The sequence below is a fragment of the Leptidea sinapis genome, chromosome 22 (assembly GCF_905404315.1).
Source record: "Leptidea sinapis chromosome 22, ilLepSina1.1, whole genome shotgun sequence".
NCBI lineage: Eukaryota > Metazoa > Arthropoda > Insecta > Lepidoptera > Pieridae > Leptidea > Leptidea sinapis.
The window spans coordinates 5,505,092-5,649,270 of NC_066286.1; the positions used below are offsets into that span (position 1 = coordinate 5,505,092).

Sequence of the window (144,179 nt, forward strand, 5' to 3'; positions counted from 1 at the left end):
ACATATTGAGAAAAAGATAAATAAAATAAAATAACAAGCTGGTCCGGGTGGACCTCTCGATGATGACGGTAAATTACTATACGATTGCGTGCAGCCGTAGCCAGCATTGGGGAGTCCCACAGGTCCGAAGGCGTGCGCAGTATGCCGTTGGGATTCTCGCGCATGCGCCGCATGGTAGAAGCGTACCTCTTGCGCATGATGGCAGCAAAGGCAGCAGCAATCTGTGTGAGCTGCCGCGAAGATAGCGGAGGCGCTGAAGTGGCGCGGCAGTCCCAGCAGCACCCGGAACGCGTTATTGTATTGAATCGCTGTATGTCCGCAGTGTGTAGTTAACCCACAGGCTGCAGGTGTAAAAACTACTAACTGTAAGGTGTACTAACCGTTAACGTTGCCTTAGGTGGCGCATAGCAACAAGCGTGTCGCTGGGCTCATCCAGTGCGCTGCAGGGGGCGGGACAGCTGCGTGACAAACGCCGCGTTCTGATGATGCTGCTCGACATGCTGCGGGAACATGGCTACTACGGGCGCCTCGGTGCCGTCTCTAGAGGTACTTTATTATGGGAGAACGCTGGTCTGGTCTGAGTAGTAACGAAGACCTGATCGAATTGCCGGGGATCCAGTGTTCGGTGAAGGGCTAGTCTACTTGGCGTTGCGTAGAGGCATCACTTCATTTGTGTGTCTCCTACCTCATTTAGCACGGGGAGTGTTTCGAAGAGCTGTTGGACCTGATTCCTACCGCCGAATTCCAACTTTGCACGACACGAAGAGAATTTTTACAAGTGGACTACCAGCAAATAAGTTGTGCTCGACGAATATTGTTCGAACCTGAAGCCCGTGAATGCTGGAATTCGCCAAGGCTATGTGCTATCCCTACGCTTCCTCTGCATATAAATGATATGTTACACGTCCAACATGTATTGTAATGCAGATGAGAGTAATAAAGACGCCCCGTATACTCGGGTCATGCTCTATATCTTTCGCGAAATTACCGACCAGTGCCGAAAGAAACTCGTGTCTTCTATCACAAGTCCCCTCTTGAGAAGGTCACAGAATGTAGGAAATTGAAGCTTGCTTAATTGAACTCCCAGAAAACTCATCTTTGCATGTTAAAACAAAAAACTCTATTTTTCGGATCACCGCCCTTTATAAATGGAAACATTGCAGCTCTTGCGTAATATTTCACACCGGTTTTTTGTGCGAGTCCTCCATCCTAAGATTGCTCTCCCACATCAAAGAACCATAAGTCATCTCATGCGACACCCATGTCAGGACCTTCCCTATTCTTCTTATGCCCCGAGAAAGCATAGACTGAAAATGGTTTTGTTGTTTGCTGTCGTTTGTTCTTCGCGAAAAGCACTACTCGCTTCTCCCCAGAGTTCGACGCGCATCTAGAGCGGGAATGCTAGGGGAAGGGTTTTTCCACTCTTCCGTTCCTTTCCGTTCCGTTCCTTTTGAGTCGATTTGACCCGGTTCATGACCTTATTGTGGTAGAGATGATACTTTTATAGCAGTACTAAATATTGTGTTCGCCTCTGCTTCACAACGGACAGCGGTAGTAACGTGTCGTGTGACGTCACAGAGGACGGGCCCGGCTACGTGCGCACGACGGAGCGTCTGCGCGCGCTAGCGGAGCGGCTGGCGGCTGCCATCGCCTTACAGCGACTGCACCAGGCCGGTGACCGCCTCGTGGACGCGGCCATGCAACAGGTACCCGCCCCGCTATATAGCTCATGATGTCCAAGGCATTGATTTTTTATTTATCATTCCAATGTTATCCCTCACTTCTTATCTTTATTTATAGGTACTAGTTTGGCCATAAATATTGTTATAATCGATTGACAAGACGAACAGGACGTTCAGCTGAGGTAATTGATATGCCCTGCCCATTACCATGCAGTGACGCTCACGAGTCTTTGAAAACCCAAAAATTCTGTGGGGCACTAAAATTGCGTTCGTCAGCTTGAGACTTAAGATGTTAAGCATTATTTCTCATAATATCAATGGCTGCGGCGCCCTTCACACTGAAACACAATAATGCTTATACATTACCGCTTCACGGCAGACAAAGGCGCCATTGTGGTACCTTTAATCTAGCCGGCATCCTGTGCCAAACAGCCCAATGGTGGAATGATTGATAAACTCAAATCACTAAAAAAGAAACGTCTTTGCACTGTCAAAAAAATTAATAATGAAGTAAGTAATGTATTTTAAGCATCGTAATATTATATAATCTCGGTTGAAATTGCAATTGTAATTCAAATATGTAACATTAAAAAATGTTCGTTGAAGCAAGCTCCTCCCCATTATCTTAAGGTCGCTGGCATGTAGTGTCACTCTATGTCGATGGACTACATAACGTATGCGAAAACTGGTCAATCTCAAGCTACTATAATCGAGAATTTTTCATTTTTAAATTTTAATAAACATGCTCTCTGTATTAATTTTTTTCTGTGTGAAAAGAAATATAGGAACAGGAAAAGGTTTTATTCGTTTGAAAATGTTACTGTCACTTTAAAAAGTGTTATTGGTGCAAAATAAGTCCTTCCTTGTGCAAAAAATACAGTCCCTCGGAATATTTTCATTGCGTTATGCTGTAATCGACTCACTAAGAAACCAATTTTTGTGGATATTGAGGTATGACCGCGCCTTAATTGACAGGTGTGCGGGCTCGCGGCGCTTGAGAGCGCGGGCGAGGAGCGCGAGGTGATCGAGGGCGTGGCCAGCGGCGAGTTGGGTGCGCCCGACGTGTGCGTGCGCCGCGTGACGGCCGTGCTGCGAGTGGTGCGGGCGCTGGCCGGCCTGCCGCCGCCCGCCGCGCCCGCGCTGGCCGCAGACCACGAGCGGCGCGCGCTCGACGTGTGCACGGTGAGCGCGTGCAACGCAGAGCAGAATTGTCGGGGACCCAGTGCTCTGTGAACGGCTAGATCACTTGGCGTTGCGTAGAGACGTCGCTTCATTGTGTGTCTTCTACCGCATTTATCACGGGGAGTGTTCCGAAAAGCTGTTCAACCTGATTCCTACCGCCTAATTCCACCTTCGCACGACACGCCACAAGTTAGAATATCATCCCCACCATCCCACCCGGATGTGTGGCGAGCTTTCTTCCACGTACTACAAACCTGTGGAATGAGCTTCCTTGTGCGGTGTTTCCGGGACGATACGACATGGGTACCTTCAAAAAAAGCGCGTACACCTTCCTTAAAGGCCGGCAACGCTCTTGTGATTCCTCTGGTGTTGCAAGAGAATGTGGGCGGCGGTGATCACTTAACACCAGGTGACCCGTACGCTCGATTGTCCTCCTATTCTATAAAAAAAAGCGTCCCTACGCATACTTCGTACCCCAACCCACTTACTTAGAAACCCTACCCGATTAAAGAAAAGAGCTCAAAAAAAGAATGCTGGGAGAGTTTCTTGCGCCGCTTCTTCTCTTTAGCAAGTAGAAGCTAAGTTCAAATTATCATCTTTAAAAATGATATTATGGAACCTTTAAAAATGTTAAATTTATTTTATAACATTAATAGTTACTCAATGGATCACCTGGGGGCTGCTGAAAATCAGCGCTGTGTTGGTATTATTCCAATGCAGCATGACGCTGAATCAGTTCCTTTTGATAACAATAACTGCTACACAGTACTTTTAAATTAAGATAATCACTATAATATTATACATACATTTGTTTCATTTTTTTTATCATTTGTATATTTTTATGCTAAGTATAAGTTTATAATTATTATTTTTTTTACCTCTAAGTCTTTCTTAGTTGTATTATTCTGTGTGGTTTGTGTTTGTTATTAATAAAATTTTCATTCATTCTTTCAGAGCGCCATTTGTTTCCGAAACGGTAGTAGTATCTAGTATATTAAAAATGACATCAAATAGAATTCTAAAGGAATCAATTTTGAGAAAACAAATGCCTTTTAATGTCAGTTAAAATTTATAATAAGTTACCAGAACACTCAAAACGACGAAACACAAAAAATTCATAAGCTCTATGAAAAAGTTACTTTTGGAAAAAAGATACTATTCTGTTAATGAATACTTAGAGGAAAAATTTGAAAATCTGCCCCTCTATTGTTCACTGCTAAAGTACTACAATTTTGTTTAATAGTTAGTTACTAAACAAAAGTTGCATGTAACGCAATTTAAATAAATAAATCAAAACATAGTAGCGTTTCTATACACTATACCTGGCATCGCGATAATGCATGACCAAATTTCAATCAATGTGAGTGTTGTCAACTAGTGGTTTAATATTTATAATACTATAGTAATACCAACAAGACGAAATAAATAATGTAAGTAAAGTTTCAGGGGTTCAAAACATTTTCATTGATATCTTTGAATATTGAAAACAATGACATTTTTTCAAAGGTCGTCTAGTGGCAGCTGTAGACAACCTTGACTGTGATTCCATAGTTAAAATCAACAAGTACTCACTCATAAGGGTAAAAATCAACAAAAAACAATAAACTGATCGTTTTATACGGTCGATGTTCATCACCAGTCGCATGCAGCCGGTCGCCGCGCGGCCAAAATCGATTGCTACCCAACTAAGCCCTAAGCTAGCGTCTTTAGCCACTTGCGACCTAGTCGAATTGCCATTTAAACTGTCGATTTACGCCGCGCGGCTAAAATCGCTCGGGTTTAGTCACCCGTTTTAACTCCACTTAACAGATTAATAATTCGATCAGAAAACTAAGTAAATACGGAAAGGAAAACATTCGTATCACTTCGAACACAATCCAAACAGGAATGAACTGGTTCACAAATGGCGGCCCAAATATCTACAACTGATTTCTGTACCATGAAACACGCAGCGACAGCTTTCCTCGACCAACTGACGTTATTACTGCGGGAGGGAGATCAGGGAGAGAGATAATAATCGCTCGCTATCGCAATGTAACTCAGTAAACGGCCGGTTGGAATGGTATGGTATAATCGGGCTAATTTCTGCAACTCGACGTCTATTTTGCGTGCATGGGATATATATTTGGTATTCCTACCACCCCAATTCCTCCAGAAACTTTAGCAACCTCCTCTCCTTTCTAAAGACTTATGGGAGTGTGTTTGGGGTACCAAGATGTTGAGCCCGGTAACCTTGCTACACCTAGACAATGCAGAAGTACATGTGCAGCAGTTCCCTCTGCCACCATGTAGGCTGGCATCAATGTTGGGGAGTGTTTCCCGTGTTTATCTGCAGTCCTCAAATGTTAACCATAGATTTTTGTGTCGATTTCTTGTGCGTTTCTGAATTTGTCTTTTGAGCCAGCCAGATGGTAGAGGTATGATGGGTTCTGGCCCTATGGCAGTAATATTTGGGCCTCTTCTAGCTAATTCATCTGCCATATCATTTCCGCACTTTAATCCATCGTATAGTAACTTCGGTATGGTTACACAAGTGATTTAAGGTACAAAAAGGGTTGTTAGTTTTCATTCTTTATCTTGTCTCGCTGGCCGTAGTATAGGAGCTAACGAAAAGTATACTACTGTGCTTAATACGTAATCCATCGTCGCAGGAGGTGCTCGATGAGATGCAGAAGGTGCGTGTACAATGGGAGGCGGGCAGCGAGCCGGCTGCGCCGCTCGATGTGTCGTGTCTCGCCGAGCTCACGCCCTGGAACGTGCTCGCGGCGCTAGCGGACCTCCACATGCACGCGCTCACGTGAGTACCATGAACCAGCTCCGCCGCGCCGTTCAAATGGAATGTCTTTATTCATTTAGGTAGTTTAGATTATGTTTGTTTTATAGCGATAGAAAGGACTGTACAATATTGTATATTTTTATTGAAAACAGCGCAAAAAAAGAATGGTGAGAGAGTTTCTTGCGCCGCTTCTTCTCTCTCAGAGCGCCATTTGTTTTCATATTAGAAATGACATCAAAAAGAATTCTAAAGGAATTAATTTTGAGAAAATAAATGCCTTTTATGCCTTTTTACAATTTGTATGCTTTATGAAAGTCAAGTTTGATGCCTTCGGTTCGAGAGACTACCAGGAGGCCTTGTCTGAGAAGAACCAGCAAGAAACTGTTCATATTATCCATAAATATTTATCATCTAAATATACCTGAACTATATAATAAGCTTTCTTCATTAAAATTTCCTTATATATATATATGAAGCTTAAATTTATATAATGGAAATTCAGTAACATAATGTGAGAGTTGATGATGTCTGCAAAATATTTTATCATACCTCCTGAGCTGCTCACAACATAACAAGTAACATGGTGAAAGCGGCCTTCTCATGTTTCCTGTTTGTTTTGTGGAAACCACAGCAGTTTCTTTCCTGTTCTAATGCGTGGAATATAAATTTGCCTTTTTTGCAGTTGATTAACCAGAAAAACACATTGTCTCGTCTAAGTGCACTCCTTCCGAGAATACTCGTATGTTTTTCTGTTTTAATGCGAAATTTTGGGATGTGCAGACAATACGCGCCAAAGTGTCAGGACGCGGCGACACGCGCGCAGCTGTGGGAGAGCGCGACGCGGCTGGCCGAACGACTGGTGGCCGAGGGAGAGGCGGTCACCGAGCAGAGAGAACACCCGCACTACCGGTCACACACGGACCTGCGCCGCCAGCTGATACAGCCCTACGGTAGGCGTGATAAACTTGATTAAAATAATAAATAGTAGCTGGAACACGTCCAATGCTGGACACAGGCCTCGCCCAAAAATCAGTTCTAAATCATGAATATCGGTCCTGCGTTGCCCTCAACCGACCTATGGGGGCCTACCAAAACACTACGCCTTCCGATACGTGGTCGCTATTCGAGGAATTTACTGCATCAATGGCCATCTGTCCGTCGTGCCCACTGCCACTTCATTTTCGCAATCAACTTGCTATGTCGGACACATTGGTTCTCCTACGGATCTCCTCATTTCTGATTCGATCTCGCAGAGAAACTCCGAGCATAGCTCTCAAGTTCAAGTTTTTATTCGTAAATACTATTACAAACTTAACATAACATAACAATTATCTCTCCATTGCTCAAAAGGCCTGTAGTTAGCGACCACGTCGCCGTTCCGTATGTTATTACTGGCAACACACACTAGTTAATAACCTTAGTCTTCAGACACGGTGTTATTTGGGACGATAACATTTTACGGAGCTTCCCGAATGCCTAAACATAAATATTAACCTATTTAAAAGCATAGGATAATATTTTATTAGTTTTAGTTTTGCCTTATATACTATACTATATTTAATATTGTTGTTGTAATTATGGATTTTCCAACCACTATGGAGTGAGATAATATAGAAGTTGTACGTGTGAACGACTCCTGAAAATCCCTTGGACGGCTTTCCGAACCATTAATTCCATTTTGAAAGAACTGAAGATAAAAGAAAGACTATTGTCGACTTGCACAGTTGCATTATGAATTCTGAAGTTCTTTGGCTACATCTCCAAAAATGAGCGACTGAGGCATTCTTTTCGGAATGGGTGGTAATTTTTGACTTTCAATCAGTGATGTCACATCCTATTTTGAATAAAAATATTTGAATTTGAATTGAAAAGACTTGAGAACTGCGTTCGAGAAGCACTTGACCTGACACACTGGCGTGTGCTTATAGCCGTGTGAGTGCGTTAACGAGCACGTTAATATTGTGTGTAGTGGCGGCGGGTGAGTTGGAGCGTGCGGCCACCCTAGCAGAGCGTGCGCGGGAGCTGGAGCTGTTGGTGGACATGTTCGTACGAGCGGGGGACGTGCGTCGGCTGCTCGAGTACATCGACAAGTACCTCGATCAGGTGTGTGACGTAACTGCTGAGCGGCAGTGGACGAGTCGCATTCAATATTTTTTCTACGATTAAGTAATTTTTAATAAAACAAAAATTAATCAAAAAAAATATCACAAGTTTTCGTGTTGCCTCTTAAATGGGTGGAAAAACAAAAGTACAAAATATACCTAGCAGCTTCTTCGCTAATTATATAAGCAAGTTTTTTCTTAAGTTGACATTAAAATGTTTAGTGTAATGACTTAAACATAAACATATTATGTATGTAATATAGTATGTACTGCGTATTACCTAATATTTATATATATAATATATCTATCATAACTTCCCTCGATTTAGTTTTCTGTGGCACTAAAACAAGTGATTTTTGGCGACATTACAGTATGGCAAAAAATGCTTTTTAGGCCATAGAGTATAGACTTTTTCAAAGACTCAATAAAGTGTGTTATATTACTGATCGTGGCTGGAGAAATGGCAGATAAAAGTATAGGAGTAGCAAAATATATAAATATTCGTGTTAATCCTAGGTCGCTGGTTCACATCCGGCTCGAAGGACCACGATGTACCGTGTTATGGTTGCCGGACAGATTAATTTATGTTTGGTTTATAAATTAAATGAGACCTAAGTACAATTGGTTTATTGAACTAAGTCTAAATGGTTAAAATGGTAAATGGTTATGATCACACGCGAACCGATTGTTGCTCGAACGTGAACTGGGGGAAAATGTGGAAACACGGCACACGCCAGCGCAACCGCTGACAGGGCGCAACGTGATGTGAGATGCAACGCGATGTTCCACTCGTAAATGCGGCCGTACGCTAATGGTGCGGTTGGGTGTGGGCGCAGGGCATGGCCGAGGTGGCGTTTGGATATCTGGCGTCGGGCACGGGCAGGATGGGCGCACTCCTGGTGCGAGAGGTGGGCGCACGACACGGCGCCAGGCTGCGGCGCTGGCTGCGAGCGGCGCCTGATCCTGCGCGCAGCCGCCTGCTGGCGCTGCACCTGCTGCAGGCTGGTCGGCCGCGGGCCGCCGCCGGAGCGTTGCTGGACCTGGCCGAGCAGGAGGCCACCTCCGTGCGCAGGATGCAGGTAGCAGACAAAGTCCACACTCACAAATAACACTTGATACAATTTTTTTCAGATCGTTTCATCAAGGTTAGTACTTACTCAGGAATTTGAATGCACCCAGATATTAAAGTGCGTTGATATCAATACCTCAGTTCCAAAGACGACCCATATAGGCGAACAGTATATAATATGGATGTTTGTTTCCGAGTTATGGATGTTTATATCTATTTATGTATGTTTTTGTAAGTATATTGTATTAAAGAAATCTTTGTCTTATACCCATCGTACAGGCCATGCCTTGTTTGAGGCAAGATAATTTGTGTAAAAACTGTGTCAATATAAAAAAAGAGTAATTCAGAGAAGGGTTCCTAAAGAAAACAAATCCAGTTTGTTACTGTATGAAACGAAAATATTCTTGACTTATGAAGGAATATGGGAAATAACAATTAAACTGCATTCAATTATCGACTTGTTTCTCTTTGGTAATGGTGGGTTATCGTTTATGGAACAATTTCTCATACTAATCTCAAACTTACTGAATATTAAATATCAAAAACCTTGTTTATACTTTGGAACTCAGCTATCGATATAAAACGTTTCACATCTGTTTCGATTTAACATTACATGAAAACTTCTACTTTATGCTGTAATAATAGTGAGTTTGGTTTTCTTAATCACTGTTGCTTTACTTATTGACGTTGAATAAGGCAGGGGGCGTCTTCTCTTTATGCCTATAAAACGTGACCATACCACTAGAGGACATACTTCCTCTGCTCGAAGGAAACACCAAACCCCGAGGTATAAAGTAGTCCTAACAACACACTTAGATTACTACTTAGTAATTATATTACGGCGGTTCTGCCAATACCAATTTAATCGTGCATGTTCGTGTCGGCAGGAGTTTCAATCGAAAACTGACGGTTTTGTTTTATAATACAGCTAACGCTAAGTGGTTCCCATCCTTCACCCCAGGTGGAGCGCAGTCACGCTTAAGATTAGGTATTTTATGTAAATGGCGCGAACAGAAGTTTTATTTTGATTGGCATTTTGATGTCCGCGGATACTCTTACAAACTTCTCGATACTTTGTCAATATTAAGAATATTGTTTGTGTTATATATCGTCATACATAATAAATGGAGAGTCGTTTTTTTCCTTCGGTGATACACGACTGAACCAATCGGAATAAAAATAACGCATGAGTAAGTTCATCAATGTATTCTTCATTTCGAAGCCGAACTGAGCGATTCGGTGTCATCATTGACGTACAATAAACAATTAGGCTACCAATCGCCTATAAAAATGACGTCAAAAAATGTAAGAGCGGTGTTGTAGCTATACATTAACTTATTACTTATATAACAGTAAACCATTCATTCAAATTAACATCTGATTTCCTGGCAGTAATATTCAAAATCTGTTTATTGTTATGGTCATTAGATGTAGTAACACTATATCACTCACGCGAACACGAGACAACATTTTGTTTTAACAATTAAAATGTAATTACTTAGTAAAATGATTAAAAACGTCCTTTTGTTTGGATATATTGCTATTCGGACAGTTTTTTACTGAACACTTCATTGCGTGGCGTTGTATTCAAAGAGCGGTCGAAACACATTCGAACGAAATTCTGCTTTATAGACGCGTAGGCAGAGTTTTTCAGACAATTTTTGAGCGTGATTGTGGGTCTAGTTGTTAATTATACGTCAATGGGTGCAATATAACAAGTGAGTTTTTTATAACGATGACGATATTCTTACCCTATTGTTAGGCTTTATTAGAAATAAATTAACGAATGCGAAAACCTAACATTTTCTATTATATTCAATGAAACCGTCTCATATTTTAACTTCAAAAATATTATCATCACCTTCTCTCTAGACAATGGCTTCTCTCGCGAAACTTGGCCTGTTGGCTGATGATGACGAAGAGGAAGAGAGGAATGCGGAGGCGTGGGCACAGACCGAGAGGTTGCTCAGCCTTACCGCGCAGCACCGTGCGTTGCCCGCTGAGCTGCGCTTGCACTTCGGTCTGGACGAAGACTGTGCGCCGCTACCGCCGGAACGTCTCGTGCAGGTAAAATAAATAAAATAAAACACAAAGTAGTAGGACACAAGATGGATCGATGATTTTATCAATATCGCCGGAATACGTTGGATGATGGCAGTTCAGCACCGATACTCATGACGATCTTTGGGGAAGGCCTTTGTCCACCAGTGGACGTCTTCCGGCTGAAATGATGAAAACCAAAAGGGCTTTTTTAATCCTATTCACATAAACTAGTATTTTTTTTAATCTAAGTTATTTAAAAAATGAGTATAAAATAAAGTTAGGCGTGAAAGCCTCCTCCAAGTTTCTCCACTGGTGTGTGTCCCTGGCTTCTCTCTAGCAATGTCTCCCTGCAAAGTTTACCATGTCGTCTTCCCATCTTTTAAATGGCCGCTCCCTTACTTCTTGTTGTATCTCGAGTAACCCAATTTGTGACTGCTTGAGAACGGCGGATTGTTTTAAATCTCTGTAGGTGGCCAGCCCATATCCACTTCAGTCTCACTGTCCACTGTATCACATCTTTAGCTTTTGTTTTGTTACGAATATAAATGTTCTTCACTATTTTTATTATCACTTCACATTATTTAAAATTTTAAAAAGGAGGAGGTTCTGATTTCGACTGTATTTATTTTTATGTTTGTTACCTCAGAACTTTCGACTGCGTACACCGATTTTGATGTTTTTTTTGTTTAATTAAGATTAATTAATTAGATTGTATAAAAAATACTCTTATTTTTATACTATTATGTGCAGAACAGTTTTTTTTAAAGTCGTTTGTTTTTTGTTAATTTTTTTTTATATATCTTAGCTTTAAGTCAATATAGCTTCTCTCCATGGCATTCTGACAGCTTTTAAGTCTTTCCTTTGTAAGCGACCAGGTTTGACAGGGGTGGGCAGGGTGTGAGGCATGGCCTTTGTTTTCCGTGTGACTGGTAGAGTGGTAGAGTACCCTTTAAATGCAGTGCCCCTGCAGTACCCAGCAGGTACCCGGTGCAAAACCCTGGTCTGCCCCCTGGCTGCGGCTGTCGTAACACTACTAACCCAGCCTACTCTTCCACAGATGTACGCTGAGTGTGAGAGCCGCTCGCTGTCGGAGTTCGACTACAAAAAGGCGCTTGACCTGCTGGAGCTGGTGGCGGATGATCAGCTACGAGAGTCACTCCGGCTGCAGGTGTGTCCTTCTTTCGTATAAAATTGTCTATTTTATTTATAAACTAGCTGCCCGGACATACTTCGTTGTGTCAAAAGTTAAAAGTAAAATATAACGTAGGTATTCCCGAGTGATCCCGTTATTTATGTCTCAACATGCATTTTAAATCTGATTTATCTTCGAGAATGTATGTAGACCTTTTAAAGATGTACGATATTGTAGTATATACATTATTTAGATTTATCTCGTAAGGTTCAGCAAGCATTTGCAATGTAAGCGAAAAAAATGTGTTCATTTACGACACATTAAAATCCTCTGAAGTTATCAGTGTTTATCTTACTATATTATGCATGTATTATATATATGTAAACCTTCCTCTTGAATTACTCTATCTATTAAAAAAAAACCGCATCAAAATCCGTTGCGTAGTTTTAAATATCTAAGCATACATAGGGATAGACACCGGGAAGCGACTTTGTTTTATTCTATGTAGTGATAGTGACACTATTGTAATGTTTTGGCATTGTTACTTAGATCGGAATGCTGTTCTCGCTTCGTAATTAGTAAACACATGCACGTTAATTAATTAATTATTAAATATTCGGACGTTTATCAATCCACCTTCCAAGTGTGTACTATCGTTCGACATACATAACTTATTTATTGCTCGCTCTCTGCTAACAGTTTTGTAGAATGTCATACTTATTACGCTTGAAGGCTAGCACATAATAAAAGTCAAATAAAATACGTGGGTAAATAGTACACTGGTTGGTTTTGGCTAGAAAACGCTATGCGCAAGTTTAAATAGAATGGATTTAAAATCAATTTAGTTTTGATAAAGTATAAAATAAGTAAAAAAGTATTAGAAGGCAAGTACATTTACTTGTTTTATGATACATACGAATCACACACCGCGTTTCGAATGTATTATTAGAAAAAAATACACTACCTTTTCTGTTTATTTTGACTTCGAGAAACTACGATTTACAAATTGATGTGGAATAATATATATAATAATATAATAATAATAAAATAAGTAAAAAAGTATTAGAAGGCAAGTACATTTACTTGTTTTATGATACATACGAATCACACACCGCGTTTCGAATGTATTATTAGAAAAAAATACACTACCTTTTCTGTTTATTTTGACTTCGAGAAACTACGATTTACAAATTGATGTGGAATAATATATATAATAATATAATAATAATAAAATAAGTAAAAAAGTATTAGAAGGCAAGTACATTTACTTGTTTTATGATACATACGAATCACACACCGCGTTTCGAATGTATTATTAGAAAAAAATACACTACCTTTTCTGTTTATTTTGACTTCGAGAAACTACGATTTACAAATTGATGTGGAATAATATATATAATAATATAATAATAATAAAATAAGTAAAAAAGTATTAGAAGGCAAGTACATTTACTTGTTTTATGATACATACGAATCACACACCGCGTTTCGAATGTATTATTAGAAAAAAATACACTACCTTTTCTGTTTATTTTGACTTCGAGAAACTACGATTTACAAATTGATGTGGAATACTAGAACCCGCACTTACGTTCATTTGAGAATGGTATTTTGCGCCGTTGAGACCGAATTGTAAGGAGTTGAGTGGTTAGGGTTAATAGTGACTGCGGAGTGAAACTGTGACGGATACTTTCGCAGGTCTGGACAGCTTGCATCCTGCGGGACGAGTGGGCGAGTGCGCGGGACGAGAGCAGTGACGAGCTGCTGGCGAGGGACCCGCAGCTTGACGTGCAGGACAAGATGTTCTACAAGCTGCTGGAGCTGCTGAATGTGATGGGTAACTATGACTGAACTTATTCTCAGTCAATACGCTCTTTACAGAGCGGTTGTGATTGTCAACTGAGCTAGAGGTCCCGGGTTCGAATCCCGGTACGTGCAAACATTTATGTGGTGAATATGAATGTTTATTTCCGAACTAAAATATATCGTTGTCTTGTGCCCATACTACAAGGCTATGCCTAGTTTGGGGCAAGATAATTTGTATAAAGTGTGTCAATATTACTAGGATGCCGCAGTTGCTCGTCGTACCGCTTCGCTGCTGCGTATATTTGAGCGAAGCGAGGTTAACTAAGTATATGTAGAAAGACAAAACATAATTAATTAAACAAGATTTGATCAATCTGCTGAATTTTTAAATAAATATAAGCAGCGCGTGCTAATTTGGAATAATTTGTAAATCATGTTTGTTTTTAATTAAAATAATTGAATGAAGTCGAAAATCAAAATTATCGAAATTTTTAAAATTGGTTCAGAAATGGCCGAGAAACAATTTAGCACAGAAATCAATTAGAGTCACCCGGTGGGACCTCCGCTTAGATGAAACAGAGTAGATAAAACTTATTTAAAACATAAATAAAATTAGGTATTGTAAAATAATTCCTAAATACAGCTCAATAGATGTTTTAGTGAATTTATATAACTTCAAATGATTTATACAATAGTTTGTTCATTTAATTTGAACAAACATTACGAAGTAAGAAAATTGCGCTGCAAGCAAGTTTCGAAATAGAATTAATTAAATTAGTTAGACCTTAATAAATAAAAGTTTTATGTTTACAAATATCTATTTGTATTTAAATCTTATATATTTCAGATATATCTATAATAATATATTCATTTTAACGATAAACTAAAACATAAATATCAATAGTTACAAACAATTGACGGTAGGTGGCGATTTGCGCCCATATATACGTACGGCTTTCTGTGCAAAGGAGCCTCCCACTGGTCCACTTATATTACAACAGTCCCCGTGTGTGTGCAGGCAGCCCGCTCCCGCGCTACGTGCCGCCGCTGTCGTCGTTGGAGCTCGAGCCCGCACTCGCTCGGCCGCTGGCCACGCCCCGCGCCCGCTACCTGCTGCGGCTGGCGTACGACACGCTGCTGGCTGCCTGTTGACTGCCGCCTGCTAACTGAAAACAACCCACACGCGTCGATACTAATCGTAGTATGAACTGAATCAGTAGGCAATTTGTTATAAGGGATATCCCTCACTTCTGGGCAGGGACGTGCATATCATATAGGCAATTAGGCAGTGCCTACCCCGTTATGAACCTAAATAAATATAGTGTTAATGTTAATTTAGTTTAATTTGGTTCTCTTATTTTATAACCAAACTTCTATTGAACCCTACTCATAAGTTTTCCTAAATACCTACGGTAAGCAATCTCCAGGCTCAACTGGGACTAGTTAGATCTACAGTGCCTAATGCACGCCCCTGCTTCTGGGATAAATTAAATTAAATTTGTAACCAAAATTTATGAACTATGCGGGCATAGATAATAGAGATATAACTATATACTAGAGGTAGATGACCACCGATGTTTTTACACGCTTTATATTAGCTTCACTTGTATGTTTATATATTTGTATGTTTGTAACCGACTTCTTTGGGCGCGATTCTGACCCACTTTAAACGGCTAGATTTCGTTCAAACTTTGTAGATTTATCGAGGACCGATGACATTACACTTATTTGATAAAATTATTAAATTTTTCAATTGCAAAACATGATTTTTGTTAATTTATATAATTATTAGATAAATAAATCACTAATAAGCGCCATCTAGTAATTTATTGTAAACTACAAAGGAAACGCGCGACATTGAATTTATATTTCCATTATAAATTATTAATGCGTGATTTAACTGAGCTAATTATTATAAGAGCTAGTTCGGGGATCTCGGGAAAGCTGAATTAAGTGATCATTCAATGTAACTAAAATATTTTTATTCGCAAATATTAAAATCCCTTCATTCAATCTAAAAAAATTAACTAAAAAATAAAAAATAAATAATAATTTAAAAAAAAACTAAAGAACACGCTTTATATAAAATTCAACTAAAAATAGAAAATAAATTTAAATTGAAAATAGTGTAAAAAAATATGAAGTATATATTTCATTATAAAAAAAGCGTGGGGTGCTGCTCTTTAAGATATTATTAAAATAATAACAATTCTTCATCCCATGCTTTTTTTATAATGAAATATATAATAGTTTTTTACTCTATTTTCAATTTAAATTTATTTTCTTTTTTTTAGTTGAATTTTATATAAAGCGTGTTCTTTAGTTTTTTTTTAACTATTATTTTATTTTATAAAATCAGTGTACCCAGGCTAAGAGATGGCGCCACGTTATTTTTACGCTCGTGGCGTACCATCGCTAAATGGCGGTCATTATGTTTTTAGTTTTTACTGTTGTTGTAGACCGTATTGATTACATACTGATGTTAAGTTGTTGTTGTTTGTTAAGTTCAGGGGTTACCTATAAATAAGTAGAGGCATTCTATGATTACAACACGATAGTCAAGTGTTGCTTTAATAAGTAAGTTAAGTAAGTTTTGACTATCACTAGCTCTATCTATCCATGTAAAATGATGACCATCGTGATGAAGTTGCAGCGTACCTAATAGAATAGATGGCAGCACTTTCAATGCAATTTTTTTCATGTGCCAATGTAGGGAAGTTGCACCGCCCTGGATGCGAGACTCGAACCCACAATCGAACCACAACCTGAGAGTTGAACAAGATATACCGAGATTTACGAACCATACGTCACTCTAATGGTCGACTCATTTGGATAAGCGCTCGGATGGAACCCGAGAAGTCGCGGTTTTGAGTCCCGCATCGTTCTTAAATTTTGGTTACAAATTTAATTGAATCAGTAGATATAGGTAATAATTTACAATGGCGTCGCTTATTTGGTTTTCACATAAACACCCTTTCAAGACCTGGAAACCTAAAAAATGGAGTTGTTATCGTTTTACTACATAGTGCGAATCTTATTCTTGTTTGCGTCTTACCTTTAACAATATTTGTAAGGTTTTCTTTTATGTTTTCTACCTACCCTCATCGCCGAGTCACCTGACAGACTAAAGTCAACGTTTTAGTAGTATTTAAATACCTTATTTGTTATGAATTAGCAATGGAGAGTTGCCATACTTGCGCACCTCGACAGAACGAGTACTAAGATTTAATAAGGGTTATGAAACGGCCCGTTAAGGTATTTACGCTCCGACGGAAGTTATATATATAAATTGATTTTAACCATAAATAAGCGTTAAATTTGAAACCGCTTCAAAGTGTTGCACCCTGTGTTCATGATTTAAGTATTAATTCACTCTCAACATTAGATATTGCGTTTAAAAAACGACACAAAATCATTATCAAACGGAATCTCAGGCGCTAGCTAGAATATCATATTTTGCTAACTGTACATAAATTATTAATAAAGCTTTCATTCATTTATTCATAGATATTGTTTTCTCTATTGATTAGTGTTGTACTGACTCCTAATTGTGTGGCGTAATGACTTTTGAAAAGCCTTCTACACATACTAAGAACTTCGAAAAGAACGTCACATTAAAGTCTTCCATCTCTTTCATTCGGGTTCGCTATATATGCTCGTTCTCTTTTGTTCCATACCTTTAATTGCCATCGCTCGTTACATGTTTGTCTCGGTCTAAAATACAGTCTAGACCATAGACCATATAGGCGATTTGACAGCCCGATCATGCGTGACAGATTTTGATTTGTCAGTGTGTGCACTAGCGGGTAGTTTAATATTCAAAGTATTAAGGAGCGAATGCCTGAAACGTGAAACGTGTCTGACTTTTATTAAACGACTGACGATTAAAGTAGAGGACTTGTAAGCTCTACAAAAAAAAAATATGTTCAGAAGACAATTTGTTATTTTTAAAGTGACATCCCTCACTTCTGGGAGTAATTATACCAACTACCACTTTAAAACACGGACGAGTAGAAAAATTAGGACTCCTTGTCACCTTACATAACAGTGAGGCACCAAAACAAGCCGGTTAACGTGTAAATACATAGACCCACGCATATACTTACACCAATACAAGCCGGTCGGCCGCCATTATGAGATTTGCCATCGTCTGTGACAGATCAGTTTGCGTCGCAATAAAATATCTTAAAAATGCCGCCGTGCGTTGTGGAAAGTGTATAAACAATAATATAAAAGTATTTGTGGATATATGGTTATTTAAGGGAGAAAAAATTGTGTATATGGTATACCCCGTAACCGCAAACACACTAGCATAAAGTTCGTAGGCATAAAGCTGGGAGTTCTTCTTTTTTTACTATTCCGTGCTTTAAAATGACAAATTGTATAGATTCCAAAGAGCGACAACTCAAGCCAATTTCCTATTATTAGGGTTGAACAGGTTATCGACTGTTAAGTAGATCATGTAGATGGATCCACAACCCGAGAGTTAAATAAGACATACCAAAATTAACGATCCATGCGTCATTCGAACGGTTTGCCCAGTTGGTAAGAGCGTTCGGACGGCACCCGAAAGGTCGCGGGCTCGAGTCCTGCATCGTTCATGAATTTTTATTACAAATTTAATTTGTATGTAATGTTCAGAAGTTCTAGTATATTGGAAGTCTAGAGTATAGACAGATGTAGGCTTAAGTTAGGCATAGGCTGTAAGTTAGTGAAGTACCATCGGCCGAAACCAAGTTAGTGGCCTGTATCGACACTTTACGATTTATTTGCTCAATGACGTTCTATACATAATATAGACAAAACATGTCGTATAAAAAGAAAGCCGAAATATGGAACATGCCAAAAATTACACCATAGTAAGCTTCGACTGCTGTATCTATACATTGCCGCATTTACTCCAGTTGCTTAAAATATTCGTGGTCAATAAGCAGCAATGTAAAATATTTATTAGTTCGGATTTGATTCAGACAGTGACAGTTGACACACGACTAAGAAGAATAGTGTGCTTACTTACTTACGTATTTACTGCACGATATAATTCTTTTGATTTTAAATGCAAATCAATCTGCAGCCTTGCCAGTATAACGTAATTGGACCTGTGTTCATGCCAGCTTCAAATTAACCCCAATCCGTCGCCACACTTGAATTCTATCCATAATTAATTAAAAGTGATCACCCGTTCAGTTTAAGTTGCTAATGATGCATTGTAAATATGTTGCTGTGAGATAGAAAATAATGTTTTAAAATAAAATTTTGTATTGATAAATAGTTGTTTTAATAATCTCTCGCAAAATGATTTATATTATCTTCAAAAATTGGAAAGTCAGTATGATGGGTTCTTTAAAAATTGTGTATTGGTGTTATCTCTGGTCTGGTAAATCCCAGTATCAGCACGAACCTTTTGACCACAGGCAATGCAGATCTGCTGCGATTGTCGGGGATCCAGTTCTAACGGCTAGATGACTTGACGTTGCGTAGAGACGTCGGTTCATTGTGTGTCTTCTACCGCATTTATCAAGGGGAGTATTTCGAAGAGCTGTTGGACCTGATTCCTGCCGCTGAATTCCACCTTCACACGACGCGGCGTTACTGTACAATGAGGTTTTCAAGGAACGTTCTTCTACGTTTTTTTTTATGAAAGTAAGGGACGAGACGAGCAGAATGTTCAGTAATTGATACGCCCTACCCATTATAATGCAGTGCCGCTCAGGATTCTTGAAAAACCCCAAAAATTCTGAGCGGCACTACAACTGCGCTCGTCACCTTGAAACATAAGATGTTAAGTCTCAATTGTCCAGTAATTAGTGAAATTACTGGGCAAATGAGCTACGGCGCCCTTCAGACCGAAACACAGTAATGCTTACACATTACTGCTTCACGGCAGAAATAGGCGCCGTTGTGGTAGCCATAATAGCCGGCATCCTGTGCAAAGGAGCCTCCCACTGGAGGAGACTACGGAGTGAAACTTTTTTCAAATGACAGCTAGAAAATTCGTAATTTAAAAATATTGAATTATTTGATTATCAAATGTCACTGACTTAAATCACTCAAAGTCAAATAAACTTATTTCAGTTAGGCCGAAACTCACTACAAATATTTCTTTTATTTTACTGAATTTACCATATTATGTTCGTAAAAAGTTGAGCTCGTGAGAAGATCACTTAAGAAACTAAACGGCCACTCTTTTCAATCAAATAGAGTATTTAACAATGGCTGTAATATACATAACAAATTAGTTTGTAACGTGCTGCATCCAATATATGAGTCGTATTAAAAAGTAATAAATATTATGTTGTATAAATATAAATTATCGTGTGTTGGATGCAATGCATCAACCTTCAGAGCTTGAATTCATTGTTTGTGTAAGGATGCTTCGTGAACATGATAGTCGTGATTACTGTCACATATAGCATCCAACAAATACAATGATTAATTAACTATAACCGGTCGACCTGGTAGCACAAGCAGTACCCGTTCACGAGTTGATGCGTGGACCAGCCATCATTCCCTTCGCACATATTTGAGGGAAGGAGACGATCCGGTAGGTACACGACGCCGCGGCATACAATGTCATTCAGTGAGCATGACGAACCATGTAAAACTCGGCTTAAATCTAAATTTATAAATTAGTAAGATTTACTAATATTGTAAATGTAAGTTTGTTTGTTACGTTTTCAGGCCTAAACCAGTAAACCGATTTTGATGAAATAGACTAGAGCTTGGAAAAGGACATAGCCTACTTTTTATTGCGAATAATAAATGGAGGGGTTGAGATAGGGGATGGAAGTTTGTATGAAAGTTCGTCATTATAGAAAATGACACCATAAACGTATTTAGGCACTTGAGGACAAGGAGAAATTTATAAGTATTTGTTCGAGCATTTTTGAAACTTTGACCTACATGGGAATGAAAAAGGAGATTAAAGTTCGCAGGGAAATACTATTAAAGAGACTGTCAATGTGTGACAAGTATCGTATCGTATATCGTACAAGATCGCCGCGAGCAGCGGAAGAGCAGTTTGTATGTGTATCTATTGTTTGCAAAGTATCCTAAAGTATAAAAAAATCTGCTCAAAGTAACTATTCCATGGACAAAGTCGCGGGTAAAAGCTACTTTTAACATCAAAAAGAGTAATTTCTGAACACGAATTCCAGCATGGAAGTAACGCATTAGAAACCAGTCGCAATGTCGATGCTCTGTCAGGATAGGAAACGCCCGTTCTTCTCAGGTCTGAGACATAAATTTTTGAATGGCTGGTAGGTGGTTTTGTCGTTCAATAAGTGATTTCATATTCTACTTTGGTTAAAAATATTTTTGGAATTTGAAACGGCTTATAAATGCACTGTCCGTTTTCAGTATAGTTAGCATACGCAAAATAATGACCCATTAGTAGTTTTTTTTAATCAAAATATTTGAACTTGACAACCTGTGGGTAAATAATGGTTTTCGAGAATATTCGACCTAAATCATCGCTGGTTTTTTTTCATGTCTCAATTAATACTTTAGTGTACCTGAATAGTCTGAATATTAAAACATAAGTACCAAAATTATTTTTATTATTTAATTAGTTATATTTAATTAACTTTTTTAAGCAGTCACATTTTCAGCGGGACAGTCTCCCTTGAAAGCGTTTTACTTTTACCCTAAAATCTAATTGAAAAATGTTACTTACAACTGCTACATAATTTGTTTCAATCCTTCAAATCCACAATGAGCGCAAAAAAATTATTCTGGGAGAGTTTCTTGCGCCGCTTCTTCTCTCTCAGAGCGCCATTTATTTCTAAGCGATAGTAGTATCTAGTATATTGGAGATGACATCAAAAAAAAAATTCTAAAGGAATCAAGTCAAATAAATGCCTTTTATGCCTCTAAAAAGTACCTAATTTATTTAAATAAATAAGTAACACTCGCGTTAATCAAAGAAAATACAATATGTGGGAACAGCATAGTTCAACAAGCCTAAAGGATGGTTATGACTTTGGAATAATTCTCATAATGTTACCACCAAGCCGCGGGTGTCGCTAACTTTAAGCTCTGTTCAAACTGAGGCTACTATCGCGGGGGACGGAAGTCGCTCCCGCCGATTGTGTCAGCTAACTTAGGTATATGGACGTGTTCAAATTGACGCGAGTAGTCGCTCAAGTTGAAACGAATCAAGAGCGGGACGCCCGGCAGGATTGTTTAATCTCACAATGCACGATGTTTCTCCACTGAAGATACAAAAATGACACGCGGGAAGTCACGTCAGTTTGAGAGGCTAAGCGAGCGAGCGAATTGCTCTAAAACGTCTCGCGCGTTATTCGCCTCAGTTTGAACAGAGCTTAAGGCGCGGTCATACCTCAATATTCACAAAAATTGGATTCTTAGAGAGTCGATTACAACATAACGCAATGAAAATATTGCGACGCAAAAAATACTTTACAAAATGAATGACTTAAAGAAAAATTTGAACTGAATAGAATATTTATATATAATTTGAAATGTCCAATAAAAAATTTGGAAGTTGCTTCCCAAAAATAAACTTTGGAGTTTAAAATCTCTGAATATTCAGCGATAACAACATTCTTTTTTTTAGAGAATTTAATAGAATTAGTATTTATCTAAAACTTAAACCGAACAATTATTCAATGTAATATGTATATTTTGAATAAACAAAAGAAAACCAGTAAAATAAATGCCCATTTGCAGCTTAGCCACATGATCAACTCAAATATTTTACTAGTGGTTGTAGCGTTTACAATCCAAGTCAGTCCGCGCCTTAAGCTTTAGTCACCACCACCGGCCACTGTTCAGTGCGTGGTTACTTGTACTTATTATAATATACTAGTAATTGCCCGTTGCATTCGCAACTCTCAATACTGCCTGTCAGCCATTAACGGCCGTTTTTAATAACCTGTCTATCCTTAGTTTATCTTACTAGAGGTAGACAAATCTATCCTTTTACGCTTACTTTCAATAACAATAGCATTGGGCTATAACTAATAACAAACTATATTGGACATAACTATGGATAGATAAGTCTTGTCATTAAACGATGATAACAATCTATCCGTAACATAACTAGAGATACGTTATTGAAAACGGCCGTAAGTTGGCATAACGATTAACGCCAAGAAAGGGAAGATATTAGTAGAATTCTTTGGCGTGGTGTGTTGTGGTAAGGTTGCAAGTCGCAGCGAATGTTCCGCACTCGGCAGTCGGTACTCGTCACTCGGCAGTGTGATTGCAGTTTTCACGCGCGGCGCACGTATCGTAGTGTAGTACAGTTTGCCGACGTTCGTGTAACTTCGTGTAATTCACCGCTGTCACTCGCGCCCCACCTGTGCCCGACTCTATTCTCCGGCTTCTTCAGTGAAGCCACCGCTCCTGTGTGCTTTGTCTGTAAGTGCTACTCTATATATTACTATGCATATAGCGTGGCGCTAAAATGGCATTATTAAATAAACACACGGAGCTACTTAACCAAAAAAAAAATTAAGTAAATCATTGAAATTTCCAAACAAGCAAATTATGTACGCACAAGGAGGCTCGTAGTTTGTGTCAGAGCTTACGCCAGCGCGCGGCTTCTATTTTATACAAGTCGTTCCGAAATGTATGTATTTTTATATCCCTTGTGTTTATTTACTGTCGCCATTTTAGCGCCGCTCTTTATTAACTAATTAATTCCGACACCGACATGTTGCAAACCGTCCAACTAATATAACGGGTAACAAAGTCACCCTACTTGATGTGAAGTGATAAGTGTACATAACTATTACATATAATAATGAAACATTATAACTATGAGTATAACTAAATGTTATTAATATTGTTGGTAGGCAACGCATGACAACAGGCCAGGTTTATTTCTTTAGTATGAATAACAAGCTACTCTCAAGTCTTACACTCGCGATACGTACCTTTTGTTTTAGTGTGAAAATAGAGGTTAGCAGTTCGTTGCTATTTTCAACGTGTTAACAACTGTCACACTCTATCATTACTGAACTAACCTACGCTTGGCTTCGCTGTAAAAGCCCTTAGGACTATCAGCACAGACGAGGTTTTTAGTCGGTAGGGTGTGTTTACACCCAAGACCGACATATCGGCCCCATTTCGGGATCTTCAATGCGTAAATGTATTTTCCTCCTCTCCAAAAAAACACTATCTAGACGTATATCTAAGTAAATAGATATAAAGGCAGGGCTGGTAAGTACATAGTTCGCCAATCGCTCGAAAAAATTGCAGACGTCTCCGTTTGCGATTTTCCGAGGGTGATATTGAGGGTCTCAATACATCAGATGAGAGAGATTGAAACTACTCCCGAATGGTTTTAGAGCTTTATAATAGTAAAAATGCGTTTTTTTTACAAAAATGCTAACCTTATTATAAAAAAAATTTAGACAGGTATCTGTATTCCTTTTTTTTAGTTTATCATTATAAACGATAATACAAGTTATCAAAATCATTTAAATTTACCGATGATTAAAAAATATGTCTTTACCAGTGGGCTCCTTTGCACAGGAAGCCGGCTAGATTATGGGTACCACAACGGCGCCTATTTCTGCCGTGAAGCAGTAATGTATAAACATTACTGTGTTTCGGTCTGAAGGACGCCGTAGCTAGTGAAATTACTAGGCAAATGAGACTTAACACCTTATGTCTCAAGGTGACGAGCGCAATTGTAGTGCCGATCAGAATTTTTGGGTTTTTCAAGAATCCTGAGTGTATCAATTACCATCAGCTGAACGTCCTACTCGTCTCGTCCCTTATTTTCATTAAGAAAACTGAAATTGTAATGCTATGTTAGTTAAAAAAGAATCAATTTAAAGTAAAATTAAGAAGATTGCTTGCAGATAAGACATTCTATAGCCTTGATGAATATTTTAAATATAACTAAGTTAATTGTTACGATAAGGTAATTGCTTTATAATATGCAAGGTTTTTAATATTTCAAATATACATAAGAGATTTCCATCTATATTTTGACCCATCATGATATCTCTGGAACCATAAGGCGTAGAGACTTGAAATTTAGTAGGAATATTCCTTTCGCTGCTGAGATGGTTTGGACATGGTCGAGAAAATGAATGAAGAACGATTGACGAAGAAAGTGTATAAGGCCAGTGTGAATGAAAGTGGTGGAAGGGGTAGACCTACGTGGACGTTACGAGATCAAATCAGGGACGTCTTGAAAAAAGGCCAGGTCAAGAGTACCTTAAACCGAAGAGCATGTATGAAAGGAGTAATGAAAGTGGACGAAGCGAAACAAGTATGTAAGGATCGTAGCAAGTGGAAAGAAGTGGTCTCTGCCTACCCCTACGGGAAAGAGGCTTGATTATATGTATGTATGTATATATGTATATTCCTTTCGTCGAGTAGAGCTCGGCTAAGAACGAATCTGACAAAAATACCGCCCGCAAGCATTTTTTTTATTATTAACAGAACAACGTCTGTCGGGGCAGCTAGTAATATATATAAATTAAAATTATTTGTTAAACGATGACGTTGTAAATTTTGATTTAAGAGTGGTAGATAATAAGTTTCTTGCCACTTATTCTGTTTAGAGCTCAACCTTTCCCGAAGTGGTGATTAAAGTAAAAAGAAAAGAAAACTTTTGACATTCGTAAGTGTCAGTTCCTTGACTTACATGAATAAAGTGGTTTGGATTTGAAATGAAGGAGACAGACACATGCATTTTACAAATAAAACAATTTATGCATACTGTAGGTACTAATGTAAAAGTTTTTTACTGTTTGTTTGTGCACACTAATCCCAGAAGCGGCTTAACCGTTTTTATGATACATAATCATGCGAAATCTACGCGGCGCGGGTTTACTTATATATATAACTAGCTGACCGGCAAAACGTTGTTTTGCCATATAAATTGTATTCATATTTTCCTTGCTAGCTGATAAGAGATGGCGCTAGTTGTATTCATTAGTAACAATCACACTTCTTTTATATTTTGTATACTTCACACTATAGTTTTATAAATTATAGCCTATTTGTTATTCTGGTGTGTAAGCTATATTATTGTAAAGTTTCATCAAAATCTATTCAGTAGATTTTGCGTTAATGAAGTTCAAACATACATCCAGACATACAAACTTTCACATTTATAATATTAGTAGGATTAATGACACAGTCTTGGTCTCGGACTAAGCCACCTGTAGGTAATATCCAATTATTTGAACTCCGACATACTATACTATGTTTACTGTAATATGTTTTGAGATCCAAAAGGAGCATTTTCGCGTTATTTATATTATTTATTCTATTTCATAATCTTTGGAAACATACAGCTAGCAACTTAAGATCTTATGGTACTGAAGGCCATTTATAAGTTATCGCTTTTATACGATTGAATAAGATATTTCATTTGCTAGTTTATATACATAAATATGCAAATATATATACAAAACTTAACACCTAAACGGACGTACATATATTCAATATACACTCACGATTATTGCATTATAATACTTAAAAATAAATACATTATATAAATTCTAATTTAACATAATGTTCATTTTACAATCGTTTATTGAGATATAAATATTCAAATAAACAATAAGGAAATCTTCTCATTAAACTTTTATAACTATTTACAAACTTATAATAATAATCTATTATTATATTAATTGTAAGCGTTATTTCAACTTTAAATTTAACTTCCTAGAAAATATTTAAGAGAACTTATCATATTGACTGTGGGTAGCTTTTCAAAATATTATTGGTAATATAATTTGTGTACATGTTTAAGCAACGTATCTAGAATCTGATAATTATAATAAAACACTTTACCTTAAAAAATATTAACTTGATATGCCTACTAATCGGCTAAGTCGGGAATTTCGTTTGTATGTTATATGTATAGAAGCGGTGAGAGCACTGAGCCCTGTGGAACCCCAGCCGTGAGAAGGCGTGGAGGGGACAGGAAACCTTCGTGTCTGAAACGAAAAGTTCGGTCATAAAGATATGAAGCCACTATGCGTACTAATCGAACCGGGAGGCCTAGAGCGTATAGTTTTTCTATAACTCCTTCATGCCAGACTTTGTCAAAAGCCTTGGCAACATCAAAGAAGACAACGACTGTCTTCTTATGTTTCGGATAAAAACCGCTACAGATGTACTCTACAAGCTGTCTAACAGAGATACAACAAAATGGAAAAGGAAAGCGAATCTATTACTACTGTAACCCTTTTTGACTGACAAGTCGTTAACAGACAGTTTTGCATTACCTCCCTAGTATTTTGAATACTAGGGAGATTATGCACATATTGACAAATCATAATTGTTCACATGTGATCCGGTTGTCAGGTCATCTAGTATATTCCGTCTCACATTAATATATTGACACATGAGTAAACCTATACATATAAATAAAATTGGGGTGTCTGTTTGTAATATTGAAATAACCGTTTTTTTCTACATGTGTATGAATATATATAGGTAGATACACCAAAATAACATTTTTTTAAAAAATTATCTGACTGTCAGTCTTTCTGTTTGTTCCGGCTAATCTCTGATATATATCGATCCGCTGGACCGATTTTGACGGGACTTTTATTGGCAGGTAGCTAATATTATAAGGAGTACGTTTATATTAGAACAATTATTTTATTTTAGAAAAATAAGGTAATGTTGCAATGTCCAAGAAACGGTTTAACTCTAAAAATAATTTATATGGCATACCAACGTTTGCCGGGTCAGCTAGTAGGTAATTTTACCCTAACAGAGAAGGTCAAAACTTAAAAAGCTTCATCGGTAATACGTGGCTAAAGTGGCTAGCGAGTTTATAACATGCGATAAGACAAACAGCTCATGATAAGAGGCAAGCGGCATTCGAGGAGACTGCTGAGAGAAGCTTGAAAGGAAGAGCGGCTTTATGGATGTGCCAAATGAGTGCTGGTGGCTTTCTTTGTGACCGTCAAGAGAGCACTCCATATATACTCCATAAATACTCGTGGCTGTCTCTGACGACATCAGGAATCCAGTGTTTAAGCGCTGGATCTCTGTTCACATGGACAAGAACAAAAAATGACTGCACAAATTTGTACAAAATTTATATAGTTTTAGTTAGTCTAATTTTACTTTTAACTTGGCACCCCTTTACAGTGTCCAAAATTTTTTGTAACTATGGGTTTTATTATGCCTGAAATAAATACCTTTTATTTATTTATTTACATAAGAGTATTGCTGATAATAGAGTCTGACTTATGATTAGATAGGCTAGATTGTGGATACTACAACAGCGCCTTTTTCTGCTGTGACGCAGTAATGTGTAAACATTATTGTGTTTCGGTCTGAAGGTCTAATGTAACTTAACATCTTATGTTTCAAGGTGACGAGTGCAATTGTAGTGCCGCTCAGAATTTTTCGGTTTTTCAATAATCCTGAGCGGCACTGCATTATAATGGGCAGGGCGTATCAATTGCGTATCAATCAGCTGAACGTCCTCGTCTCGTTCCTTATCGTCAGAAAAAAATATATTTCGGACTATAGTTATTCAAACAAATTGGTTTAGTTTATGCAAAAATTGTATTTTTTATAGAATATCTTAATATAAATCCAGTGTCCTGATGTTTGTTGCCAGTGAAATCCTAAACTAATGAACGGATTCTAATGGGGTTCACTTCATGGAGTGCAGTTTCGTCCAACTTGAGAAATCGGATTATTTTTGTTTCGTTTGGACATACTTTCTATAAGAGAATTTATTGACGCACCGTTTGACAGTTCTGCTGTGAAGCAATTTCATTATAACAACAGGGAACACATTCTACGAAATAATAAAAGTAGTTTATTTATCATATGCTAGCTGACCCGACAGACGTTGCTCTGTATATAATAAATAAAATAATGTTATTTTTATAAATTTGTCAATAATATATTATAACATCAAGAATTGCTACCTAAAAATGCACCCTGCTGTTGTATTGAAATTGTTTCACAGCATAACTGTCAAACCGTTGCGTCAATAAATTCGACGGGGGACACATCAAAGGAAAAACAAATTTGTTGTTTTTATTTATTTCCGGGCATTTTCATATTTATTCACCTTTTAAACCTTCCCTGTACTTCTAAAATGATGAACTACAAATGATTCTAGACCAAAATTAGCCAAATCGGTCCAGCCGTTCTCGAGTTTTAGCGAGACTAACGAACAGCAATTCATTTTTATGTATATATATAGATGTATGTCGTGTCAGCTAGTACAATAATAGTATAATTGAATAGAATAAATCTATTGATAAGAAACCACCACCACACAAATTCAAATTCAAAATCACTTTATTACATAACAAAACAAAATGGATAATAAAGTCTATAGATAGGATAAATGTGTTAAATTTTCATTTTTGTTCAAAGTAATATTGGTATCACCATTTGACGACCTGTATAGCCGAGTGGTTAGCGATCCTACCTACTAAGCTAGAGGTCCCGGGTTCGAATCCCGGTAGGTGCAAGCATTTATATGATGAATATGGATGTTTGTTTCCGAGTCATGGATGTTTAAATGTATTTATGTATGTTTATATGAATTTATGTATGTTTAAGTAAGTATATTGTATTAAATATATCATTGTCTTGTAACCCATTACACAGGCTATATATGCTTAACTCGGGGCAAGATAATTTGTGTAAAAAGTGTGTCAATATTATTATTATTATTATCACAGATCAGAAAAAACTAGTTTGGATATTAAAGTCATCTCTCTGCCTGGTAGAGAACAATTTATCGATTTGGTTATAACTTATACTGTTAATAACTTAGTCTGTACACTGTACTCGATAACAAAAAGTGGCCATGCTTTATAATACTTGAGACACGCTCCAATACTCACTGAGGACACTTGACGGTCTGCATCATGAACTTAACAAAAACCTTTTTTGACTAACTTAGCTTTTCCTTATTTGTGTAAAACTTGACACATTATTAATAATATTGTGGTTAGGAAGGTTGTTAATGGCAAAGTGCCGATACCTCACTAACCTCGTGTCATAGGTATAAGTATGTTGAAGGTTAATTAAAATTAGGTCCTTTTTTATGAAAAGAAGGGACGAGAGGAGCAGGACGTTCAGCTGATGGTAATTGATACACCCTACCCATTTTAATGCATTGCCGCTCAGGATTCTTGAAAAAGCCAAAAATTCTGAGCGGAACTACAATTGCGCTCGTCACCTTGAGACATAAGATGTTAAATCTCATTTGCCCAGTAATTTCACTAGCTACGGCGCCCTTCAGACCGAAACACAGTTACACATTATTGCTTCACGGCAGAAATAGGTGCCGTTATGGTACCCATAATAATTTTCAGTAATTATTATTTTTTTATATGAAAGGACAAACGGGGAAGAGTGGGGGGAGTGTTGAGGCAACCTCCTAGCCTTGCCGGCCTTTAAATGTGCTCTAACCTAGAATGTTTTTAAGTCCCATCGGATCGGGAAAAATCAGCAGCTATTTGATTCCACGAAGGGGCTGTGAGAGGCAAGAAATTTTGTTGTAAAACGCGCTGTTGTTAAATGATGCTGTTACATTATCTCTATAATAAAAAAAAAACTATGTTTGCATTAATTTAATATAATGGTTTATACACGCAGCCTACCATATTTAAATTTCATAGTAACGCATCGTAACGTCAAACGTGTGAGGTGCGTGAGTACTAACTTCTTCCCGGACGTTGCCGTTGTAAGGCAGCAAAAAGCGGCCAAGTGCACTTGCACTCGGAGCGGACTTGCCCATGAAGGGTTCCACAGCAGCAAGTCACATAATATAAAAGTAATATAGAAAGGAAAATTATATTCAATTATTTAAACGGAAAAGACAAAAAATCTTTGCTCAAAATCATACAGTGCAAATGAGCTCTCATCATTTATACGTATTAAAAAAGACTACTTACTACATCTCGTTCAAACCAATTTTCGGTGGAAGTTTGCATGGTAATGAAGTTACAGGGGGGCACATTTTACCACTTTGTTACTTTGTTAGTTAGTTTAGAAAAAAAATTATATCAGAAACCTCAATATCATTTTTGAAGACTATCCATATATACCCCACACGTATGGGTTTGATGATAAAAACTTTTTGAGTTTCAGTTCTAAGTATACTTGAACCCCCAAAAATTATGGTTTTTTTTCTACTTTTGTGTGAAAATGTTAATGTGGTTCACAGAATACATCTACTTATCAAGTTTCAACAGTCTAGTTCTTACCTATAGTTTTGGAGAAAAGTGGCTGTGCTTCTCACGCATACTAAACTAATATTCCTGGCCTGTTTTTATCGGTTGTCTAACAACAAGAGACTCTATCTCTACGTATAAATCATCTAAGAATGTTGCATTCTATTGGGAAAAGTATTTTCAAAATCGGTTCAGTAAGTACAGAGATTACCCCCTACAGCTTCACAAACACGCAAACTTTAACCCTTTTTAATATTAGTATAGATAGGGTACATTATGCGACGGAAAATGCCACACCAAAACTTCACAATAATAATTATAATATTGATACACTATTACACAAATTATCTTGCCCCAAATTAGGCATAGCCTGTACTATCTATGGGTACAAGACAACGATATATTTAATACGAAATACTTACTTAAAAATACATATAAACATGCATGAAACAAACATCTATATTCACCATATAAACCGTTTAATAAGTTTGAACCTACCGGGATTTCAACCCGGGACCTCTAGCTTAGTAGGTAGGGTCGCTAACCACTCGGCTATATAGGTCGTCTATGAGAGATTACTTCAAACAGCAAAACCAAGCAATTGCGGTAAACGCTATCGTCAGGCGCTGCTTAATGTAGGATTAACACTATTAAAGAGGATATCCTCCTCAGCGCTCATATGTCACAAGTTAGTACCATTTGTTCCTTTACAAATCTCATTAAAATGCTAAGCCCCCGATTTCACCAATGACACTTTAAACTGAGTTTAATAAAACTCAGGTTTACGTAAAGGAGTTCAAATGCCAATCTTGATCTCGACTAAATACAAAGCGATTTCTTTTTAGCTTGTTTTAAACTGAGTTTACATGTCCTAAACAATAGAATGTTTCAAATGTAGAGTAAAGTACAGTAGTAAATGTACCAGTGGGAGGCTCCCTTGCACAGGATACCAGCTAGATTATGGGTACCACAACAGCACCTATTTCTGCCGTAAAGCAGTAAAAATTACTGTGTTTCGATCTGAAGGGCACCGTAGCTAGTGAATTTACTGGGCAAATGAGACTTAACATCTTATGTCTCATGGTGGCGAGCGCTACTGTAGTGTCTGTCAGAAGTTGGGGTTTTTCAAGAATCCTGAGCGGACTGCATTGATGGGCAGGGCGTTTCAATTACCATCAGCTGAACGTCCTGCTCATCTCATCTCTAATTTTTCATAAAAAAATTGTTAAATTTCAATATTTCTATTACAATAACGACAGTGACAGCTATTGAACGCGATCAAATAAGTTGAACGTCCAAAATTCGGCGGTCAGCATTTAAACGCGTTAAGGCTATAACTACGTTTAGCTTGCGTTGGTGAAATTAGAATTGAATCTGTGAACTCGTTTGCAGGCGTAAGCTTAGTTCAAAGTGTTCTAATCACGTACTATTTCAATGGTGAAATCGAGGCTAAGACTGGGCTGTTGTATAGAAATCAGAGGACATAATAAAATCTAGCCCAATAGAGACAGTTGATCTTTGCAATGTTTCTTTCAATACAGTTGTTAAACATGGCGTGCTTTCAGAGGCTATATTTGTGTATCGAACGTTAAAAATCCTCGCCTTCGGCTCGGGGATGTTAATAACGGCTCGTTTGCATTAAACTATTTTCCAGCCTTGTATCACAATACTATTGTATACTCATCAACCATCATAATATATAGCACTCAAATAAATACAAATAGTTTATTTTGCCTCAAAAACTTAGTACCAAACCAACCAAACGGACTAAACCATGTACCAAGGTTTCACCAGTGGCCGGCTCCTTCGCACCGGATGCCGGCTAGATTATGGGTACCACAACGGCGCCTATTTCTGCCGTAAGAAGTTATGTGTAAACATTACTGTGTTTCGGTCTGAAGGGCACCGTAGCTAGTGAAATTACTGGGCAAATGAGACTTAACGTCTTATGTCTCAAGGTGGCGAGCGTAGTTGTAGTGCCGCTGAGAATTTTTAGGTTTTTCAATAATCTTGAGCAGCACTGCATTGTACAGGGCGTAATAATAACTATCAGCCGAACGTCCTGCTCGTCTCGTCCCTTATTTTCATAAAAAAATGTTACTACGCCCTTAAAATACCTACTACACAAGATCTTATTTCACAACCACTTGGTACAAATATTCAAAAGAAGTTTTACAATAAAATTATTATAGAGATAAACCGCTTTATTTAATTTTCAACAATAGGTATTTAATTAAACTTTGCTTTGCATATGTTTGATTCTTTTAAATGCAACGTGCTTATAAATTTGTTTGGGCACTGTTTGGATTTACTGAATGCTAGCGGATGCATTGCATTGTTAGGTTAGCGAAGCGGGTGTGGCTGTGCTTTTTATATTATCCCAGGCTTTGTTAGTTCTTGTGACGCATCATCACTCACTACAGTTTTCATCTCCAGCAACACTGTTTCCCGAAATGTCTCCGCGATCGTATATATCTAACGTGAGGCAACGCTCTTGTGATTCCTTTTGGGTTGCAACAACTCCAACTTACATACATTTTTAACTTCCCGCTAAGAAAATTGAAAAATTTCAAAAATTAGGAAGTTATTGGTTTTACGCCGATTTCCAAAATCGATCTCGACGTTTTAAGGTCCAAGGAAGGTTCGCTGATTCCCGCGATGGTGTCCGTAACTCTGTATGTATGTATGTTTGTTTGTGTGTGTGTGTTTTTTTTTTAATTAATTTATTGCAGTAGCCTTTACAGTGTGTGTGTTTGTGTGTGGATTAATGTAAACCTCTTATAACTTTGAACGGCTCGACCGATTGTATCGTTGTTCACGCCATTCGAAAGGTTGACCAAACTTAGATTTTGAATACAATTCGGACCGATTCGGATCGGTACATTTTAAGAAATCTCAAAAAAAAATTTTTTTAGAGAGCCTCCTCACAACTCAAGCACATCTCACCTATAACTAATAATAAATATAGTTACAAACCTATCTTGGATGACACCGACTCCAAAAATTACTAGTTACGATAACTAGAATTAGATTAATTAATCATTGTTTTGATATAGTGTTTTTGAAGTCGGTTGTTTTTTTTTGTTCAAATTTTTTTATTTTATGATTTTTGTGAATTTGAAGTACACTGGACAAATTACAAATAATGTAAGTCGTTAAGAAGTCCCATTGATCATCATATTCGACTACGACAATTACTTGGCCATATCTATGTAATGGTAGATGACTTAAATATCCGGATACCATAAAAAAGATTCGGCCGAGTATCGTTAATTTGCTCCTTAGAATTAAAGAGTTCCGTTACTTTGTCATGGATTCCGTAATCAGAACCCAACCAAACTCTCACCAAACTATCTTTAAAGTATATCCTTCCAATAAAAAAAGAATCATCGAAATCGGTTGGCGCGATATTGAGTTACTCGTAATTTAACATCCACTTTGCTATACGTATGTATAGCAAATTTAAGACTTTTATGGTTTTCTCATGGATGCCATTATCAGATTGGGACCAAATACAATGGGATCATACGGGAAGCACCAGCGTTCAAATAAAAAAAGAATTATCAAATTCGGTTTCACCCAGTCGAAAGTATTGAGGTAACAAACATAAAAAAACATACCGATGAATTGAGAACCTCCTCTTTTTTTGAAGTCGGTTAAAAAATAGGATCAATTTCGTATATGACTCGACATGTTTAAAGTCTTTTCAAACAAATAATCTTTTACAAAAATTCTATTACAACGTAAAAGATTATGAAAATTATATGTGTGGCAATGAGCTACGATAATGGCTTTGAGCTTTCAACTACTTGTATGAAAATATGGCTCTTATTGTTCAAGTAGACGTTTTTAGAGTGGCAATAAATTTTTTGCCACTTGAATTCAAAGCTCAGCTTTGTAAAGTAGTGAAATTTCTCAAAGTTAAACATTCATAAGTGTTATTTTGAACCCTAATTGAATAAATATTTTTTGGAATACAGCTGTTATAGTTATTTATGCAACTGTTGTGCAACAAGGGGTATTAAAACACGAATGTGGATTTATCTCACGAGGCGAAGCCGAGTGTGATAATAGTTTCACATGAGTGTTTTAATACCTAATTATCAACAGTTGCATACAAGACTTTATTTACACCCAGAATATGAATATTCTAAAAGATTCTGAAACAGTTAGCTTACTGTTAACACTAAAACACCAGTCCTAGTAGTAACCTAATATCATTCATTACTGATTATATACATATAAACTAAGTATTGAAACAATTATTTATTTTAGTAGTAATTTACATTTTGTATAGTGCAATAATTAAAATTCACTCGAATATAATGTCCTTTTGCAGCGTTTAATATGAATCGCTCATTTTTTGTAAACAAAACGATAAAAATATCGGAGCAAAATGGCGGGGATTCGAATAACCTACTTTTTTTACGACGCTGTGGAACGCGCGTAAACGAAAATGTTTTTTTTTTTAAATTCATACAGATACCACGCATCGAGCAATAAGAATGTGGCTGTCTGTTGAAACTCTTTGCGCATGAAGGGATTGAAAAAAAACATAGGAATGTTGTTATGAAATTCAGTACAACATTACAACACTCGTTTGGATGATGAGGGTGTTTTAATGTTGGCAATAAGCAAACTCTTTCAGAATCTTTAATAGAAGATTTAAAGCATGGGTGTAGATAAATCAATTTACACGATTAAAACTGTGTGAAATAAAATTCAATAGTTATATAATTTTAACAGTAATATATATCACTACTTCGTGATGCACAATTAATATTTCCAACTTAGAGTAAAGAATATAGAATAGTACAGGTACAGGTACAGATACGATACGATTTAGATCGCATAGCCCTAATACGTAGGTCACACTAAAAGTTTTGCGTAATTTAAAAAAATAACATGTTATAACCAAAATGTTATGTTTATTGTTTTTCAAAATACTCTCCTTCACATTTTAAACATTTTTTCATGCGATCGAACCATTTTTTAAAACAGGAGGACCACAGTTCTGTAGGCATGTTTTCTACGTGCTGATTGAACGCTATCAATGCCTCTTCGGAATTGGTAAAAGTGAAACTTCTCATCAAATCTTTGATTTTGGGGAAAATACAGAAATCACAGGGTGCTAGGTCGGGGCTATGTGCAGGATGGGTGACAAGTTGTACTTTTTCGGAAGCTAAAAATGGCTTAGTTTTGTTGGCCGTGTGTGAAGAAGAGTTGTCATGATGAAGGAGAACGCGGCTTTTCGCGCGGTAAACAAATGGTAGAATACCACTCGGCATTAACACTCTTTTGATCTTCAAGTGGAATTGTGCAGATGGGACCCGTAGCTGAGAAAAATAATGCGATTATTTTTTTACCAACGTTTCTCGCCTGCCTCACTTTTGTTGGCCTGTTCACATTTTCAAACACCCATTCACAAGATTGCTGATTTTTTCGGGTTCAAAACAATAAATCCACGTTTCGTCTCCTGTGACAATGTCATAAATAGCATGTCGGTGGTCGTACTTCATTAGCATCTGTGAGCACCATTCCACAAGAGCCTGCGTCTGCTGCGCTGTCAGTTTCCGAACTTTCAATTATTCATCGTGTAAAATTTTCTGAATTTGGCTCATACCAATCCCCAATAGTCCTCGAATTGTCTCACAGGTAATCAGCGGGCGTAAAAATTTTCTTCATTTAGCCGCTTAACTGTAGCCACATTATTATCGTTGACGGCAGTTGAAGACCGCCCTTCACGAAATTCGTCATGTAAAGAAACCCGACCTCTCTCTAATTCGGCAAACCATCGCCTCACGGTGTTCAAGCAAGGTGCTTCTCTCCCAAAAGCATTTTGAGGATGAGCGGCACAGTCTTGCGGAGATAGAGAACTTTTAAAATCATAAAAATCATCGCTCTAAAATCTTTTCGACTTAATTCCATTTCCATTGCGTACGTAGAACTTTGTTGTGTGATAAAAAACAAATGACAAATGATTTCCCGCCAGTTGCTTCTTTATATTACTTAGAAGGTTGCAACTTTTCAAAAAATATAACATTCGAAATTCAAATAGTTCCGACTAGCTAGAAGTGCAAAACTTTTAGTGTGCCCCATGTAACCTAAGTTGCCTCTCTTGCCTCTTTTGAAGACGTTAAGGTTGTTTTCTTTAAAAAATAATGTTATCTGGATATTTATTTATTTACACAAATAAAATTTGAAAACAAAATTTTACGAACGATGCAGACTCGAACCCACGACCTCTCGCGACCGTGGGAGTGCTCTTCCAACTGCGCTAACCGTTCGAGTGACGTATCCTCATAAAATCCTGTATGCATTGTTCAACTCTCAGGATGTGGCTTCGTATACAGGATCTACTTTACAGTTGATAACCTGCTCAACCCCAATATTTGCATATTAGGAAATTGACTTGAGATGTCGCTCTTGTAAATCTAAACAATTTGTTATGTTTTTAAAGTGATAATTCTCACTTCTGGGATTAATACACAGGTCCAAATAAAATATTGTTTTCAAATTTTACTTGTGTATTAATCCCAGAAGTGAGGGTTATCACTTTAAAAACATAACAAATTGTTCAGATTCATTTATTTATTCAATACTTACGTGCAGCAAACGGTTATATAAATCGGTAATTTATGATACACAATTAATATTTCCAACTTAGAGTAAAATACATGACTTAGTTGACAGTTTGACCTCGATTTGCAACAACCGGGGTACCCCCCGCTCCCCGCACCCAGCACCTGCTGGGTTGGACTGGGGTTGGGGTGCCCGAACTCCGGGGTCGTTGACTCTTGAAAGTTAGAATTAATGGTCATTGAAGAATCTATACACTAAGTTTGAGATTTATATAGCTTACTTATACTTTGCTCAGACTTTACTTACGTAAAACATACCTACTCTTTGTATTTTTTATGGAAAAAGGAGGACAAACGAGCGTACGGGTCACCTGGTGTTAAGTGATCACCGCCGCCCACATTCTCTTGCAACACGTGAGGAATTACAGGAGCGTTGCCGGCTTTTAAGGAAGGTATACGCGCTTCTTTTGAAGGTACCCATGTCGTATCCTCCCGGAAACACCGCACAATGAAGCTCATTCCACAGCTTTGTAGTATGAGGAAAAAAGCTCCTTGAAAAGCGCACAGTGGAGGACCGCCACACAATCAGATGGTGGGGACGATATACTGTTTATATCGATTTCGTTTTTATAGTCATTTGACAGCTGAAATTATGCTAAGCTTTAGCTAAGACAGTCGAAAACAAAAGTCAAGTTCGCATTTTATTACACTTCGCTAAGTTTTACTTAAGTAACATCTGAGCTAAGTCTAAGTACTAAGATCTAAGTCTATAGATCTCAGCCTTAATCGTATAGGTCCTCTATTATTAAGAATCGACAAGGTGTGTTATCAATATTTTTATGAAAATAGGGATGAACACGTTGTTCAGCTGATGGTAATTAATACGCCCTGCCCATTACAATGCAGTGCCGCTCAGGATTCTTGAATAACCTCAAAAATTCTGAGCGGCACAATTGCGCTTGTCACTTTGAGACATAAGGTGTTAAGTCTTACTTGCCCAATAATTTCACTAGCTACGGCGCGCTGGAGACCGACACAAAAATGTTTACACGTTGTTTTTACCACGCGTAGTATCCATAATCTAGCTGGCATCAGGTGAAACACACACAATGAAGCGACGTCTCTATGCAACACCAGGTGATCGAGCCGTTCACAGAGCACTGGTGGGCTTTACAGGACGGCCTCTGCGTAGCGGCCGCGTTGAGGCCGTTGGAACTGACAGCTGTCAGCGGATAACACATGACATGCATAGTGCAGGGTCACTTGAGACTGTCGTTCCTTGAGCTACAAACAGACATAATGTCAGTTCAACCTATGTGGTAAACACTAACAATTGAACGGCGTTTCCTACGTTTCTTTCACACTTACCACAGCAGCCGGATCTTATTCATTTTATTATTTAGTCTTTTGTGCAGTGTGTATTCAGAATAGGACAGAAATATATTTAATTACCTTATGGAGTGAAAATAACATGACACTTGGTAAACATCATGAAGCAACACATCAGTTCGTAAACGGGCACAACATGGGGTGAAGAATTGATAAAAAAGAAGAATTGAAACTCCCAGCCCATCTTTACAAAATTGCTAAGCCTACTACTATAGGTGGCTAAAATTATTGGTGGCTATAATTCTAGGTGGCCTTTGCAGTAACAGACAAGAACTATTTATAATTATCTCCTATTTAATCGGCTATACTATTTGACGACCTGTATAGCCGAGTGTTTAGCGATCCTACCTACAAAGCTAGAGGTCCCGGGTTCGAATCCCGGTAGGTGAAAGCATTTATATGATGAATATGGATGTTTGTTTCCCGGTCATGGATGTTTAAATGTATTTATGTATGTTTATATGAATTTATGTACGTTTAAGTAAGTATATTGTATTAAATATATTATTGTCTTGTAACCCATAACACAGGCTATATATGCTTAACTTGGGGCAAGATAATTTGTGTGAAAAGTGTGTCAATATTACTATAGAAAGTAAATGTCAAATAAAGCTTTTATGTATTTTTTTCTTTTTTTTTTGTATTTCAAATGAGCGTACGGGTCACCTGGTGTTAAGTGATCACCGCCGCCCACATCCTCTAGCAATACCAGAGGAATCAAAGGAGGGTTGCCGGCCTTTAAGGTACCCATGTCGTATCGCATCGTGTTTCTTAAAGTTGTGCTCAATTAGTCCTAGTTTATTGTCTAGTAATTTCTATATGAGCTCTCAGCAAATTATTTAACACAGCTGCGCAACACTATTCTCAATATAAACTTGCGTTAAGGTAAACACATTATCTCGTGTCAAGCTAGCTAAGTTAAACACACGCGGCCTCGCTTATCTCCAACTTGGCGTGATATAAAACGGTTCTCTGTTAACTTGTTACGAACGGAGGTAACGAACACGATGTTATTGTATACACGGTGATACATAATAATATAGCATTATATTATATTAGAGCCGGTGAGAATAAGGGCAAGAGAACACGAACTTATACGGGGCACTCAGGAATTCAAATTCAAATATTTTTATTCAAAATAGGAATATCGCTTATTTAAAGTCAAAAACTTCCATCCAACAGAAGAACGGACACAAGAAACTCAGCGGGCGTCTTTTTTTTTCATAAAAATATGGTTATAATATAATATCGTACAATAAACAGTTAAGTATAATTAAATCACCTGGATGTGTTCGCTCTATAATAATACCACTATTAAGAAACGCCATTTATAGTCGATCAAATGACTCGTCTGGTTAAAGGCCATATTTGAAAACATAAAAAATCATTATACGAAAATGTTCCCGACGCAGATCCATTTTTCAATGAGACACGATAATTAAATTTAGCTATGAAAAATATAAGAGAAATGTATTTGAATTTAAAATGATGAATATTTTTAAATAATCACTATAAGCCAGGGCTAAAAACTCGCACATAAAAACTATTTTTCGTAAAACCTTTCTGAGTGGCTTAGTAATTTAATTTTATATTTTATTCAAGCAAATTTTGTAAATTAAGCTGAATTATTTTTGAATTTAAAACCTCTTTTGGTGCGTCGAGCACTTTATTTATTGGGTACTGAATGTGACTGAACTTTAACGATCGGTTTGTTACATCATCATCAACCGGAAGACGTCCACTGCTGGGCAAAGGCCTCACCCAAAAATTTCCTCGACGATCGGTCCTGCGCTGCCCTCATCCAACGTATTCCAGCGATCTTGACACTATCGTCGGTCCGGTGGGGGGCCTAACAACACTGGGTATACCGGTACGTGGTCGCCATTCGAGGACTTTCCTGCCCTAACGGTCATATGTCCGTCCAACTACGTGCCCTGCCCACTGCTACTTCAGTTTCACAATCATTTGGGCTATGTTGGTGACTTTGGTTCTCCTAAGGATCTCCTCATTTCTGATTCGATCTCGCAGGGAAACTCCGAGCATAGCCCTCTCCATTGCCCTCTAAGCGACCATGAGCTTTCTCATAAGATGAAAAAAGATAAAGATGTACTCACTTTCCGTGAACACAGTTCTATACCTATTGGGTCTAATTAAACTTACTTTGATGAAATTTGCATTACAGTCGGCTGCCTGACATTATGTTATTTAGCTGACTTTTTTGGATCACTTAGTGTAGTAACATGATGTAGAATTTTTAGTTCAAGACATGGTCAAAGTAGTAAAAGCTTTCATATTGTCCTTACAACACTCAATAACTCATGAGGAAAACATTAGACAGTTAATGTTTAGTTGGTTTTCGCAAAAGTACTACTGTGAAATGTTATTAGGTACCTATAAGTCCATTAAAATTTTTTACTAAATACAATGATATATTAAAATTATATAACACAACTATAAAGAATCTTCAATTCACTAAATATACCTACTAAAATAATATTCTGTCATTTGTATTACTTCCATGCAAATCAAATTATGCATTCGATTATTGAGGAAGAAATGAATGACTAGACTCAACTAATAATAAAAAAAAGACGTGTGGCACTCAGGGACTGCCGCGGTAAAGCTATTGCATAGCATTTTTTATCAAATTATGCAATAATAATTATTTATTTATTTTATTTATCAGTAAAATTTAACTTGCAAGATTTGATTACAAACAGACAACGGGACAGGCGAAACTAAATAAAAATGCTTGGCATAAAAATTAAAAAAACGTGATAAAAAAAATCAAGATGTACCCCAGGCTCGAACCTGGGATCTTCGAAAATTTATTGAATAAGGCGTTACTTTGCGGAAATCCATAATTATACAAATTATTTAAGTTTTCTTTAGTGTTAATTCCGCCAATATTTGTCTTTAAAACAATTCGACACGTGTTTCGCCTCTACACGAGGCATCCTCAGGACGTGTTGTCTCGCCAAAATCTGGCACGAGACTGAATCTTCTGCACAAAAAACATACGTGATAACCGCTGTTCCACTGCAACTGTAATGACCGTGCCGAAATATCTATATACATCTAGTAAGTAAGTGTTAGGTTATTTTCGTTACGGAATTTCTGGATTCGGTCTCCACGCTCAAGGCCCGCGATAGATGCTATGCAATAGCTTAAAAACAAATCATGATGAACAACTCACGTAAAAGCATTATTACTTAGCAAAACTGCAAAGTATGGTAAGCTATACCTTTTGCGAATGCATTTGTAATTCCATATGTGCAGCGCTGTCTGTTTGTGTGAACCCTCCCCCACCCGCCTGCGGTCGCCTCTCCTCGTAATTCCATTTCAATTGAACTTCTCACGATTGAAAATTCATTTGAAAGCTGACCTACTTAAAGCGCTTTGAGATATCTGATATAAATTGGAAATCTATTGCGATGCTATTTTCTTTTCTGAAATATAACTTTATTCCTTACAAATTAGTTTTACATATACAGGGTAACGTATCCGATATGTGCAACAGTTACGGTGTAGGTACATAGCTTTGCCAAAACATTATTAAAAAATACTAATACTAAATTACTTTAAATTTTACATTAACTAATAACAATAATATAAACTAAATCCTTACTGCCTTAGCTACCAAATCTTTACCTTAAAACTATATAAAGAGTTATATAGAAAATTTTAGGTAACTCAGCTCTCGGATACTTGTAGGGGACCTTTTATGCAATGCGACTGAGCAGGTAGGTACTCACAATTTACATTACGATTAATTGTGCTATGGAGAAAACATAGGTCATCATAACTTTATGTACCCAACAAACCACCGGTACAATGCCGGTAACTTGTAACAACTAAATCACAACTAAAGGTCGGAGAAAGGATTTAGGCTAGAGCTGAGTCAAAGAATTTTTGCAACAAGCAAGCATTTTTACAAGGATGATAAATAAAAATTTTTTGATAGTTAGGGTAAAAGTTTCTTCGCATTTTATATGAAAACTTAAGACGTTTTTACAAAGTCTCATTTATTCAATATCTACCCAAAACTAGTAGTTTTAGTAGGTAAGTTAAAATTATAATTGCTTTGTTTTACTAAGATTAGTTGCTTATGCTTCTATTTCCTTGAGTTGTGGATCTCGTTCAAGTAAAGGCCTCTTCCAGTTTTATCCTTAATATTCTATTTTTGCTCTTATGCATCCAGTCTTTTCCTGCAATCTCTGTCATATCATCAGTCCACCGTCTGGCTGGTCTGCCGACTCTTCGTTTGCCTAATGTTGGTTCATCTTCTGGTTAGGATTGTTCATTGATTATCAGTATATCGTTAATACCATGCCTGCCCATTGCCACTTAAGCTTCAGGGCTTGTGCTAGTGCAATGTTTATCAACATCTAATTACAGTAATGTGTCATTTTGTTCGATAACTTTCTGCCACCTTTGGGTAGGTATATCATCCCGTAGCTGTAGAAATTTTGAGACTTTTGATCAAAAAACGCGACATGTAGTTTTAGCAGACAACTCCCAATGTTAACCTAAATAATTCTGAAGAGACTGAAACAGGTAGCAATCTGAAGGTGAGGGGGATGAGTGCGGATACATTAACAATTGCCAGCCAAACTCTTGAAGATGCGAATCGATGGTTCGATCCCACGATCCCAACTATTACGAGTCTGTGAACCCTGACCGATCATTGCCCACTGTCTTTTTTGGAAGTTCATGTCGAACGTGGTCCAGTATCACCAGTTGATAATATGGTATAAAATATGGTTCAGTTTCGTTACGTCTCAATAAAGAATCACAATTCAGTACATGGTTCTGTTTTGTGTATGTACTTTTTCTCAAATATGTGTTCAATTTCCAGTCCTTCAGCTATGTCGTTGTTGCTGATATTTAAATTTTGCTCCACTGTTACAAAAGTGGCGTCAATATACTCTAGTGCACAATACAAGTAATAGAAATAATAGAATTCTATTAATGTATTGTGTCTGTTAAATGCGACGACCAATAAAGTAAGCGATATTACTTATCTGCCATCTAACATGGAAGGAACTTTTATAAATTTCTTAATTTTGATTTGTTTAATATCGGAATTTGTTAAGCTCCGAAAAAAAACAAATAATATTTTGAATCTTCTATTTTTTAAATATGAAGTTTTTATGAATAGTTTTCATTTCGAGGTGAAATTGCTTTAAAAGAAAAAGGGAACCGTTATATAAACACTGTATTGTTTGTCTGCCTGTGAGCACCTGTTAGGAGCTTTGGTTATTGAAAATAAACGTTTAGACTACTTCCCACTGATCCGGAATCATGGAATTTTTCGAGTAGTTCTCACAGTGTCTTAGATGATCTGACAGGTAATCTCAGCACAGTGCAAGTAAAAAATCATTATTTGTTTAAAAGGTACGAGGCGAGCAGGACGTTGAGCTGATGGTTATTGATACGCCTTGTACATTATATTTCTATTTGCATAAGGCCCACCAAATACAGAGAACACAAAATACATCAATGACCAGTAGTGGAGTACGTACATACCTACCGAGATTCTACGTTGTACCTTCCGTCTAATTACTACTTATAAATGAGATATATCTTAATTAAAATGAAAAATGATTAAGTTATATATACTTCACTGTAAATAATTTATTTTTCTTAAAATGTTTCGGGAGAATATTATCATTGTTCTTTGTAAAGAAACAACAAAAAATGTAACTTATTATAATATAAATTTAAGAAAATATATTATTAAGTTCCCTCACATTTATTCGTTTATTATACCTACATTGTGCGGTATATTATGTTGTTTGATGATCATTAATCATTATAATTTAATTGGAATATTAAGATATCAAATACAGTCATATGCTTGGTGACAGAATTTTAATAACTTAATTAAATAGAATGTTATTAGTCAGGGATAGAAGATAAACAAGGCTACATTATGCTGTGATATGTACCTAGATGAGTAATCATTTCAACCGGAAGACGTCCACTGCTGGACAAAGGCCATGATCGGTCCTACGCTGCCCTCATTCAACCTACTCCGAAAATCTTAACCAGATCATTGATCCATCTTGTGGATGAACATCCTACCAACACTAGAACTTCCGGTACGTGGTCGCTATTCAAGGACTTTACAATGGCCATCTGTGCACCGAGCTATTCCTCTGCCCACTACCACTTCACTTTCGCAATCATTTGGGCTATGTCAGTGACTTTGGTTCTCTTACAGATCTCCTCATTTCTGATTCGATCTCGCAGGGAAACTCCGAGCATAGCCCTCTCCATTGCCCTCTGAGCGAGAACGAGCTTTCTCATAAGGCCCATACTTAGCGATTAATAAGATTAGTGTCAGAATTACAGTAGGTACGTATAATTTTGCAAAGCTCTGTACTTTTATAGACCACGATAATTTTGTTGTGAGTGGATTTGATGAGAGATGTCCCGCGGACGTCATCAATCAAACCACAGAACAGTTTATCTTTTACCCAATGACGTTCTATGTATTGAACGTCATTGCGTTCTCTACACATTTACCTGTTCTGTGGATCAAACCATATTTTATATAAGAATTCCCTGCAAGACAACTGTCGACTACACAAACATTACATTGCTGCGTACGCTTGGAACTCTCCCGATATTGAGGAACTTGTGCAGCGATGGCATGCAACGACGGCAATAGTGTGTCGTATTTTTATTAGAAATTCAAACTCAAGTATCAGTCATTCGAAAATGTATAGCTCAGACACAGTACACACAAATGGACAAATGGCCCAACTGAAGACCAGCACTTTTTTCAATCCTTACTGAGTTGGGACCATAGCTAACGTATGGTATAAAAGTTCAAGTTCTTTTTGTTAATTGTTTCTCTCTTTCATAAATATTTTAAGTCTTTGTATTTACGTATAAGTTTCAAATAAACTTTTACTCTTTCATTCTTTCTTTCTTATATTATATGCTATAGTTCGTAATAATTACCTTTGCCTAAGGTATTCTTGAAGATTGTGATCTTATTTAAATTCTATGGCTTAGATAATTTATACGACGCGCCACGAAAGTATCTACAATATTAAAATAGCCAATATTATTATGGGCACCTTGAGATGAATGTTTCTGGTAAGTGGAACATATAATACGGACTCGTAAATCGCTCAGCTATAGCCGACGCCTCGTAAATCTCTCTATTCATACAATAATATTGTTGATATCATAACAAGACGAGAATCTATCCATAATAAAATCATTTTGGGCCCACGATTGACCTCGATAGGGTGCCAATAGCCATGAATATTTAATAAGCTGCTTTTATGTAAATTAATATTGTGTGTTTTAGTACCGAATAGTAAATTAGTCTATATCTAATATATAAAATTCACATGTCGGGGTGTTTGTAGTCAAACTCCTTCGAAACGGCTTGAGCGATTCTCATGAATTTTTGAGTGCATATTGGGTAGGTCTGAGAATCGGACAACATCTATTTTTCATCCCCCTAAATGTTAAGGGTGGTCCACGCCAAATTTTTTTTTAATTTTTTTTACACTTCTTTTAAAATTTTGATTATGAGTCAGCATTAAAAAATACATTCAACTTTAAATTTTCACCCATCTACGATCAACAGTTACTTTTGTATCGCGATTTCAATATCGGCAATACAACGTTTGCTGAGTCAGCTAGTAACATTATAATAAATACAAGTGCTGACTCCACAAAGTTGTTTTGCCATATAGCCAATTACCAATATATGGCGGCCATATAGTCCAGAAGTCAGTGGCCCTGCCTACTTGGCTAGAGGTCTCAGGTTCGAAAACCGGTAGGTGCCAAACATTTATATGATGAATATAGATGTTTGTTTCCGAGTCATGGATATTTGATATGTATTTATGGATGTTTAAGTAAGTATATTGTATTAAATATATCGTTGTCTTTTACCCATAGTACATACAGGCTATTCCGTAGTATGGGACAAGATTATTTGTATAAAAGTGTGTCAATATTATATAATATCCTATAAATTAACGGCCGTTCCCAATATTCAGTCTATCTCTTACTTGAGATAAAGATCGTAACTATTGTTGACCTTTCTGTCCCAATAAACTTATCGACCGTAACTCACCTTATCCGTACACGTTGTCTGTCAATGGGACAGCTTACCAGCGATAGAAGTTTATATGGAAATTGCAATTCACGCGTCCCAATATAAGGTGATAAGAATGGCTTGTCGGGTATATTGGGACAGCTTCAGTTACTTGACAGCTAATTACTGACAGTAGAAGCTAGTAATTTATCTCTCTCTGTAGATAGTGTATTGGGAACGGCTGTAAGTACCTACCTCGCGCCCGCTCATTATATAAATTTACATATTTAATTAAATGTCACTGACTGAATTATTTGTATTGCAAGTTTATTGGTATTTCTAAGTCAAAAAAGTATAAGTTCCGGATAAGTAGCCACCAACCTTCATCTTATAGTATAAGTATTAATCCGATCGGTTCAGTAGAGGACAAACGAGCGTACTCGTCACTTGGTGTTAAGTGATCACCGCCGCCCTCATTCTCTTGCAACACCAGAGGAATCACAGGAGCGTTGATCTTTAAGGAAGGTGTAAGCGCTTATTTTGAAGGTACCCATTTCGTATCGTCCCGGAAACACCGCACAAGTAAGTTCATTCCACAGCTTTGTAGTACGTGGAAGAAAGCTCCTTGAAAACCGCACTGTAGAGGAGTCTTAGTATAAGCGAAGGAAAAAAACCGGCTTCCCATATAGGTGAGATATGCTTGAGTTGTGAGAAGATGAGAGCGAGTGGCTGCGGATGGACACCGATTCCAAAAATGACAATAATCGTAACTAGAATTAGATTAATTATTTAGATCGTATAAAAATACGCAATTATTTTTATACTTTTTAGTGCATATTATATCTATTGTTTTGAAATAGTGTTTATCAAGTCGATTGTTTTTTTGTTAAAAATTTTATTGAACAATTCTTTTAAATTTCGTAACATATTATAGTACATTTTCTGGGATTATGTTGTAAAAGCTTATACATCGCCCAATAAAGACTTATTCATTCGACTTAACCGAGTAGGCATAACAAGTTTATGTTTGTTCCTCGTATTAACATTATGATTCTTGCAGTTTCTAGCAAATTCGTCACTAACTAAACAATTTTTTTTATATAAACTTACAAACAATATTCATGAAACCACTTCAACATTTGTTGAATGTCCACTGTGACCATGAACTAAAGCAATTTTTATATGTATTTTTTTTAACAGGAAAAATAGAAACTGTACCTTATTTAATTTTTCTGTTTCTTAATCAAATTACAGTTACTAAATAAAATTATCTTATTACATGTTAAAAACGTATACTTATGTATAGGCACTATTTACCTTAAAAATTGAAACACAAGCGATTAAATTAATTTCATAATACCTTCCTACCTAAATAACATTTATAGTTGTTACTTTACCAGTGGGAGGCTCCTTTGCACAGGATGCCGGCTAGATTATGGGTACCACAACGGCGCCTATTTCTGCCGTGAAGCAGTAATGTGTAAGCACTGTTGTGTTTCGGCCTGGAGGGCGCCGTAGCTAGTGAAATTACTGGGCAAATGAGAACCAACATCTTATGTCTCTTAGTTTTTGTGTTTTTCAAGAATCCTGAGCGGCACTGCATTGGGCAGGGCGTATTAATTACTATCGGCTGAACGTCCTGCTCACCTCGTCCCTTATTTTCATTAAAAAAAAAACTTCGTATTCTTGTATCGCAGTTTGTCCAATCGCATACAATAATTATTATTAACGTCACAGTTATATTAATTATTATAGTAATTATTATTAACGTTACATAACGGCACTGTTTTCTTACAAATTAATTATTGTTTCAATTATATTAATTGAGATGTCGTTTTCGACTATTTCAGTAGTTATTAGAAAACAATATGTTATTGTAGTATCATTACATAGATCTTTCATATTCTTTATTGCAGAACAAACATTGGATTAACGCCCCCATCGTCACAGTTTGTTAATTTTTTTTTATTTCATGAAAAGGAGGACAAACGAGCGTACGGGTCACCTGGTGTTAAGTGAAATTATACAAAGATATATTCATAATTTTCAGAAATCGATATTTTTAATGATAATTAAAAAAAATTTAAAACTTCTCGCACATCAAGCATAAAGTCTGACGTTCATTTTTCAAGTAGTATGTACATATATCCTCTTCATTATAAAACCATATAAATTATATCGTTACTTAGACATTTTTGACTGTATAAATCTCACTCTTTTAGTGTTGAATGATATGTTCATCTTTAATTATTACGTATACAGAATTGTGCCTTACATAAGTTTATATAAATTTGTAATATACGTAATATTGATGATCCAAATAGAGTCCAAGATTATCCAGGATAGGTCATTGACTTACAATATACTAGCGTGACATTCATAATGTTAACACGAGGAACAAACATAAACTTGTTATGCCTACTACTCGGTTGGGTCGAGTTAGTAAGTCTTTTGTTGGGCGATGTATATGCTTCTACAATATGATCCCAGAAAATGTACAAAACAAATGTGTTACGAAATTTAAAAGAATTATTAAAAAACGTTTGTGTGGGAAAGTTTATTATAGCATAAACGATTTTCTTAATAACACCACGGACTGGGAAGAAAGCGAACACCCTCCTTCTCTTTAATTATAATTGTTTATTGTACGATATCACATTGTACTCCATATTTTATATTTAAAAAAAAGCCCGCTAAATTTCTAGCGCCCATTCTTCTCAGGTCTGAGGCAGTCTCTTTTGAATGGGTGGCAGTTTTTGACGTTCAATAAGTAATTTTAAATCCTATTTTGAATACAAATATTTTAATTTGAATTTGAATATAGACAAACAAAGCGTGCAAGAGAGAAGAATATATCTAACGGAGATACAAAAAGATAGAAAGGGAAAGCGAATCAATTATTATTGTAACGAATTTTGATTGACAAGAGTTAGTTCCTTAGTATATCTTATAACTTTAAACGAGCAATTCTTGTATACAGGGTGGTTTTTTGAGATGGGCGGTGGCCAAGTCGGTCGAAGACTTAGAGGAAAGTCGTGAAAGGAGTCATGCCTTCGATTTTTAATAAACCAATAACTGCATATTAAGTTTTCGAGAAATCGACCAGAATGGTAAAAAAAAATATAGCATTGAATTAATGGACTCTGTTGCTGATAAGGATAAATGTTTGCAAATAAATGTCTTACTAAAAATGAAACAAAATAAAAAAAAATATGCGTTATTATTGATCGTTATCAGCAATAGAGTCCATGGGTTCAATAATACAGGCTGTAATTTTTTTGAAAAATCATTCGGGTCGATTTCCGTCAAAAGTGCAAGAAATTAAAAAAAAAGTATAAATGCAGTTATTGGTGTCTTATAAATCGAGGGCGTGACTCCTTTCACGACTAACGACTCGAATTTTTGCTCGGATATTTGAATATTTAACTAGATAACCACTACCTAACGCACACACTGACAATTCCAAATTGGCTACGTATATCGGGCTATCATTTCGTTTATGCGCTAGTGCCTAGTATATTCTATGTTTCAGTTACACAATGAAAGTTTGAGGTATCGATAGCGCAATAGTTAAAAAAACCTTCGACTCTCACGCCCCCTGGTTTTATCCTCGCCAATGTATTTATTTTCAATTTTTCGAGTTCATCACTACATCTTATTAAACAAAGTCCTCCACCGCGTCTGTCTGTCTGTCTGTTCGCGATAAACACTAAAACTCCTGCACCGATTTTCTGATAGCACCAATAGATAGCGTGGTTCTTGAGGAAGGTTTAAGTATTTAATTTGTTAAGTTTTTGTATATATTTTTAAATTAATGAATGGTTCTTGTTGGAGGTGTCGGAAAAAAATAAGCCGTCTGGGAGCATTCAACGAAAACGATGTCTAAACCCTTTGAGCTATAACAAAATAATGTATTGTGGAATTGTGTATCTTATTTAGATCTCCAGAAAAGTCTGCGATGGCATATGTCTATCTATTAAGGATAAAATAATATATCCATTTTAATATTTTTTTCTACTGACAGAACAGACATTGTTCAGCTGTTGGATCAGCTAGAATAATATTAATTGTAAGTTTATTAGATGCTGTCTCAGGTCGACAATGCTCTTATGATTTCTCTGGTAATGCAGAAGACTATGACAGTAACGGCCGTGGTGATCACTCCAGATAAGCGGTGTTATGTATAAGGCACCTGGACTAGATGGTAATAAAGTAAGTGAACTTAAACTAGCAAACCAATATCTGGCCTTACCAATTGCAAATTTAATAAACTGTAGCGTCGAAACAGGCGATTTTCCTAATGACCTCAAAATAGGTTGTGTAAGACCAATGTACAAAAAGGGTCATCACGAAAATTATACGAACTACAGGCCAATTACTTTACTTTCTGCAATTGACAAAATCATAGAAAGAATCGTGTGTGATCAGGTTCATCAATTCTATCAAAAGAAAGAGGTAATTAGTAGCAATCAATTTGGGTTTCAAGCGGGTAAAAGTGCAAGAGACCTCCTATGTTCTTTCACTGACGAGGTAAATGCTCACTTAAACAACAAAAAAATTGCACTGGCCCTATTTATTGACTTTTCGCGGGCATTGACCATTCTATTCTTCTTGACAAATTACTACAAATAGGGATTCGAGACAACTTATATCGATGGTTTTCAGCTTATATCGCCAATAGATGTCAAGTCGTTGTTCTAAATGATTTGAAATCTGCTACTATGTGTATTCCTTCAGGAGTCCCACAAGGATCCATTCTGGGCACCCTCTTATTTAATATTTTCGTAAATGACATATCCTCTAATTTTAATCATTCCAAAATAATACTATACGCCGACGATATGAAAATACTTTGCCCGGTTAATTGTGTTAGAGACGCTGAACCTTACAAACTGATCTAGATAAATTTGTTAGATATTCTGCAGAACACAAATTAGATCTCAATATTTCAAAATGCTTTATTTGCACATATACTAGAAAACAGAATGTCATACATGAAAATTACTCAATATCTGGAACATCAATAACAAGAGTATCATCCATTAAAGATCTCGGAGTCATCTTTGATTCAAAGCTTCTATTTGATCTACACATAAACAATATAATCATTAAGGCTAATAAAACATTAGGGTTTATCATAAGGATGTGTTCTGAACTAACATCAATTAAACTGATGAAAATATTATACTGTGCTTACGTTCGTAGCCATCTAGAATACGCATCTCAAGTATGGAATCCAGTTTATAATGTGTACATTAACCGCATTGAATCAATACAGAAAAGATTCATACATTACTTACAATTCCGTACAAAAAACTATTACCATAATTACATGTCACGCTGTAAAAAAATTTCATTTTTTGCCTCTCCAAGAAAGGCGACGTGTTGCAGACATTACTTATATACTAAATATAGCAAACGGTAGAGTTAACTGTGCAGAACTGCTAGAGCAGATTGGCTTACGAACCACTGTCAGCTCCCAAAGGCGGGGCAATCTACTTGAAATACAATCAGCAAAATGTAATTATAGACAGAACAGTTTTCTTATAAGAGCATGCAAAGTTTATAATGAAGTTAATAGTGAATACGATCTTGACTTATTCAAGACACCATTTCAATTTAGAGGTCAAGTAAATAAAAACTTTTTTTTTATATAAAGCAAGGTAGGTTATAATTAAAATAAGTTAAAATGTTATTATTTGTGAAAACTTGTAAATAGCTATCTGCTGTATAATAGATTAATTTTTAATATGTATTTAGCTGTAAGTTTTCTAAAGTTGTAAATTAAAAAATAAAATAAATTCCATAAATAAAAACAGATTTGTCATTCCAAGCTCCACACGATGTATTGGTATATCAGATCGGTATAATATTGTTACAAAGGAGACATTTTCTGGACTTTTCTAGAACTTCGAGCGTTAGAAACATGATTTAGCTTGTAATTATGTCTAATACAGCATCAAATCTATACTTCGGTTATTAAAGAGTAACAATTCAGAAAAGGATTCCAGAAGAAAACAACTAAAATTATTACTGTATGAAACGAAAATATTCCTAGAAATATGAAGAAATATTTGAAGTAACTTAACTGCATTCACTTATCGACTTGTTTATCTATGGTAATGGTGGTTTATCGTTTATGGAACAATTTCTCATACTTAATCTCAAATTTACTAAATTTCATACTTGTTACACTTTAGAACTGAGGTATCGAAACTATTTTATACGAAGCGGCGTCATATAATCGTATTTTCAGTCATTACATGATATTGCCATTGCCAGCTTGTGGGTAACCTCATAGTTATTTGATCAGCATCCATTCCCTCTTGAATGATCTATATTTTTTTATGGAAAAGGAGGACAAACGAGCGTACGGGTCATCTGGTGATAAGTGATCACCGCCGCCCACATTCTCTTGCAAAACCATAGGAATCAGAGGAGTATTGCCGGCCTTTAGGGAAGGTGTACGCGCTTTTTTTAAGGTACCCATGTCGTATCGTCCCGGAAACACCGCACAAGGAAGGTCATTCCACAGCTTTGTAGTACGTGGAAGAAAGCTCCTTGAGAACCGCCACACATCCAGATGGTGGGTTGGTGGTTGGTTATTATCTTTAATTGCTCATATCGTGTAATTCCTGGACACAGTGTTGATTCACATTGGTTCCTTGGTAAGTAGATACAAACTCCCATCTAGGTAGAATCAAAGTTCCTTCAGACATGACTGTCGCGGTTGACTCGAGTAGATGATGATAATCACCCATCTATTGCATGTCGCATTACAGCCGGTCGCACCATACCTAATCTTTGGTATCATCAAGAAAGTCATTTATATTATAGTAAGATACCTTTACGTTTCTCATAATGGAGATACATTCCAACTCCAGTGGGCTTACATAACGATTTATTTCATTCTTTTTAATAATTCTTTCATAACTATCGAGACTAAGTACAGGGTGCGGCAGAAAAAACTCCCCTATTTTAGAAGGCAATAAAAACAAAACCTTATTAGATACAAAAAAATACATTTTATTAAAATAAAGTGTACAAAATGCCATTTACATTTCTATATTTACATTAAATTAAAGCCGTCGGGTACGGGTTTTAAACAATACATTGCCAACATTCGTTGTTGATGCATTCATTAAGTCTCTCTCGGAATGTGTCCATTACTCGGCGAGTCATTTCGGGCGGAATGGCAGCAACCTCGTTTGTTATTGCTTCCTTTAGAGCATCTATGGTTCTGGGGCGATTCTGAAACACTTTGGATTTGAGATATCCCCATAGGAAGAAATCGCAAGGTGTCAAATCTGGTGAGCGTGGAGGCCACCCGATATCACCTCGTAGCGATAAAATGTGTCCAGGAAACATGTCTCTGAGGGTGTCAAGAGATCGGCGAGATGTGTGCGAAGTTGGGCCATTTTGCTGAAACCAAACATTGCCAGCTCCATGTTCATTAAAAATATCGTCCAACTTTGGCCGAAGAAAGTTTTCCATCATTGCACAATAACGATCACTGTTAACCGTAACTGTTACACCGTCTTCTTCAAAAAAATATGGACCCAGCACACCACCCTGATGAACCGCACACCAAACAGTTACTTTTGGGCTATGAAGCGGACGTTGATGAAGTTCTTGGGGGTTATGATCAGACCAATATCTAAAATTTTGTTTATTTACTGCACCTGACAGATGAAAATTGGCTTCGTCCGAAAAAAGGATGACATTTGTGCGAGGACGGCCAGGAGATTTTCTTTTTAACGCAGAACTTGTTTCTCTAAAATTCTGAGTCCATGTGTAAATCGTTTTTTTATCAGGAACAGGGTCATGCCGACCAAGCGCAAAGTGAACGCGAAACGATCGCTGCGTAGCTATCGGCGAACCGCGATTTTTAATGAACTATTCAACTACGAATGCACGATGCGCACCCGACCAAGCCATGGCTAGCACTGACAATGGCACGTACACAGCAGTCGAATAATACTACCCCCACCACTCTGCACCATTCCCACTCGTAGCAGCGCAGCTTTAAAATCGGGGAGTTCTTTCTGCCGCACCCTGTACAAACTTTACCCCGATTTTGTTTATTGACTTTTCTGGATTGCCTCCACTATTGAAGCTAATATAAAGACATAATTCACGCCTATAAAGGTAGATAAAACAGATAACAACAAGTACATTTGTTTTTATCGAGGAATAAATACAAAAATCACCAACAATTACTTTCCCATCTGTCTGATTTCAGTTCCTTATGGGTATGTTCATTGAGTTCCATACCTCAATGACTGTGTGTTCTATATAGTAACAGGTACCTGGTACACGTATGTCACGACGACCGTTTGAACTGATTTGCATTCAATACAATAACGTGATTGAAGTATCCATTACAGTGACGGGCTTGAGTCGCGAGCGGACCGCGTTATGCAAGAAGGTTATATCTTTATACTATATATATATATATTTCTTGTCTGCGTGTGTATGTCACTGAACTCCTCCTAGACGGCTGGACCAAATTTGATGATATTTTTGTGTGCTCCACCAGTGAATTTGAGATTAGTGTGTGTCTTCAGATGAATTCGAGAATGGTTTACATTCACAATTAGGAGATTAAGAGATTGGTTTAGATTCTCAATTCTGACCATATTATATAATTCTCCTGCTCATGTGTATGTTAGTGAACTCCTCCTAACGGCTGGACTTTTCAAATTTAAGACGTGTGTACAGGACAACGTCTGTCAGGTCCGCTAGTATTATATAAATCCAATGTCCAGTGTCAAATCCAGATGTTTGTTTCCAGTGAACTCCTAAACTAATGAACGGATTTTTTATGGGTATTAATTCATGGGGTGCAGTTGAGTCCAACTTGAGAAACCGGAAAATTTTATTTCGATTTGGGACCCAAAAATATGTTTATTTCCAATATTTGTTTTGTATGGACACTTTTTTCTATGAGAGTATTTATTGACGCACAGTTTGACAGTTCTGCTGTGAAACAATTTCATTATAACAACAGGGAGCATATTTTATGAAATAATTCTTGATGTTATGAAATATTATTGACAAATTCATAAAAACAGTATTTAATTTATTATGTACAGAACAACGTCTGTCGGGTCAGCTAGTACACATAATTATGTAATAATATAAGGACATATCTTTCGCAGTTTGATAACAGACCTGCGAAAGTGTGCTTAAAGACAATGTGAGCACACTTTTCTCCTTAGTCATGTGTCAACTGTCACTGTCCGAATCGGATTTTAAATCATTACTATTAATTACTATACGTAACTTAAACTGAATCAATGTTTTACATTGCTCCTTATTCACCAAGAATATTTTAAACAACTGGAGTAAATGCGGCAATGTATATGCATAGCAGTCGAAGCTTATTGTAGTGTAATTTGTGGCATGTGCCATATTTAGATAGAAAGAAAGAAAAACATTTATTTCACAAAAAACTCACAGTATACACTTAATATAAAAAGATAAAAGTACAAAACAAACTTAAAAAGAACGTATTTAAATAGTAATTGATTTAATATTGGAGAGTTCCTGTGCAGTGCAGGAAATGGGTCACCGACTCAAGATGTTCTGTGACACGGCCGTGGCTATGAAACAGCACTGATTTTCAGCGGTGCCCGTTTAAATTTGGAGATTAATATATTATATAACTATTTCGGCTTTGATTTTATACGACGTGATTTGTCTATATGTAAAGAACGTTATTGGCGTTATGTGTGGGCTGTAGGCTGCGCATACCTGACCTGACAATGTTAGAAGTCAATATAGAAGTAATTAATAATAATTTAAAGTGAAAGCGTGTAATAAAATCTGGAAAAATGGCTTAATAGTTAAGCTTTACGAAGTGCCAGAACTTGCCGATCATTTGAGATTATCTTATGGACATTGCATTAACGTGTTAAGGCCACGCTCTCTATAGCATTTTCCATGCGGGTAACAGTCCCTCAGGGCTCATTCATCTCCCCGACCGTCTTCTTACCCAGGCCTGAGAAGCTTCAGCTCGCCTAGTTTCAATCTTCATTACCGCTTTACGAATCCCAGTATCCTACTAATGTTATAAAGGCGAAAGTTATTTTTCAATTTTTTTTTCTTTATTGATTAAGGTGCTTTTATACGTATGTACATGTCAGCCCCATTATAATCTAAGTACATTAAAAAGACAAAAGAAAAACAAAATTCTTAACTTAACAAACTAAAAAAAAATGGTTATAAAAGGAAAAGCTAGTTATATCTATAGTGTTCAACAAATAAGACTTATGGATTCAAACAGACTTATGGCATCCTTAGATGTAGGGCGGGCAAGTATATTTACAAACATGCCCGTATCAAATCTGTTCAAACCCATAAGTCCTACAATTTTGTCTCTACTAGATTGAAATCAGACACATTGGTTTAACAAGTGCTCAACATCCTCAAAGGCGAAAGTTTGTGAGTGTGTGTGTATGTTTTTATACTCTTTCACGCAAAAACCACGAAATGGATTTTACAATAATATAGCTCACACAGCAGTATAATACATAGGCTAATATATAAAGATAAAGTGTCAATTCTTCAAAATGTAACGATATGTATTAAGTAAGTGGGAAAAAAATTCCTGCCGCCGACATTCTTTTGCAACACCAGAGGATTCACGGGAGCGTTACCGGCCTTTAAGGCTGCTATCCCAAGAAAAATTAAGTAAGAAAGTATTACATTTCATGACGGTTTATATAAAGCTTATATTTTTACAAAAAATAATTATATATCTACAGACTATGAGAAGAAAATTCATTTTTTCTTTACATTTCTTTATTTATAGCAGTGCGAAAAATAATCTCCAACAAACCACTAACATTAACAATTGGAGCCGTGTTAAATCTAGATATGTATGAAAATTTATTAGTAATTGCACATCAATACTATTTAACATGACATATTTTGTTAGTTTTGTAAAGAAAATTGTATTATGTTTATAATAAATTAAAAATGCTTCCAATTCTGAATAAAAACTATGGCGACCTTGTGCGAGAGAGGTAACCTAGCTCCGCTCAATTCCTCAAGGCCGTTGGCTCGGCCCCCAGCCTTAAGGAAGATCTTTTATGTAAATATCGTCGAGACTCACTGTGGTCTATAACCTCCATCTCTATTAATTGTAGTCTTGTTGGCCCTTCATGCTTCATGAACAGCACCTATCTACGTCAGTATTCAGTGCGGTAGACCGCACTATAATGCCAACTATATGCCAATAATGCCATTCAGTAGACTGATTGGCATTATTGGCATTAAAATCGGAGCTCGCGTCTCGTGTTGACTGATGCTTATAGTGAGTTGCGACATTACAATATGATACATAAGGTTACGAGATATTTAATATCGCATGACGATTGATTTGAATGTATTCACTATGTACTCACTGAGCTACCTACCTAAAGTCTCTTTTTAGCCCTGTGCTTCACTGGGGCATAAACAGATTTACCAGTGGGAGGTTCCTTTGCACAGGATGCCGGCTAGATAATGGGCACCACAACTGCCCCTATTTGTGCCGTGAAGCAGTAATGTGTAAGCATTACTGTGTTTCGTTCTGAAGGCCGCCGTAGCTAGTGAAATTACTGGGCAAAAGAGACTTAACATCTTATGTCTCAAGGTGACGAGTGCAGTTGTAGTGCCACTAAGAATTTTTGGGGTTTTTCAAGAATCCTGAGTCACACTGCATTGTAATGGGCAGGGCGTATCAATTACCGTCCTGCTCGTTGCGTCCCTTATTTCGATAAAAAAAAGAATAGGGAAGTTCAGGCCCAAGGGTGTTGCTCTTCCAATGGGTGTTGTCCAAATGGTTAGGCGACTAAGGTGATTTGCCAGTGGGAGACTCCTATGCACAGGATGCCAGCTAGATTGTGGGTACCACAACGGCAAAAATGATCTCTTGCAATACTAGAGGAAAAACAGATTCGGTTTTTAACATGTGGGTGGATAGTGTCTCGTAAAGTTTAGTGCAGTGATCATATTTAGTCCTATAGTCGATGCCATATATGAGGATAATGGACGAGACGAGCACGACGTTCAGCTGATTGTAAATGATACACCCTCAGATCCCGCTCAGGATGCTTGAAATATTTAAAAATTCTGTCACCTTGGAGAGATAATATGTTAAGTCTCATTTGCTCAGTAATTTCACTAGCTATGGCACCCTTCAGACCGAAACTCAGTAATGCTTATACATTACTGCTTCTCGGCAGAAATAGGTGCCGTTGGTACCCACAATCTAGCCGACATCCTGTGCAAAGGTGCCTCCCACTGGTAAAATAGATACGCCCTGCAAATTACAAGGTATTGCCGCTCAGGATTCTTGAAATATTGAAAAAATTTGTTAAGTCTCATTGGCCCAGTAAATTCACCAGCTACGGCGCCCTTCAGACTGAAACAGAATAAAGCTGGCACATTGCTGATGACGGCAGAAGAGGGAATTATCGGATAAAATAGATTGTGACGTTATATGTTTTAATTGACACAGAGCAATTAGTTGTAATTGTGGCAAAGATGTAGGGCAGGCACTGAGAGCGTCGTAAGTCGTAAACATGTACCTACCGCGTATTGGTGTCCTCATGTGAACATTCTAGATGCTTTTATTGAAGTAGGAAATCCATAATTTGTCGAATGTTTTGAGTTTTCTTTAGTGTTAAGGTTTGCAAGTCTCGTGCCAGAGTTTGGCGAATCAACATCTCCCGAGGATGCCTCGTGTGGAGGTGAAACACGTGTCGAATTGTTTGAAGACAAGTATGGGCAGAATTAACAGTAAAGAAAAAATATTTGGATGATTCTAGATGCTCATATAGTGCACAATAGTAGAAAGAGACACGTAGCCTCAATTATTGATTAAATGAACGCCAAAAGGAGGTTAGGATTTTATGGATTTTTATTCGTTACCTTAGACCTAAGGCTGGAGAGGCTTATGTCTCAAGGTGACGAGCGCCATAGTAGTGCCGCTCAGAATTCCTGAAAAACCCAAAAATTCTACATTGTAATGGGCAGGGCGCAAGAATTACCATCAACTGAACGTCCTGCTCGTCTTGTCCCTTATTTCCATAATAAAAATCTTAAGAAAGTGAATCTATTGTGTTACTGTAACCGATTTTGATTGTCTTTAGCTACGCACGCCATTAACTTCTCAGTATTTTGAATATTAAACGTAAAATTGGACACGCTGGGGCTGTCAGGTCCTCTTTACGCTAGTATTTTGTAAGTCTATGGTTCAAATAATTTTAACAAAAATCACTGACCGCTACCATTTACCACTGGACTAGGTCAAAGTGCTTTTGTGCCTGTTTGATATTCGCCATTTTGCCGCTTTTGGCCATGTAGCGAGAGTCTGCGGTACTAAAACTAGTCATGACAACCTCAGCTAAACGAACATCGATAGGAAAACAATACACTTAAAGAAAAATTGTGTACTTTATTACGTTGATTCCTGAAGTATAAATAACACGGAAAACGGAAATGAAGTTAATTAAAAATGCAAAAATACTGCAGAGTATTGTACGTTTCTCTCGCAGCCATTTGTATTATACGTCAAAGTTAGTTCTCTTGACGCTCGCGAGTGGCGCTTCAAATAGGCATTAAAAATTTGCTGTCAGACACATGGAACAGCCTGTTCAGTGTAAATGTATACAGTGACAAAAACTAACAATAGTTGCGACAGACGTCACTTGTCAAACGTCAAGCGGACAGTTGCTACATCAGAATGTTGTCGTTTACAGAGCACCCGGCACGGTGACGGCTCGGACTCGTAATGGTGCACGGGGAGGGGGAGGGGTCATGGGCGCCCCCCTACTGGCCACGCTCGCGTGCCTGACGCTGCAGCTGACCGCGACACGGGCGGACATCGTGTTCAGGGTGCCGACAGTTGTGGTTAGTATTGTTCTCATTTAAATATCCAAAAACTTATTATCAAATTCAAATATTTTTATTCAAAATAGGATGTGACATCACTTATTGACATTCAAAAACTACCACGCATTTCAAAACGAATGCCACAGACCTGAGAAGAGTTGACGCAACAAACTCAGTGGGCTTTTTTTCATCGAAAAAATATGTTTACAAAGTAATATTGTACAATTAATCTGTTGTATGACACAAACGTTTTTTAACAATTATTTTGAGGAACGTAACATTTTCTGGGATCTTGTGGAAAGCATATACATCGCCACACAAAAGACTTAATAACTCGACTCAGCCGAGTAGTAAGCATTATAAGTTTATGTCTGTTCCTATTGTTAACATTATGGTTATAACAGAGGTTATCAGTGGGCAAAAAGAAAGCAGAGACCCATAGGAAGAAGCCGAAGGGAAGTGTTGAACACACTACAACAACTCTCTCGAAGCGTCCGTCTGTATTCTCTTTGAAGAGGGCAGATAATAGAACGAGATAATAATAATAATACTTTTTTTACACTCACTGCAAATAACTTAAACTACTAAATGTATAATATTTACTATATAATATTAATTATTTACATCTTTATATCGTTTATTGTAATAATAATAACTAGCAAATAACAATCTCAATAATTTTTATTTTAAACATGCAACCAATATTAGCGACCCGTACTGTAATTTTCCTCCTATCGTATAAAAAAAATACAATATTGCCGAAGCAGTTACTGCCGTTACAGCGATAATGTTATAGCGGCATATCGATATGAGACAAAATTACAAACATTGAGGAATTTAATTATTAATCGTAAATTGATTACCAATGCAATTAAGGTGACTGGTCTGTAATAGAAAAGTTAATTAGACCATTTGAAAATCCAATTACGGTAATAAGTGAACCACATAATTGGCATATCCTAAGTTTATTCATATTTTATAGTACCTAGCAATTTTAAACATTTAATGCGGGACGTCTTGGCATACCTCTGATATGCCAACAGTTCCCGCGCGCTCGAAGAAGCCACTTCTTGAGCTGTTTTGGCGCCAAACCTGGCGCTGCCACTTGAAACGTGATACCCACATGTGTTTATAATACTCGAGGTATCAATATGCAGTTTATGTTGCTACCTTAACAAGCTTGGTTATTGTAAACAAAAAACGTGACTTCTATAAAAAAAACTAAAATAACATTTCATAATGTAATGTTCCCGTTTTACTTTAAACAAAAATGGCCGCCTCCAGCTAAACCCAAATAAATACTAATATATTTTGTCATCAAAAGCGTTCCTTTTTGTTTTATGGCTCTTAGAACCAAGAGCAATTAATAGTACACAGGTAAAAAAATCTCACTGGTGTTTTTGTCTAGGGATACGTATATATTGGCAGTTTTTAGGATGGCTATCATAGGACTATAGAAACGCTGGTCGTGTTCCGCCACTTGATAGCAAATCCGAAGCACTTTCATAAAACAATTACAGTTCCAAAACTTATTTTGAATGCGTAAGTTCTTGACGCTTCTTAAACAACTAGACTCATAATCACGCTTAAAAACTGTCAGAAGCAAAACTCTGCCTACGCGTCTAGTAGGCAGAGTTTTCGTTCAGTTGTGTTTCGATCGCGCTTTGAATACAACGCCACGCAATGACAAAGTGTTCAGTGAAAAAATGTCCACATAATAGCATATCCAAACTTAAAAAGGATAGACTATCGTTATTAAGTGTCCCTTTATAATAATTAAATTCTGTAACTAATTTGACGTTTTTAATCATTTTAATACATAATTATATTTAAATTGCTACAACAAAATATTCTTGCCTCGTGTTACCGTCCGTCTCTTTCGCACCATAATCAAACTCCAATTCAAATTCTAATGAGCGTAGACATTGAAATAAATATAAGGTGTTAATTTTAATAATTAATCTTTATTTTTTGTAAAAAGAAAATATAATTGCTTAAAATTACCCTCGACCTCCAAACTAGGACAGCCGTGACATGGGGATCAGTCTCTTCCCAGTTGTGCAATGTAAAATGTCAAAGAAAGCAAACATCAACCTATTTTAAGGTGACTAACAATAGTGGCTATGCAAGTAATGATGACAACAATATCTATTTTATATATAATTTTGGGTGTGTGTTGTGTGTTTTTGTGTGTGTGTGTGTGTGAGTGCCTGCGTGCGTGCATACGTGTGTGTGTATGAATATGTGCTTTTTATTTATCAAATACTATACCTAATGTAAGTAGACATTAAAGAATAAGATATTCAGTAGCTTTGTAATTTATGTGCCTTAACATGTTCTTCAGTTTATAACTAAGTCCATATTATATTTTACAATGTATAATGTATAATTTTAGTATTAAATATTAATGTTTTTGTAAAGATATTGTCCCAAATAGTTAAATTCGCGTTGAATGAATGTTTTAATGTTATCTTTATAAGTAAATATTGTATACGTTATATTATACAACGCCGCCGGACATTTTTGACGACCTCTTAATGGGCGATTGTGAGTCTATATTGTACGTCAATGGCGTAAGTATAATGGGTGGTCTGAATAGACGCCCTATATCACGAAGAATAAAAGGCGATAGGCGTGGTCCGTTGGTCAGTCTGGTAACTGGTTCAGAAATCACGAAGCCCTGTCCGCGATGCGTCATAGCTGTTACTGGGTACGTGCCAGGTACTTATTAGTATGCTGAGTGTGTCAGGATTGTGGCACCCGCTATGGTCTATAAGGTATTCATAGAGCGGCTGAGGAAGCCGACACATTCCGGAGACCAGGAGCTCATATTTTGCAAGGTGCACCCAATATTTACAATAGAAAGAAAATCTAATATATAAAATTCTCATGTCGCAGTGTTTGTTGTTAAACTCTTACTATCGTTATTTTTTTGACATTTTTTTAAATTTGTTTTATTATGAGTCAGCATTAAAAAATACATACAACTTCAAAATTCACCCATCTACGATCAACAGTTACTTTTGTATCGCGATTTTAATATCGGCAATGCAACGTTTGCTGGGTCAGCTAGTATTATATATAATACCGGTTATATATATGACAATAGGGGACGAGAAAAGCAAAACGGTCAGCTGAGGCAATGCAGTGCCGCTCAGGATTCTTGATAAACCCAAATCTGAGGGGCACTACGATTGCGCTCGTCACCTTGAGACATAATAATATGTTAAGTCTCATTTGCCCAGTGACTTCACTAGCTACGGCGCCCTTCAGACCGAAACACAGTAATGCTTACACATTACTGCTGCACGGCAGTAAATGGGGCCGTTGTGGTATCTAGCTGGCACTACCTGTGCAAAGGAGGCTCTTATGACAACCTGGACCTGGGACTGGGGCTTCCCTATTTTTTCTGTGCCCCGAGGAAGCTCAGGGCAAAATAATATATAAACTACCGTTGAGTACCAATCAGACATATATATATTTTGTTAGAAAACTTTAGCATAACGGTTTACATGATCCTTAAGTTTGAGACATAAATACAGTTTAGAAAGATCATATAATTATGCTTATAAAGTAACCTACTAACACCTTATAATTACCGAAATACAAACAAAAGTTTTATTACAAATTCCAGCGTGAGCATAAATTAGAATAATTTATCTAAAAATAACTTGCTTCTTATTATTATTAGCAGTAAGGATTACTTTACATGTTTCGTATTGGATATTGTTTATTATTTCAATAGGTATAGGAGAATAGAAGGTATAGGAGAGTTTGATTAGTCGTTAAAATTATTAACTTTATATCATGTCCCAGATACTTCAGTTGGTGCAAGGGCTGCAGCTTTGATTGCCGAAGACAGCAAACGTCGCAAATTAGTCGGTCTCAGTGAGTCTTACATCTTTGTGCCATCGAGAAACTTGGCCCGTTGGGCCCAGAGGCGCGGAGAATGTACATACTATCTACGCGCCTCAATAAGGCTACTGGAAAAGCAGCTATTTCGGTCAATGGGTCAGCCTAGCCATCCAACGGGAAAATGCTGCCAGTATTATTGGAACATAATGATAGTTTTAATTTTCGTAATCATAGTATTGTAAATATAGTATAAGCATTGTTTTCTCTGAATAAATTAAATAAACTTAATTTGTTAGTATGTAGCTATATACTGCAAGAATTAGTGTGGTATCCTACCAATTACGTAATAACAAAAGTACAATAGGTTTCGCACGCCGCGTGGTTATTCACTGTTCACATACGAGCTGACACTACAATATTTATTGACTCTTGATCAATGTGCTATCTACCCTTTTGGTTCCCATGGAATGAAATGGAGAGTGGAGTAAAAACCTCAGTGTAAGACATTGACAGACGAGGTTCAATTGTAGGTAATTTGCTCATACTATACGTACGGATGAAACGTAAAGAGAAAAATTTAAGGAAATAAAAATCTTAATTGTTGCATCTCAATATTTGACTATATGATATGCCAACTGAGCTGTTTTGGCGCCAATCTCGGGGGTACCACATAATAATATAATAATATTTACACACTTTTTACACTAATTATCTTGCCCCAAGTTAAGCATATATAGCCTGTGTTATGGGTTACAAGACAATGATATATTTAATACAATATACTTACTTAAACATACATATATTCATATAAACATACATATATACATTTAAACATTCATGACTCGGAAACAAACATCTATATATAAATGCTTGCACCTACCGGGATTCGAACCCGGGACCTCTAGCTTAGTAGGTAGGATCGCTAACCACTCGGCTATAGAGGTTGTCACATGAAACGTGATACCCACTTGTGTTTATAATACTCGAGGTATCATTATGGGGTTTAAGTTACGGGTTGCTAGAAAAACAAGCTTGGTTATTGTAAACAAAAAACGTGATTTATGATAGATTCGTGCTGTGAATGAAGCCACTCTTTCAGAATTGTACAAGAAATTGACTATTTTCCTAAACGCGTCAAAATAAAAATAATGCATTGAATTCTTTGTATTACTTTTTCTATAGTGGACACGTTATAATATTTTGATCTTATGATTTCATAAAAATTAAAACAAAAATTCACTAAATAAATAATGTTCCCGTTGTATGCTTAACAAAAATGGCCGCCGCCAGCTAAAGCCAAATAAATACTCATATATTTTGTTTCTCAAAAGTTTTGCACTTTGTTTTATTACTCTTAGAACCAAGAGCATCAAGAGCATAGTTTATCTGCATACGTTTCCACGGGGACTCGGTAGCATAGCTAGCCAGATCTTGCAGCGTGTCTGAAAATAGAGTTTATCTGATAAAGGTTACCTTAGGGAATGGAGCGACCGTCCTCAGGCTATTTTGTATAAATTGTGAGGCATTTATATTTAAATAAAACCTGAGTTTATTTGCCCCCGTTCTTCTCAGTTCTGAGACATAAAATATTTTCGAATGGGTGTTCGTTTTTGACGTTGGATAAGTCATTATTAATTGAAATATTTGAATTTGATAGCACAACGAGATCGTTACCTATACTTATATTATAAAGTGTAGAGATTTGCTTGTTTGTATAAGAATAGGCTCCGAAACTACTGAACCGATTTAACCTGATTTAAACACTGTTGGAAACTACATAATCCCCAAGTGACATAGGCTATCTCTCTCAAAAAAAATAGGAATCCTTTCTAAAACTCCAATAATGCAACAAAAGGTGTAAAAAAATATTCATTTGTAACTTTACATCGCGTGCGCTGCGGAAAGTATTGATGAAAGAATAAAATAATGTACTACGATTTATGACGTATTAAACAGAACTACTTACTAGATCTCATTGAACCAATTTTCGGTGGAGGTTTGCATGGTAATGTACATCATATTTTTTGTTTAGTTTTAACATTCTTTGATTTACGAAGTTACAGAGAGGGGGGCATGTTTTACCTCTTTGGAAGTGTCTCTCGCGCAAACTATTCAGTTTAGAAAATATATATATTAGAAACATTAATATCATTTTTAAAGACCTATCCATAGATACCTACCCCATACTTATGGGTTTGATGAAAAAATTTTTGACGTTCAGTTCGAAGTATGGTGAAACCCCCAAAATGTTGTGGTTAACAGAAATCATCTATTTACCAAGTTCTTATAGCTTCGGTCAAAAGTAAAGTATGATATAATAGTTGCTTTATTTTCTTAATTTATACAGTTTTATGTTTTATATTTTCGTGTAGGTACTTCACAAAGTTCATGTCGAGATAGCCCGTAAATGGGGTATACCATGTTAGGCATTATAAGTTATTAATATGTAAATATACCATAAGGCAACACACTATATACAAGGTGGGCTTCCTAGTAAATAAAAAAAATTTAAACCTGTGCAGGTTCACCCGATATCAGTTGCAAAGCGCGTCGGTATTGAGTCCAGCAATAGTAGCGGCGGCGGCAAAGGGAATGGATCGGAGCCGTGGGGCGCGGCCGAGCTTGAGCTCCGCTACGAGGAGTACTTCGTGGAGCATGACGTGTCCACAGTAGAGGCCCGGACTGCCGCAGCGCTACTGCGGTTGGACGACAGTGAGTACTCGCCCAGATCTACACCCAACTAAAACCCGGTATCCTCCAAAGCGGAGAGGAGTGGAGACGAGAGGAGATAAGCCACGAAGTCAAGTCAGTGTCAAGCCTAAGACGGCTCGAGGTATACTGAGTGGGCCTCCGATTGATATTGTTTTCATATTCCTTTTTAAATTCCACTAGGTCTGTATTAATTATTCTTTATTATTGTTTCACATTATGTTGAAATTACGTATTTTGTTAAAGGTTCATTTGCTTAATGATATAAATTTCGACCTAAAATGTCCTGCAGTGTAATTATGTTGCTAATAATTCTCTCCGCTTGATCCATATCCGCCGATACTAAGCGGAGAGAAATACATCTCCTCCGTCTTGGTGGTTACCGGGCCTTATGCCTGGTAGTGCGCAGTTGCAACTTGCTGTACCTATAGATAAAGAATATGTTATAGTACAAGTACAGAAGGCTCACTCCGCAACATCAATTAAAGAACTAGGGACTCTTGCGTCCATACAATAAGGTGCATTTTAGATAGTATAGGCAATGAATACGTAGCTATCATTAATGGTTTTTTCAATATAATAATAATCACTTTAAATTAGATAGTTTTATAGGTTATAGGTTATAGGTTATCACGGGCTATTATCCGCAACTCGACGACTACAGCGCGCCTATTTTGCGTGGTGAGGAGGGCGGCTAATCCTGCCACCCTAGTTCCTCAAGGTAATGTATCAAACCTCTGATGTCACCCATGACCTCGGGGAGAGTCCTCGGTGACCCCAGGTGTTTGGCCCGGTATGAGGCCACACTCCTACACTCCAAAATGACGTGTGCGGCCGTTTCGTCCGCCTCCGTGCAGGCTCTGCACAGTGGGCTGTCGGTGACACCTATATTGAACAGATGCTTGTTAAAAGGGCCGTGACCCGTTAGTACATGAGTTATTTTCCGTAACCTAGGTCGTGGAAGTTTTACTAGCTTGCGAGAGAGCTTGGGGTCTATTTGTGGTAGAGCTTCTTTTGCTTGTCTACACCCACTTACGTTCATCCAGTACTTATTATGTAATTCCTTGGTGTGTTGGCGTATTACCTTCGTAGGCCAGCTAGGCGGGAGAGGGATAGTTGGTTCTGGTCCTTTTGCTGTCATCGCTGAGCCTCTCCTGGCCAATTCATCAGCGGCATCATTCCCTCGTGAGTTACTGTGTCCCTTTATCCATTGAAGAGTTACTTGGTTGTTATTTTCGCATAACTCCCTCAGACATTGGTGACAGTTGTATATTAGCTTAGAGGTGATAGTGTGGCTTTGTAGGGCTTGTAGTACTGATTTGCTATCTGAAAGGATGCGGATGGAGTAGTCTTTTACCTTTCGAGTCAAAGTAGCAGTGACTGCTTCTATGATACCCATACATTCTGCTTGGAAGACAGTGTTATGAGCTCCTAGTGATGCAGCTATTCTTATATTTAGGTCATCCGAGAACACTCCGTATCCCGTGCCCGACCTTGTCTTTGAGCCATCTGTGAAAATCCTGAGGTTTTTTGTACTGAGGTCCTCTTTCAGTTCTTCATGCAGCTGTATTTTGTATCTCTTATCGAATATGTATTCCTTTGGAGATCTATCACTTACTGCCAACAGCAGAGGCTCCTTTTCAATCACCTCATTTAGAACCTCTGGGTGTGGGGATTGAGTGGTTTTCCAAAGATTTAATGTCTTCAACCTTACTGCGGCGCAGGCCGCCTCTTGTTTTATATAGAGGTGTAGTGCCGGAAGATTCAGCATAGCTTCTACAGCCGCGGTAGGTGTAGTTCGCATACATCCTGTGATAGCCATACCCGCTAGTCTTTGGAATCGTTGCAGTTTATTACAAGTAGTGATCAGCTTGGTGCGTGGCCACCATACAACTGCGCCGTAACATATCATAGGTCGTATCACAGCTGTGTAGAGCCATAGTACGATGTTCGGGGCAAGTCCCCATGTCTTTCCCAACATTCTACGGCATTGCCAGAAGGTTACGGTAGCTGTATTTATTTTTGTTTCCAAGTGGGCCGCCCAGTTTAACTTGCTGTCAAGTATAATTCCTAAGTATTTCACTTCGCTGTTTAGTTGGAGTTCGGTGTTAAACAGTTTTGGCAGTTTATAGTTACCCAGGACTCTTTTGTTTGTGAACATTACCAATTCTGTTTTATGTGGGTTGACTGATAGGTCGTTATCTATGCACCATCTTTCCACGATTTTCAATGCTGCATTTGTTACTTCACATGTAGTACTGGCAAACTTTCCGCTTATTAATATAGTTAGGTCGTCTGCGTAGCCTACCGTAAAGTAGTGATTTTCGTTTAGAGTGGTAATTAGATCATTTACTACCAAGTTCCATAAAAGAGGTGAGATAACTCCTCCTTGGGGGCAGCCTTTAGCTACAAATGCTTTCTGTGTCTCACTTTCATTTAGTAAAATCACTCTGTGTTTGAGCATGTTTTCAATCCATGATGACAGAGTTGTACATACTCCATGGCGGTGTAATGCTTCTTTTATTTTTGTAAATTTTGTCTTATCGAAGGCTCCTTCAATGTCCACGAAAGTTCCTAGACAAAAGGTTTTTTCCGAAAGTGCGCCCTCTATAACGTTCCCTACAGCGTGGAGTGCAGATTCGGTGCTTTTACCCTGACTGTATGCGTGTTGGTTGGGGTGTAGGGGTATGTTCTTAAGGTAATTCTCCCTCAGTTCTCTTTCACACAACCTTTCTAGGGTCTTTAGGGTAAAAGAGGTAAGGCTTATGGGTCTGTAAGATTTAGCGTTTGAATAGTCACTTTTACCTGGTTTAGGTATGAAGATCACTTTAACTTCCCTCCATATCCTAGGGATGTATCTATGCGCTAGACACGCCCTGAAAATGTTGATCAGCCGGTTGTGGAGACCTTCTCCTCCCCATTGCAACAAGGCGGGAAAGATCCCATCAGGTCCTGCTGACTTAAAGGGGTGAAAGGAATTTATAGCCCACTTTATTTTATCGGTTGTCACCAACTTGTGTGCTTGTTGCCAGTCAGCTTCCTCAGCGGTTATGTTTTCATTTACCCACTCGATATGCTGCATTATTTTGCATCCTGGAAAGTGAGTTTCCGTCAGGACTCGCTCTGTTTCCTCTGGTGAGTTGGTAAATGTACCGTCAGGTTTCAGCAGGGATCCAAGGATTTGCCTGGGTTGGTTAGAGATTAATTTCCTTGCCCTGTTGGCCTGGTTATGGCATTGGATGCTGCTGCAAAATTTACGCCAGCCTTCTGATCTTCTGTATCTGATGCGTTTCTTGTATTCAGACTTACACTCTTTGTAGATGTCCCAGTCGTATTGATCGCCTGTGTTCATTGCGCGGTTCAGATGTCTCCTCACTTTTTTCCTGAGCCTTTCTAATTCAGGTCCCCACCAGGTCTGGGGTCTTGGTCTGTCTGATTGAGGGCTGGTGAGGGGACATGTAGCATGATAACTGGCAGTCATGAATTCGTATATTTTTTCTATTTGGTTTTCGATGTTGTCTACTCCGATTATTCTGGCTGGGAGTGTTTCGTCCTTTAGACGCGATTCCATCAGCGACTTGTACTGAGTAAGATTCGTTCTGCGGGGTTTCCTCTTGGGAGGCGGTGTAGTGATGTTTACCTCCATGTTAAAAAGTATCCATTTGTGGTCTGAGCAGGATGCTTCTTTCGACACATGCCAATTGGATATATAATCAGACACTCCCTCTGTTGCTAAGGTGATGTCTATAATTGTTTTGCTCCTTCTATTTACAAAGGTGGGTTCTGAACCTACATTCAAGATATTAAGGTTAGTAGAAAAAAGGTATTCAGTGAGTTGCTTACCCCTTTCGTTGGTTGTTTGCATGCCCCAGAGCGGGTGATGTGCATTGCAGTCTGCAGCCACAATAAGCTCGCTCTTGGTTGTCTCGCAGTAGTTCACCAGTTTGACAAGTTCTTCCGGCGGTGGGTCTTCCCCGTCCGGCATATAGACGGAGGCGACCACTATCGCTCTCTGGTGAGTTGGAAGGATGTGTCTGTCCAGTATTTTTATTGCGCATAAGTCTCTGTAACAAAAATCTGTTAGGGGTTGCACATGTAGATTATTAGAAATGTAGATACAGGCTCTAGGGTGTTCTGGTCCTGAGTAATGTATAAGCTTACCTCCGATATTGGAGAGATGGCATATCCGGCCCCGCCTAACCCACGGCTCCTGGATTAGGGCGAGAGCTGTAGGGTTAACCTCCAACCATTTCCGAAGTTGGGCCGTTGCGGTTTCGCTATGGTGGAGGTTTATTTGGATGGTGCTGCACTTAGAAGGGGATGCCATCTTTGGATAGCACACCCTCCTCGCCATCACCGATGCAGAGCTCTTCAATGCCCTTGGTGCAGTCGGCATCGCCTTTGGTGCCCGTCGCCAGAAGCTCTTCGAGCTCCTTTAGGCTGTCGAGCACTTCCTCCGATGGAGAGCTAGTGGCGCAGTTGCCGTCTGCTGGGTCAATTGCTTGAGCGTCCATGGGTTCCGGCAGTGCATCACTGTCGTCTATATTATTCCCAGTTGTTGTCGATGCCTCACCGTTTGTATCCTTAGAGGGGGGGGTCTCGGTGTATTTACCTCCTGGCCCCTGGAACTTCAGATATACTGAGCCCAGCATGAATGATAGCCGGCGCTCATGCTCCAAGATTGTGGGGATTTGGTCCTCCGGGATGCTTACCACGATGAAGCTGTGGTCGTTGTGGTGATAAAGGGCGTGTAACAACCAGCTGTCTACTTTGGCCCAAGAGTTCTGGAACCGTAGCATCCCGCCGATTGCTTTGGTGTCCTTCCATTCACCTGGTAGTAGAATGCCACACCTGACGCGGTTGGGAATTTCCCAGATGTTTTTTACTGCCAGGGTGTCACCGTTAGGGAGTTGGATTTCCGGGACAGCTATTTTCAGCCACTCCAATGTTTTAAGATTAGAGCACCACAGTTTTAGGATGCCCCCATCATAGACGGGTTTGCCCAGAAACGCAGGCCCTTCTCTGTCTTCATTCATAGCGGCCATCATGGCTGACATGAGCTTATCTTCAAGCTTGCTTTGTATAAGCTGTGCCATATTCGCGTCAATATGCCCTGTAGTGGTAGATGTTATGGCCACAACAGGGTCGGTTTTCGCAGCGTTGGCGTATGTTGTCGGTTTGGGCCTATTTAGCAATTTGGCCCTCTTGTGGTCACCCCTCGGAGAGTTGGTGTCGTCCAAGCGAGTGCGTTTGGTGGATGTCGAGGGTTGGGCTACTCCACCTGCTTTGTTGGAAGGAGGCCTTCGGTTGTCTGGGGCCTTCCTAGGATCATACCGGGCTTGCCTGACCGGCATATCCGAACCTCGTGAGGTGCTGGGTTGCGGTTCGGGTTCAGAGGAGGGCATTGAGGCGCTAGCTTTCTGAGCGTTGGCCTTGCGAAGGCGAGCTGCTATGCGCCTTTGCCTCCTGTTGGGTCGATGGCGATCTGTGTTGTCATGTGCCGAGTGACTTTCCCCTATTCGGGGTTTGTTTTGGTTTCGGCCCTTGTAAGATACGAGGGTCCAACCTGCCTCCAGTCTGCTGACTGATTGGGCAGACACTGCTGATGCGGCGTCTGTGCCCATAGACGGTTCCCTATTAGGCTCCTTGGTCTGTAATTTCTGGGTGCCAGCAGTTGCTGAACACGCTCCAGAGGTTTGTGTGGTCCCGGTGGATTTCTCCGCCGGGGAATTATTTTGTTTAGGGGTTTTTTTGGATCTTGTGTTGTCCATAGTTTACCGGGTAAAGAACTTCGTTCCCCTTGCTCCCCACCCTCCACCGAGCCCGCAACTGGGGATGGTTAACTTAACCATCAGGGCTGCAAGGGGAATATAGGTCCAGCTGGTTGGCCTCTTGCGCGACATCGGGAGCTCGAGATGAGCGGCTGATGGATTCGATCCTATCCATCAGTTCCTCCACCCATTCTTACCCCGTCAGCATGGCTGAGCACCTCCCCTTGCGGGGACCAGCCGAACCTCGCCTGTGGCCCTGCCAAGGCGGGGACACTTGACCATTACCCTCGTGGCGGCTACTCACGGGGCTACCGTTTAGCTTGAAATCAGGACCGAAGGAAGCGTATTACGTTACAGGGGTAACTAATCCCCGACCCCTGTCCCGCTCAACCTCCCAGGACTCCGTCATCCCCGCGTACGGCGATCAACTGCGCAGGCCAAAGACGCAGGTGGATGCTGTAAAATCTTCCGGTTGGCACCCACTAACCGCCGGAAGAGTGGAGCAGATATTAGCCACTGGCCAGCAAAGGACTGCCATTACGCAGCAATTAGTGAAAATCGAGCGCAATAACAAATCAGTCACAGGCGCAATGTTTCCAGGGTGCACCGGAGAGGTAGGTGTCACTCTATTCAGAACGCCTAAGAGAGGTTTCATCGTGGATCGACACCACCGCCCACACGTGGAGGTTTCTGCTAAGCACCCCATTTTAGATACACATTAGATAGTTTTAGCGTATTTAGAAAATTTAAAAATTTAAACTTGGATCGCAATCACCTTTAATATGCTTTGTTTTATTTTTGTTTCTCTATTTTTTAAAGATCGGTTAGATCGGTGAAATAGGTGCCGAACAAAGCTCGCGAGTGCGTCATGCTCGCTCGTGAGCACTACTGAGTCCCTATTGAATAGCCACGCTGGCGTGGCCGCCGCGCGTTCTTTGGATTTATAATACACTTGTGTTTATAATACTCGAGGTATGATTATGCGGTTTATCTAACGGGTTGCTGGATAAACAGGCTTGGTTATTGTAAACAAAAATGTGATTTATGATAGATTCGTGCTGTGAATGACGCCGATCTTTCAGAATTGTACGAGAAATAGACTATTTTGCTAAACGCGTCAAAATAAAAATATTGCAATTGAATTCTTTGTATTATTTGTACCATAGTAGACACGAGTTTGCGCGTGCGTCACTGCTCGCTCGTGAGCACCGTGAGTCCCTATTGGATAGCCACGCTGGCGTGGCCGCCACGCGTACTTAGGATTTCGTTACCTACATGGTGAGTGAGACAGGCTTGCTATAGGTAGGCATAGGCTTACCCAATTTGACTCAGTTTTAGACGTATACGTAGGTACCTATACCTACGTTGAGAATGAGAATCCTACACTATTCATTCACTCGACAAAGAGTTCCAAAGAATGAAAACTAAAATTCCATTTAATGCATGATAATCCTCAGCCTTCAGCGCGATTAAAGAAAGGTCGCGAAGTGAAACAAAACTGTATTTTTATTTTTCTATATCAGACCATCGAAAGGTCCAGTGGGCGCCTCGCACCAATTGGTCCGGCGACGTACTAGGTACGGTCTAGACGGTAATAATAATAATTGTGCGATGAACAATGCGATATATATACCATCGAATATGGTCCGGTACTAGATTGTGTTTCGGCTTTATAGCCGAATGGACTTATGTCCAGAATGACTTTTTCTATTTCATCAGCAATCATATACTATCCTATAAAGTGGCCATGAGTATAGCTCTCTATAAGCTTTATAATACAATGTAACCTGATTATCATCTGGAGTCCCCAACATTACTTGCTAGTATTAACTTCAATGTACCACTAAAACGAACGAGAAATACGACTCTTTTTTCATTATCATTTTACCTGCGAACTATGGTAAAAATTCTCCCATTAATAGAATTTGTGAGAATTGCAATGAAGTTCTTTCGAATGTCGACATTCGTAATCACAGTAAAAATATCTTCAAAAAAGAAGTTATTAAAATATTAATGAATACAGTAGATAAGAAAAATGCTACTGGAGAAGTATAAAACGAACAAACACATAAACACACGCACATGTACATGTACACAAACACACACTACACTCACACATACAAACATAATATAAACACAATAACCGATGATTACATAATATAATAATATATATTATGGGTTGGTTATTATGGTTCTTATAATGTTTTTAAACTATACATATTATTATGTTAAAGTAAAATAAGTTGAATATTCATTAGTAATTTTTTTTGTTTTCATAGCAATGTAAATGTAATGTAACTTATTGGCTGTTACATATATAAATAAATAAATAAATAAATTTCGTTTATTTCAAAGATTACATATACATTTTTAAGTGGTTGAGACTTCCCAGTAAGTTGTCTTAGGACACTTGTATTGGGATATATATCTCGTAGGGAATTGATGATAACAGAGATTTGGTCAATTCTTTTTTTTTTATGGAATAGCAGGACAAACGAGCGTACGGCTCAAGTGATTACCGCCGCCCGCAATCTCTTGCAACACCAGAGGAATCACAGGAGCCTTTGAATTCCCTAAGTGATTTGATCAAATCACGGAGTATGTTTAAAGAACAACACGATTTTATCATTTCTTTAGACAAATCTACTACAAATTTTGAGTCATACCCCTCCACCTGCGACACGATACTAAATTCTTACCAAATTATATCTAAGTCTTACTAAATTAACCTTTTAAATACCAAAGAAAAGACTTTTTGTCATTTCACGGAACCAACTCTGGCATTTGGTCAAATCACTAGATTTGTTTAGAGAAATAATAAAACCGTGTTGTTATTTTAACATCCTCCGAGATATGATCAAATCACTGTTTTTATCATATCCCTGCGACATATACTCTAATTTTTAAGACTCATTTGTAGCATTTATGCTGTTGGTCTTTTCAATCTATATATATAAAAATGAAATGCTGTTCGTTAGTCTCGCTAAAACTCGAGAACGGCTGGACCAATTTGGCTAATTTTGGTCTTGAATTATTTGTGGAAGTCCAGGGAAGGTTTAAAAGGTGAATAAATGTGAAAGTGTTCGGAATTTAATAAAACAACAATTTTGTTTTTCTTTTGATGTGTCCCCGTCGTCCGGGAATATTTGTTTTGTATGGACATATTTTCTATGAGAGAATCTATTGACGCACAATTTGACAGTTCTGCTGTGAAACAATTTAATTACAACAACAGGGAGCATATTTTACGAAATAATTCTTGATGTTATGATATATTATTGACAAATTAATAAAAAACATTATTTTATCTATTATATATAAAACAACGTCTGTCGGGTCAACTAGTAAATAAATAAATAACGTTAGTCACACTGTGATGAATTGAGCGTCTCCCGCGCCGCGATCTCGAGTTTCATAATTGTTCAATTAGCCGGAGTTGACAATATTTTACGTAATTACTTGTATGACATGACACATATCTAATGTAGGTACGAAATTACAAACGCTATTATGTGCACGAGAATGCAACTCGTTAATAACATGAACATGCTTCAGATCTATGACAATTTAACATTACTTTAGTACACAAATGAAACTGAAAACAAAATTTTATGAACGACTAGCTGACCCGGCAAACGTTGTTTTGCCATATAAAGTATAATTCACGCGATAGTTTTATAAATAATAAATAGCCTATGTGTTATTCTGGTGTGTAAGCTATATTATTGTAAAGTTTCATCAAAATCCATTCAGTAGTTTTTGCGTTAAATTCAAATATTTTTATTCAAAATAGGATTTAAAATCACTTATTGAATGTCAAAATCTACCACCCATTCAAAAGAGACTGCCACAGACATGAGAAGAATGGGCGCAAGAAACTCAAAGAAGTTCAAACATACATCCAGACATACAAACTTTCAGATTTATAATATTAATAGGATGCAGGACTCGAACCCGCGACCTCTCGCGTTCCGTGCGAGCGCTCTTTCCAAACGCACTTATTTTGTTATGAAGACTCCGCCGTCCTTTCGATTGTCCGTCTGTCCGTCTTTATTTGTCAGCGTGCTATATCTCTTAAACTCAGTGTAAACTACAATAACTGGACAGATAAAACTTTCATAGATTTATGATAAAAAACGAAGATTTAGAATTATAAAATCAGATGCTTCTTTTACTAGAGTATTTAAATCACAGAATTACTATATACTAGTGTATAGAATAACAAGGCGTGGGAGATGGAAGAACATCTCTAACGGAGATTCGCCAATTTTGAACGCTCTTTCCAACTGAGAGTTGAACAAAGCATACAAGATATTATCAACCATACGTCACTCAAACGGTTGGCTCAGTTGGAAAGAGCGAGCGCACGGAACGCAAGAGGTCGCTGATTCGAGTCCCGCACTGTTCATATATTTTTTTTTCAGTTTATTTGTTTAATTATAATATAATATTGACACATTTTTACACAAATTATCTAGCCCCAAACTAGGCATAGCCTATACTATGGGTACAAGACAACGATATATTTAATACAATATACTTACTTAAACTTACATATATGTATACATACAAACATCCATGACCCAATTAAATTAATTCCAGAAGTCAGGGTTGTCACTATAAAACATTACAAGTAATTTAGATTACTTTAGTATCTCGCATTATAAGTAATATTATGTAATAACTACCACTGCATGACCGCCGTGACAGTTGGTAGACGTGACGCGTGACGTGACGGGACGAGAGTCACGTAAACTAAGAATAAATTTAAAGTTCAATCAAGCTTTAGAGGCTTTTATTCTATTCGGCTATTGTTCATAAAAGTACAAACATTTTTTTTTCATGAACATAAGGGACGAGACGAGCCAGACGTTCAGCTGATGGTAATTGATACGCCCTGCCCATTACAATGCAGTGCCGCTCAGGATTCTTGAAAGACCGGAAAATACTGTGCGGCACTACAACTGCGCTCGTCACCTTGAGACATAAGTTGTTTAGTCTGATTTGCCCAGTAATATCACTAGCTACGGCGCCCTTCAGACCGAAACACAGTAATGCTTACACATTACTACTTCACGGCAGAAATAGGCGCCGTTGTGGTACTATTTGGTAGGTCTGAGAATCGGTTGCATCTATTTTTTAGCCCCCAAAAATTTCAAGTATTGATTTTTTTAATTACTTTATATGGCAATACAACGTTTACTGGGTCAGCCAGTGATAATATATATTTGTGTGACGGTAATAAGTTGCCACTTAGACGAGTGTCGAATCCACTATTGTCGGCCAACTGACGTCAAAAAGCTCCGGAGCTTCGTCAGGGTTCCGACTACTCGCCAGTCCCCAAGGCTACGAAATAAAAATGTCTGCGACATAAATCATTGTGAACGGTTTTCTCAAAATACTAGGTCTCGTATCCAATTATAATTCAATACATACAGGATTACATAATATCTTATATTATCATAATATTTTGTAAAGTGTATGCGGGTAGTTATAAAAAATAAGAAATTTTTAAACAATATTTTATTTACACGCACTCACACGGATATCCACTTACACACACACGCGCACCCTTTATCATCTTAATTCATTATCTTCTCAAAGTATGCTATTTTAAGGCTAAGAAAGAGCGGAGCCTCCTGGCACAAGTATTCTTTATATTGTTAAAAGGCCACAATTTGTTAAGGAGAATGTGTTAAAACCAATAAAGAATTATTATTGATCAATTTGATACATTCTGAAACTAGCACATTTCAAATGTTTACTCTTCGATGAATAGCTCGAAAGAATCCATCCGGGTCCTCTCTGGATGACACATTGATAACAACAGTACAATACTTGTACTGTAATCGTTGTTCGCGTATTTAATGTTGCATTGCCTGCTCTATAATCATTTCCTTATTATTCGTGCTGAATGTCCTATCCTATATTTACCTACTATTGTTAAACTGTACCTTTATAATTTACACAAACTACACATGTCTGTTGCACTTTTACACTTAAATTACGTATGCTACCGACAATGTGTATAATCCGGTATTTTATACAATAACCCAACAGTCAGTCGACAGTGCGTGTAAAAGGCGAGAAACGAATTAATTTAATTGTAATAATCATTTCAAGAGAATAGACCGACAATACAAACTTTTAATACGAAGTTCGCGTCAACCAATTTTGCGGGAGTATGGGCGTGGCGTCCATGACGCGATCAAAATTAGCCAATCCACAGATAATCTAAACTAAAGAAATGACGTCAAAAAGAATTCTAAAGGAATCAAGTTTGAGAACTATTTCACTCTGTTCCATAATGATTATGTAAGTTTTAATAATAGTTTATTATGAATCAGTATCCACAAATCTGTTTTTTACTTACGATAAGCAAAGAATTCACAACATGAATATTGTCATAATCAAGATTACAAGTGTTGCAAGAGAATGTGGGCGGCGGTGATCACTTAACACCAGGTGACCCGTACGCTCGTTAGTCCTCCTATTCCATAAAAAAAATATTAATTTTCAAGTCTAACCACTTATCGTTTCCCGTTTATCGACAAGCAATCCCTATCGTAAACGTACTCGTCCGTGCGTAAACGCATATATTTGCATATGTGTGGTGCTGTACTTATACTACTAGCAACCTGGTGTGCGAACGAGTAGTGGCCACTCAATTCCTTGTGTGCATAACACACACACTATTAAAAGTATTATTTTGATTATGTTTACTTTGTATGCGTAAATTTCTTATGCGACACTAGGTTGTGTACTCAACGGTATTGGCATCTCTCTAGATCTCTATGAGCCAATCTCTGTTAGAGATGTTCTTCCATCTCCCACGCCTTGTATGTCTATACACTAGTATATATACTTAGTCTTTGATTTAAATACTATAGTAAAAGAAGCATTTTGCATTTGGCCCATTTTGTAATTCGAAATCTTCGTTTCTATTAACTAATAGACTCAATCATTATGACAGTTTGGAATATTGAAGTAAAGTATCGTTTTCCGGACAATAAAACTTGAGTGAAAAATTGATTTTGTAATTGAGCGCTACATGACCTTGTCCGTTGACAAAGTGATTCAACAGTGACAAACGCACAGACACGCCCTCGCCGACCTTGCTGACCGTAATTGGGGAGAAACCTTATAATTTTCAATCTAGCACAAACCGTCAGTGCCTTGTATAAACTGTCATTTCTGTATGACAAACATTGCAATCCACTTAGTGTATTCTCTGCCTTATCAAAAAATAAGGGTAGACACAAGGGTATTTGAGATTTCTACATTCAACTAAAAATGGAAGCTATAATATTTTGAGGGGAATTATTGAGGTTGACAATGGAGATAGTAATTTTCGTAGATGTTTATGAGTAGTTTACCGCCATTTGTTTTTTATTAGTCTTCTTTAGAAAAGGGGCAGATATAATCTATTATTCTATTATATATATATAAATGGTCTTTGAGGCTCATTCACGCATAAACCACTGATCGTATCGACATGAAACTACCACCATTCGAAATTCGATTGCAAAATTTATCCTTGATGGTTTACGGCTTGATGGTTTTCGAATTCCAACGTTCCTTTATTAATTTATTAAAAATTAAAATTCGCCCAGCGAGGAGGACGAGTAGGAGGACAAACGAGCGAGCCAGATGGTGAGGATGATATCCTAACTTGTGGCGTGTCGTGCGAAGGTGGAATTCGGCGGCAGGAATCAGGTTAAACAGCTCTTCGGAACACTCCCCGTGATCAATGCGGTAGAAGACACACAATGAAGCGACATCTCTACGCAACGCCAAGTGATCCAGCCGTTCACAGAGCACTTCGAGCTGCGTAGAGCAGCTTGAATTTTGCACGCGGTCAAATGGTTTAATTTGGAGACTATTTTATACCGACTTAATTGATATTTTGTTACCTTTAATACTGTTATTGGTAGATGCCAATTCTGTGTAACCAAAATTTTTACCAATCTTCTGATGTAAAATGCAGTTGTAATATTTGATTTTCAATCATTTTAATACTATTAAAAGTATTTTATTTGAATGTATGACGCGACAAGCGTTAATCGAAAAAATACTACTTTGATTTTTTTTTATCTTCAACTTCAATCCAATTTTACCAAAACATATTCATGCACATCTAGTATTCGCGGACAGACGTCACAAACGGACAATCATCATTCCGTAGAGGTTCTTGCCAAGTTTGTAGAGTGCTCGACGCGAAGCCGGTGGCTCTCAGCGACCTTCACACGAGAGGCGAGAGTTACCACTCTCACAAATCTTAGTAACTGCGCTGTTTCCACGAGTCGCACTTCAATTCCATTTGTCTCGGCCGGACTTGAGAGATTCGCGACTTAAACATGAGTGAAGATTTCTAGTGTCGTCGTCTATTATTGTCTATGTTTGAGTGTCATCTCGTAAGAGATGTACTACCCGGCAAAGAGGATGTAAATACTACGTAATAAGAGGCGGTACTGCCTAAGTTGAATTGAAATTTTGTTTATTACAAAACGTGCAGTCATCTATACATATAAATAAAATTGGAGTGTCTGTTTGTAATATCAAAATAACCGTTTTTTACTACATGTATATGAATATAAATACACCAAAATATCATTTTTTTTACAATTTTTGTCTGTCTGTTTGTTGAAGTGGCTGGACTGATTTTGACGAGACTTTAATTGGCAAGTAGCTGATGTAATTAGGAGTAATTTAGGCTACGTTCATTTTAGAAAAATAAAGTAATGTTGCAATGTCCCAGAAACGGTCTAACTTTCAAAATAATTTAAATGGCACAACAACGTTTGCTGGGTCAGATAGTTTTACATAAGTTTGAAATTGTAGTAAGTCATTACAGTATGGCGATCGGTGACGAAGTATAATCCGGCTAAGTTTGAAAGCAAACAGTTGCTTAAAACGCAGTGGATTTCGGCTATCTTCGTCTTTCACAAGATTATAGCCGTCCTCTGTCAATATATCAACGACTGCACGTTTCATACAATCGAGTCAATCGCTTTTGCCCGGTTACAATATCTCTGGACTTGACGTCGATGACGTCACATCGTCACTTTCTTACAAGCATCTCTTAATAATATCCTAATATTATTATTAATAAATAAAGTACGATTATTTTTTTCTGTATTGTTGATTGATGTTAAGGTGTTATGTTGTGATGCTGATTATTATAACTATTATAGCGATACAGAACAGAACCTACAGAACTATCAACAAAAAAGCGACAAAGTGCGAGTCGAATTCGCCCATGAAGGGTTCCGTAACAGCAACTAACATAATATAAAAGTTCTTGTAGTTCCTTGTAACGATGTATGACGTATTAAAAAAAAACTAATTAGAAGATCTCGTTCAAACCAATTTTCGGTGGAGGATTGCATGGTATTATTAGTTTTATCATTCTCTTATATTAGAAGTTACAGAGATTGACAAACACACATTTTACCACTTTGGAAGAGTCCCTCGCGCAAACTATTCAGTTTAGAAAAAAATGATATTAGAAATCTCAATTCTTTTTGGATTTTTCAATTTGGCTACGGAACCCTTAAAATAGTTAAAACGTAACAATGAAAACTTCTAAAACATAGCGGTGATAGCACGAAAATATCACGACATGCACCTAACGGTAATGAAACTGCAAACCGTACTGATACAACAGGACGAGCGCGAGGGGGTGAAAACGGAACGGGAGGGGGCATTACGTTCCAGCGTGATCCAGAGGCAGAGATAATGTGGGCGTGTAGTATCTATATTCATAAGCATTGAATCATTTAACTAATTTATTTATTTATTTATTCAGGAACAAAATAATCTTTTACAATAGTAAGGTTACAAATATACTTAAACTAGAAGACATAAAAGTTTCATAAATTAAATACTAATTATGTTTACAATGGACCTTAATGAAAAACACGACAAATATATTTTACACCAATAGTGAAAACTGCAAAGTTACGACAAAAAAAAAAGGAAAATTTAAACAGTTATAATAATAGTATAAAAGTTAAAAACAGGACACAACAACAATGATTTTATTAAGTATTCAATTATTTACTTCTACGAGATTACTCCATGGAGTGCAGCTTGAGAGATAGGATAGTTTTTATTTCGATTTGGGACCCATAATTATTTTTAATTTCAATATTTGTATTGTATGAACATATTTTCTATGAGAGAATTTCGTGACGCACGGTTTGACAGTTCTGCTGTGAAACAATTTCATTAAAGCAACAGGAAGCATATTTTACGAAATAATTCTTGATGTTATGAAATATTATTGACTTTTTCATAAAAACAGTTTTTATCTATTATGTGCAGAACAACGTCTGTCGGATCAGCTAGTTGAGTATAATATCGCCTACTATTTTCTTATATTTATGTATATTAAATGAAAATATATCAATTTCTTATTTCAGTAAAAAGTACAAGAGCGCCTCACAAATGTATTTCCTGCATAATTGGTTTTATAAGGTGATACATAAAAAGTAATCTTAGAACGAGAGGAGATTTGCGGTGTTATAAATTTAATTAGACACAAATAAAAATTGAAAACAAAATTTTATGAACGATGCGCGACTCGAACCCACGACCTCTCGCGTTCCGTGCTAGTGCTCTTCCAACTGAGCTAACCGTTCCAGTGACGTATCGTTTATAAAGTCTTGTATGCTTTATTCAACTCTTAGGTTGTGGCTTCATCTACAGGATCTACTTTACAGTTGATAATCTGCTCAACTCCAATATTTGCATATTAGGAAATTGACTTGAGATGTCGCTCTCGCAAATTTAAATAATTTATGTTTTTAAAGTAACCTCTCCCCTCACCCTCACAAGTTAACCTTCACTTCTGGGATTAATACATAAATAAAGTTTGAAAAAAATATGAACGATGTGGGACTCGAACCCACGACCTCTCGCGTTCCGTGACGTACCTGAATCGAACCTGAGACTTGAACAAAGCATACAAGATTCTATGACATTACGTCACTCGAACGGTTAGCTCAGTTGGATGAGCACTCGCACGGAACGCGAGCGACGGGTTCGAGTCCCGCATCGTTAATAATTTTTTTTAAACTTTATTTATGTATTAATCCCAGAAGTGAAGGTTAACTTGTAAAGGTGAGGGGAGAGGTTACTTTAAAAACATAAATTGTTTAGATTTGCAAGAGCGACATCTCAAGTTAATTTCCTAATATGCAAATATTGGGGTTGAGCAGGTTATCAATAGTAAAGTAGATCCTGTATGAAGCCACAACCTGAGATCCCTGAAGTGAGAGTTATCACTTTAAAAACATAATAAATCATTTAATTTAATTAGATTTACCAATAATAATCAGAATCAAATAGCTCTTGGATTTGTTGACTGTCGGGTGTCGGGTTGCGAGAGGTGCCATGCTCGAGGGCACATAATCAATATGCGAGTCCTTGCAACCCCGGTCATGCGTATTGCGTATACACTACACTATGCTTACCACACCTATCGTACCAGTGGTCCGCGACAGCTGACTTCTGGTACGAGCGGTACACAAAATGTATATAATTAACATAATAAATATAATCTTGATATATTTATAAATCCAGTGTTACCTGATGTTTGTTTCCAGTGAACTCCTGAACTAATGAACGGATCTTATGAGGATTACTTCATGGAGTGCATTTTAGTGCAACTTTAGAGATAGGTTAGTTTTTATTTCAATTTGGGAACCATAATTATTTTAATTTCCAATATTTGTTTTGTATGGACATATTTTCTTTAAAGAGAATTGATTAACGCACGGTTTGGCAGTTATGCTTCGAAACAATATCATTATAACACTGAGTATATTTTACGAAATAATTCTTGATGTTATGAAATATTATTGACAAATTCATAAAAAACAGAATTTAATTTATTATGTACAGAACAACGTTTGTCGGATCAGCTTAATAGTATTATTTATTTATTATTTATCTATTTATTATTAATTTTTTTTTATTTTTGTTTTTTTTTTCGAGAGGATTAAAATACATTTACGTATTGAAGACCTCGAAACGGGGCCCAGATGTCGGGCTCGGGTGTAAACACCCCCTACCGTCTAAAAACCTCCTCTGTGCTGATAGCCCTGAAGGCTTTTACAAGGAGCCGGGCGGGGGCCTTGGAGGCCGAAAATGTAGCTCACAGGCGCAGGGCGTCTCGGAAGAAGACTCGAACCTCGGACCGCCTGCACACTAGGCTGGATGGAGAGAAGATCACTAACGATCTAATATATCTGTTAGTCCAGTGGACTATAGGTTTGAAGAGACTTCGCACTCGTCGGCGAGTGCGGTGATATATGTATGTAAGTATGTGTGGCCTGTAAGTGTATGCAGGCCTGTCTCACTCCCCGTGTAGGTATCGAAATCGTATGTAAGCGCGGCGGCATCTGCACAGTAGGCCAGCCAGTAGGGACTTACGAGCGAGCAGTGATGCACGTACGAGCTTTGTTGTCAACTACTTCACTGGTCCGACCGATCATTTAAAAATGGAGAAATATAAAAAAAGCAAAGCATATTAAAGGTTATTGCGATCAAAATTGAAATTATTTAAAATCTGCAACCAGTGTAGTTTGAAAACGAAAGAATATTGATTAAAAATTACGATTACATACCTATTTATATTAAAGAAAAATCTTAGCTATTTTGATAAGATGACCTTATACTAGGTAGGTACAGTTTTAGGTAAAGAAGTCAACCCTAATGACGCCAGAAGAAGTGAGAGTCACGCGATAGAAAGAGAGGCAACTTCTAGGTGATTAAAAATGTAGTTTAACAGCGCCGTACGATCTGAATTACACCTTATTGTATGACTGCAAGAGTTCTTATTCCTTTAATTGATTTTGCAGAGTGTGACTACCTTACTTGTACTATTATAATATATTGTTTGACGTATCTTGTACTATGGATGCAAGACAACAATATATTTGAATTAACGATATACACACTTAAAGAGGCATAAAGGCATAAAAGGCATTTATTTTCTCATAATTAATTCCTTTACAATATTATTTTTGATGTCAGTTCAAACACTACCACTGCTTCGGAAACAAATGGAGATGTGACAGCGCAAGAAATCTTTCATTCGCACTAGAGTAACTATCTCGTCACATTAAAACTTGCTTAGTAATTAATTAAGTTAAACTATTTAATGTTGAAATTGTAAAACTTGAGAAAAGCTTAGGTTATTACTTAAATTATATGTATGTGAGGAAAGGTTATTTATGAAAAAGTATTTTATTGCTTATAAAATATATTACATGTACATTATTAGTGTCATTTTTAATTAATTCTAGAAAAGTAACAATTTATTAGAGGGAGAGGGGAGGAGCCTGCCTACCACTGCCGTATGCGTAAGAGAAAGGGAAGACAGAGAGACTGGCGACGTAACGCGTTACGAAGCGTTTTACCATTGCATAAAAAAATAATATTTCTGGTTTAAGAAAAATATTTCTGGTTTATATATGACCCAGCCAGACCCAGAGATTCAAATTCAAATATATTTATTCAAACTAGGATGTGCCATCACTTATTGAAAGTCAAAAACTACCACCCATTCCAAAAGGAATGCCTCAGACCTGAGAAGAACGGGCGCAACAAACCCAGCGGGCTTTTTTTTTCATCGGAGATATATGTTGACAAAGTAATATTTTAAAATTAAACTTATTATTTAATAGCCTGAGGGCGGTCACTCCATTCCCAATCTGTGGTATCATTAAGAAAGTCATTTATGTTATAGTAACCTTTACCACACAAACGTTCTTTAACAATTCTTTTGAATAAAAGAAAGATACTGTACAAACTAAAAGAATAAAATACGGCAATAGGCCATGTCAACTGGAACATAAATGACGTCATATCTAATTAATCAACACCGCGTCGCTTGCAATTGGTAGTTTTATTACGCTTTATAATTGATTAGGCGTGACGTCATGATCGGCAACCATGACACTACCAACGTTTTCGCGCGTACTTCACAGTAGAATAATAAAAATACAGTAAATTTGCGTTACAGATTATTTTATTGCTGAACAGACAAATCTCGTCGTATAAAAACAAGCCGAAATATGGAAGATGACACAAATTACACTATAATAAGCTTCGACTGCTATTTATATACATTGCCGCATTTACTCCAGTTGTTTAAAATATTCTTGGTGAATAAGCAGCAATGGAAAACTTTTATTTAGTACAGATTTCAGTCAGACAGTGACAGTTGACACACGACTAAGGAGAAATGTGTACTTACATTGTCTTTAAGCACACTTTTACCGTTCCGCTATCAGACTGTGAATGATATGTCCTTATATGTGTATCTTTGTATATATAATTATTTTGTACGTGTGTTGACAATGAACTACATCCTAAATAGCAGAACCGATTTTGATGATTTTTTTTGAGTGTTCCAGTGTATTTGAGATTGGTTTAGATTCTCAATACAGTCGGCATGTAATTCTCCTACGTATGTTAGTGATCTCCTTCTAACGTCTGGATCGATTTTTCAAATTTAACACGTGTATACAGGACAACGTCTGTAGGGTCCGCTAGTAGTTTTACGGATTGATATTTTAAAAATTGTAGACGTAGGGACATTTACGGCCGTTTTCAATAACCTATCTATCCTTTTATCCGTTTAACTTACGGATACATTGCTGTCACCGTTTAATGGCAAGATCTTATCTATACATATATCCAATATATTTATAGTTCATTGCTATCTGTCAATAGGTTGTTGAATGGGGGAATTGAATTAATGTTAGTAAGTGTAAAATGATAGATTTGTCTACCTCTAGTAAGTTAAACTAAGGATAGATATAGGTTGTTGAAAGCGTCCGTTAAAGAAGGTGAATGGAAAACCTATAATTATGCCATTTATAGAGTTTCATAAGATCAACATTGTGACGAGAATTTGTAATGGCGGCATTCTTATTCGGCGTAGTTCACCTGGGAAACGGAAATGGAGCAAGTCTATTGCTTACAAATAATAATATAACAAGACAATTAAATATATTGTACTTACCTACAGAATATTGAATATTAGAGTTGCTAGCGTATCATTTGGATCGACTACGATCCCTAATATCCTTACTCCTTAGTGATGAAGGGTTAGAATTTATTTATTTATTGGGGATAAAACCGGGGATAATTCATAAAGGACTAAGAATAAATAATAAAAATTAAAAACAAGCAATCATAACATTTCTCACTAAGAGTTAAATGTTTAACTATTTACTAAAATTGTGAAAAACGTACTAACATGTTTATAAATGAATAATGATTTACTTTATAATATAAATAAAAAAAAAAATGAGAAAACTGTGGTTTGTAGAAAAAAATACAATATACTTTTGAATAACGGGTGGAAGTTATATCCGATGTAAGTCTCTTTCATACTTGACATTTAATAGAGTTCCTATCTCTATCTATCACAATATAGAGGATCTAGATATTTATATTTGAGGTTTACATTTATTTAAACAAAAAAAATCTTATAATTATATTTACAATACTATGACTAAATAAAATTAAAACTATCATTACGTGGAAGCGTACCAAGAATACTGGCAGCATTTCCGCGCTGGATCCGGCTGATCCGTTGACCGAAATAGCTGCCAGCGCTTGGGTTTCCAGTAGCCTTATTGAGGCGCGAAGATAGTATTTTGAACATTCTCCGCGCCTCTGGGCCCCACGGATTGGATTGGTCAACACTCCATACGTTCTGGAAAAGTCCAGATTACAAATTTAAAATCTATATAATTTTGTATACAAAAGTATATGTTAAAGTTATAAATTATACCATTTACCACTTTCAATTGAATTATGTGATTTATTACTAAGTATTAGTTTTCATATCAGATTGTGCATGAAAGAAGCCTGGTCGATCGTAGCTTATTCGTTTGAGTGTGTTCCAGTCCCGGTGTCGCCGGAGGGGTGCGGCGAATGCACGCGGCGGGAGATGGAGTACTGCGAGACTCGCGTGCTTGCTGATCACTGTTGCTGCGAGCGACGCTTCCTGCCCGAGCCGTTTCCCTGGCTGCCGCACACCTGCTACCTGGGCCCGCGCCGCTGCCGACCGCTAGCGCATGACTGCGTGCGCTACGTGCGCTTGCGAGATTGCTGCTGCTACCGTCACCTGGCTGAACGATGTGAGTACGTCGTCCGACACACACTCTTCTTCATGCTTCCACACTCCTGTGATCTAAGCCGAATCCGTGCCCCTGCCGACCTGCACGCATGGCTGCGTGCGCTACTTGCGCTTGCGGGATTACTGCCGCTTTTGCGCGCCACACACACGTCTTTTCACTTTAACACTCTGGTTACCTGAGCTGAATCCACGCTGCTGCCGACCGCTGGCGTAGAACTGTGTGTGCTATGTGCGCTTGCGGGATTGCTGCTGCTATCGATATCTGGCCGAGCGATGTGTGTTTCCCGACACACACACTCTTCTTCTGAATTCATCACTCTGTTTACCTGAGCCGGATCCGCGCCGACGCGCTGCCGACCGCTGGAGTAGGACTGTGTGTGCTACTTTCGCTTGCGAATGGTGGTGTTATCGGCATCTGGCAGAGCGTTGGGAGTATGTTACCCGACACACACACACACACACACACACACACACACACACACACACACGATTCTTCTGACTTTAACTCAAGAAACTCTGTTAAACATTCGTGCATGTCTAGTTAGTATTATGGATTAAAGTCCAGTATCAATAATACTGAACTGAAACGACATTCATTTATTTATTTGAGAATTTTCTGTCTGGGTTTGGTGCAATACGTGTATCGTGAGTTACTGCTTCCAGGGAAGGGCATCCTGTCGCGGTCGGGGCGCACAGTGGTGGGCTGGGTCGTGCTCCTGGCCACCTCACTGCTCATGTACGTGGCCTACTTGTGACCAGCGCCCGCGCGAGCCGCCCCTCGAGCGCCCGCGCACGTCTAAGTCTATCCAGTACCGACCTCGTGACGTCACTCCAAGACGCCAACAGCCTGCTGACATCGGCAAAGACAGCTTGAATGGAATGAGACCAGCACACCTACATAATATATAATGTAATAGAGTCTAGCTCAGTGTTATCCAATCTGTGAGTCGCGACCCCTAGGGGGGTCGCCGGCAGAAGCAAAAAGGCAATAAAAACACAATTTTAGGGATAAAGACTTGTTAATTTTCAAAAATTTCTCAATTCGTGATGCCATTTTTGAAATGTCAAAAATAATCGAATAAAAAGTCTATTTCTCTTTTTTTCCGTGGTCGGCGGAATATTTCAAACTGTAATGGGGTCGCGAGATAAATAATATTGAAAAGCACTGGTCTAGCTGATGTAGGTGTATCTATTCAATGTGGTTCGTCCCTAGATGACGTCACAGGATCTCAACACAAGAAACAAAGCAGCACGCTCTCCATGCACATTTTTTCACTGTTATAAAATTTAAGTTGTACCTACTATAATATAGGATAATACCATTAAGGTATATTCAATATAAATAGTATAATAGTTTACGTCACGTAAAAGGAGCACTGGCGCTTTATCTGCGAAATAGTAATTTACCGAACAAATTGGCGGTAAATACGAGGTGCGGAGGGGGGAGATATGCGGCATGTCGTTGGCATCGCGCTATTGGTCGAGACGGTGTCAGTGCTATACAAATACAGTCGCATACAAATTTTGTACCCAATGGTTTAGTATTTAACAATTAAGAAACGAAAATGATTAACATTTTCAGTCCTTTATAAAATGAAAATGGTCCTTTTTTATTCATTCTCATATTTTCATAAGTAATATGGCGGCAATAATAATTATTTATGTCGAACATAACTAACATTCAAGATGGCCGAAACTACCAAGCCGTAATTATATATTTTAGTATTATGCAAATGGAGGTTTGTTGCTGCATCGAGATATAGTGTACTCCAATAGTTACATATACACCTGGCGTACAAACAGAAAAGTAACACATATACACAACATAATTGTGCAATATTCCAACAGCTCTGAACCCGCAACCCGTTACATCAGACACGAAAATTTCTCAAGTGGAATCGTCAACCTTTATTCGTATATGAAGAAACAAGCTGATAGCGAAACAGTTAATGTCTTTAGCATTCATTGTTTTTGTGAGTTCTTAAATGAAAGTAACAAAAAGGTAGAGATAATGTTGACACACCTTCCATTACATTGTAATGGGTATTAGTGGATTTGGTAAGTGTTGATATGGTTTTAGTTTGTAAAGCGGCTTTAGTACAATTCAGTGTAGCCCTGTTTCACTGCGACCAATGTGCTCTATTGAAATAGCTCACTGCTAAGATTGATTCTTTTCATGAATCTTATTATATCTTTTGCAGTGAGCTGACGTATCTTAAGTGGTTGAAGAACTGGACTTCCCAAAGAGTTGCTATTTTTACGCATTAAAGGACCACATTCAGAGAGGATGTGTAACGGGGTTTCATCTGCACTACTACAGAATCTACACGCTCTGCAATATCTGAGGCCTAAGATTGAGAGATGTTTGTTTAATCTGCAGTGAGCCGTTAGTGTCCTGGTTACAATGCTGTGTTTCGGTCTGAAGGGCGCCGTAGCTAGTGAAATTACTGGGCAAATGAGACTTGACAACTTATGTCTCAAGGTGACGAGCGCAGTTGTAGAGCCGCTCAGAATTTTTGGGATTTTCAATAATCCTGAGCGGCACTGTATTGTAATGGGAAGGGCGTTTCAATTACCATCAGCTGAACGTCCTGCGCGTCTCGTCCTTTGGTTTCATTTAAAAAAAAATCCGTTAGTTTTCCCTACCTAACCCTAGTGCCTCATGTCATGCCCTCACCTCATTGTTGAAGGCTTGGATAAAGGTTTTCGAATGGGTTAAGCCCAAGAGAATGGGATATTGTTAGTAACAATAATATTTATGATAATCTGTACGTGACTGTAGTCGCAAGCACAACCGCCACCTCTTCCCCTTTAGTGCTCCTTTTACATGGCGCGAACAATGTACCAAAGGTTATCCAAATCGAATGATTTAAAGTTGGTGTGAGTGTGTTTGTATGTGATACGACCATTGTGAGCGAATTTTAAAAGCATAAGAGTGTATAAACCTAAAATATATTTTTATAACGCTATCAAATAGCGATTATTTACTGTTTTATTTTGTTAAATCGTGGTTTGATTTTTATATTTCCCGACGGTATGTTGGCACAAAGGTATGTTTTTGTCGATTCAAGATATTATGCCCCGAAAGGAAATTACACGAAATATCTAAATTGATAATTTTTAAATCTGCGAACGCTGACTCACTGAAGTGTCGTGTGAAATAGTCCGTATAACACATAGTGGGATTTATTACGGCCGCATCATCGGACGGTACGGTGGGCGCATCGCCAAAATTATTGGTCCGGACGGTAATTTGTTCTATGTGATCATGCCTTAAGGCTTTTACTGGGTTTTGTAATAATATAAGTAGCTATTACTTATTTATGTATATTTTGCTACTCCTAATTTTTAAAAATTTTGTTGACACTTTTACAATTAAGTTAAGCCGTTATGTTAAAGTTATTTAATTTTATTATTTATATTACAGACAGCCAAAGGTGCATTATTTTTTAAACAATCATTGTTAGTATTATTTTAGATTTTAGTATCAAATTATGCGAGTCATAGTATTAGTACAATATGAGAGTAAATTCCACTTTTCTTAGTACTTATAACAAAGTCATACAGGTACCTTCTTAGTTGACAATTAAGACCAAACAGTATTGTAATGTGACCATAGACTTACAATATACTAGTGTATAGACAAAGCCTGCAAGAGAAACGAACATCTCTTGCGGTAAACAATTTTAATTGAAAAGTCGTAAACAAGCCACAATTAATTACTAGTGGAAGGCTCCTTTGCACAGGAGGCCGGCTAGATTATGGGTACCACGACGGCGCCTATTTCTGCTGTGAAGCAGTAATGTGTAAGCATTACTGTGTTTCGGTCTGAAGGGCGCCGTAGCTAGTGAAATTACTGGGCAAATGAGACTTGACATCTTATGTCTCAAGGTGACGAGCGCAGTTGTAGTGCCGCTCATAATTTTTGGGTTTTTCAATCATCTTGAGCGGCGCTGCATTGTAATGGGCAGGGCGTATCAATTACCACCAGGTGAACGTCCTGTTCGTCTCGTTCCTTATTTTCATATAAAAAAAAATAACTCCTTAGTATTTATAATATTCAACTACCTATCCACTAGTTAACACATACATAGACTGATCAAAATTGGAATTATCGGGCTATCAGATCGTCTATACGCTAGTTATTCTAACACCCTTATTCATAATAGTCTGCTAACTTAAAGCATTGCTAATTCACACTCGGTCTTCTTCTATTGACCTAAGTCAGAATGAGAAAAAACACTCCTTAGCGGCTGTTTAAAGTTAGCGGACCATTATGAATAAGGGGGTTAAGTCTATGAATGTGACAGTGTAAGATTAAATAGAATGTATACACTTGGAGATGTTCTTAACATATTTCAGCAACATTAGATAGACATTTTGCACAATACAAATGTAAGATTATTGTAGCAGTAAATGTAACAGTAGAATATAGTAATAATGTGACATGAACAAGTTACCCATATTATGTGTTGTTTTATTTATCACCATACAGACCTTAACAATATGTTATGTTTTTAAAGTGATAACCCTAGGATTAATGCACAAATAAAATTAGAAAAACAAAATTTTATGAACGATGCGGGATTCGAACCCACGACCTCCGGCGTTCCGTGCCGGTGCTCTAACCAACTGAGCTAACCGTTCGAGTACCGACTCGTTATAAAATTCTGTTTGCTTTGTTCAACTCTCTATGAAGCCACAACCTAAGAGTACGTAGGTACGTATAACGAGGCAGTACTCGAACGGTTAGCTAAGTTGGTTAGAGCACCGGCACGGAACGCCGGAGGTCGTGGGTTCGAATCCCGCATCGTTCATAAAATTTTGTTTTTCAAATTTTATTTGCATACAGACCTTGTCGTAAAACAACACGAGGCAACCCTACATATTTGTGAAATAAAAGCGTTCGTTGGCGATGCTGTTTCTGTAAAGTTATTAACTCCGATTAATAAGTACAATATATACCAGATAGTTAAAGATTCACTTTATAATTAATCGAACAAATTCAAATATTTTTATTCCAAATAGGATGTGACATCACTTTTTTAATGTCAAAAACTACCACCCATTCCAAAACGAATGCCTCAGACATGAGAAGAATGGGCGCAACAAACTCAGCGGGCTTGTTTTTTCGTCGAAATAATATGTTTACAAAGTAATATTGTACAATTAATATTTAATAGCCTGAGGGCGGTCACTCCATTCCCAATCTGTGGCATCATTAAGAAATTCATTTATGTTATAGCAACCTTTACCACATAAACGTTTTTTAACAATTCTTTTGAATAACGTAATACTTTTGTTTTGAACATTTTCTGGGATTTTGTTGCATCGTCATCGCCCCACAAAAGACTTACTAACTCGACTTAGCCGAGTAGTAGGCATTAACAGTTTGGAAACAAGATTAGTTGCAGACGTAAATATTTCAAGAGCGGGCGTCATTCTCAATGAGCTAATGGAATGTAACTTAAAACTTAGTGCAGTAACTTAACTCTCGCTTCGAATATTGCAACAGCAGTTACCTCATGGTAAATCACTACAATGTCATGTTTAGAAACTTACTTCGCAGTCAATTACTTCGACATCTTTGCTGTGATCGACAATCAGGTTTACGTAGGTAACTCTAGAGGACAAACGCAGAAACATTTAATATTTAGGGTTCCGTGCCGGAAGAGTAACTGACGTTACTCTTCCTTAACTGGATATAAGTTACAATGTATTGACAAGAGACTTGATTCTGCAGACAAACTGTCCAAACAGATTTGCGGGGCACTGTTAGCTTAAGATTCTTTCTGTAAATGATTAATTGTATATATATAACTACTAGCTGACCCGACAGACGTTGTTCTGTTCATAATAAAAAAAACTCTTGCGGGTGGAATTTCGTAAAATCCTTTCTGAGCTGTCCTATACTTGGTGAAAAGAATATTCCTACCAAATTTCAAGTCTTTAGCTCTAATGGTTCCAGAGATATTGTGATGAATGACTATATACGTCGGACAGACGATAGATAATAAAAAAAAACTGTTTTATAGGAATTTGCCAATTATATTTCAAAACATCAAGAATTATTTCGTAAAAAATGCTCCCTGTTGTTATAATGAAATTGTTTCACAGCGGAACTGTCAAACCGTGCGTCACTAAATTCTCATAGAAAATATGTCCATACAAAACAAATATTGAAAATAAAAATAATTATGGGTCCCAAATCGAAATAAAAACTATCCTATCTCTCAAGGACCAAACTGCACTCCATGAATCCCTATTAAAATCCGTTCATTAGTTTAGGAGTCCATCGCGGACAAACAACGTGTCACGTAATTTATATATATTAAGATATATATATATAGATAATAATATCACTTACGCGGCAAAATAACAAGTGGATATATTTACTATATAATAAATTACATTTAACGATATTTCCGGTGTTAATGTGTTCGACCATTGCACCTTAATACAGTGTAAAACTATTTTAAAAGTCAATGAAACAACCGTGCAAACGGCCGCGCCTGCAACGAATATCAATAATTTATTTAAATATAATTTGATTAGTTTTTGTCACGAAAGGTGCTTCGCTTTTGCTGGTTAGTTAAATACATGTACTCAGTAATTAACTTGTGCTTCTAACAATGAGAGGGCAAAATAAATATAAATAATTAAAAGTTCGCATGACTGACAAAGGTATCCCGGATGGTCTTGCTACAATAGGTAAATACAATTGTGCTATAAATATATCTGTTTTTGAATATAGATAATATTTGACGTCCTAAAACAGACATGTTCGTAGATGCAGGTAAGTCTATTAATCGAAAAATAAGGGACGAGACGAGCAGGACATTTTGACACAATTGATACACCCTGCCCATTACAATGCAGCGCCGCTCAGGATTCTTGAAAAGCCCAAAAATTCTGAGCGGCACTACAATTGCGCTCGTCACCTTGAGACATAAGATGCTAAGTCTCATTTGCCCAGTAATTTCACTAGCTACGGCGCCCTAAAGACCGAAACACACGCTTCACGGCAGAAATAGGCGCCGTTGTGTTACGCATAATCTAGCCTGCATCCTGTGCAAAGGAGCCTCCACTGGTAAGATCTCCAAAATGATCAGTCCTGCGCTGCTCTCAACCAACCTATTCCGGTGATCTTGACCAGATCATCGGTCCATCTTGTCCGGTCCGCCTACCAATACTGCGCCTTCCGGTATGGGATCGCCATTCAGGTTCAAAATAATTTGATGAGGTATTCACTCTCAATAAATGTCCCACAGTGTTCTCTTTGTCTTGAAACTATAGAACTGGCACACAATGCGAACAGTAGACCCTACAAATTGGTATCGGAAGGTGCGTGTCGACGCAGCAGTACCAGTCCCGACCGGGGTTGAGCGGCGCCTGCGAGCCAGCCTCGTGGACGCCCTGGCTGAGTGGTGGAGGAACTGTTCCTGTGCGGGGCCGCGGCTCATTCGTACCCAGAGGACGCGAATTACTGCGTATGTATGGTATTATTGTCACATTCAAATATCTAATAGGTATAAAGGAAATTGAATTGAATCTTCAAAGAGGGCGTTTATGGTCAAATCCTGAACTATAAGGAATAGGAATAAACTATAGCTGTATGTAGAAAAAAATATAAAGCTGACTCTAATATTCCTGACCAGGAATTAAATAGGAAAACTGATACAATACCTTCAAGATTTGGTAGGTTACGTGGGTAACACTGAAAATGTTTAGAGCTGGCCAGTTAGAAACATTGCTAATGAAAACTTTTTTTGGATTTCAATTTAAGAACTCTTTGGTAACCTAATGTACTATATTGCATTCATTTGTCATTTGTTTTTGTGAATTGGCGGCAAATCTGAAACGCTTGTTACACGTGAAAATGAACCTAACGCGAGAAAATCTTCGGTCAATGATTTATTATGACTTTCGTTGTGGGCTTAGGTACTCAACAACAAAGCTATGATACGCTGCGATTAGCATTTCTTAATGAAGCCCCATCTCGTGCCACTATTTACAAATTAACGAGTTTAAGCGTGGACGTAGCAATCTCAATGATGATCCGCGTGAGGGACGTCCTTTGACAGCGACTACTGAAGATAACATCAGTGCTGTGCAACGCATGATAGAGGAAGATAAGAGAGTAACCTATCAGCAGATACGGGCAAGCCTAGGCATTGGTATAAGTCAAGTTCAAAAAATATTACACGAACATTCAGCACAGGCGTCAGCTTTGTGGTACCCATAATCTAGCCGGTATGCGGTGCAAAGGAGCGGTGAGAATAGCTTCATCATTTCGTAGTGCCAAAAATGTTGAAGTAACGTTGGTTTTGGTCTTGCAGCATTCTAGATATCAGGTGGGTGTTAATTGCGCTAGTGGCAGCGGGCGTGGCTAGCGGCGTGGCTGTGACGGCGCTCGGCTGGGAAAGCATCAGGCACCAGGTGCCACTCGCCGTGTCCCTGCAGACCGGTCGCCGTCTAGAGCCTCTCGTCAACTTCCCTGGCGTGGCACTCTGTAGCTACAACGTGGTCAGCCGCCGAGCGCTGCAAGCGTACGCTACTCATTTGTATGTACCTCCTACCTAGTAGAACCATTTGAAATACGAGAGTACGATTGCCCATCCCTCTGACCAATCCTGTCAATGAACGCGAGGGAATCATACGAAAATTGTATGAATACAATTATAACTATGCTAATAGTCAGGTCTAAAGTTAACCAAAAGTGTTGTTCTGGGAAATTGCTCCATAATTTATAAAGGCGTTTCAAATAATAAAGCATGATATTGCATTTTTATAGGGGGAGTCGAATCGACTTCGTCAAAGACTGCACACAGTGATGCTATATATAAATAGGATCAAGTCTGTCTGCCAAAGTCCTGAAATACACGCATCTTATACTAGAATCAAACATTCAATACAGACTCTCTTGTTCCCGGTAGTCTTCCTCCTTTCGATTCATTCAAAACCCCTTTTCAATACAAGCCCGACCTGTAAGTGGATTGAAAGCCTGGTTAGAGCTTTGCCAATACTACTTCAACATTTGTCTTTTAAATGTGTGCAGTGAATGTTCTTTCATTAATCTACATGACCATGCCTCATCATCAATTTCTTATCAATAATTAACAGTGCCTCATCTATAACTTGATCTCTTATGTCACTTTTGAATCTATCTCATTTTTACTACATTAATTCTGTTTTCATTTTTCGTTGCTGCACTCACCTCTATGGCTTGTTGAAAACACACTGGCTACTGTCTTGCAACACCAGAGGAATGAAGCTGAATCTTTGAAGTGTGCGTTCACGCTTTATTGAAAGAACCCCATGTGTAGACGTAGAAAATAGTAAATGCAGTTCATTCAACAGTTTGGTTGTAGTGAACAAAGATACTAGAAAGCCGCATTGTGGAGGATCACCACACACCTTATGAGGGTGATATTTTAATTGAAATTTAGCTCCAGCAATCAGTAGAAACAGCTCTTCGGAAAACTCCGCGTTATAAATGTGGTACTGGACATACAAAATTAAGCAGTCGATCTCACAGTACTGGATTCCCAATAATTGGAGCACTTCTGCGATGCACACTGTCAAATAGCTCAAGTTGATACTTGAGTGCACCCTATCAGGGATGAGAGCAATGCCCAACATGTGTTCGGACCTGCGCTTAATAGAGCTCTAGATTACAGTCTGACTTAAAGTATTACTGATGTCCCAGAGTATATTAGAAGCTATTTCTTTTCCAAGTTGTCTTAGATGATCAATTATTTGTGAATTGCTAGAGGTTTCGAGAACCTGTATCCAATACTAGCCGATATATCAAAAGATGTAAAAAGCGAAGAAACTACAAATGTGATTTTGTGCTAAACGCAAACTTGAGTCTTTTGGGGTTAAATTGAACAAGGTTAACTTCCACACTTCGCAACCTGCAGAATGAAGGATTTGGTACAAGATATCTTCCGGCATTATCAATTATTCAATTTAAAGGATTATGTAGGTAATAAGAAAGCTTGGTTGTGTTTTCTGTATTATTTTCTGTAGCATCACATTACATAATAATTATTTTAATTGAAATGATTTGTAAAACGATGAAGGTGTAAATGTTGATTTAAAAGAGTGGCAATGAGTTTCATGCAACTTCTTCTCATTAGAGCTCAACATTTTACGGAGTGGCAGTAAATGTAAAAAGAAATGTAAGTGTAATTGTTTTTTAAAACATAAATAAGTTTATTAGTCTCTTTTCCATGTACTACAGGAAAAGGGATTTTGATTTGATTTGAAGCATGAAGTAAATCATTGATATATAGAAGAAAAAATTGTCCTCATTAATTTATATGTATATATAATATATACTGTATATTTATTATACTATTAGGAGAATTTGTATAGATATTACCTGGACAAAAACAGCACATTCTCATTGAGGGAAATAGAGAAAAACCTGCTGGCGTTCGGAGGTCTCATAACTTGGAACTTGGCGCCTTTTGACCTACATTTCATAAGGTTTCTGTCTGAAGTAGACCATGAAACAAATATTACCAATATAATGCTAAAGGTAAGAAAATGTTTTATTCTTATTTTCAAAACATATTCTTGAATCCTCGTCGAATCCAACTCGGATGGGGCAGCGTTCGGGAATCTCCGAAAAATCTTCTCGTCCTAAATACGACACTGTCTGAAGACGAAGGTTTATCAACCGGTGTGTGTTGCCAGTAATGACTTACGGTACGGAGATGCTGTCGCTAACTATGGGCATTATGAGGAAGCTCAGAGGGCAATGGAGATGGCTATGCTCGGAATTTCCTTGCGAGTTCGAATCAGAAACGAGGAGATCCGCAGCTGGCAGGGCACATAGTTCGACGGACAGATGGCCGTTGGGGCAGAGAAGTCCTGGAATGGCGACCACGTATCGGAAAACGCACTGCTGTTTGGGCCTACGCCCCCCACAAGATGGACCGACGATCTGGTCAAGATCGCTGGAATACGTTGGATGAGGGCAGCGCAGGACCGTTCGTCGTGGAAACCTTTGGGGGAGGCCTTTGTCCAGCAGTGGACGTCTTCCGGCTGATGATGATGACGATTCTAGAATCTATACTTAAGATCAAGCAACACAAATAAGAGAAGAGAAAACTCTTATTGTGATCCATCAAATCAAAAGCATTCATGTAGGTCAAGCAAATGACACTTATGAATGTCAATATTTCTTTTCTTTTTAATGAGAAGAAATGGCAAAAACTCATTGCCGCTCTTTTAAATTAACATTTGCAATTTCTCCGCATAACAGCTGAACTTTTTCGAAGTGCTGGTAAAATCTTTAACATTCATAAGTGTCATTTTGACTTAATTGAATATTAGCAGATATCTAATAAAGTTGGAGCGCAGCGCATACCAATCCTAAATCTAAATAGAAATAAGGTTACTTTAAAACAATATACGCATCACGTTGAATGGACGATTAAGGCGTGCACATTTGAATTTACCAAACTTTTATAACATATTTATTATGGTTAATACATATAATAATAGATCAAATACAGAAAAAAAACTAGAACAATGAACCTAAAACAAAAAACTTTAAAAAATATAATATAATAACTAAAACATATTATTAAAAGTAGTCCGTTTAGGCAAGATTTCGAAGATACTGGCAGCGTTCCCCCTTTGAATAGCTTGACTAATTCTTTGACCGAGGTAGCTGCCAGATAAAAAGTGATAATAAATATGTGGCAATGGTTTCACGTAAAGTTCTTTTTGGTTAATGTTGATTCCGTAACACTACCTACAGCTATCTCCACGCTGCGGAGAAATGTTACTAAAGTGTGCTTGGGGGTCCCGAGTACTCCCCTGTCACCACCTCTTCGCTATGAGGATCACATACAACGGTTTTTGCTGTGTTTTCAACTCGCAATTCAGGTTAGTTAGTTTTTTTTATCATTATAAAAATAAGGGACGAGACGAGCAGCACGTTCAGCTGCTGGTAGTTAATACGCCCTGCCCATTACAATGCAGTGCCACTCAGGATTCTTGAAAAACCCAACAATTCTGAGCGGCACTACATTTGCGCTCGACTCCTTGAGACATAAGATGTTAAGTCTCGTAATTTCACTAGCTACGGCTCCCTTCAGACTTAAACACAATACCGTTTACAGATTACTGCCTCACGACAGAAATAGGCGCCGTTATGGTACCCATAATCAACCGGCAGCCTGTGCAAAGGAGCCTCCCACTGGTTTTATTGGTAATGGTAGCGGACTTTAGTCCGCAGGCAAATCTTGGGTTTTGGTTCTAGCTTTATTATGCGAACGGCGGAGATGTGGATGGTTCTGTACGTGTCTGTTGTTTTCGAACAAAATAATCTGGTCTTCTTTAAGCTAAATTAAGCTGAGTAGAACCTAGTTCTCAGCTGTCGTCAGCAGTCAACGTTGAAGTATAATTTGTTATGTTTATTACAGCCACTTTAAAATACTCTATTTGATTGAAAAGAGTGGCCGTTGAGTTTCTTGTATGTTCTTCTCACCAGCTCTACTTTTACCGATCATAATATGGCAGATTCATTACTTTAAAACTAAGATAATTTATGCGTCTAGATAAAGTCGGCCGTTCCGAATATTCAGTCTATTTCTTACTTGCGATAAAAATCGTAAGTATTGTTGACTTTTCTGTCCCAATAAATTTATCGACGGTAACTCACCTAATCCGTGCACGCTGTTTGTCAATGTGACGACACATAGCTTACCAGCGATATAAAATTTGTATGGAAATTGCAATTCACGAGTCAAGGCAAGGTTATTGAAAACGGCCGTAAGTCGTCGACTACTACAGTTATGTATGATGGTGTGAATTGTAATTGTAGTTTGTTAATTGGTTGAAAAACAACGGGTTCGGTTTGCATCGCAGTTGCGTGGAACGCTTGTCGACGGCGCCTTAAAAAGCTTGGTGTGATGGGGCCGTTATGATGCAATACGCTTTTGATCAGCTAACATCAAGTGACTAACGGCCGTTCCCAATAAACTATCTACAGATAAAGATAAATTACAACCTTCTACTGTCACTAATTAGCTGTCAATAATCTGAAGCTGTCCCAATATACTCGATAAGTCATTCTTATCGCTGCGCGTGGGCACCGCCTACCTAACGCCCGATATTAATAATCATTCCTAATCCAGTGTTTGGTAACCGCGATTGATATTTTAATAAATATCTTGAGTCAAGCATGCCAATAATCAATCCATAGATAGAGATTTTAATCTTAACAATCACACAATCTCTCACAGGACGGATCATAGATTAAAGATTGTCCTCTGTTCGAAAATGGTAGTTTTGCGTTGTCAATAAACAATCGGACTATTCTGACATGTGTTTTGATCGGTGAAAACAGTCGCAGATTGCTATCCTAGAGGTTCGTGGGATTACAGATTTTAAGCTTATAGTATTTATTTTATTTTACATAATAATATTAATTATTAATTATCGTGGATAGTAATAATTGGTTAAAAATAAAATGACTTCATCAATATTTTCAAGTGATAGTGATAAGAGTGATGGGTGATAAGGGGAGAATGTAGAGTGGTTATAATTACTACGCGATAAAACTCTAGATAATATTGTGAATGATTTTAAATGAAATATTTTGTTGTTTCAGTCCTGAGGATAGCAAGAATCCCGTCGCTAGGCAGGACTCCTTAGGTTCTGATTCGGGACTGTTCTTTGTGGTGAAAGATAACTTCCACGATCACGCCTACGTCCGCCGTCCGGGGCGTGATGTTGAGGTCTAACTTCGCAACTTTAATGTTAAATTATAACCCCTCACAAAACTTTTTCTGAGGATCTACTTTTAATTTGTTTTTAAAGGAGAATGACCAGTATTGTATGGAGCGTGGGCCACATAAATATTTATTAAATAAAGCTTGATAATTCTATTTTCATTTCCAACAAAAATATTTATTTGGTTGGAATCCCAGTAAGGTTGGGTTGGTAAGAATATAGCGCTCTTTTGTATGTACGTAATTACCTATGGTGGGTAGCTACCTACCTACCTACAGAGTTATCTGAACCATTAACCAGCTGTTGTAGTTTTCCCATTGTGATTTTTTTTCATGTACATGTAGTAAATTTATAGAGTTATAAAATAGAATTATAAATAAATAATTATAATTAATCATATTATAATTTTTAAGCAAATATACATCATACTTATACTATAGGTGGCACATTAGCATAAAAAATGTGATATAGATAATATATTGGTAAATTTTAATCGCATAATAAAGTAAGTGGGTACAATACTTCGTACTACGTAATTTATTTATAATAAATAACACTCACTGTAATAGCATAGCATATACGGAGGAAATAAATTCAAATTCAAATATGTTTATTCAAAAAAGGATGTGACATCACTTAGTCACAAGTCAAAACAACTACCACCCATTCCAAAATGAATGCCTCAGGCCTGAGAAGAATGGGCGCAACAAACTCAGCGGGCTTTTTTTTTGTTCATCAAAAAATATGTTTACAAAGTAATATTGTACAATTAAACTTATTATTTAATGGCCCGAGGGCGATCGCTCCATTCCCAATCTGTGGTATCATTAAGAAAGTCATGTTATAATAACCTTTACCACACAAACGTTTTTTTAACAATTCTTTTGAACAACGCAATACTTTTGTTTTGAACATTTTCTGGGATCTAGTTGTAAAAGCATATACATCGCACCACAAAAGACTTACTAACTCGACTTAGCCGAGTAGTAGGCATTATAAGCTTATGTCTGTTCCAGGTGACATTATGGTTATGACAGTTTCTAGCAAATTCACTTTTGTGTAAATATAATTTATTGTATCTCAACTTACTATTAGAGTTTCGCCAAAGTTTAAAATAGCAGCGATGACCTCGACAGGTTCTCCTATTTGATGGCAACCAGTATCCCATGATGGAGGGTCCCGGCATCAGGTCTTACCCGGCTCAACATAACGCCTCCGTTTTCTTCAAACTTAGCGTGAACAAGCAGACGGCGAGTCCTTCTCTGAAAAGATACAGCGACGCTCGGGTATGCTTATCAACATTTATAATTCGAGTATTTTCAATAAATGATTCCATCGATAATGGAGTGCGAGGTTAAATTATACTTTTAATATCATTTTTGATTTAAACTGGTTTTGTTTTTTTCTTGCCGACCATACTACCTAGTGCTGTCATTCGAGTCAGGTCCCGAGTAAACTTGACGGACTTATTCCTAGTGTTTATCTAATATTAGGCTATTTTAAAGAAACTTAGGGCATTGGATCCCAATAAATGAGCTGGGTCAGATGGCAATCCTCCTTAAATTTATTAAATATTGCGTAGAGGCTCTAGTCTGGGTCTCATTACTTGATTTTTAACAAATCTATACAGAGTTGTGTTTTCCCTCATGTTTGGAAATAATCGGGTGACCCTGGTGACTGTACCAATTACAGGTCTTTTATAAACATCTTAATCTGACATCCATCAGGGATCCATTCTCGGCCCATTGATGTATATTATATATATTAATGACTCTTCCATGCTTTATGCGGATGACCTTAAAATCTTTAGTCGAATGAAAATTTTACGAGAAAAGAACAGCCAAAGAAGGAAAACGTTACCAATAATATATAATTTCATTCGGCAAGCCGCTGAGTTTTGATCGCCAGGATGTATTACAGCGAGGTTGCCATATGCCTACAAGCAGAGATGAGCGCCAACGCAATGAAGTGGAGTGCCTGATGAGGTGCCGTCGGCGCGCGGTGCTAGCGCTGTGCTCGTGTGTTCCGCACACTCTGCAGCCCGCTGTCAGCGACACAATCTGCACGCCCGAGCACCTGCCCTGCCTTCACAAACATCGAGGTGATCCCCAACAGGAGACAGATTGTTGTGAGCTGCACGTCCAAGCACCCCCCCCCCTCCACAAATATTGAGGTTATCACCGAGCTGCAGGCGCTGTGCTCAATTGTGTGTTGCACACGCTGCAGCCCTCGGGATGATATTTCTGTACGTGTAAGGGACAGGTATGCCATAGTGACACTACTACACTACACTACTACACTGACCTACCTATCCGAAAATTACTTTCGCCTATTTCCAATAAATTCCACACCTTTGTAGTACGTGGAAGAAAGCTCCTTGAAAACCTTACTGTGGAGGACCGCCACACAACCAGATAGTGGGGATGATATCCTAGCGGCGTGTCGTGCGACGGTGGAATTCCGCGGCAGGAATCAGGTGAAACAGCTTTTCGGAACACCCGCCGTGATAAATGTGATAGAAAACACATGAAGCGACGTCTCTGCGCAACACTAAGTCGCAACGCCATTCCCAGAGCACTGGGTCTCTGACAATTCGAGCTGCACGCGGTGATATGGATCGAGCTGATACTGGGGTGCGCCAGACCAGAGATGACAGCAATACACTATGTGTGGCCGGACCTGCGCTTTGTAGAACGCAAGAATGTGGGCCGGCTTGAAGTATTACCGTGCTTATTTTATACGCCCCACCGACTACGAAGCTTACATTCAATAGAGTGCATCAGGGTAAATCCGGATAATCTAAAGTTGTTTTTATTTGTGTCATGCCACATCGACACAAACTCTTGATTGAAGCGAGGATCTGGACTTACCCTATATCCGGAGTTACCCTGATACGCCTTACCTGTCCCCAGAGAAGTTCACGCTGTATTTCCCCGGGCAGCAGTGGACTGGTAGTCTGTCAGAGGAGGTGTCCGACTCCATCAATTGCGAGCTCTGTCTGTTCGACTGCGAGCGACTCAACTACGTCACCAACATCAACCACGTGCACTACCACTTCTATGAGTCGCATAAGATGTTCTACAATAAGTTTGTGTAAGTACTTACATAGTCAGTCACTTAGTTTTGCTGAAAATAGAGGCTATTACTCTATTAGAGATGAAAACAAATAGTTTAAAGATTTCCCGAAGATTCGCGCGTATGATAACTTAATTAAATAAATAAATATCCATTAAATTACAATCACTTTTAATATCAAGATCATTCAAGCTATTCTTGAGTTATAAAAGGATGTAAATACTAAATACAGACAGTAATGGAAAAATTTCGAGAAGCGTTGAATTGGTGTCAGTTATTCGTAAAATAGGCAGATCCTATTTTGATGTGTATAGTAATGGTATCAAATTTCAGATAATGTTTTTGAAATGAACTAGATTCTGATGCTAGAAGTTCCCCATAATCTTAATGCGCCACTACTGGTATAGTAGACTTGTTAATTTTGATGCTTAATTTGTTACCAGAAACGGACTTCAAACTATGGGAAATGTTTCCGTCATAAGAATATTCTACTCTAACGAAGATCCGGTTATGCTGGTGGTCGAACCGAGACTGCGCTGGTTCGAGACGATAGGCAAGTAATTTTATTTTCATAGAAGAGAGGACAAACGAGTGTATGGGTCATCTGGTGTTAAGTGATCACCGCCGCCCACATTCTCTTGCAACACCAGAGGAATCACAAGAGCGTTGCAGGCCCATTAAAAAGTTTACGCGCTTTTTTTGAAGGCACCCATGTCGTATCGCCCAAGGAAGCTCATTCCACAGCTTGGTCATACGTGGAAGAAAGTTCCATGAAACCCCACTGTGGAGGACCACCACACATCCAGATAGTGGAAATAATTATATTGTAATTTGTAGCTTTTTTTTATGAAAAAGGAGGACAAATGAACGTACCGGTCACCTGGAATTAAGTGATCACCGCCGCCCACATTCTTTTACAACACCAGAGGTTTAACAGGAGCGTTGCCGGCTTTTAAGGAAGGTTTTCGCGTTTTTTTGAAGGTACCGATGTCGTATCGTCCCTGAAACACCGCAGAAGGAAGTTCATTCCACTGCTTTGTAGTACGTGGAAGAAAGCTTCTTGAAAACCGCACCGTGGAAGAAGGCCACATTCAGATGGTTGAGATGATATCCTAATTTGTGGCATGTCATGCGATGGTAAAATTTGGTGGCAGGAATCAGGTGAAACAGCTCTTCAGACTCCCCATGATAAATGCGATAAAAGACATACAATGAAGCTACGTCTCTACGCAACACCAATATTATTATAGTGAGTCAGTGACCGATCCGTCATCGGGCCAGATAAATATGATGTAGACTCCAGAATCCTACATATACATACATGCAAGCATCTCAAATTTGTAGGTCCAAAACATGTGACTGTTATTTATAATAATAATTCTATAAATCGTCAAATAACATTTGGACTTTGAAAATAACTCAGCCTGGCTTTAAATTGTGTTACTGGCGCACTTAGGCTAAGACCTATTTTTTTATAACAATAAGGGGCGAGACGTACAGGACGTTCAGCTGATGGTAATTGATACGCCCTGCCCATTACAATGCAGTGCTGCTCAGGATTCCTGAAAAACCCAAAAATTCTGAGCGGCACTACAATAGCGCTCGACTCCTTAAGACATAAGATGTTAAGTCTCATTTGCCTAGTAATTTCACAAGCTACGGCACCCTGCTCGTCTCTTTCCTTATTGTCATAAAAAAACAAGACTGGCCAAAGTACGCTGTATTGATCTCAGCCTTAGTTTAGTAGTAAAGGATACGAGCGATACAATGGGAACCCTAGCTTTAGTTCACATTATATTGTCAATTACTGATGTGCAGCTCTGATGGGAAGTCAGTGGTTGTTTCTGAGCGGCGTGGTGGTGTTGGGCTGGGTGGAGCTACTCTACCACCTCACTGTCAGGTGGTGGCACCACTACCGCCGCCGTGGGCCGAACGCGTTCGCCAACACACGCCAAAACCAACACCGCTAATAGCCTAAAAACATCATCGGATTTGGTGCAGCCGAACCATCGGACGCGGTCTGGTAACGGACCAAATACTACGGTATGTCGTTTGGCCATCACACAAAATTATAATTATTGCCGTGCGGAGCGACGCCGATTGGTGCGAGGCACCCACCGGACCATCCGATGATGGTGCGGCCGTACCAAATCCGATCATGTGTGTTATGCTGTATTTATTAATATGTGGAATTTATTTTACTGAAAAATACATAAAAAGAAAGTGTTTGTTCTTATTATTTATTTTCATTTTATATCTAATATATAAAACTTTCGTGTCCCGGTAACGTCAAAACCGATTTGTGTGTGAATATGGGGTAGGTCTGAGAATCGGAAAACATCTATATTTCATACCCCTAATGATCAGGACTAAGACCTGAGGATCAAACCGTTACGTCAGTTGGTGCTGGGGCTGCTGCTTCGACTGCCTAAGACAGCAAGCGTCGCAAATAGGTTGGTCTCAGTGAGTCATACATCTTTGTGCCGTTTGGTGTCGAGACACTTGGCCCGTGGGGCCCAGAGGCGCGGAGAATGTTCAAAATACTATTTTTGCGCCTCAATAAGGCTACTCGAAACCCAAGCGCTGGCAGCTATTTCGGTCAACGGATCAGCCTAGCTATCCAACGCGGTAATGCTGCCAGTATTCTTGGTACGCTTCCACGTACTGATAGCTTTAATTTTATGTAGTCGTAGTATTGTAAATATAGTTATAAGATTTGTTTTGTTTAGATGTATGTGTTATCTTAACTAATAACTTCTTCCAGTTTAAATAATTGTATTAAGAAGCTTAAAATTAAATTATATCTTTAGTTCTACATAAATGAGGAAATTTTTAAGTATCCTTCATTAGTTTTAATTATTTCATAAGTTATAATTGTAAGCTAGCTGTAAGTCTCATAAATATTAATAAATAAATAAACACAACGCCTTAAATTAATGTGAACTTAACCGAAGGTCTTGAGCCAGTTTTTTATAGTTTGGTTCTCGAGAAGAATAGCAAACTCGATATGTGTCTTCTAGGTAGGCAACTGTTAATCTCGAATGATATTTGCTTTCGAAAACTTCATCACTGAGATATATGTGTCACATACATAAGGCAGCCAAACATTGCAGCTTAATTGATTGCTAGTTTTTTGCAATTTTCATATGTTTCTTTATCATATTTATCTTATCTTAGTTGCACCGCCCCATACCGGGATGCAGTAGGTGATCACTGATTGAGCCAAAGCGATTTATATTTTATTAAGTACTGTGCTATTCATAACGTGCCGCAGAGTTTTAAAAATCCACACGTTTTCACACCCTGGTTATGACCAGTTCGATTTGGGAATGCCAACTTAACCTTTGCTCAATCAGGATGCCGAGATATTTGGTACAATTCACCTTTTCTATGGAGGGACAATTACAATTTAAATCGTGTGGGTTGGAGCATGAATGGATTCTGATATAGAAGTCTTGAACGGGCTAGTACCTGTCATGTGGAGAGAAACATATATAGTTTGTTTTTGATATATTGAGTGACAATAGATTTTGGTTTAGCTAATTCGAGACTCTTTCAAGGCCCATCTCAGCCTTCCTCTGTACGGCTTTCCACGAGATACCAGAGAAAACAATGGCTGTGTCATCAGCATAAGTGAATATACTCGCCCCGTCAATCAGGAGGTTACATAGGTCGTTAATATAGATTAAAAAGAGTGTTGGGCCAAGTACACTGCCCTGCGGTACGCCAAATTTCTCATTTTCCATTGTGCTGTGGTCAACCTTAACTTCCTGTATTCGGTCATTTAGGTAGCTGTCTAGGAGAGAGAGGGCTTTGTCACGAATTCCCAGGCCCTCCATACTACGCACAAGAATGGGAATAGAAACTGTGTCAAAGGCCTTTTTTTAATCTAGGAAAACTGCGAGACATTTATTGCCCTTGTCCACTTCTCTTACTATAGTTTTTGTTAAGCCTAAAATTGCGTCTTGTATAGAAACACCTTTTCTAAAGCCATATTGACAATTGGAAATAATATTATATTTATTGAAGTATTTAAGAAGTCTATTCTTAATTAATTTTTCTATTATTTTTGAAATAGCAGACATAGGTAATACAGAGATAGGTCTATAATTGTTTACATCAGTTTTAGGCCCACTTTTGTACACAGGAGTAACAATGGAACGCTTTAGAGAGGAAGGAAAAATACCTGATTTAAAGCAGAGATTAGCAAATCTTGTTATAAGTGGGATCAAGTAATCTTTAGAGAGCTTAAGAAATTTCGTTGAAATTCCGTCCCAGCCAGGAGCGCTTCTAGAGTCACAACTCATAAGTATGCTGTTAATCTCTTCAGTATCAGTATCAAATAGTACAAAAGAAGACGAATGAAAATGATGTATAGAGAGACTTTGGTAGGTGCCAGTTTGCTCAATAATTGTTTTAGCCAGCTTTTGTCCATTTTCAATAAAGATTCTATTAATCAGATTTACTGAGTTTTGTGGGTCAGGAGTAATATCAAGTAGCTCGATGTTTTTAGTTTTAGGAGGCTTATAATGAGTTATTTCAATTTATAGTACTCCACTATATTACTACCATTTATAGTACTAGAGCTCTAGGGTGTCTTAGGGACTTATTTATTTGATCTTTGTTGTATTTTATTTTAAGCTTCTTTATGAGGTTAGTGCAATAATTTCGGAAAAGTTTGTAGGTTAATTTTAGAATAAGACTCTGTGGGTTTAATCTCAGTTTAATTTGAATATTGTTTCGAAGTTTGATGCAACGCTAAACTCCATGCGTTATCCATGGCTTCAATATTCTTTTAGTGTGCGATATCACTGAGAGTTTAGTGTTTACTTGGATAGCAGATTTGATCATTTCTATTAAAGAATCGAATTGTAAATCTGAAAAGTTCGTTTAAATATCAATGAGAGGTAACTTTCGGTTTATTTGTAAATATTTATTGAATAAATAGTTTTAATCTAAAGCAACTATTTGGAAGCTAAGTCTGTGTTCCTGAGCTTTACTGGCTTGGGAACATTTTAACCTTAAATTGACTGTAAAAGGTAATGGTTATTTTACTTATAAAGTGCCTCATATCTAGGTATTTTATTTTAACATTTTATAGAATAATAAATTTGCAGTAAAACTCAACACTTAATCACAAGGCACGAAGTACCCAAGCTTTTTTAATGGAAAAGGAGGACAAAAGAGCGTACGGGTCACTTGATGTTAAGTGATCACCGCCTCCCACATTCTCTTGCTACACCAGAGGAATCACAGGAGCGTTGCCGGCCTTTAAGGAAGGTGTACGCGCTTCTTTTGAAGGTACCCATGTACCCAAGCTTGGCTGAAAGTCAACGGTCTGGACTTATAAAGATTAGAGCTACAGACTGGCTCTTGTCTAACCCATATCTGTACCCATTGAAGGGACGAGACGAGCAGGACGTTCAGCTGTTGGTAATTGATACGCCCTGTCCATTACAATGCAGTGCCGCTCAGTATTATTGAAAAACCCAAGCCTTCTGAGCGGCACTACAACTGTGCTTGTGACCTTGAGACATAAGTTCTCAAGTCTCATTTGCCCAGTAATTTCACTAGCTACGGTGCCCTTCAGACCGACACATAGTAATACTTCACGGCAGAAATAGGCGCCGTTGTGGTACCCGCCTGCCGGCGTGCGGTGCAAAGGAGTCTTCCACTGCTGATGGTAAAAGGTAAGAAAAAAAACATTTAGACGAGGCAGTAATAATGATTTTCGACGAGGCACAACTAGTATTGACTTTGCAAAACCAGTTTATCCTGCGGTATACTTATTCATGTTAGGCGAAACGGGTTTGTCCAAAGGCCGATAGGAGAAACAAGTTTAGCCTAGTCTACTCCGGTTTATCCTATCGCCTAAAGAATGAACTGGTTTGGCCTAGGAAAAACTAGTTTGTTCAAAAATCGGGCTTGGCCGGTAAAGTTGCTAAATAAATTTAGTCTAAGAGTTCCAGTAAGAATTCCACGTAAGCCTATTACTCCACTGTGCCCTCCACTTCCTCGAATGATCCTAGGCACTAATTCCCCAGTCCCACGGTTATGTAAAATTTTAAATTCTTATGGCGTAGCTGATGTTGACATATTTGCTGATTCCATAACCTTCTTCTGGAATTTACAAGACAAATGGTAATTTTTAATAATGTTATAATTGGAAAATTGATGTAACTGTGTATAACTATGTAACCTACTCATTTATTAATAAAAAAAAACTGTTTAATTCTTAACTTATTTTATATAATACCTAAAATTCATTATTTCTGTGCATGCTGTGTTTATTTATAAATAATCATAACATTTAGTTCCTAGTTTTTAGTTCTACTTTTTAAATTTGTGTGTATTATTGTAAGTGATTGTAAATAAACTTAATAAATAAATAAATAAAATATTTATACGTGTTCTATAACGGAAAAATGCTGGACTAATCATTTGTGATAAAATTATTCAAAAAAAATTCACAGTATTTGAAAATGGAACACTTCGAGAATAGATAGGGAAATATTCAAAAAAAAAACGTACACGTAAAGGCCGGCAACGCTTCTATGCATCCTCTAGAGCACTTAATATTAGGTGGAAATATAATTTATTTAAAGAAACATACTAAAACAGTGATGTAACATCCACATGCCTGTAATTATTACAATATTCACCTTGAACTCTGAAGGGCTCGGCTAGGCACGGTATTTTTGTGATGCATTTTATGTTGCGAAACTTGAATCAATTATTCAGAGGTAACAAATTGTGATGACCTTTGAAAGACACAATAACGGTCAAATTTATTGTTTTGAAGCCGCTTTATCATTCGCTACACTCTTGGTTCTATCCAGGTAGATTGGCTGATTGCATCTTAATCAGATCTACATATATACATATATATAAAATTGGAGTATCTGTTTGTATTAATGAAATAATCGTTTCTTACTACATGTATATGAATACATATACGGTACATACACCAAAATAACATTTATTACAATTTTTGTCTGTCTGCTGTTTGTTCCGGCTAATCTCTGAAATGACTTTTATTGGCAGGTAGCTGACGTAATAAGGAGTAACTAAGGCTACGTTTATTTTAGAAAAAATCTTTTATTTAAAAAAAATAAAGCAATGTTGCAATGTCCAAGAAACGGTTAACTCTAAAAATAATTTATATGGCAAAATAAAGTTTGTCGGGTCAGCTAGTTATAAATATAATTAATTATGGTTCAATGACGGGATCGTTGGGGATGATGGTTGAAGACTGCTGCTGTGGCGTACTGCTGGTGTCTCCAAGTATACCTGGTATCACCTGAAACCAGAACGAGACTTGTGGGTTATTATAGTTTTTTATGGTGGTCGCTAACTATGGTCCTTATGAGAAAGCTCATCGCTCAGAGGGCAATGCATACGGCTTTGTTCGGGATTTGCCTAATATAATATGCTCTTATTAAAAATAAAATGTACTTACCAAGGCCAGCACAGGGAGATTCTAAAAATAACATTTTATGTTGATATTTAAATTTGACATAATAATTAAATATATTAATTTTTTTATTGCTTTTGTTATTATTTGCTTATAAATTGTTATAAGAATGTTATGTCATATTTGTTCATTTTAAAATCAACATGTGACCATGTATAACTTTCATTGCTGAAATGGAAGAGCGGAGACACCAGGTACAGGCATTATTTGCCTAAAAGGTGACTCCGGCCACTAGCTACTGTAAACTATGTTTTTAAGAGAAGTAAATTATTATTATTATTAACTAACCAAATGGAACATTCTCTTACTAACCGATTTTAGTAAAACCTTTTCCCCTACTGCTAATATCACGTCCAAAGCATGCTCTTATTCATGTAGGTGTGGAATGAGCTTCCTTGTGCGGTGTTTCCAGGACGATACGACATGGGTACCTCCAAAAGCGCGTACACCTTTCTTAAAGGCCGGCAACGCTCCTGTTATTCCTCATGTGTTGCAAGAGAATGTGGGCGGTGGTGATCACTTAACACCAGGTGACCCGTTCGCTCGTTTATCCTCCTTTTCCATAAAGAAAAGAAATGAGGACATACGTAGGGGAAACTAACTAGTAGCAGGGGGCTAGACACATAGACAATAAAATATCATAACAATGTACTATCGTACAATAAATTTTATTATTTAATAACCTGAGGTAGCTCCATTCCCAATCTGTGGTATCATTGAGAAAGTCTATTCTGTTCTATTAACATAATCTATGACAAATCTTTGGAATTTCGTAACACATTCGTTTTGTAGAAAAACTATAGTATCAACATACTTCACCCAACAAAAGACTTACTAACTCGACTTAACCGAGTAGTATGCATAGCAAGTTTATGTTTGTTCCAAGTGTTAACATTTTGATTATCACAGTTTCTAGCAAACTCGCTAATGTGCTTATGTACACACATAACATTATCTAGAATATATTGAGGTGCAACAATTAAAAATGCGTGCGTACAAAGTACACATTTCAGAAGTGATACCTGATTCTGCATGAACCTCTAAACAGCATATGAAGTCCTCGTACATGTTGCTAGGGTGACATATGATTCGACTGCTATGAAAGACATTACAATCACCGCTACCATATTTATGTGTTCCTAGTGTTTATGTAGTACCACGTTGTGCGCACAACGTTACAATATATTAAGTTATACTCGCGTCATACATAAGACAAACTCTTCCTCAACTATAATCGCCTGGTACCAAATAGCAGTGTAATGGTTCCTATTTCATTTTTTCGCAGTTTAACTGAAAAATTTGTATCTCGCTGGTATTTCAGTAATACCTTCAGAATTGTCCAATAACAATATACTATACAACACAATACTACGGAAATAACTAAACTTGTCGCGCCGCATCAGCTATGAAAGTTAATTGTCTAATCTCTCTAACCACATATGGTATGGAACTTAAGTCAATTAACCAATCGGTAATAGTACAGAGGAATGAAATTTCCACTCTATTTTACTAGCTGACCCGACAGAATCTGTTTTGTCAAAATAACAAAAAATTATGTACCTTAGTATATAGGAAAAAGTCTAAAGCAATCGGAAATTAATGATTTTTGTTATAATAATATGTACTAACAAAATGATATGGATTGATTGTTTAATCAGCTTTAACATTACCGCTTTATAACTTCAATTTTTAAAGTATTAAAATGGATATAAAAGTTAGGCATATGCCATCGAGGACATTTCTGTAGACTTATATTAGATACACAATTCCACACTACATTATTTTATTATATCTAAATGGATTTAGACAGCTATTTCGTTGATAGCTCCCAGGTGGCTTCTTTTTTTCCGACACCTCCAATATATACAAAAATGTATTCAAAATTTAATAAATTATATACTTAAACCTTCCTCGAGAATCACGCTATCCATTGGTGAAACTTAGATAAAAATCAGTGCAGGACTTTGTTTTAAAATATGTAGTGACTTAGAAAGTTCACAATCAGCCGTGCTGTTCACGTAATTTAAAAATCGTTGATATTTAGTTCCGTTTCTATCCCCGGTTTGTTCTTAATTGGTATTCTTGTATCATTTCCCTCGAACGTTAACTGAACCATAACTGGATCGGAGCCGCGTGTCAACGACATTTGAGAGTCTGCTCGATGTAATGTATATATATATATATATTGCCCATACAGTTCTACCAAATGGGAAACATTTCTACTACTATTAAAAAGCTATATTATAGTATGTTTTAAGTTGACAATAAATCACAATTAATATTATATTATTATTAAGATAATTAAAACCTTTAGGGCAATGGATGCCTAAGTTTTCGTATCATTTATATTTGCATTCTGCAACTTCGCTTTGAAAAAACCACAATGACTTGTCGAGTTTACATAGGCTAGTGGTGGACATTTACAGTAAATTTTTGTTTACTAGTATTAATATTATGTCTGCCACATATTTTGAAAATTATTCTCAATCAATGAACTATCAATAATCCTTAAATAAAAAAGAGGTCGACAGCATTATTACTTAAGATAAATCACTTCGAAATAACAATAACGTAGTAATTGTGATAAAAATTTTGTAAATTATGAAGTAACTTATGTTCAAAAACTGGACAAACGCCAAAAACGTCATTGATACTCGACTTAACCAAATGTCAAACTATTGCGAAACTCATCTCCCAACAGTTGATATTTCATTAAATCGATTCGTAGCTGTACCATTACCGGAATTAAGCCGTCAATTTGTCTTAGGAGAATACGAAACCTCGTTTTGTCACGAGACTAGGGCTACTTGAGTATCTTATACCTGCCAGTACCTGTTGTCCAATCATAATCAGCACCTGTGCCACCCGCCTGATGGCCTCCACCTCCTGCGGCGAGGGTAGAGGTATACGGGGCTGGTCTTCGTCTCGCAGCGGCCCCAGCAGTCGGGGCCAGGGGCTGAGCCGTGACGACAGCGGATGCTCAGGCTCGTGGTAAACCTTGGTAAACAACGCTCCATTATTGGTCTCATGGCGTGAAATACAACTCGTTCTGACGAGTTCTTGTAATATGAGTACAAGTGCAGATATGCAGTCGGGGCCTGAGGTGTGTGGGAGCATCTTCCTCCGCAGTTAATATCACTACTTATAGTGTTTATGTTTAGGAGCCTATAATGTACGATGCCACATGATGCTGTGAGTATTCAAAGTCAAAGTAAAATAAACTTATTCTTAGTGTGTATCCATGTATTTGGTATCCCACAGTATTTAAATTTAAATGGACTTGATGTGTCTAACCGTGTCTAAGTAAGTCTAAGTAAGTGTCAAAGTAATTTAAGTAGATACTTACTTAAATTACTTTTCATAATTGCAAAATATTATCATATTTTACTTTTAGAACTTAATATTCTGAATAATTATAAGTAATAATACATTTTCCATTTATTTTCTTATCCCTGCATGTACCTTTGTAATTTGTTCCGGTAATTTATAACAATTAAGATAATAATTATAATTTTTGAATTCCACAAGTTTTATGTGTGAAGTACTTAATGGTGTATAAAATCCCACCGACAGTATCAGATTACACATCATAATTTTGTTAAATAAATTTGTAGCCTCTGTCTGTAATTAGTTTGTATTTGTAAAATTTTATAATATAAGAAACGTTTTAGACTATCGACGAGTACATCAACTATACGATTGTTGAAATTTTTCTTTCTGTCTGTATTTCTGTCCTAGTCTGTCTGTCTGTGCGTCCCATAAAATTCAAGAAAGGATAGCACGATCTGGAATCTTGAGAAAATTGATGTGTTGTTGGATCATGTGAATAGCTAATGGTATATAATAATATACAAGTGCTGGCATCTATGTTTTGTCATATAAATTAAGTAGGTACACCGCGGCCGCTCATTGTATGAATTAACATACTATGTGTAAATTAATTGTTATTTCTAAGTAAAAAAAAATTTGCTGCCGGATAATTAATCACTATTAATTGTATACTGAAGCCTTCTCCGAAAATCTCTGCATCTTAGAGCACTTTTGCACTACTTCCGATCCCTATCCGTGAAAACACGGTCCGTAGTAGCCGTAGAACTATTTCTATGGTAGTTTACGCACTAGATCCGGCTTCCGTCATCCGATTTCTTTCCGTCAACCGATAGAAATAGTTACGACTACACCGGACCTTATTTTCACGGGTATGGATCGCATTCAGATCGGACGTAGTGCGAAAGCGCTCTTACGGTGTAAGAATTACTCTTATGAACGCCTATCAGTTCAGTAGTTTTCGCGGTATAAGAAGCAAAAAAGGCTCTCCGTTTATTAGTATGGATTTTTTGACTATATTTTGCCCGCTTTAATTCATAATAGCACGTCATTAGGAATACTCAAAGTTGTTGAATAAAATGTACCAGAATGTATGAATTTAAATGAACATGGACAAAACGAAGATCATGTCTTATGTCCATGTTGAAACTACTCCCGTAACCGTTATTACCTGTTCTGTCAAAATTTTTTACGAGTACGTTTAACGTTCGGGAAGCTCCGTAATATCTTCTTCGTCCTAAATACCACAGTGTCTGAAGACTAAGGTTTTCAACCAGTGTGTGTTGCCAGTGATGACTTACGGTACTTAGACGTGGTCCCTAACGTCGCCCAGAGGCGAATAGAGACGGCTATGCATTTTTTTGTATTACAATAAGGGACGAGATGAGCAGGACGTTCTGCTGTTGGTAATTGATACGCCCTGCCCAATACAACGAAATGCCGTTCAGGGTTCTTGAAAAACCTTGCAAGAATCCTGAGCGGCACCACAATTGCGCTCGTCACCTTGAGACATACGATGTTAAGTCTCATTTGCCCATTAATTGTATAGAGTTTGCCTTCGAAATCGAATCAGAAATAAGGAGATCCGCAGGAGAACTAAAGTCACCGACATAGCCACAATGATTGCGAAACTGAAGTGCACACATATCAATTAACGATAACAATGCAATAATTAGTCTGTCTTACTTTTATTTGCCTTCGGATGTATGTAAAGGAATATTTGAACGTAATATTTGATCCATTCAAAACGTCAGATTACATTGAAACTCTATATTTATAAAGGCCCGAAGACAAGTCAATAATGTTTATAGTCTCATTTTTCTTATCAGAACCTTCAGGATTTGTTTTTTTGTATCAAAACCAAGCCAAGCGCGTGCTAAACTAAGAACATCCTCTTTGGCTTAAACATCCGCACATTAAATCACGATTTTTCGGTACTAAGAAATTAGTATGGTTTTAAGACTAAAAAAGAAAAAATTAACAGCAGTAAGCTTTTTTTACAGTAATATAGATTTTTAATAATCACAATACCAAAAAATTTTAACTAATTGAAAACTATTTTGTTTTTCTATTGTAGCATATTTTTTAGTTTTTTAACTGTTATTTTTGTGTTACGGAAGTTGTTTCTTTTTGTAGATTTTTACAGGGGAAGAGTGGAAGTAAACACACAAACAAACTTGGTATAAAGTTATATCTGAGAATAAACCTAGAATATGCAAAATTTTGACTATATCGTTAACAACACAGTCAATACAATGATAATTCTGAAGTTTTCCGAATGACAAGCAGCCTTGCAAATAAACGCGGGAAACGTTATACGTCCGAATACACCAATAATTATCAAAATGTATATTTGTAAACATTTCTCATATTCTTGGATTATTCTCAGGTATAAGTTTATACCAAGTTTATTTGTAAGGCCGTATAATAACAATAGTGTACGTATCCTTACGGGTATGCTAGGGGTCGGGCACAGCACCAGAGCGAACAACACGACTCCTGGAGACAGCGCGGCTGCCATGATCGGGAAAGTCCAGCTCACAGTCACGACTCCACCTGCACATTCTCTGTCACACATTTATATCCGAGCTGCAAACCATACAAGAACCGCGCGCGGAATTGTCACACCAGACCGCCAGTCACGACCTTGATAAAAGGCATAAAAGGCATTTATTTTCTGAAAATTGATTCCTTTAGAATTATTTTTGATGTAATTTCTAATATACTAGGTACTACTACCGCTTCGGAAGCAAATGGCGCTTTGAGAGAGAAGAAGGGGCGCAAGAAACTCTCCCAGTATTCTTTTTGGGCTCTTTTAAATAAAAAAGATAAGCGAATCTATTGTTATTGTAACAGATTTTGTCTACTACGCTTGCATTAGCTACCGCATCCGGCCTAGCGACAGTCGGTCCGAGGTTCGAGTCTCCTTCCGAGAAAGACCCCGCCCGGCTTTTCTTGCAAAGCTTTCGAGCTACCAGCATAGAGGAGGGTTTTACCGGTAGGGGGTGCCTACACCCGAGACCCACTTAATATGGGTCCCTTTTCGGCTTCTACATAAGTAAATTGTGGATAAGTTGGGATAAGGTGTCGCCCTTGAGGTCATGTGTCACACGGGGGCCACAGAAGATCAGCATTGCAATTTGCAACACATTTGTGCTGGTACTCATGGTGAATGGCTTCCTTTTTAAACACCACACGTTTTTTTATATTATAAAGTTGTATTGTTTTAGTTAATTGTGTGTGTATCTAAATAAATGTTTATCTTTCTGCTTGAAATGTATTTTCCGCCTCTCGAAAAAAAGAAGGTATTAAGCTCCTTAGTATTTTGAAGTACTATTAGCACATATTACCAAAATCAAAGTTGGTGGTCTCTACGCTAATATATTTTCTAAGTGTATGCACAGACAGTACCAACAGTTATGCAGTCGTATGAGTGCTATCCACTTACCTGTGAGCATCACGCAGCTCCAATTGCCCTCAAATTAACATAGTTACGTAGTTATGTCTGATTATGGAAGTAAAGACCAAATCGCAGACAACTTACTGAAGTTAAACTGAAAACAAAATTTTATGGACGATGCGTGACTCGAACCGACGACCTCTCGCGTTCCGTGCGAGCTATCTTTCCAACTGAACTATAAAAATATAAAAAATTGTTTAGACTAGCAAGAGAGACATTTCAAGTCAATTTCCTGATATGCAAATATTGGGGTTGAGCAGGCTATCAACTGTAAAGTAGATCCTGTAGATGAAGCCACAACCTGAGCGTTGAACAAAGCATGCATAAACGATAAGTCACTCGAACGGTTGGCTCAGTCGATAAGTGAGGGTTATCACTTTAAAAATATAACATATTGTTCATCTTACTGAAGGTTGGACTCAAAACTTCTTGATTCAATCTGATTTATCTAAAAATAGCTGACCCAGCAAACGTTGTTTTGCTATTAAGTGGGTACATCGCGCCCGCTGATTTCAGTTGCTTGAACGAAAATGTGGGTTCCGGATTTGTTATCACCAACATATCATATACTAAAACTTTCTCAGAAACACGCCGCATCTTATGGTATAAGTGTTATTCCGATGGGTTCAGCAGTTTTCGCATTATAACCGAACAAAAAACCGGTATAGATTACTGAAAACTTTCAACAGTCTTCTTAATATTATCTTCACGAAGCGACGCGAAACACGACCATGTGTTGCTGCCCAGTACAGATATTCCAAGCAAATAAAAACAGATACTAGGACTTTGAGAAGAATCATTGAGAGCAAAATTCAAAGAAATTAACATCTTGACTGTTGCTTCTCAATATATTCTTGATAATGTAAGGTATGTTCATAGGCACATAAGTGAATTTGCCAGTAACTGTCATAACCATAATGTTAACACCAGGAACATTCATAAGCTTATAATGCCTACTACTCGACTAGGTCGAGTTAGCAAGTCTTTTGTGGGGCGATGTATATGCTTTTACAACAGGATCCCAGAAAATGTACAAAGCAAAAGTATTACGTTATTCAAAAGAATTGTTAAAAAACGTTTGTGTGGTAAAGGTTACTATAACATTAATGACTTTCTTAATGATACCACAGATTGGGAATGGAGCGAATAAATAATAAGTTTAATTGTACAATGTTACTTTGTAAATGTTACTTTAATTGTAAAACATATTTTTGATGAAGAAAAAAGCCCGCTGAGTTTGTTGCGGCCATTCTTCTCAGGCCTGAGGCATTCATTTTGGCATGGGTGGTAGTTTTTTGACTTTCAATAAGTGATTTCACATCCTATTTTGAATAAAAATATTTGAATTTGAATTTGAACTTTATTTGGATTTTCGTCGTACCTGCAAGAGAAATATCATCACGAAACGAAAGGCACTGAGGATCCAATTAAGGAAATTATACGATATTATACGACAAATAAAACTCATATCAAAAAACCAGATATAAAAATTAAACTCGGAGTACCTAATCTGATGGGGTCGTATGCCACCTTTTCTGATGCCGAGCTCCATAATAAAATGATCTCCAGATAAAGAATGTATTAGCCAAAAACGCGGACACTACTTTTCTTTTCCGGAATGGATTTTGTCGAACCCTGAATGACGCAAAACTGAATTTTTAGGATATTATGCCCTCAAAAGTCTTGTCAAATATACTAATTCACTATCTAACTTTAATTTTATCAGATATATTCGCACTTGGAATACGCCCATCAGAGAATATTTTAAATAAATAAACGCTTTCACGGTTCCATCTCAATATATTTATTCTTAACAATTTTATGTGTGTTCATCAGCACATTAGCGAAGCTAGAAACTGTGATAATCACATTGTTAACACTTGAAACAAAAATAAACCTGTAATGTTTACTACTTGGTTTTAGTCGTGTTTCGTCGTACAGGAATGCAGTCAGTACCGCAATTGTCAAACAATTGCGGTACTGACTGCATTCCTGTTTTTTTTTGGTCTGCTATTATGTGAACAATTTCATTTTTATTTGGTCCGCTATTATGTGAACAATTTCATTCCTGTTTGGATTTATCCGGAGACACTAGAATAAACAGTGGGAGGAAATAGTGGAGTAATTTGGAAGTGAAGAATTAAACAAAGAAAAATAATTGGGTCGATCCGCTTGGTATTCGGCATAGTTGTCTGTTTTAGTCGTCGAGAGACCGAGGCGCCGGCTAACACTCGATAGTGCATATAGAAAGAAAGAAAGAAAGAAAGAAAGAAAGAAAGAAAGAAAGAAAGAGAGAGAAAGAATGAAAGAAAGAAAGAAATTTGTAACAAACACAATATTCATATAATATAATAGAAAAATTATATATACAAAACAAATTACAAATTGGAGTGTTTGTCACAAATTGGTCACACTTCAGCATAATGCTGATTACTGTCGCAACCAGCGCTGATCTTCCAGTGGGACCACTAAATGACCAGGTATATGGTTTATATATATATATATATGTACGAGCGAGTAAGCATTTTTATCTGGCCTGTAGCCCTATTCTCGTAACAAAATGCTAAATTTCGTATTCTAATAACACATATTCAATACCGACCACTATTTGAGATTTATGTGTACATCTATACATACATATGTATAAATAAAATTGGAGTGTCTGTTTGTAATATTGAAATAACCGTTTTTACTATATGTATATGAATAATGTACAATTTTGTCTGTCTGTCTGTTTGTTCCGGCTAATCTCTGAAATGGCTGAACTGATTTTGACGGGACTTTTATTGGCAGGTAGCCGCTGTAATAAGGAGTATCTTAGGCTACGTTTATTTAAAGAAAATCATTTATTTTAGAATAATAATGTTGCAATGTCCAAGGTACGGTCTAACTCTAAAAATAATTTATATGGCAAAACAACGTTTGCCGGGTCAGCTAGTATAATATATACTACTAGCTGGCCCAGCAATCGCGATACAAAAGTAACTGTTGATCGTAGATAGGTGAAAATTTGAAGTTGTTTTTATTTTTTAATGCTGACTGATAATCAAACAAATTAAAAAAAATGTCAAAAATAAATGGCGTGGACCCTTAACATTTAGGGGGATGAAAAATAGATGTCCGATTCTCAGACCTACCCAATATGCACTCAAAATTTCATGAGAATCGGTGAAGCCGTTTCGAAAGAGTTTAACTACAAACACCGCGACATGAGAATTTTATATATTAGATTATATATATATTTATTATAATATGTAGCGTGCATCTCTAGAGTTAAAAGGGGCACTGCTGAAAATTAGTGCTGTTTCATTGTCACAGCCGTGTCGCAGATAATCCTGAGTCGGTGACCTATTTCCTGCACTACACAGGAACTCTCCAATTATATTAAATCAATAATTATTTAAATACCTTCTTTTCGGTTTGTCTTAGTGTTTGTTAAGTGTATCTTGTGAGCATTTGGTGAAATAAATGTTTTTCTTTCATTCTTTCAATTTGACGTTCAGTTCCTCGTAACAAGATCGAACGTTAATTCTTGGGAGATATTCTGGATTTTTTTTACATTTGGTTGAGTTGAAAACATCATATAATAGAGCAAAGATAACCCTTTTAAGGCGCTATAGTTCTATAAACTAACATTTTTGATAATCTACTTAAAATACTTCTAGAAATACTACGGTTCCAATATTTGACATGTTTATCTTCATTTCTTTATCTAAATTATGGCAGTTTCGAAAACACGATTACGAAAAAAATCTCGATATATATTTTTTTTTATAAATAGGCTTTTTTATTTTAATTGTTTTATATTAAACCTATGATAGCTATCTACACAAAACTTATTTTATTCGATAGTTTAATAGTATTTATAAATTGTCTTCGTTGGTTTTATCAATACGCTTTCGAATGATTTTATATCAATTTTTTTCGTAATAAACCAAACGCGACGCCTTGGTTGCATGCTCGCTCATACCAACAGTACGGCCGTAGTAGTAGATATATTTTTGAATTTTATATAACAATATTGGTAACTTCGTGTGAGGTTCAGTTAACGTTCTAAGGAAATTATAGGTGAATACGAATCAAGATAGTACAAGATCCCACTACAGGTAAGTGTTTTTTTTAATAAAAATTAATTTTTAACGAACGTTTATGGAGTATGCAAAGTATTACCGATAGGTTACCTATAAAAAATTGCCACAGCTACCTGTAATTAATTTTAGTATAATTATTAATTTTCTCATGTTCAATCAACTTAGTTAGTTCAAAAAAAAACTACGTTTAAAAAAACCAAATTCAAAAACTGAAAAGTATAAAATAACTTAATAGAGATTTTATCTAATACATCTCTTATGCACATCTTATACCTTTAATTTTAATAAAACACTATTATTTTTATGTGCTACCTATTGATAGGGTTTAGGTCGGTGCTTGTCCGCTTGGGTTGTTTGGTTCTAGACGAAGTTGTTCTATCCCGCCCAAAGTCACGCGTTGCGGGTATTGTATATACATTTGACTTGGTGAGATACTAAAATATCGTAAAGAATGTTTGTTAGCTATGAATGACAGGAAGACAAAGACCCACACCGATGTGTGCGTCTTTGTCTTCCTGCAAACAGGTTAATTATAATAATGTATTATCAAACTAAATGAAAACTCATAAAAAACCATTACACAAACTATAACAACATCAAATTCAAATTCAAATATTTTTATTCAAAAGGATTTAAAATCACTTATGAACGTCAAAAACTACCACCCATTCAAAAGAGACTGCCTCAGACCTGAGAAGAATGGGCGCAAGAAACTCAGCGGGATTTTTTTTTAATATAAAATATGGATTACAATGTAATATCGTACAATAAACATTTAAATTTCGTAACACATTTGTTTTGTACATTTTCTGGGATCATATTGTAGAAGCATATATATCGCCCAACAAAAGACTTACTAACTCGACCCAACCGAGTAGTAGGCATAACAAGTTTATGTATGTTCCTCGTGTTAACATTATGAATGTCACAGTTTCTAGAAAATTCCTCAATGTGCTTATGAACATACAGAACATTATCAAAAATGTATTGAGAAGCAACAGTCAAAATGTCTATTTCTTTAAATTTTTCTCTTATTCTTCTTTAGGACCTAGATTATAAAACGCGCGAATAGCCCTCTTCTGCAGCACAAAGATGGTATTAATATCGGCCGCACTGCCCCATAACATCATCTACGTAAACAAAAATATTCATATAATGAAAACAACTGGGCCAAACTATTTTAACTTTTATGGGACCAAATGGCAAACATTCCGCATCAAACTAAAGAAGAATCACGTAAAATCGGATCATAAATCTCAGCCTAATCTCAATAAATGCTAACATACATAAAAATACCGATTGAATTGAGAACCTCATCCTTTTTCAAGTCGGTTAAAAAAACACATACCTGCGGAATCAAGCGGTGGATCTTAGGTTATCAGCAAAACGTGAATAGGATCAGAATCAACGGTTTTAAAATAACGTGAATAGCAGCGTTAGTGGAGTGAAGCTGCATTGCTGACACCGCCAGTGTGGTGGTGGCCTTGTTACGTGATAGAACACACAGTATTGTGTAAATTATTCCAATAAGTCTCGGCGGCCTCGCACTCCACGAGGTGAGCACACATTGGTGCAGATTCTAGCGCATATGATTATGTTATCAATGCGCGTTACAACTATTTATTACATAATTCGTAGCATACTACCAGTGCGAGGCTTCTTTGTACAGGAAGCTAGATTATGGGTACCACAACTACGCCTATTTCTGCCGTGAAGCAATAATGTGTAAGCATTATTGTGTTTCGGTCTGAAGGCGCCGTAGCTCGTGAAATTACTGGGCAAATGAGACTTAACGTCTTATGTTTCAAGGTGACGAGCACAATTGTAGTGCCGCTCAGAATTTTTGGGTTTTTCAAAAATCCTGAGCGGCACTGCTTTGTAATGGGCTATCAATTACCATCAGCTCAACGTCCTGCTTGTCTCGTCCCTTGTTTTTAAATAAAAAGAAATATTCAATAATTAGTATAGTATATACATATTTATTAAGCAACTAGCGATCCGCCCCGGCTTTGCACGGATGCAAATTGTGAAAAAAGCGTGGGGTAATATAAAAGGTAAAAATGGTTACTGTGGGTTATCTTTTGGGGATAAACATATACCATCGTGGCCTTTTTTACGACCATTTAAAGAAATACAATTCTGTACATTGATTTATCTTTGTAAGGTGCGTTTGAGATTTAAGCGCAAAGAAATATGTTAGATGAAATCATTGGATTTTCGGCTAACTCTTGACTCAGTCTATCTATTGATGAATACTGCATTTATGCTGTATAAAGATTAATCAAGGTAAATGAACAAAACGTAGTATACGAGACAATACCATGATTGTACGAGTGATTAGTTAGACGTAAAATTCTCGAATACTCTAATCGCTTACGTCAATTTACGAGTAACTTGCTTAGTCTTGATAAGCGAAGATGGGTATCTGATATGTGCGTCTTAAATGACATTGCGAATGGTTTTATGGATAGTCATCTATTAAGTTTGATAAACTTTAAAGTGCCAACACGATCTGTGCGTATTCCATGCCTATTTTCGATCTCAATAATAATGTACCGCTTAACAACCCGATTATGAGAATTTGTAGAGAATTTAATGAAGTGTGTGCTGATTTTGATATGTTCCTTACAAATATACACTTATTTGATAATACTCTTTGTAAAACTAGCTTGTTTACGTAAAATAATTTAATGTTTAACTTAAATTTCATTATAATGTAATTTCTGTTGTGTCCACTTAGTATTTTTTTACTGTATTTGGTGAATGATGTGTACAATTTTAATTGGATCCCAGGATCACAAAAAATATGCTGTACTTGTTATTAGATGATAGTTTTATCTTGTTATATGTAATTGTACCTAATTGTAAATAAATAAATAAATATGGAACAAAAGCACCTATATTCTGCATCCTCCAGTGAACATCGATAGAGAAAGAACCACACGGGTACAGAGTTGGTGTCGACATCAGTCTTTAGACTTTACCGCAGATCCTCCGACAAGATAACAACATTGCTTTGGTAGGGTCAATTAAAAGTTAAGGTCATGACCTTAACTTTTACCATGGAACCGGACAATTATTTAGTAGGTATTTTATTATATGATGGTGGCATTTTTATTATTTTATACATCGTAGAAATGAGGAGATCCGTAGGACAAAGTCACCGACATAGCCCAAATGATTGCGAAACTGAAGTGGCAGTGGGCAGGGCACATAGTTCGACTGACAGATGGCCGTTGGGCCAGTAAAGTCCTCGAATGGTGACCACGTACTGGAAGACGCAGTGTTGGTAGGCCCTCCACAAGATCCGAAAGGACCGACGATCTGGTCAAGATCCCCTGGAATACGTTGGATGAGGGCAGCGCAGGACCGATCGTCGAGGAATTTTTTAAGGCAGGCCTTTGTCCTGCTGGACGACTACCGGCTGATGATGATGATGATGCTGAAACATCGTAGTGTTACCTGTAACTACTTAAGATATGTAAAAGATCGGAAGCCACATGAATCTCGCAGCAAGAGATTCCAGCAAGCATATGACCAAGCCGCTAAACATTGAACATTGTGTGTGTGTATTACACACACAAACACATAACAAACACATGCAACCATATTATGTAATTACTTAAATCATATTCTAAATAGCTTAGTATAAATTAATGTTACCTCAGGTACTTTAGTTTGTTAAATCAGAACTAACTCGTCTCTCTAGTCTTTTGTTTAACATTGAAATCAGTTTTGGCCTTATTTTTATTTGTTAGTTTTATTTTAATAGGTTCATAATCATTAGTTGTTTTGTTTGGCCTCCATCATCACTACCTTGTGTATATTAATGTTAGCAGGACGGGCAATTGCCTCCTGTCCGATTTCCGTGCGAAATACGGACAGGACTTTTTTTTTATGGAATAGGAGGACAAACGAGCGTACGGGTCACCTGTTGTTAAGTGATCACCGCCGCCCACAATCTCTTGCAACACCAAAGGAATCTCAGGAGCGTTGCCTGCCTTTAAGGAAGGTGTACGCGCTTTTTTTGAAGGTACCCATGTCGTATCGTCCCGGAAACACCGCACAAGGAAGTTCATTCCACAGCTTTGTAGTACGTGGAAAACAGGTCCTTGAAACCGCACTGTGGAGGACCGCCACACATCCAGATGGTGAGGATGATATCCTAACTTGTGGCGTGTCGTGCGAAGGTGGAATTCGGCGGCACAACTACATCTCGGTATCATTAAAGACAAATTGTAATTGCTAACAATAAGCGCTCTTTATTCAGCGAATATCAGTGGGAGGCTCTTTTACACAGGATGCCGGCTAGATTATGGGTACCACAACTACGCCTATTTCTGCCGTGCAGCTGTGTAAAAATTGCTGTCTTTCGGTCTGTAGGGCGCCGAAGCGAATGCTATGAGACGTAAAATCTTACGTCTGAAGGTGACGAGCGCATTTGTAGTGCCGCTCAGAATGTTTGAATTTTTGTAATGGGCAGGGCGTATCAATTAACATCCTGCTCGTCTCTTCCCTTATTTACATAAAAAAATAATAAGATTTAGACATGATGACACACTTATTAAAGAACACAATGAAAAGTTGCTCCGAGATTAAAATCAATAAATAAAATAAAATAATAAATAAATAAATATTGCCTACACATTTATAAAGACACAGCAACGCTCCTGCGATTCCGTTACTGAGCAATGTAAACAACTACTGTTATAATATATCAGCTTGGTTATAGACAGTCTCTCAAAGAAAAATTTAAAGAAAAAAATATTATGACTGCTCATTGTCAGTACATTTATGAAAATTTAATATACGTTGACAAAAATCGTCACCTTTTGGCTCTAAATAGTGATTTTCATTATTATAACACTAGAAATAAGGGATTGCTTATAACTTATTCTAGTAGGCTTCATAAGGTACATAATAGCCTTAAGGGTTATACACTTTTTTATAAAGTCCCAGCTACTGTTCAGGCATCATCTATAAATAAATTTAAATGTTTTATTAAAAAATGGCTCTGTCGTTAATCCTACAACTCCACAGCTGCATATCTAAGTGATCGAACAGCCTGGGACTAAATTATGATTATTTTATAGCAATAGCAATGAGAGTACAATACGAGTATTGAATATTTTATTAAAAAGAACGTAAAAAAAGAACGCTGGGAGAGTTTGTTGCGCCGGTTCTTCTCATTCAGAGCGCCATTTGTTTCCGAAGCGGTAATAGTATCTAGTATATTATAAATGACATCAAAAAGAATAATAAAACTATCAATTTTGAGAAAATAAGTGCCATTGTAGTGCTTGTGTATCGTGAAGATCGAACGCGTGTGATTTATACAACAGTTTCACGACCGTGCAGAGTTCACACGATACAGAGCTCGCGGCGTGTGAAGATCAAGGTGAATGGCAGCCGGAACTCGGAAGGTGATACCGCTACGTGCTCTGAGCGGCTAACAGCTCCCCATCGGAGCAGTAGCCGGCAACAGTCGCTAGCGGGATAGCGGCCAGTGCGCCGGCTTCTGGGCTGCTGTTAGCTTTGCCTTCCGACCTGAGTAGCCATGCGTGCTGCTGGCTTGCTGCTGGTATTGCTGCATTCGGTAGCCGCGGTGCTGCCGCCCATAATGTCCAACTCCCTTGGAGACCTCCTGAGAGCAGCCTCCGACACCTGTGAGTACCTTATATGTTATTACGACGCCGACTGGCGATGCTATTGTTAGTTTCGGAACATAATTTTAATGGGATGTGCCAATCGGATGTGAAAGGTCTACCGCCATCGATACTGTCCTGCAGCAGCAGGGGATACACGGCAACATTGCCCACCAACGTGGATGCAGTATTTATACAATCAGCGAACAATAGTTTTAAATAAAATCTTATAGTAACATAAAGTCAATTAAAGGCCCTCACGGTTAGCAAAATATTAGTTTCAAATAGTTACGAACACTTAAGTTAATACTGTCAACATACTTATGCTCTAACAACTACATATAACTCGTACGTATATACTGTCGACACGGGAATACTGTCAAATGTGGAAGTAAGCTCCTCCAGTCCGTTCATAATGTTACCGTGGCCACAATAAGATCTTTTTTTTAAAGAGAGGATAAACTAGCGTTCCTGGTCAGAGGTGATGTTAAGTGATCACCGCCGCATACGTTCTCATCCAAAACCAGAGGAACCACAAGGGCGTTAGTGGCCCTTTAGAAATTATATAGGTTTGTACTGCAGAAGAGATAGTGCTAAATAATTATGATAGTTCGGTAATACGTTTATCAGTATGTAATGTCCGTGCACTGAATTCATTAACTTTTAGCAATGTTTAGTTAATAAGTCTTACTAAGGAAACAACAATAATCTAGCCTTGTTGTCTCTTATTGTTTCAATGAAATATAAATTGCATTGAATAGTTAGAATAACGTGCATTATATAAAGCACTTTACGAATTAATGCGCAAAGAATTGTAGATTTAAACTATAATAATTGTAGAAGTTTTTTCTTTGCATTGTTTTTTTTATGAAAATAAAGGACTTGACGAGCAGGACGTTCAGCTGATGGTAATTGATACGCCCTGCCCATTACAATGCAGTGCCGCTCAGGTTTCTTGAAAAACCCCAAAAATTCTGAATGGAGTGCCATGAAGTGTAGTGTAAAGTTGTAGTGACAACTGCCCTCGTCACCTTGAGACATAAGATGTTAAGTCTCATTTGCCCAGTAATTTCACTAGCTACGGCGCCCTTCAGACTGAAACACGGTAATGCTTACATTACTACATTACTGCTTCACGGCAGAAATAGGCGCCGTTGTGATACCCATAATCTAGCCGGCATCCCGTCCAAAGGAGCCTCCCATTGGTTGCTTCTATTTGTTTGAAACATACGGCATATTCAGAAAACTAAATGAAAAATGTAATGAACATTCAAGTTTTGAATCATATTTTACGTAAATTACGATTTCTCGAGTTGCCGTCCTAAAAAATGTAAAAGAAGGGATATTTGTTGTTTATCACTATTACCGCTAATCTAACGGTAGCAGGTGATTGTATACCAAACTGTTTGAACGCTGATTATATGAATGTACATACAATACACAATACATTATCGCACTCGCCGGCAAATGTGTTCTGCTCATTCTTTCATCTTTCACCTTCATCAACCTCTTTTCTCCTTTCCACAAGCACACAGCCGGTCCGAGGTTCGAGTCTCCATAGGAGACGCCCCGCGACTGTTGTTGCGTAGTCTTTGCGGCCTCCACGGCCCGCGTTCTATGTCACTGTAAAAACCTTCAGGGCTGACAGCATAGAGGAGGTTTTTAGTCAGTAGGGGGTGTCCGCTTACGCCGACAAAAACGAGTCCAACATATAGGGCTTGTTTGGGGGTCTTTATTTTATTTTATTTTATTTGGGACACAAAACAATTACACACTAGATGATTACATTAGAGGAAGAAATAACATAAGTAGTACTAAGTGCATAACGACAATGTCCACGGGAACTACTATATACGAGGGGCGGTCAAAAAGTTCGCGGAATGGCGGGGTTGGCGGGGGTGAGGTCGCTCCTCCAGGTAGCCGCTACTTGAGTAACTCATAATTACTATATATGCCAATTTCTAGCCTAATTGGGTCATTAGCTTTCGAGTTACAAACGAGTGAACAAGTAAATCGGGAACAAACTAGCCACTATGGAGAAAATTGAACATCGCGCCGTCGTAAAGTTCCTCACCAAACAAGGAAAAACGCCTCAAACTATTTTGCAAGAGATGTTAGCTGTTTACGGAGACTCTGCTCCTGGTAAAACCATGATTTACAAATGGCACGGCCTTTTCAAGCAAGGAAGGGAGTCAATTGAAGATGATCCTCGACCTGGACGGCCCATTGAGGCCACTACGCCGGAAATCATTGAAAAAGTTGAAAAACTTGTATTGGAAGACGGAAGGTTGAAGAAGAAACAACTTGCAGCATCAGTTGGAGTATCAGAAACCACAATTTTAAATATTCTTCATCAACATCTTGGCATGAGTAAAGTGTGTTCAAGGTGGGTCCCGAGAATGCTCACGCCGCTGCAAAAACGTGAGCGCGTCAACTGTTCCCGCGAGTATTTGGACCGCTGTGGAGAAGTTAGGGAAGAAATTATGGCCCGAATTGTAACCGGTGATGAAACTTGGGTTCACCACTATGAGCCTGAGTCAAAGCAGGAGTCGATGCAGTGGCACAAAAAAGGCACACCACCCCCAAAAAAATTTAAAGTGTCGCAATCGGCCGGAAAGATCATGGCGACTATTTTTTGGGATACTGAAGGTATTCTTTTGATCGATTATAAAGAACGTGGTGTTTCTATAACGGGAGAGTACTACGCTTCCCTATTGGACCGATTAAAAGAAGCTATTAAAGAAAAAAGAAGAGGAAAACTGACAAAAGGTGTACTCCTTTTGCACGACAACGCGCCCGTTCACACGAGTCATGTTGCGACGGCTGCCATTCATCGATGCGGTTTTGAACAACTACGCCATCCACCCTACAGTCCAGACCTGGCCCCTAGCGATTTTTATTTATTCCCAAAGATGAAGAAAGAGCTGCGTGGAAAAAAATTTAGAGACGATGATGAAGTCAAGTCGGCGATTTCGGCGTATTTTGACGCCCAAGACAAAACCTATTTTTTCGACGGTATTAATAAGTTATATGCCAGATCCCAAAAATGTATTCGTGTTAAGGGGGAATATATTGAAAAGGAAAAATAACATAATGTATCATTTCATCTTTTTTCCCAGTCATTCCGCGAACTTTTTGACCTCCCCTCGTAAGTGTTAGATAACAAGAAAGAAAAGTAGTTATTACAAACAGATGTTGCTTACAATATTATTATGATGTTACATATAAGTCTCCAATGAGAATATTTAATTTCATAACAATGAGATTTAAGTTTAAATTTAATGAAATAACATTAATTAAGTTGATGCTGTTTCAATGTGCTATTAATTGCTGATTTGAATTGTAGGTCCGATATACCTAATATGTCAATATCTGAAAAGATTTCATTGTATGTGCTAAATAGGCGTTGCAGAGGCGCGCGTTTGCCGGAGTTGGTCCGAATTGGGCTAACTACACAACGGGGACGCTTTCGTACACTGCGCTGACATATCACTGTTGGGACCTGATTAGATTTAGATTGTGTACTAAATCACTGCAGTCATATTTGTTGTTACATTATCCATATAATTTTATAGCCCCAAGAAGTTTTCTTCAAATACGTAAATGTATTTTCCTCCTCTCCAAAACAAAAAATAACTGATTAAGTGAAATACAGTCCAGTAGTAGTGCAATTTATTTTCAAAGTGAGTGTGTGTGAGTATACGGTTAACGGTTGCATTGCAGGTCGCGAAAGCACAAGATTGCACTCTACCACAGGTATCTGATCTGATGATAATGGTTGATTAAAATGCATAACGATCTCAAGTTCTAAAACTTACTACTACTATACGATACTAATATCTCAACATCTTTTGATTATAACTTCCATTGATTTGACGGTGATTTGATTCTTTACCACAATTTTATTTGATAAATGATACGTCATTTAGATCAGCTGTTAACAACACAGAGAAAAAAGTAATAGAGCGCTTTCTCACTACCTCCGATCAGAGTCCGATCCGTACTCGTGAAAACACGGTCTAGAGCAGTCGTAGAACTATTTTTATGGTAGTTTACGCACTAGTTACGGCTTCCGTCATCTGATTTCTTTCCGTCAACCGTAGATAGTTCTACGACTACTTCGGTCCCTGTTTTCACGGGTACGGATCGGACTCTGACCGGACGTAGTGCGAAAGCACTCTCATAGAGGTAACAAATTGGTGACGGCTCTCGCTGACAGAACGGTCTCTCCGGACGTAACACCGAGTGGGGCGAGTATCCAATATTTACTCTTTTTATCAACTAAACAAACGAATAAAAAAAAATCGGTCCGCATCGCTGACCAAGGCAATTATCACATATAATGATATTTCTAATTACCATAATAATATGAATATGGGGAAAAAACAAAAATATTTTAATTTAAAGACCGTACAGCTTATTGTCTTCTAAAATAAACTGACCATGCTTGAGAAAATTGCTATAAAAAGTGTTGAATCTTTAAAAGTGTGTATTAGCCAGGAGGTGAACATTTATCTTTATTACTTTATACTTTAACATATACCAGACCTAATCGTTTCCTTAATTAACAAGTCTATAGCGAACTTACAAATAATATTAAAAAGTCTAAATACTCATTCGGAAATATACTCAGACCTGAGACAAACGGGAGCAAGAAACTCAGCAGCCATCTCTTATTTAGTAAAAATTTACAATAAAATTGATCTAAATGGGAGCGGTCGCTCCATTCGCAAATTCAAATTCAAATATTTTCATTCAAAATAGGATGTGACATCACTTATTGAAAGTCAAAAAACTACCACCCATTCCAAAATGAATGCCTCAGACCTGAGAAGAATGGGCGCAACAAACTCAGTGGGCTTTTTTTTCATCGAATAAATATGTTTACAAAGTAATATTGTACAATTAAACTTCTTATTTAATAGCCTGAAGGCGGTCACTCCATTCCAAATCTGTGGTATTATAAAGAAAGTCATTTATGTTATAGTAACCTTTACCACACAAACGTTTTTTAACAATTCTTTTGAATAACGTAATACTTTTGTTTTGAACATTTTCTGGGATCTTGTTGTAAATGCACGTACATCGCCCCACAAAAGACTTACTAACTCGACTTGCCGAGTAGGCATCATCAGTTTATGTCTGTTCCTGGTGTTAACATTATGGTTATGACAGTTTCTGGCAAATATCTATCACTTATGTGAATATGAACATACGAGGTTAAAACATCATTAAAACATCTGGTAATTTGGTTGTTTCAGGTGAAAAGCTACCGTTGGACATCATATCATCTGTACAGAAGTTGTCAGATCTAAATGTGATAATGTTCACCAGAACTGGCAAAAAACAATACGCGCTGAATGCGGCGCCCGCACACCTGCCGCGCGTCTCCTCCCCCGACGTTCCGCTCACCGTGTTCATCTCGGGCTGGTGGAACTCCCCGCAGGATGAAGCCGCGCGAGCCGTGGTACGAGCGCTGCTCACCGCTGCTCCCTACGTGTTGGTATTGGATACCCGCGTGCCTTTCTCCCGCGGCTACGTGTCCTCGGCTGCACTAGTGAACGCAGTAGCGCGCCGCCTGTTCCGACTTATCAGTGGAGCAGCGGCGCGTGGACATGACCCAGCCCGCACGCATCTAGTGGGATTCAGCCTGGGCGCTCACGTGGCTGGCATAGCTGGTGATCTGGTGCGGCGTCGGCTCAACGCTACCATTGGTCGGATCACAGCACTCGACCCTGCACGGCCTTGCTTTGCAGGCGCGGCGCGGCGAAGATTGACGAGGGACGACGCGCGCTTTGTCCACGTGGTGCACAGCAGCGCCGGCGTGGTGGGTCTGGAAAGTGCGGTGGGTCATGCCGACGTGTACGTTAATGGGCTGGAGGGCCGGCTGCCAGAGTGCCGCGCACGTCCTGTGCCGCTCGAGTGCGAGCACGCGGCAGCCTGGAGACTATACGCCGACTCAGCGAAGACCGCGAGCGGAAATGGGCTGCTAGGCCGGCGCTGTCGCGACTGGGCCGAGTTACAAAGCGGCCGGTGTGACGGTGAGCCGACAAACCTGGGCTTCGGGTGCCGCGACGACACGCGGGGACTCTTCATGTACTCGCCTCCCAAAGAGGATACCAACTTGAAAGTGTTTAATTTGTTCGACGTGAACACTTGGTTTAGTTGAAACATTTACTGATGGCGTCGAGCCATGTTATCGAAGTAAATTTTCTCAATGATGGAGATGGAAAGAGAGCAGCATGTCCTATGGTAGGTGAGCACCGGCCTGCAGAGGCATAGCAATAGTGCCTATGTGACTTTTCAAATACTTGAATGAATCAATCCTAATTATAAAGTATGAACTACATATAACCCCTCATTCATAATGGTCCGCTAACTTAAAACAGCCGCTAAGGAGTGTTATTTCTCATTCTCACTTAGGTCAATAGAAGAAGACAGAATGAGAATTAGCAATGCTTAAAGTTAGCAGACTATTATGAATAAGGGGGATAAAGTTTAAGTATTAGTGTTATTCCTGCCGCCGAATTCCATCTTCACGACACGCCACAAATTAGGATCCCACCATCTGGATGTGTGTCGTTCCTCCACCGTGCGGTTTACAAGAAATTTTCTTTCACGTACAACCAAGCTGTGGAATGAGCTTCCTTGTGTGGTGTTTCCAGGACGTTACGACAAAGTGACTAACATATTATCGCCAGTGTAAGACGTAGCTTGTCATGCACACTAAAGTACTTATCTTAGCCTGTTTTCATGCGTTGCCTAACAGCACGAGACTCTATCTTGACGTATAAATTGTCTAAGAATGTTAAATAATATTAAGTTTACTAATATAGCTCTGAGAACAGTACTTTATTGATAATACATATTTGTGCTTTCCGACACGTACTTACTATATCGAAACGTGACTGCTATGCGCTGTGGACGGAATAATAAATCAAATCAAATCAACATCGGACTGTAGATCTGTTTCTAGATAAGTTTCGAGTGCAACAAGCAGGTCTCGCTAGATACATCAGACTGCAATCTTAAAATTATAACTCATTGGTACAGGCCGATATCCACTGAAATTTTGTAGCTAAAATTTTTTAATTCTTTATCGCGACCTCACCAAATGGCCAAATGGAAGACAAGCGCTGTTTTTCAAACTAGCAAACATGTTGAGTTGGGACCATTTTTTAACATAAAGAAATAATGTTCCAGTGTTTTTATTTAGGTATTATTTGTCGCTTTCATATTTAAGTCTTTTGTATTCACGTTTCAAATAACACTGTTTCTTCCTTTTCTTTCTTTTTCAATAAGCAAGATTTTTCTTATAGGCTCCTTTGCACAGGATGCCAGCTAGATTACGGGTACCACAACGGCGACTATTTCTGCCGTGAAGCAGTAATGTGTAAGCATTACTGTGTTTCGGTCTGAAGGGCGCCGTAGCTAGTAAAATTACTGGGCAAATGAGACTTAACATCTTATGTCTCAAGGTGACGAGCGCAGTTGTAGTGCCGCTCAGAATTCTTCGTCCCTTATTTTCATTAAAAAAAAGTCTGGGTACATAGATCTCAGTCTAAGACATTCGCAGTAGTTGGTACTTGCAGTTGGCACGATTTCCACCAGGATGCAGTTCTCCGGTCCTTCTCTATATAATTAATCCGTATTACGTACAGAATATATTACTGACAGAGCGTATTAATTGTAAGCGGTTCATTGAACAGTAAGCCGTTAGACTGATGGCTGTGCGCAATACATTTATTTATAGATAGGCATTATGTTATTACATTGTGTTTAACTTTATAATTTACCATTATAAAACTGTAAATACATTAATGTTAATAAATATTTGTTTGTGGATTATTGTATTGTTATTTCTATTTTATGTATGTCTTAATTGATTACTTAAGCGTTTACTTGTCATCGGTAAGCAAAGTAATGCATAAATTTAATAAACTATGCCTACAGGGACATTAAAATCAAGTGTATTTTTATCACTGACCTATATAATAATATAATATAATAATATTGACACACTCTTACACAAATTATCTTGTCCCAAACTAGGCATAGCCTGTACTATGGGTACAAGACAACGATATATTTAATACAATATACTTACTTAAACATACATATAAACATCCACGACTCGGAAACAAACATCCATATTCATCATATAAAGGATTGCACCTACCGGGATTTGAACCCGGGACCTCTAGCTTAGTAGTCAGGGTCACTAACCATTCGGCTATATCGGTCGTCAAATAAATACCACCGGACAGGCTGTACCATATGTTTGACAGCAAATTTTTTATGAATATTTGAAGCGCCACTAGCGAGCGTCCAGAAAACTAATTTTCACCTATAATACAAATGGCTGCGCAGGAACGTACAATACTATGAAGTATTTGTGCATTAATTTCGTTCGTTTTCCATGTTATTTAAACTTTAAGAATCAACGAAATAAAGTACACAATTTTCTTTGTTAATAGTTTCCCACTATCTATCGATGTTTGCTGTCATTACTGGTTTCAGTACCGCAGACTCTCGCTATATTGCCAACAGCGCCAAAATGGCGAATATCAAACAGTCACATAAGCACTTTAACAGCTGGCAGCTGTCCAGTGGTATATAGTAGAGGTCAGTGATTTTTATACTCAGGTGTGTAGTTTTAATCATATTTTGACGCAATGTTAACAGGGTTGCCTGTTCTTAAATTTAAAATTTCCCATGTAGGCACTAGTTACTGAAAAAAATGTTTGTCTGTAAAGTCGAGGATTGCGGACGATAATTTTTCGTGATAGCGTTACAAGAAAACATCTTTTTATACGATCTTTTATGTGAGTCATGATACTATTTATGCTACTTCCGATCGTGCCTCTCTCTCGCTTGCACGCTCGACTCAGCGTAACGTGACACTTATTTGTGCGTGCAGCCAGCGTGAATCGATTTATAAGACGTTATCACATCGAAAATGTGGTGTTGCCTGTTTGTTTCTAAGTAAGCATTGGATAAAGTGGAACTTTTTTGGATCGAAGTTCCTTATGGGACGATGCGGAAGGGTACAGGGAAAAAAAGTCCCGAACGTGAGATTATTATTATTTATATATAAACTAGCTGACCCGACAGACGTTGTTCTGCGCATAATAAATAAAATACTGTTTTTTTATGAATTTGTCAATAATATTTCATTACATCAAGAATTATTACGTAAAATATGGTCCCTGTTGTTATAAATTGCTTCACAGCAGAACTGTCAAACCGTGCGTCAATAAATTTTCTCACAGAAAATATGTCCATACAAAACAAATATTGGAAATAAATTAAATTATGGGTCCCAACTCGAAATAAAAACAATCCTATCTCTCATATTGGACTAAACTGCACTCCATGAAGTAATCCCTATTTAAATCCGTTCATTATTTTATCAGTCCATCGCGGACAAACAACGTGTCACGTAATTTATATAGATTAAGATAATTGACAAGTAACAATTATTGACATTTGACACATTTCTGACAAGTTACATTGACTGTTTATTTAATTTATTTAGAGCATTGTTAACAAGGCCAAACCAAACCAAAATACAATAAACGAATATTTTAATCATATTTAAATAGGTTTATAACTGCAATATTACATTGACATAAAAGCAAAACATGTACATTACTTATACCTTTTTGATGTTATTGAAGATAAATTTCTTTGAGTATTAATTACGTTGCGCGCGCACAATGACATCTAAGAAAACATCTCAAAAATCTCAAGAAAACTTCTAAAATAAAAGTGTTTAGAAGTTTTCTTACGTTTGTTTGGTTTCTTCGTCCATAATTAGGACATGCAAAGGGTTCAAGCCAATGCAGCCGTATTCTTTAATATTTAATAATTTATTTAACGATTTTTAAAATATTATTCTTTCTACAAACGTAGACGCACGGCGAATAAGTAATTTTAAGGATTTGTTTTGTTACGCCAAAGAAGTATAACTTCTTGCGTGCATATTCTATTGGACAAATTCGGATGTCTACGTAGAAAACCACGGAGCCATTTCTTCCCAGCTCAGCCTTTTTCAACGCTAAAAGGGTGCTTTAGGTTATTTTTCATAGCCAATTGGAAAGCCATGTACTTACTTAGCATCTTTGGATCTTAAACCATAGAAACGTTGGTCCGTTTCTAGACAATAATTTGCTAGTTCAGTTTCTAATGAGATTCACCAGGTCTTCGGAAGTAGAATCTGATTTGAAGTAGTTTTCCAGGGTTCCCTTTGGAACACCAGATAATTTTGATGCCCTAAGGTAACCCATTTGTACCCTTCTTACAGCATAAACAGCCCGTATCATGTTGTCTCTATCCCATGATTTTCTTTTGGGTGGCATCTACAACAATACAGGTAAATATCATTGAGTGAAGATTTATGTCAATATACCATCAGCCACATTTAGCATAAAATGAAGACAAGACTTATAATCTGATCATTACGACATGCTGGGAAAGAAAGGCAGATGACACTTAGACTATTTTACTATTTGCCATACAATTTAGAGGTAGAATAGTTTTATCTTATAAAACCCTTTAACACATTCAAAAGAGCTTTTAAAATGGTATCCTTATTTCAGATACCTCATTTTAGGAACTTCGTGGTATCGCAAATTAGGGCACACATAAACAATTAAAAAAAAAGGCTGCCTAATTTTTTTGGGAGAGATAACCATTGAAATTAGCATCAAAATAGCAAATTGACGATTTAATCAAATGATTAAATGGATAATAAGACATTTAAGTGTACTTATGACGTTACAGCATACCTTGCAAACTGATATGAGGTTTTTTTTTCTGTTTTTTTCTTGTTCTGCGTCAACGCGTCACCGTTACCCGGTGCGCAGTGCGTACTGACAGAAGTTAGAACTTTGATGCGGATACTGATTATTGTGGCAGTACTGATGACGTTGAGCTGGGTTGCTGCGATAATTAGTTTTTACAAAAGTATGGTATCTCAAAATAGGCAACTATCACAAATTAGGCACCCTTACCCTATACACACACTATTTTTTTAGAATTTAGACAGTGGAATTCAGTGGAAAATGCCTATTTTTTTTTTGCTCGGGACACGGGATAGGAACTGTGTCCCACGACACCACACGGTTTTTTTTATGAAAATAAGGGATGAGACGAGCAGGACGTTCAGCTGATGGTAACTGATAGGTACCCATTACAATGCAGTGCCGCTCGGGATTCTTGTAAAATCCAGAATTTCGTGTGTAACATGACACAACGACAGCACAGTTTAAGCCGCGTTTTGAATTTAAGTTAAAATTATCTGTCCTAAAAATTTCTGCCGCTCTCCACTGTGCGCTTTTCTCAATTTATGTTTGTAGCTAGTATGGATTATGGAAGCTTAATCTCTGTGTAAATAATTATACTGTGGTACAGTTTCGGAAATTTCCGATTTTATTTCTTTAAAATTATAACAAAGTAGGGATGGATGTACTTTTAAGATTAGATTACATAAACTATATTTTTAGTTTAAAATAATTTATTGAATTAGCAACTATTAAAGTTATATAAAAAAGTCCTATTAACGTAAGATTATTTATGTACATCTGGGTCATTATAGTACAACATAGCAATATGCAGTTTTTAATTATTTGTTGAAAAATATATAAGTATTTATATGAAATATTTTCGTTAAATTGTAAACCTCGGTCATAAAATTTTGTCCTACAGTGCAAAATAAATCAAACTTATGAATAAAGTTTACTGTATAGCGCCATCTATACTGTCTAGTGAGTAGCTTCTCGCACTGAGGCCGCGGCAAAATTTACTGAATACAATACATATATGATCTCTATAACTAAGCATGCGTTTGTTTTTCATAGATGGCTCTGAAAGAAATTCATTTGAGGTGCATAATATACTACCAAGGATAATTTAAAGAGGAATTTAAATTGTAATTCTACTAAATACATATCTGTTGCCGTTGTTTTTTGCTGAATTTATAGTGAAGTAGCTACATATAGCTAAATTGTTAAATATTAAGTAGAACTAAACCGTTTTATTTCGAGAAGAAAACACATTTTGCGTATTTAGGCCGTGCTTGCATGGCACATGCCATATGTCAGACTCATAATATATAAATCCCTACCGACTAAAACCACATCTACGCCGGCAGCTCAATAACTTTGCCAGGGAAACAGGTAAAAGCGGCCAGACTAAGTGGTAAAATAAGTTGAAAAAGTAAATTTGCATAGAAACTATACAAGTAAACCAACATCCGACGAAACGGGTATAATAACGTGCTTCAAATAATAAAATTATAATGATTCCTATCCTACGTGATACACAAACAAACAATATGATTATGGACATGCACACTGCATATATATATATATATATTCGTTAACCGTAACGTGGGTCTTCATACATAATGTATAGATGTCGCCCTTCATTTCGGTTTTATAGAGACGAAGACATTTATATAGATTAGACTTTCTCATTGAACCGCACAGCGGTCAAGTGACCTGTGGTAACAAATAGGCGTTTGATACGCGTTCAGTCGGCATTCAGACACAGAACGATCAAAGTGACACGAAAAGCGAAAAAAATGCCGAATTGTTCTGTATTGTGGTGTAAAAATCGAACAGTTGTTCAAACCAAAGCTCACTGTAACCTTACCTATCACCGGTGAGTACAATTTACTTTGTTAACTTAATAATTATTACAACGTTTGTTTCTATAATGCTACCAAATTATGAGGGTTACTACTTCTGGGAGTTAACACAACACAATCATTAAAGAACTTAGTCGTATAAGATAATAACCAGTGCGGGGACAAATTGATGCTTATCGATAATAACAAACATCAACAAATTGGACTTTAATACCAATAATACATTTATTTTATTCGCATTAAAAAATTTATTGCAGCTATTATCAAAGTAATTGATAGCTTTGCTTTTACTTTGAGTTTTACTAAAATTTGTCTTTAATCAATTATTCGACACGTTTTTCATCTCAACACTCTCTTTAACAAACTCTTTAACGAGAGTCAAAAGGGTTATTTATTTTAATTAACGTTTTGATATTGCTGCTAATGCTAATATGCTAACTCATAATAATGTGTTTGACATTGGTACACATTATATTTTAGATTTCCGAAAGATCCTTCTATAAAAGAAACGTGGGTTAATGCGACAGGAAGACCTGCTGAGTGGATCCCAACGACCTATTCAGCGATTTGCTCTATACATTTTGAACCTTCTCTGTTTATTGAAAGTAAAAATGGGATACGCACATATCTAGAGAAGACCGCTACTCCAACATGTCATCTGCCATTTTACGTAAGTATGAGATTAATTAGTAGGTAAAAATTAAATACGATAGTGTCTATTATTTTTATCTTAACTGATATCTTACTAACTTTTTAGGTAAAAACGAATGAAAATTTACCAACTTCATTGCTTAATACTGAATCATTAAATACTGATGTAAGCCAAGACAAAGTAGTAGATAAGGATAATCATCAAATAACAAATGCATGTAGCGAAGAAATAAGGCCAAATTTAATTCAAGAAGACCACGATACACTAAGAGAAATAAAATTAAAACGACAAATCAGACGATTACAATTGAAAGATATCGAAAATAAGAAAAAAATTAAACGTCTCCAATACAGTAAAAGGATGCAAACAAAAAAAATTGCTAATCTAGAAAATATTTTAAAATCTTTTTCCCAAAAAGCTTAGTGTATAATTTATTAATAAAAAAAATAAGATTGTTAATTTATAATATAAATATTTGATTAATTACCTTACAGTTTCAAAAAAGGAGGAAGTTATCAACACGTATATTTTATATTTTTGTTTGAATGTTTGACAAAGCACAACTTTTTACAGTATAGTGTGATTTCAATGTCTTTTTTTACCTTAAGTTTTACCTCAAAGTTGGGACCAATAAAAAACATCCTAAGTATAGAAAATTGGAGATGATATTCTTTC

General features: G+C 37.6%; 5 protein-coding genes and 1 long non-coding RNA gene across 6 annotated transcripts; 4 read left to right on the plus strand and 2 right to left on the minus strand.

Annotated features, from left to right (window-relative positions):
- Positions 1 to 2,779: 2,779 nt before the first annotated feature.
- LOC126971051 (nuclear pore complex protein Nup133-like) lies at positions 2,780 to 15,126 on the plus strand. Its single transcript, XM_050817199.1, has 9 exons — positions 2,780 to 2,864; positions 5,516 to 5,661; positions 6,421 to 6,590; positions 7,610 to 7,743; positions 8,579 to 8,821; positions 10,684 to 10,878; positions 11,912 to 12,022; positions 13,685 to 13,823; positions 14,811 to 15,126. Exons 2-9 carry the CDS (start codon positions 5,531 to 5,533, stop codon positions 14,942 to 14,944), a joined length of 1,257 nt encoding a protein of 418 aa, XP_050673156.1. The 5' UTR covers positions 2,780 to 2,864; positions 5,516 to 5,530; the 3' UTR covers positions 14,945 to 15,126.
- Positions 15,127 to 22,982: 7,856 nt separating this feature from the next.
- Positions 22,983 to 93,841, plus strand: LOC126970956 (uncharacterized). Its single transcript, XM_050817101.1, has 5 exons — positions 22,983 to 23,176; positions 60,744 to 60,894; positions 67,254 to 67,443; positions 89,141 to 89,374; positions 90,037 to 93,841. Exons 2-5 carry the CDS (start codon positions 60,802 to 60,804, stop codon positions 90,126 to 90,128), a joined length of 609 nt encoding a protein of 202 aa, XP_050673058.1. The 5' UTR covers positions 22,983 to 23,176; positions 60,744 to 60,801; the 3' UTR covers positions 90,129 to 93,841.
- On the minus strand, positions 68,197 to 73,878 carry LOC126970953 (uncharacterized). The gene is made up of 2 exons (XM_050817098.1): positions 71,284 to 73,878; positions 68,197 to 68,325 (listed from the first exon to the last, which is right to left on the minus strand). The coding sequence occupies exon 1, from the start codon at positions 73,209 to 73,211 to the stop codon at positions 71,751 to 71,753; it is 1,461 nt and encodes a 486-aa protein (XP_050673055.1). The 5' UTR covers positions 73,212 to 73,878; the 3' UTR covers positions 68,197 to 68,325; positions 71,284 to 71,750.
- A 7,362-nt stretch (positions 93,842 to 101,203) lies between the features above and the next one.
- LOC126970955 (pickpocket protein 11-like) lies at positions 101,204 to 108,429 on the plus strand. Its single transcript, XM_050817100.1, has 7 exons — positions 101,204 to 101,277; positions 103,007 to 103,133; positions 104,265 to 104,414; positions 105,049 to 105,229; positions 106,041 to 106,221; positions 106,647 to 106,756; positions 108,022 to 108,429. Exons 1-7 carry the CDS (start codon positions 101,228 to 101,230, stop codon positions 108,171 to 108,173), a joined length of 951 nt encoding a protein of 316 aa, XP_050673057.1. The 5' UTR covers positions 101,204 to 101,227; the 3' UTR covers positions 108,174 to 108,429.
- Positions 108,430 to 116,529: 8,100 nt separating this feature from the next.
- Positions 116,530 to 120,614, minus strand: LOC126970958 (uncharacterized). Its single transcript, XR_007730747.1, has 3 exons — positions 120,453 to 120,614; positions 119,457 to 119,650; positions 116,530 to 116,674 (listed from the first exon to the last, which is right to left on the minus strand). It is a non-coding gene; the product is annotated as an uncharacterized LOC126970958 (long non-coding RNA).
- Positions 120,615 to 129,937: 9,323 nt separating this feature from the next.
- Positions 129,938 to 138,045, plus strand: LOC126970954 (endothelial lipase-like). The gene is made up of 2 exons (XM_050817099.1): positions 129,938 to 130,221; positions 135,462 to 138,045. Exons 1-2 carry the CDS (start codon positions 130,113 to 130,115, stop codon positions 136,367 to 136,369), a joined length of 1,017 nt encoding a protein of 338 aa, XP_050673056.1. The 5' UTR covers positions 129,938 to 130,112; the 3' UTR covers positions 136,370 to 138,045.
- The last annotated feature ends 6,134 nt before the right edge of the window (positions 138,046 to 144,179 follow it).

Coding starts and splice junctions, on each gene's coding strand:
- LOC126971051 (XM_050817199.1), top strand. CDS start 5,531: ATGCAGAAGGTGCGTGTACAATGGGAGGCGGGCAGCGAGCCGGCTGCG. Junction 10,879..11,911: donor CGCCGGAACGTCTCGTGCAG/GTAAAATAAATA, acceptor ACTCTTCCACAG/ATGTACGCTGAGTGTGAGAG. Junction 13,824..14,810: donor GGAGCTGCTGAATGTGATGG/GTAACTATGACT, acceptor GTGTGTGTGCAG/GCAGCCCGCTCCCGCGCTAC.
- LOC126970956 (XM_050817101.1), top strand. CDS start 60,802: ATGGGCGCCCCCCTACTGGCCACGCTCGCGTGCCTGACGCTGCAGCTG. Junction 60,895..67,253: donor TCAGGGTGCCGACAGTTGTG/GTTAGTATTGTT, acceptor AAACCTGTGCAG/GTTCACCCGATATCAGTTGC. Junction 89,375..90,036: donor CCGTCACCTGGCTGAACGAT/GTGAGTACGTCG, acceptor TACTGCTTCCAG/GGAAGGGCATCCTGTCGCGG.
- LOC126970953 (XM_050817098.1), bottom strand. CDS start 73,211: ATGGACAACACAAGATCCAAAAAAACCCCTAAACAAAATAATTCCCCG.
- LOC126970955 (XM_050817100.1), top strand. CDS start 101,228: ATGAGGATCACATACAACGGTTTTTGCTGTGTTTTCAACTCGCAATTC. Junction 103,134..104,264: donor GTCCGGGGCGTGATGTTGAG/GTCTAACTTCGC, acceptor TGACCTCGACAG/GTTCTCCTATTTGATGGCAA. Junction 104,415..105,048: donor AAAGATACAGCGACGCTCGG/GTATGCTTATCA, acceptor GATGTATTACAG/CGAGGTTGCCATATGCCTAC.
- LOC126970954 (XM_050817099.1), top strand. CDS start 130,113: ATGCGTGCTGCTGGCTTGCTGCTGGTATTGCTGCATTCGGTAGCCGCG. Junction 130,222..135,461: donor GAGAGCAGCCTCCGACACCT/GTGAGTACCTTA, acceptor TGGTTGTTTCAG/GTGAAAAGCTACCGTTGGAC.